At 34.8% G+C, this 144,179-nt stretch overlaps 7 protein-coding genes and 1 long non-coding RNA gene across 23 annotated transcripts in view; 7 read left to right on the top strand and 1 right to left on the bottom strand.

The window, feature by feature from the left end:
- Positions 1-29,624, top strand: part of LOC132627662 (uncharacterized) — a 44,068-nt gene extending 14,444 nt beyond the window's left edge. For 2 of the 5 annotated variants that reach the window (XR_009577934.1, XR_009577935.1), the window contains 5 exons: positions 7,999-8,093; positions 18,528-18,633; positions 19,177-19,300; positions 28,705-28,811; positions 29,338-29,624. This is a non-coding gene — a long non-coding RNA (uncharacterized LOC132627662). Of the gene's footprint in view, positions 1-7,998; positions 8,094-18,527; positions 18,634-19,176; positions 19,301-21,853; positions 22,358-28,704; positions 28,812-29,337 lie in introns of all 5 variants that reach the window. The other 3 variants (XR_009577936.1, XR_009577938.1, XR_009577937.1) reach the window with 3 other exon arrangements.
- Positions 8,120-44,041, bottom strand: LOC132627660 (MADS-box transcription factor 23-like). 2 transcript variants are annotated; one of them, XM_060343133.1, is made up of 9 exons: positions 43,819-44,041; positions 43,482-43,669; positions 18,822-18,900; positions 11,192-11,253; positions 9,265-9,364; positions 9,143-9,184; positions 8,970-9,053; positions 8,677-8,828; positions 8,120-8,587 (listed from the first exon to the last, which is right to left on the bottom strand). In XM_060343133.1, exons 2-9 carry the CDS (start codon positions 43,661-43,663, stop codon positions 8,572-8,574), a joined length of 717 nt encoding a protein of 238 aa, XP_060199116.1. In that variant the 5' UTR covers positions 43,664-43,669; positions 43,819-44,041; the 3' UTR covers positions 8,120-8,571. The 2 variants fall into 2 exon arrangements, with proteins under 2 accessions (XP_060199116.1, XP_060199117.1); XM_060343134.1 differs by having other exon boundaries at positions 9,012-9,053.
- A 31,885-nt stretch (positions 44,042-75,926) lies between these two features.
- Positions 75,927-76,352, top strand: LOC132629038 (uncharacterized). The gene has a single exon (XM_060344784.1). It carries the CDS (start codon positions 75,927-75,929, stop codon positions 76,350-76,352), a length of 426 nt encoding a protein of 141 aa, XP_060200767.1.
- Positions 76,353-93,738: 17,386 nt separating this feature from the next.
- On the top strand, positions 93,739-99,565 carry LOC132627659 (uncharacterized). 2 transcript variants are annotated; one of them, XM_060343132.1, is made up of 6 exons: positions 93,739-93,786; positions 94,133-94,200; positions 95,754-95,889; positions 96,952-97,089; positions 97,204-97,325; positions 99,115-99,565. In XM_060343132.1, exons 2-6 carry the CDS (start codon positions 94,157-94,159, stop codon positions 99,254-99,256), a joined length of 582 nt encoding a protein of 193 aa, XP_060199115.1. In that variant the 5' UTR covers positions 93,739-93,786; positions 94,133-94,156; the 3' UTR covers positions 99,257-99,565. The 2 variants fall into 2 exon arrangements, with proteins under 2 accessions (XP_060199115.1, XP_060199114.1); XM_060343131.1 differs by having other exon boundaries at positions 93,784-93,923.
- A 690-nt stretch (positions 99,566-100,255) lies between these two features.
- Positions 100,256-109,044, top strand: LOC132627658 (uncharacterized). Of its 2 annotated transcripts, XM_060343129.1 has the most exons (16): positions 100,256-100,699; positions 103,611-103,684; positions 104,118-104,239; positions 104,459-104,515; positions 104,598-104,717; positions 104,822-104,947; positions 105,598-105,739; positions 106,009-106,179; positions 106,294-106,449; positions 106,537-106,643; positions 106,728-106,818; positions 107,167-107,308; positions 107,397-107,553; positions 107,730-107,846; positions 108,027-108,153; positions 108,656-109,044. In XM_060343129.1, exons 1-16 carry the CDS (start codon positions 100,636-100,638, stop codon positions 108,890-108,892), a joined length of 2,010 nt encoding a protein of 669 aa, XP_060199112.1. In that variant the 5' UTR covers positions 100,256-100,635; the 3' UTR covers positions 108,893-109,044. The 2 variants fall into 2 exon arrangements, with proteins under 2 accessions (XP_060199112.1, XP_060199113.1); XM_060343130.1 differs by lacking the exon at positions 104,459-104,515.
- A 990-nt stretch (positions 109,045-110,034) lies between these two features.
- On the top strand, positions 110,035-122,589 carry LOC132627656 (probable rhamnogalacturonate lyase B). Of its 2 annotated transcripts, XM_060343125.1 has the most exons (17): positions 110,035-110,838; positions 114,418-115,375; positions 116,614-116,689; positions 116,954-117,075; positions 117,261-117,320; positions 117,431-117,550; positions 117,663-117,782; positions 117,938-118,079; positions 118,392-118,562; positions 118,720-118,875; positions 118,990-119,096; positions 119,367-119,457; positions 119,546-119,687; positions 119,777-119,933; positions 120,165-120,281; positions 121,526-121,652; positions 121,741-122,587. In XM_060343125.1, exons 3-17 carry the CDS (start codon positions 116,645-116,647, stop codon positions 121,981-121,983), a joined length of 1,920 nt encoding a protein of 639 aa, XP_060199108.1. In that variant the 5' UTR covers positions 110,035-110,838; positions 114,418-115,375; positions 116,614-116,644; the 3' UTR covers positions 121,984-122,587. The 2 variants fall into 2 exon arrangements, with proteins under 2 accessions (XP_060199108.1, XP_060199110.1); XM_060343127.1 differs by lacking the exon at positions 120,165-120,281 and having other exon boundaries at positions 121,741-122,589.
- A 1,891-nt stretch (positions 122,590-124,480) lies between these two features.
- On the top strand, positions 124,481-129,922 carry LOC132627657 (probable rhamnogalacturonate lyase B). The gene is made up of 15 exons (XM_060343128.1): positions 124,481-125,066; positions 125,514-125,635; positions 125,834-125,893; positions 125,986-126,105; positions 126,231-126,350; positions 126,725-126,866; positions 127,231-127,401; positions 127,588-127,743; positions 128,044-128,150; positions 128,230-128,320; positions 128,410-128,551; positions 128,639-128,795; positions 129,039-129,155; positions 129,290-129,416; positions 129,510-129,922. Exons 1-15 carry the CDS (start codon positions 125,025-125,027, stop codon positions 129,750-129,752), a joined length of 1,917 nt encoding a protein of 638 aa, XP_060199111.1. The 5' UTR covers positions 124,481-125,024; the 3' UTR covers positions 129,753-129,922.
- A 6,869-nt stretch (positions 129,923-136,791) lies between these two features.
- Positions 136,792-142,866, top strand: LOC132627654 (probable rhamnogalacturonate lyase B). 8 transcript variants are annotated; one of them, XM_060343120.1, is made up of 16 exons: positions 136,867-136,999; positions 137,190-138,059; positions 138,173-138,294; positions 138,658-138,717; positions 138,815-138,934; positions 139,049-139,168; positions 139,335-139,476; positions 139,588-139,758; positions 139,842-139,997; positions 140,086-140,192; positions 140,455-140,545; positions 140,869-141,010; positions 141,091-141,250; positions 141,604-141,720; positions 141,893-142,022; positions 142,481-142,866. In XM_060343120.1, the coding sequence occupies exons 5-16, from the start codon at positions 138,843-138,845 to the stop codon at positions 142,730-142,732; spliced, it is 1,680 nt and encodes a 559-aa protein (XP_060199103.1). In that variant the 5' UTR covers positions 136,867-136,999; positions 137,190-138,059; positions 138,173-138,294; positions 138,658-138,717; positions 138,815-138,842; the 3' UTR covers positions 142,733-142,866. The 8 variants fall into 8 exon arrangements, with proteins under 8 accessions (XP_060199100.1, XP_060199101.1, XP_060199106.1 ...); XM_060343117.1 differs by lacking the exon at positions 137,190-138,059 and having other exon boundaries at positions 136,792-136,999; XM_060343118.1 differs by lacking the exon at positions 137,190-138,059 and having other exon boundaries at positions 136,793-136,999; positions 141,896-142,022.
- Positions 142,867-144,179: the final 1,313 nt, after the last annotated feature.

The raw sequence follows: 144,179 nt of genomic DNA, 5'->3' as shown, positions 1-144,179 counted from the left end.
TATTTTAGCTCACAAAGCTTTTCCTTGTGAGTTACTAGAGTTTTCGTTTCTTTACGAGGTCCTGAAGCATCTTGTCTTGGTTTTGATGTTGCACTTTGAAGTACTGTTGACAATTAATTTCGCTTCTGTATTTCAGTAAAAAAGAATTACTTCAACGATTCTCGGTCAAATCTGTGCTGCCTCCATATTTGTTATTGCATGTACACTTTTCTTCTGTTTGTTTGTTTTGCATTTTTCACTTTTGGCACTAATTCGTCACAGTTGTTAAAAGAATAGCATGAAGTTATAAATATAGCTTTTGCTTTATGTCATGCGTGTGTTAGAAATATGCTTCCTATCTGTGTTGTATAATCTTAGTGCTGCTGTCTTATGGCTCCTCCTGGGAGCTGTGTTATGGTCTGCCTGCATTATCTTGTTAATGTTGTCATAACATTTGGTGTTTTTGATCTAAAGTGTATCCATGCAACATCATGTAAAATACAGATAGCTAGACACATGAGCAACATGAAATTGACTGTTTTACCACTTTAATAGCCTACAGTGGAAATTGAACACCTTGTTAACTGTTACCTATTGCTCTAAGAGTATATTATTTAATGTTAACTAGCTTTTGAGCTGAGGGTCTATCGGAAACAGCCTCTCTATCCCATAAAGGTAGAGGTAAGGTCTGCGTACATCTTACCCTTTCCAGACCCCACTTGTGGGATTACACTGGGTATGTTGTTGTTGTTGTTGATGTTGTTGTTGTTGTTGTAATGGTAACTAGCTTTGTTCCTCTAAAAGTGTTTAGAGATCATATTCCAAGAAATTTACCGCGTCAAATGGATTGGCTACCTAACCTACTCTCTTGAATTTAAGCACTGTACTGACATAAATTAAGGATTTTTCCCTAGAGAATTGAAAATTCATCTTGCGTAAATGATTCCTGTTGTTTAATCATATGTTGTTATGGTTGAAGTTTAGGGCATTGTCCATATTGAGGGGTAGAATAAAGAGTTGTAGGCTTGAAGGATGATCGTTTTTTGTCGTATTGGATCTTACAAGTTGCTTAGGATAAGAAAAAAATATTTTATCTACTAGTATTGCAACTTTATCAATGCTCTTCCTTTTCGTTTAGTTTTTAACATGTAAGTCCTACGTCACAATATTAATGGTTTTCTAGCCTATGATCACGCATAATAATTAATGTAAGTCCTTTTCCCCTCCTCACTGTGAACTTGTTTCTATACAAAATTATTGATATCACTATTTTCTTTAACTGCTTAATGGGTTTATTTGATTAATTCTTGGATAGAGAGATCTAAAAAGTCATATAAACAAAGTTGAGTGGCGATAGGATTTATAAATGTTCATATTAGAATTTAGATAGGTGTTGTACAGATTGAATTACATTAGATGAATTCATATTAGGATTTATAGAAAGAATTGCTAATGAACTCACTTTATTCACTTGATAAGGAGACCGATTCAATGCCTGAGCGGCACATCTGATTTTTGAAAAAAGAAGCAAGGATTAGCATTCGAGTAATGCCCTTTCACTTTACCTCTTCTAGCTTGTAATTTGCTTGTTGCTAGTGCTGCTCTATCATTCTTTTTCGTTTGTAGTTGAAAGAATTCTATTTTATCTTTAAATTTGAATATGAAAATCATTGAAATAAGAAATATGAGAAATATTCGACTTGAATTTTTTGTTTCTAATGTAAATATATAAAACTGGAACACAAGTAGGTGAGGGAGTGGATGCAGCCAAGTGGTTAGAGGCAGTTATTTGTGAATCCATCATGCACAGGTTAAGCTGTTTTTCACCTGTAACTTCAAAATAGTTGTTAGTGTATGGACTATGATCACGTCACACACATGTGATAACTCCTCAAAGCTTTATTTTGGAATAAGAAGGATTAATCATGAATGCTTTTATCTCTCAGATTGTTGAATTTAAAGTTTGAGTGATCATACAATATTTAACTGTTTCTCTGTCTAGCTCTCTAGCAACCTCCCGCTTGAAATTTATGACATTAAATAACTGCTTCTACCAAAATGCTTTCTTATGCTGTCGCCTATTTTGGTTACTGACCTAGGTCTACTTTTGTGAAGGTTAGGGCAGAATGTTCTTATAATTTGTTGCTTTAGATATTAAGGATGCATTAAACTAATAGTTTGAAACAGTAAGAAAAGCAAAATATGTCACATTAAAGTCGAAATAATATAAAGTATTACTTTAAATTTAATTTGGCTGTTAATCAAACGAAATGGTTGTGGATTACATGTTATATAATAGTAACGTATAGCATAAATTAAAGAAACCTGTAAGATATTAAGTACCGAAACATATCAATATTCCTTATCTTTATAAACCACAAGTTATTGTGACTCTTGTTTTTTCGAATATTAGATTAGATATTGGTCGGCACATAGAAATTTCAATAGTTTTGCAACTGTTGAGTTTTAAGGATTCAATAATACTTTGTTTTTATCTGTGTATTTCGAATTTTTGGAAACATGTGTATACTATTAACAAATATAACTTTAATGAACTTAGTGTACTTAAAATTTTGTTAGGAAATTCACATTTAAATCATAATTTTGTACTTCCACATTTAACAAAAATCTTCAGAAAAAATTAATGGTATTATTGGTAAAAAAATTCTACTTCTCAAATTAACTCGCAAATACTGTTCCAATTAAGAATATTGAGAATATCTTGTTCTGCTATTACTAACATGATGTATATTTTGAACCAAATTTGAAATCAAGTATTACCATGAAAGTAGTTCTTTTTCCTAATCTTTTTAAAAATAGGGACATTAATTATTTTCCTATCAAGCACACTAGTATAAGAGAAAGTGATTCTGATATAGACTATGTCAGTTGTCTTTGATGTTGTAGAAATTATATTTTAATGGTTGTATGTAGTATATATTAACAAATTAACGAGATACAGGGGGTGATACATTATTTAAATTTCTTATAATGAAAGTGTCACTTTCGATATGCAAGTGAAGGGTTCAGGATGTAACTCAGAAAACTATTAGGAATGTAAGTTGATAACTAACGTCAACTTATGTACACTGTGGTGAAACTACTATGCCCAAGGTTTCTTGATAAGCAAGTAAATTTTACAAGGAGGTATGAAGTTTTTTATTTTTTGTTTTGTTTTTTTGATAAGTGAAGGCATAGTATATGTAGTAATATGTAATTTTCATAAACATGTATTAGAAGGCCTTATGCAAATTCAAAACAAACATCAAATGTTTATCTACTCAATTCAACATCAGTACTCTTTAATATCGTGTGTTTTGATGATCTTAGACAATGGAGAGACTAGTAAAGACTGGGAAGAAGTTGACATAAAGGATGGGAGATTTTAGAAAGTTAATAACTTGACTGGTGGTGATGGCTTGTGGCTTAGCCACTATTCTCCAGGAAAGGCTCTTTAGAAAGTTTGATAACTTTTTGATTTACACTTGGGAAAGGCGAATTGTCGGTGGTAGGATAGGCTCATGTGTTGACAATCATAGTGACAGAAACGAATATAGGACCAAGTCTCTTATATGTGGTGGAATTGTTGAGGAGACAAACAGATTGGATATTGTTACTGGGAACTTGTGGTCCAATCAGTAGCATTATGGAGGTGCGATTAATTGAAAAGAGGGAGTTAGGGGATTTTGGAAAGGGCCAAACCAATCTCACTAATTTTGAAGGTGATTTCTTTTACGGAAAAAGACCAAAAATACCCCTAACATATAGAAAATGGTTCACAAATACCCTTCTTCCACCTTTTGTCTAAAAATACCCTCAGCCTTTGTTTTTGGCTCAAGGATATCCCTCCTTTCACGTTTTGGTCTAAAAGTACCCTCAACCGTTTAACACAACTTCAACTAAATTATTTTCCTATACTGCAGCGTCGGACACCACCGGAAAAGAACTATAACTATCACCACTTAACCTTCATACAGATTTGATTTTACGATAATTTCTCCACTAATCCAACTAATTGAGAAGACCCACTTAACAAACTTAAATCTCAAGAAGCTAATCCATAAATAAAAACAAGTTGCCTAAGAGAAATTTGCAGAATATACTTACAAATACAACAAAAAAAAAAATGCTATTTGTTTTATCTTTAGCGGATGCTCCGATAATTCTCTGATGGAGTATGTTACAGCTGATGATTTTTGCTAATTCTTGAGACCAAAAGGTTGATGGTATTTTTAGACCAAAAGGTGGAAGGAGGGGTATGCTTGAGCCAAAAGCAAAGGTTGAGGGTATTTTGAGATCAAAAACGTGAAAGGAGGTTTTTTTTTTTTTTTTTAATTTTTAAATTGAAAAATTGATAATAAAAAATAGGAATGTAATTCTCATGGCCATGACCCAAATAGTAATGGACTAATGGCAGAGATTCTGCTCTACAAGGCCATTTGAACCATTTTCTATACCTTAGGGGTATTGTTGGCCCTTTCCTGTTCTTTTATACTTAAGGTCTTATGTTCAACAGTTTCACCATCTCAAAGTGCTTTCATGGAAAGAAGACATCATATTCTACAATGTCGACATTTGAAGATGCTTTTGTTGAAAGAAGACATATTAGATGCAACTTTGATCCCAATGGAGTTGGTGGACTCCAGATTAAAACAGTAGGGATTACTACCCAAGGTAGATCGGATAAAAACATGCAACCCTGGACTTTCTAGAGCTAGAGATAGTGGATTTACTTTGTTATACCCACTGCCAAGTTCTTAGTCCAGGTTAATGGGCCTCATGCCTTTTCCAGAAGCTCAAGCGGTCTTTGACAAGGTGGCCCTTTGTTTCCATGCTGTTATTAGCAAAAAAAAGAGTAGTGATCAGGGGTTATCTGAGATCCTTGCAGCTTGACCGTTGCACGGAAGGCTGGATTGATGTAGAGGTGTCTCATCTTCTATTTGCGGACAATAATCTTGTATATTTTTACCCCGAGGTGCATCTACTTCGCTACTTGGAAAACACATTATTATTAGGTACCTTTAAGTTTGAAGATAAACATGAAGAAGTGTGAGATTAGTCTAGTGGGTTAAGGAAATTAACATAGAAAAATTAAGGGAGATCGTACTTGTATGGTTGGTCTGCCTTCTTTCAAACTACCTGGGACTTGCTTTTTGGTTCTTATAGCCTTTCCATGGTGTAAACTGTAAAGCTACATAAGTATTGGATGATATTCTTTCTGCATATCCGTCAGGATTCGAGCTTTATGTTGATTTGCTGTTTTCTCTTTTTCATTGGACATTTCTTTGTGTTCTTAATTTTATTGAAGTGTCATATTTTCCTATCTTTAAACCTAGTTTCATTTTTGACACGGTCTTGTACCTCATTGATTTGGTGGCTAGTGGGCTGTGTTCACACCAGTTGGTCCTTTTGAGCTAGTACGGATTCCACCCACCGATAGTCCTGGATGTGGTGAAAAGCTTTAATGCACTCATTTAATCACATCCTTGTGTAAAGTGCATCATAGAAGTTCAAAGTGATCTTATATGCGGAAGAATACTTTCCTCTGTTATAGAGTTCGAGGGTCAAAGTACCTAATTTTCCGTATGGATTTAGACATAGATTCTTCAAGTTTTTGAAATAAAATTCACATATTTGGAAACTGCATAGCAAGTACTGTGGGTCACAAAAGTTGTTAGTTCAAAATACATAAGAGATTTTTAAAAAGGGCTGTGGTCAAAGAAAAACCTCTTTGACTCCCCAATAAGTAATAGCATCCCCTTTTGTAAATGTGACAGAAGAAGTACTAGGTTTAGAGGGATAGAAGAAACAAATTAGATACTTACGTAACTGATGTAATTCAGTTAGAGTTGCTTAGTTAATGCAACAAAAAATGACTTTTTACCACATTTTTTATACAATAGATTTGCATGACTTAACTGTGAATATATGACTTATGAGTAAATAAAATGGTTATGATAGACATCAAAATGACAAGTTCATAATACTATTGATATACATTGTTTGTTTCTATGCTTTTGAACAGATGTGTGTGCATCAATGTATTACTAGCCTCTAAGATATCGCCATAACACATTTTCTTCTCTTTCTTTCCATTTTGTAGTGTATATATACCTGCCTCTCGTATTTGTTTGAGTCTGTGCCTCTTATATCAAGATGGTTCAAGCCCCAACTCCTCCCCAATCGTACAAACTACTCTCTTTTTGCTGCCAATTTCCTTCTCTGTGAAAAAGAGAAGCCATTCTCAATAAGTGCGAAGTTTAAGTTTTGGAAAATAATATTCTGGGCTAGCTTACGGTCTGTGGTTCACCTACCTTAAGTGATGCCACATTTTTGGAATGATTGAAATGGGTTAGAACATTTATAAAAAGCATAAAAAAAATTATGATGTTCTAAAAAAGTTGGGAAAGAAATCTTGGAGATTTGGCCTCATACTATATTGTAATGGCACCTCAAACTGAAACTTTAGGCTGTATAAATGATGTTAGAGATACGTTAACTACACTATCTCCTTGCTTGTCCCGTCAATAGACCGTTAACTACACTATCTCCTTGCTTGTCCCGTCAATAGACCAACTTATTAATGCTATGGTTATTACAGTGCCTACTAGTATATTTGCCTTTCTGTAATTTCTTTTACTTAATCCCTTTAAATAAGATTGCACATATGTTGCTAAAATTCGCTTGATGACCTTCAACTAAACCATGATAACTATAAAAAGACAATTGGGAAGAACCTCAATATTGGCGTCTCTGAGAGAGAACCTTGTCATCTTACTCAAATATGGTGTTATAGTTCTATCCTTGTCCGGTTTGTCGGGGAAATTCTTGATCATGTTGCTACACTGATGAAACTGTTATTTAGCTGACATACTGCAGTAACACTGGATGATCCATTTGTTTTCTTGAGTGAGGCCAGTTTTCCTGGAAATTGTTCTTTTTTTTTTTTTTTTTTTTTTTTGTTGATAATGGTTACAGGTTTTTATATATATAAAGTCGACTGCACAAGTTGTGTGGTCAAGCCCAAGGAACCTTACAACACTACTTAGAGATGAGAGAATCATTTTCATTTTTATCGAAGTGCTAGTCAATGTGAAACCTTATCTCCTCCTGTTTTGTGTCTATCTGTCTTGAACTTAGAATCTTTGAAGGGAGATTGTTAAATTATGTCTTGTATTGTCACCGTTTGAAATTGCTGCTGCTGCCATTATTGAGCTTTGGTTGTATAAATTTTCCAACCATTTAGGTATTGGCATTGAAAAAGATGCTCCATCGTGCTGATTATTCCACTAAAATCTAAAAGGACGCTTCGCCTTTTTCTTATTTTTATAAACATTTCCGGAATCTCCCAAATTAATGGGATCATATGCTTTTGTGGTAACATTGCATGCTTGCAGTTTTACTGTTCGAATAGAAATTCAAAATTCTAGCTTTAATTTCATTTACCTCATCAATACGTAGTACCTGAAGCACTAAAGGTTGATAAGCTCCATGGAGTTTTTGCCTCTTTAATTTCCTAGTCTTATTCATTACCTAATATTCCTTCATTCACGTTTTTTGACAATCGTAACAGTTATTCCTTCATTCACGTTCTTGTAAACTACAATCTCTCGCGTTAAAGACTCTACTCATTGTAGATGACTTTGTTCTGCTTTTGCGTATTCCCTAAAGTAATACAAAAGACTTCTCCCTAAGATGGACTTTATGCTCAGACACTTCACGACCTAAACATGAATTCGTCCATGTTAATTTTAGTACGCAATGTATTGCTATACAAATGTGTAATTTGATGAGACTGTCTTCTATAGTATAGAAAATCTGGTTGTTGATTGTGCATTCCATTCAGTTGGGTTTAGCATTAGTGTCCTTGTGATGCAGAAATAGCTGTTGAAGCTTCTTACTGTCTTCGGAAGCAAACAATGTTTGTTGAGCATGCTTCATATATTATCTGATCATCCATTCTGAAATTCTGGGAAGAGAATTACTAATATAAATTCCTATTGTATCTTTTTTCTTTAGCACTTGAATGCTGAAGTTCGACATTGGTGTGAAATGGACTTTGTTTATCCCTGCTAAAGACTATTGCACATAAAGCATATTGATGCAACTTTGAGGTATGTCTTAATATATTAAGTTGCTTAACTCTGCTCTGTACTGTTTGCTTGTGCCATGTTTCTCAAGGAATTTCCATGAGGAGCTACTGTTATATATAATCTTTTCTGTTTACATTTCTTTGCTCCCACCGCTGTTTAAACAAGTCAACTATTTACAACTATTTGAAAATGTCAAATCAAGTACGATCCTAGTATATAGGCATACACATCATAAGCATGAAGTGTCAAGAAAGATAAAGAACTTTAGAGATACTGTGCGAATGTATTCTTTTATTTGTTGTTATCTTGATTTAAGTAGCTGTGCTAAGGATTGCATCACACTTGTCAAACTTGATGTCATTAACCATATGAACTGAAGACTTGACATTCCTGGGTTCTCTACCATTAACTACCACTACTAATTAAAACATAGCTCTGTAAGCTTGGGCTTCTTCTTCAACATGAGAACTCAAAACTCTTACGAGTCTGGTTTTCACCGCTAATGCAGTTGTAGCCTGCAGCATTTTCCAGTAACACGATAGTCAATGTCAAGGTTGTGAGTTACCATTGTGTTTCCAGATGAAGTATATGAATAAGAAATTACCCCAATTCGGTAGTTCCTGATGTCTCACAGTTCTGTTGCTGTGGCTGGCTTAGCTGGAGATGAACAGGAGCATGAGGGTCTTCATGGATGGTTAAACTGTTTGGAACTAGGGCATTTCTGCTCACTCCATTTGCATCTCTATTTCCATAAACCTGGAGTTCAACACGAAATGTAGAAACAATTTGCTAGAGTTCTAAACAGAATGGTGAAACTCATTTAGTTGGTATAAGAATACAAACGGAAATAATTATTCTTGAAGCATAGTGAAAGCTTTTAGTGATGTACTTTGGTACCTTCTTATACAATTCCATATTTTCTTGATGAATTAGGTTTACCTTCTTATATAGTTCCATGTTTTCCTGATGGATGAGGTTTCCCTGCAAGGTAAAAAATTAATTTAGCTTCGTGAAAAGTTATCCTTTTTAGGATAAATCGATAGAAGTCGTTGCATTTTATGCTGATTGACCTTTCGGTTTAGTTCTTGTATCTCATCAATCAGAATTTCGTCCTGTAGAAATGAGAGGTAGAGTTAGTTCGTTTTAATTCAATCAATATAGTGCACATTTGATGGATCTGAAAGTTTAATACCTTTCTCACACGAACACCACGGAGACTCATTTCCAGTTGGTTCTCCAAGTTCTGCAAATCTTTGATGCTCAGACCAGAAAGCTCTTCACCCATCATTTGTCTATAATGCAGAAATAAACTGTTAGGAAACATGCAACTCCAACAGAGAAATTGATATTTGACTGTCTGTGACTTAGATATAGATTCTGTTTCTAACAACCGTGACTTCTCGTTTCTTGGGGGTTTTGATGTTAAACAGCGTGAGGGGACCTTAGCAGAAATCTCTAACACCATTTGAGGTGGGCTTATTATTGGATTTTCACTCCCCAACATTGAGTGGTTTTTTGAGTTTATATAGTGAAGATAGCTCTACAGAATCCTCCATGCTACTACATTTAATCAGAAGAGAGACTGAATGTTGCGTGATACTTTAAAAACTTGATCTGAGGGAGATATTAAACATATTGTGGGGGTTACGATCATGGTCCTGAGTGCCTCATCCTTTTGATTTGGAATACCAGTAGCCTGAAATAATCTGAGTGTCCTTTCTGTTAGTACTTACAGATATAACCTTTTTATGGAAAACCTAGAGCAGATATCTGTCATCTGCTATTTTGTGAACTGATGCTACAAGCTATATAGTGGCACTGACTTTTCTCCGCCATGGTGACTTATACTTTAATTCTTAATTTCTTGCAAAAGAAATACTTATTAAGGGGAAATTGGCGGTTAGCCTAGAATGCCAATACTGTTGTTCTTTTTGGTGTACTTTCGAGGTCCCTATTTGTATAGAGGATTGGATCTCTTTTGTTGAGAATAGTATTTGATGTAGGTTCTCTTCTTTTGATATACGGCTTGTATACGGGGTTTCCCCAATTAATAAAACTATTTACCTTATCTAAAAAAAAAAGATGCTATGACATGTGCTTCTTCACCTATGAGCTGTGTCTTTAAGAAGGATAGCACTGGACAATAATTATTGTTGACAAAGTGATATAGTAATTGTTAAAAAAAGGTTATGACTGAACTTTTAGTTATTGGCAATAAGAAATTTGAAGTTTAATGTAAGAAATCTAGCTATTAAAAACTTAAAACTGCATCTTTTCATCTAAATCAAAATTTTAAAATGTGTTTTGAACTGACTTGACCTGACTTTTACTTCGCATATATAGCTTAATTCCATTCTTGTGTACTAAGAATTATTCTTTTTCTTTTCTGTTAATCGTTGCATTTTCTTGCGTTACAGTTTTTTTACTAGTGCTTTTCTTCGTTAAAGCCCATACTTCTACTGCACTTTGATCTTAAAGTCCCAACAAACTTTAGCACATTTGCTTTTGACTACTTTGGTAAGATGATCTCTTTGTCATATACCTCTTGAGCTTCCAAGAAACCCGTGAGATTCCATTTACTAGACAGAGAACTTGATTGTGGTTATCGAAAAGTGGATCATTGTTTTAATTAAAAAGAAAAGTTGATCATTGTTTTCATCTCTGCCAACCCCATCTTCTAAATAAAGACGACCAGAAAGCACCTGTTTGAGTTGCCATCTGCGTTTTCCAGTCCAATATGCACAGTGCTCGTGTTTCTCTACTCTTCCGTTCTAGCTCAGTCACTATAAATGCTCATTATATAACTTAAATAGTAGATAAAGAATATTTTAAGTTTCTGATTAATCAAACACTTCTAAGAACGAAAACTTCAATGGGTGAAACGATTTGACTCTTTTGATGTAGGAATTCAATGCAAATTTACTTTTTTTTTAACATATTTTTCACTTAAACGTCTCCAAAACTACACTGGAGACTACCTAGTTACCACATGTGCTCAATTTAAGAAATTTTACGAACTGCTTAACATGCAAAAGGGTCCTTACGTCTGTGCTATAGGTTATTGAATAAATTTTTTGTGGAAATCAGAAATATATCTAATAAAGGACAAGAAAGTTTACCGGTGATTCTCTTGCAAGTTTTGTAGTTGTTGCCTCAGCATTGCCGCTTCCCTTTGCCAGAACTGCTAACAAGAAAACATACTTTAATACATGGCTTTGGATTATCATAGGAGAAATTGAAGGATATATCTGCATGGTTTGGCAAAACTAGTTGTGAAATCAATACAAACCAAGCCTAGATGTAATGGATTCTATTTAGATTAATGTAGAGTCGTTCCCCTCCTTGTGGTCCGAGTAATAGATCCATATGTACCCTCAAGATTATGTATCTTTAAGTTATGAGACCTTTTAAAATACGGGGAAAAACAAAATCAGCTAGTTACTTCCTTGAGGTTGCACCATGCCAATGACGAAAAAAAGTAGGAAAATGAAAGACACCATCTTAAGGTTGCATTCCCATCTATTTCACTAGCTAATATAAATACAAATATTAATTCCTTTATATTGTCCAAGGATTGAAGATCTGGTTAAGAATCCTTAAATGTCCTACTTGGATCAGTCTTAGTGCATTGTTTGTTGTTTCCTTTTCCATAGTATTATGGTTTTGCAGTTTTTGGAAATGATGTGCTTGGTACTCCTTGTGGATGTTCACTTCTGTTTTCTCAGATGAAAAGGGAAAAGGAAGAACTTGAATTCTTTTACTTCCAGGGTTAAATATTGGGACATTTCTTGTTGGTTAATTTGTTTCAAGAAGTAAATTCTTCCAAAAGAAGAACATGGGATTAATTAGACAAATGAAAAAAAAAAAAAAAAAAAAAAAGATGCATCAAATGTTTTTAGAGGACATAGCATATGAAACCTTAATAATCTACTTTGGCTTAGAGATAGTTATATCCTGAAAGAACTTTGTAGGCATGCCGTCAATGCTTGTTTCTTGATTGCCTCGGTGATAGGTTTCTCCGATCTCCTCACATTGATGAGAAATGGTAGTATTGTTTTTGACAAATAGAATTTGAACTCTTTTTTGCCGCTAGTTCATACTAGGATTTTGGAACGTCTCTGATTCAAGCAGAAAGTTCCTCATTAATGGAAGGAATTCAAGTTTCAAATACTCCGACGAAGAGAACATTGTTGGTTTCATGAATCATCTTTTTTTTTTGACAACCGTGGTGTCCGAGTCAGTTTGCGCCCACCTCGACTAATTCTACGGGGTACCTGCTACCTCTCACCAGCATAGATACCAGGTAACTCTGTTCACTAAAGCTTGTACAGATAGGAAGATATCTCCAACTGTTTGTCTCCGTTGGGAATTGAACCTGAGACCTCATGGTTCTCAACCCACTTCATTGACCACTAAGTCACATCCCTGGGTGCTCGTGAATCATCTGCTTTCTTGAGTGTCTCTTTGACCATTTTCTTCCCTATCTCCTCACATCGATGAAAAAGAGGTGTTATCATACGTGTTTTCCATTAGGTCTGAGGGGGGAATGTGATTTATACTTTTGGTACAAAGGTCGACTTTTAGTAATAGAATAGGATTTGAGTTTAGCATGATTAGGATAGATTAAGGTGTTGACTATGAATACAAGCCAGGTTGAATTGATTTTTAGTCATTTTTGTGGAAGACAATATTATAAGCATCGTGACGTTTTGTTGTATATTACTTCTGCTAACTTGTAAGGAATGCTTCAAACCAATGTGTTGGATTGTTTCTCAGTGGGGATCAAGGTTTTGACGTAAAAGAGATTGCCACAAGGTATCGTCTTTATATTTGTTGCTTCCTACCATGAAGAATTTTGCTCGACAATATGCCATCAGGGATAAAACTATAAGTTGTTGTTTTTTTGGAGGCCTTGAAGCTGATGGTCATAAACTTTTTTGTGTGGTACAGTATGGAGGAACCAAATGCGAAGTTTTGTAAATGAGTAGTTACAGTTGCGTCTTAGTTACTCTATAATATACTTTCATATGCTATTCGGGGGGGGAGAGGGGTCTGATTGTAGTATTATTTATTATTAACTTCCCTTCTACTCGGCAAACCATATGTGGATTTTTACTACTGGATCTAGCATTGACTGCCCCACTTGTGGGATTATACTGGGTATGTTGTTGTTGATCTAGCATTGACTGATAAATATTCCTACATCTGCAAAGATGAAATAGATAGGACTACGCCATTTAATAAGTACACAAGACTGATTTTTTCCTCTTTGTATGGTCTCTAGTTCATAGGAAGACTTTGTTCCCTCATTTACCATCTCCTCTTGTATCTCCTACTATCAAATTGAGATATGTGAAAGGGAATAAGATATTGATGCCTAATGTTATTGACAATATTCAACGCGTATGTTAGTGCTTGTAATGGTTGGAATGGGTCCTACCTAGAGCAGCATAAAGTAATAGTACTCCATTTTTCGGCTATTCATATCTGTGTTGAAGATCTAATCTAATCCTAAATATCAAAGACTTGTTTTTTATTTTTCTAAATACATTTTAATTAGAAAACTTTAAAAAGTAAGAGTCTTGATTTTGTGTTCCAGTATCATTTCGTTTCAACGCTCTGGAGATACTTCATGGAGGTTATTCTCCTTCTTGCTTGTGAAAATGAATTTCAAGCCGTATAACATGCTCTAGATTGCATGGTTTTTGACCTAGGGGTACTAAGAGAGGAGTTCAGAGTTATTTAAAATGCTGAAGGGGCAGTATTAACGTGTCATTTAACATGAAGCTTATTCTCCTTCTTGCTTGTGAAAGTGAGTTGCAAGCCCTATAAATGCTCTAGATATCATGGTTTTTGACTGATGGGTAATAAGAGAAGAGTTCGGAGTTATTTAAAATGGTAAGAGGGCGGTGTTAACGTGTCATTTGACTTATTAGGGGGGAGGAAATTGGCAAACTATTCTGCATGTCTTCAGTATTCTGGCATTAACAAAGACGTAATACTGTTGGCTTTTTTTTGTTTTTTGTTTTAATCAAGCGCCAACTGAGCAACACAATGTACAACAGCGCCCCTCGCCCCGCCATTTACACTCACATACAGCCCCGATCACATCTCCATATAGAAAGGAAATACCTGAAATACCTACACCCCAACTTAGTTGCCTAAACTCCTGGAAAACCACGTACTACTGATACTGTTGATTTATTATCTCCCGTGCATTTATGCATAAGAGTTAAGAATGTAATTTTTCTGCAACAGGGTCTAAGCACAAGCATAGACAAGGGTGTGATTAACAAGTTGTGGATGTTTATGTTAGGAGAATTTACATGATTCACTTTGTAACAAAAAGAGATCTTTTACATGCTTCAAATAATGAATGTGTGTTCACAACTTTATTGATGAAATTTTATATTAATTGGAAATGACCTTTGTTTTGTTTCCGACTTGCAAAGGAAGCTAATCGTAAAACGACCGCTCCTCTAATTTGATGACGGACTTATGTGGAAAGAGGCTACTTCTCATCCCTCCCATGTTATCATAGTTGGTAATGTTAGGAACTTGAAATATTGTTTTATCACTTTTGACCAAAGGTAAGCAGAAGGTATATGTATGTGATAAATGAAGAACTTCTCCACGTAATATAGAAAGAAATCATCTAGAATAGGGTTGGACACATATATTGGGTCCCCTTCAGGTGGCAAACTGAATCATGGATAACATTGTCCCTCTCTATTGTAGCTAATGCTTCTCTTATGAGGTTTCATGACATTTAGGAAACTAGTTGCCCCTCCATTTTGTTATATGTATCTTAGCTTGACTGGACACGAAGTTTACGAAAAATAAGGAAGACTTTTGAATCTTGTAGTCTTAAAATAAAGATGTGTGTAATGTACCAAAATGCCTTTAAATCTTGTGATCTTAAACATGCCATGTAGGATGTTGGAGTTAAAGCGTTACTAAATATAGAAAATGACATTGCATCGTGGCCTAGTAGTCAATTAAGTGGGTTGAGAACCATGAGGTCTCACGTTCAAATACCAATAGAGACAAAAATATTAGGTGATTTCTTCCATCTTTCATAGCTTTGGTTGACAGGGTTACCTGGTACCTGAAGCTGGTGGGAGGTGGCAGGTATCCCGTCGAATTAGTCGAGGTGAGCACAAGTTGGCCCGAACACCACGGTTATCAAAAAATAAATACAGAAAATGGCATTCTTTTTGAGACCGACTAAATAGAGACACATTGCTTTTGTGGTTTGGATGCATGTTGGAGAGCAAGGGTACCCTTCAGATAATTATTTAGGCTCTCTTAATGTTGGTCATGTTCAGTTAGCTTCATAGTCGAATGATAGTATGGCATGTGATGAAAATTGGTTTGTAGAATGGATTTCGTCTATGCTCTAAGGTCTCTTCATAGGAGTCCAATCACCTGAAGGCTTAAGGATTTATCTGATTATAGTTCTTGAATGTTAAAGGGGAGTGAAATATACGTTTAGGGAGGATACATTTTCCTGCTTTTCAAACCATCAAAGCCACATCCTTGTTCATATATTCTTGTGTTTGCATAATTGTAATTCTCAGTGTTTCTTATATCCCTATTGGGGTGTGACATACACGTTTTAAAAAACTAGTCAAGCACAAAAGTGGTGTCTTTGACATACTTTGGAAAGGTTAGGTGCGTAAAGGGTTTCCCATGTTTGAGAGGGGTGTCAACAGGATTTGGCCTTAAGGTCAGGGGGTAAACTATGTATTCTGCCTATAAATTTCTTCCGTTCCTGACATATATGAATTCTTTCTTGTGCGGTAAGAATTAAATGCGCCCGACTTGAAGATTATAAAGCAGCTCTAGGCGAGATCTTTTGTTCCTGGATTTTGTGTTCCATAGGAAGTGTGTGCTAAGAACAAGAGTGCAATATGTCATGATGGCAGTATTAACCCTGAGGAGAATGCTTAGTTATGTCTTGAATTATGGTGACCTATGCAGTCTTATTATTCAAAGGAGTCAAGTGCTGCTCCCATGATCAATCTTACCAGGATTTACCTTCCAATACCATATCCAAAAGCTCCTTGCTGCACCTGAACTACTATGGCTGTCAGATGAAGATTCCCTGAACATAGGAATGATCTGGGTCTATGCAGGGTGCTTTTGTCCCATTATATCGTAGACTAATCTACACTACTTCAGTTTCACCGTAATATCAGGGTGTGTAATTTTTGAACACAGGAAGGCCCAATGTTTCTCCTGTTTCACTTCCCATCACATTTTGTTTCCTATGTGCCTGAACTGCATAATTCCTGTAATACTGATCTGTAAAGAACGAACTTTTTTTTAATGGGAATTTTTATTCCTTTGCGGTGTCTTGAAAACATGAAACATGCGTCGGACTTCTGTTTTCCCTTCTGCAATTGCAAAGAAGGATTAGAGATTGATCTCCAAATACTGAACAGATGACATGACAAAGACAGGTTTGAAAGTTGGATACCTTGTGTGAAGCAGGACTACCAAGAACCTTGCCCTATCCACGTATGTCATTATCTGCTTAATAATGACAAGCGGGACTGTGTAGAAGTGAGAAGATAAGGGGCAGGTTAACACCAACTGTCATCTTGGTAGTACTTTGACAAGTTAAGAGATGAGTGTGCCCTAGCTGACTATTTTCAAGAAATGGGCTTCACCTCATTACTACCTCTACCACAAATTGAATCTCCTTGTTGAGTCGACATGACTCAAATGATTAAGATTCAGAAGATATTGTGTAAGATGTTGACACTGATTAGAAGGGGTGTTGGGGGGATACACAGTCTCTGGAGTCCGTCATACTAGAACTTTGCCCACAATAATAGAACCTTTACACTGTAAAGGTAATTTAAAAGATGGCCAAACTTTCCTGTACAACAGGATTAGACAGACTGCTAAATCCTTGAAGTTGATAATAGTGATCGTCAGTGAAAAGGTAGCATGTGGTCTTTTTTCCAATCATGTGGCATTTTAGTACCCCTCTCAAGAGCATGAAAACCTTTTGTTGTTTTACTTTGCAGGATATCAGGCTGTCCATGTAGAATCTTTTTTTCGCTTTAATAATGCAGACTGTATTGGTTATATGAAAATTGTTTGGCTGAAGATGTTCTTTTGCTGATATGATGCAAAACTCTTCGAAATAATTGTGAACTATTAGACAGATGTATCCCTAGCTATGCCTTGATTGCTAGACAAATGAGAGTCATAGTCCCTGATCTATTCATTTATGTGACCTCGTATTCTAATAAATTCTCCACCCTGTTTTCCATTCCCTCGTATTATAAGATTCTCCATCCTGTGGTCGACATTCTGTTCCCCTTAGTCATAGTTGCTAATATCTTTTGGATCCGTTTCCACAAAAGAGGTGTAAACGACAGTACACCATAATCCATGCATGTTGTAGAAAGAGGAGAGAGTAGAGGAACTCTTACTGAACTATTCTTGTTAGAAAAGCAATCGAACCTTACTGAATTTTTCGGGTTAATATATAAAAGGGCTCTTTATTAGGAGCTTTTATGGAGTAAAGAACCCCACACACTTGCATTACCACCTGAGCTTCACTAGAGCTCCGCCCAGCTCCTACGCCTACCACGAACTTGACTCATCACATGGCTGCTAAAGCAAGTTAAGCTTCACACAGCCTTGAGGAAGCCAAAACTCATCATTGTGTGTTTCAATTTTGACATAATAATTAATAGTTCTCCTGACAATAGTATGATGCCTAAGAATTATTATCACTAAAATCATCTTGACACACTTTTGGACTTTATATAGACTCGTCGTATCTTGGATAGGAGTTGAGTCAAAAACAATGTTTGGAGTTTCAAGCCACCTTGTGCTGTTTGAAACCAGGAGATATTAAGAGTCACCAGAATAATTGCCAGTCACCTGAGAAGAGTTGCTGGAATAGTGATCGTTCGCCGTAAAAGGTCGTATTATTTCTCACAGTCTGTTGTCAATGCAGCCAACGAAGTGCGGCTTACAGCCCATGGGGAAAGATCTTTTTCAGAGAGAAAAGAGATATGGTGACAAATCTCTAGGACATCATGGAAGCTTGAATTAACAGTTGAGGAGTAAAAGAAAAATCATTGGGGAAATTGCTGATAAAGCCTGAGATAAGTGAATGGAAGAGTAATAAAATCACCAAAGATACTTAGGGTTCTACAAAATATCGTAGAAGCCTAATACGCCCAATACATGGAAGGAGAGAGACGGAGAGAAATTCTTGTTGGAACTGGTTCATAATATCAAGAGGGCTGCTTGTGTAAAGAAAGTTTCTAAGGTCTCCAATTATTTTAGATATAACCACTAGGAATATTTTCCATATTATTATTCTTAATGATCACCTTAACTTTCATCTATACTATAATCACTAATAATATTCTCTACTATTTGACTATTCTGTTAACTTCAAACATATTTTTTTTTTCTTAATAGTGGTGTCCAAATCAAGTTGCTCCCGCCTTGAATATTCCACCGAAAAGCTTGCTGCAGCCCACCTTACAGGTGTCCAGAGATCAGCTCACCATGGTAGCATATATAGGTACTGTGCGTTATAGCTTAGCTTTGAACCTGAGATCTTAGGTTGTTACTCCTATGCCTCAAACTCCTCTAGAATTCCCTTGGTGTTTCATAAATTATGTCCAACGGCATGAACTGGTTATGATAGAAACCTTAGTTATGCATATTTTTCTTTTACTAGTTAACTGTAAATTAACCAGTGAAACTTACCTTAACCTCAGAAGTTGGAGTTGCCAATTGATGATTCTCCTCCTTTGTTTTGTTGTATCTTTCAATCACCGACTTCATGCTGTAAAAGTAAATATATTCAGAATTGTCTTTATTGTACTGATTGAGCAAGTATCGTGGAGTATCAGAAAGGTTGTTCTGTTTTGTTTCTAGTCTAGTCTATACATACATAAGCTTTAGATTGTGTTCACTATATACTAGGTCACTGTAATAAATACTGTTTGATCTACTTATAAGAAAGGACTCATAAAAAAAAAAAAACAAGGCAGGTAATATCTTTTGCAGCCTGATGGCTGCAATTCTGGTATTTAATTTTCTTTTTCTCCTGGTTTTTCAGTTGAATGGACTTGGGAGACTGATAGCTCGCAAAACCTTTACAAAGTGAATGGTATTGTCTTTGAGGCAGGTCTCTGAAGTTTGTTTTGCTCCTTTCACTGTAGTTTCGTGTATCAATCATCGAGGTATGAATTGACTCATTAGTTGTGGCTGTTGCCTTCATGCTTTAATAACAGAAGCAAAACAAGGGAAAAAATTACTGAACATGCTCTAATGAGTGTACGGAAGCTTATTATCTTAAAAACACATTTTTTCTGTAGGCATTGTCTATGCTGCTTCTAAATTCTATACCAGTTATTGAATGTTGATCCAGTGATACAGATTTGTCTTAACATACAACCTGACTTCTGACAAAGAATAACACGGGGATATTTCAGAATGAAAACCCAAATGCATGATAGCTATATGTATTATGGTCCAATGTTGAAGTTTTCCCTTATTAAAGATTGTATAGTTATCCAAATTCCATTCTGTTAACCCGTCTCAGTTTTAAATATAAGATTCCTTGGAGAAGAGATGCATAATGATAACTGAGATCATAGTTAAGGAACAGCAGAGAGGTGGTTGGGGAACTAGAGTACTTCTGAAGCCTCCCATAAAATTGAAAACAATCAGTATAACATAAATACATGCAGGAGAAGAGATGTAATAATGATAACTGAGATTGTAGTTAAGGAACAGCAGTAGGTGGTTGGGGGACTAGAGTACTTCTGAAGCCTCCCATAAAATTGGAAACAATTGTGTAGAATGTCAGTAGATAAAATAATACTAACAACGAAACATCAACAATAGTAATTTGTCAGTCAGTAGGTAATGACAAATGAGAAATGCTTCATGAAATGATGATACAGCAGATATGTTTAGGTTAGAATAGACATGCTGGAAATCAAAAGATAGAACAAACGATTGGAGCAACAAATTTCATGGGCCATTTGCTATTTCAGACTTGTTTCTGTACAACAGAGGACTGTATAGGATCACTCCTGTTTTGGGTTATTGAGTACATGCAACTATTTTCTTTTGTGAAAGTTATGCAAGTAGCCGTCTTTAATTTCCTGTATTTGGGTTTGAAACCCATGATTGTTGACATCGGAATTGGAAATGGAACTGACATTCCAGTTTAAGTATCTACAAGTCAAGCCAAATTATAGCACCCAAAGGTGTGGTCTAGTGGTCAATGAAGTCGGTTGAGAACCATGAGGTTTGAGGTTATGTCGAACTTTGGTGGATAGAGTTACCCTACCCCGTGGAATTAGTCGAGGTGCACCTAAGCTTTTTAGGACACCAGGGTTATAATAAAATCAAGCCAAATTGTACTTCTAGTGCCAAAATGATAATTTGCAAAGAAAACGTGACCCGGCTTCTGACTTTGTCTAACAATATAACATGCCATACATTCCCTTCTTCTATATATGACACACGGTCTTTTTTCTGGTTTTGTCAATAACATGTTGATTGTTATCAAACCCAGAAGCACAGCGAAACAGGAACACATTCATGCCTTGCCTGATGTTCAAGAATAATAAAAAAAAGGGCAGCCCGGTGCACTAAGCTCCCGCTATGCGTGGGGTCCGGGGAAGGGCCGAACCATAAGGGTCTATTGTATGCAGCCTTACCTTGCATTTCTGCAAGAGGCTGTTTCCACCGCTCGAGCCAAGTATAATAGTACGAGCAATATTCTAAACTAGTCATTTCAGAAAGGATTGATTAGAAAAACTCACGATATCCTCATTCTGGAGTCCTAACTGAAAAAAGATCCTCATCTAGAGTCCTTTATTCATGTATGACTGCTGGTGCAACTAGATCTATTGTCGGAAACAGCACCAGAAAATAGTATCATCTGCATACAGACTTCGTAATACAGGTCTTTGTCACCCTTAACAGTGTTCTAATATCATCTGCATTTTTGCTGGTTTCCGCTTTTCGATGGTCCTCCTATATTTTGCGTATGCAATATATTCAGCCTCATCTCCTACCTTTACATTATATGATTAAATGAGGAATCAACCATGATTTCAAGTTGAGCTATATGGTGTGGCTGCTATTCAGATAGTGTTCCAGTCAAGTTCTCATAATAATTTCATTTGTGAGATGCAACGAGATAGAAAGCAGTGAAAAAAGAAGTTGGGGGTCATTCTCACTTCTTCATTTAAGCTCATTTCATATAATCCTTATACTAAATAAATAAAATTAAAAAATAGGTTAAATATATATAAATAATAGTATGAATTATAATAGTAAAAATAATAATAATAGTAATAATTATAATAATGATAATAATAATCTTTGGAAGTTCTCTAACAAGTCTAAACCCTATCCCCTCAACTAGTAGCTATCACTTATATAGATCTTTTCTTTTCATTATGTCCTGTCTTTAGGTAAGTCTGCATTGATACCAAGCATTTGTTGGTCTTTCAAGACTTTCTTCCTTGTGATTTTAGGTCTACCCCATCCCTTTTCACACCACTTTCTATAGTTTCACAACTACAAACCTGTGCATCTGTAGGTCGGCGAAGAACATGTCCAAACCATCTCAAGTGACCTCACATTTTATTTTCAATACTTGCTACTTGCACTTTTTGGTAAATGTGTTTATTTTTAATCTTATCTAATCATGTATGACCGCATATCCATCTCGGCATCCGCATCTCTACAATGCTCATCTTTTGGACATGAAGGACTTTAGCAACCCAACATTCACTGCCATATTACATTGCCAGTTTTATGGGTATTCTTTATTACTTACCTTTTATGGAGGCAAAAGGAACTTCAACAGATATGTGATGATCCAACAAATTGGCTGGAACATCATTAGTACTATCACAAGAGCTTTTCCTAAAGTTGTTTTGACATTACCCTGGATCAACTTTTTGTGACAAACTTGTGAAGCTACAACCAACCCCAATCTACTCTACTGTATGTTGGAGTTTTCCAGAAAATGGTGTTCTTTAGTTGAACACTGATGGAAGTTCTGGCCAGCTAGTGGCAAGTCTGGATTGGGGGGAGTTATGAGGGACGACAGGGGTAACTTCATCTTTGCATTTTCTGCTCCTTCGAGCTGTAGCAGTAGCACTGAAGCAGAAGCAAGGGCTGATATCTATGGATTGGCCTCTGTCTCCAACAAAATCTGAGGGACTTCACATTGGAAACAGATTCTGAGACTCCTTTTCAGATGATAGACAGTGAGTATTTTTTTATTTTTTATTTTTTTGATCAAGTAAAGGTATTGTCATTCATAAACATGGCCAAACTGGCCGTATACATGGGGTATACCAAAAGATAAAGAATCTACAAAATATGATTCTCTACAAACTCCGCCCAATCATCTATACAACAAAGAACTTTCTGTTTACACCAAAAGAAAATAAGGGAGTGGAGGCTACTCCTCAACTGAGAGAAACTCGATTCTACTCCTTCAAAAGCTCTCTATTCCTCTCTCTCCAGACTACCCACATTAGAGCAAGTGGAACCATGTTCCAAGCCCTTCGTCTTCTCTTTCTCCCGCTCATCCAACTAACCATCTAATCTTTCACAGTTCTTGGCATTGTCCATGGAATGTGAAATCACTTAAACATATCCCACCATGATCTCATGGTAATCCCGCAATGTAGGAGAAGATGGTCCACGTCCTCGCCCGTCTCCTAGCACATGTAACACCAACTGACGCAGACAACCTTCCGCTTTGTAAGATTTTTTGCTGTTAGGATCACCTCCCTAGTGGCTAGCCAAGTGAAAAAACACACCTTCCTCTGCACACTTGGAACCCATATTGGATTATAAGGGAAATCAATCTCCTCCCTAACCAAAAGTTTCTCATAAAAAGACTTCACAAAGAACACCCCATTGTTTCCCAAGCCCCACCACCAAACATCGGGATCATCCACCGGATTGACTTGCCTATGAAGTAAGTCTAGCAACCTTTGAAACTCACTCACTTCCCAATCTTGGAAACCCCTGCTAAATCTCAAATCCCAAAAGGTCTCTCCATCTTGTGCCCCCCTAATGTGTTGAATAGTTTTTTTTTGGTAAAGTAATAAAATTCATTAGTAAAACATCAAGGAGATGCAAGGTTACAGATGGGAAAAGCTGACAGACTTGGCAAAAACCTGTAGAAACATTCTAAAGATATCCTATCTCTACTGAACTAGAGAAAAGGAGCTGACAAAGTCTAGAAAGTTACCCACATTGTTTACAGGGGCAAAACAATGCCAACTAAAAAGACTAACTAAACACCTAGACTTTAGAGAGCAAATAGGAGTTGAGATTCCTTCAAAGCATCTGCTGTTTCTCTCCTTCCATAGGGTCCAAAAAATTACTGCTGGGATCATTCTCCAGATTCTTTTAATGGATTTGTCAACTCTCCAGAGTATCCAGCTAGCATATGCATCTTTGATGTTGAAGGGCATTACTCATTGTAGACCAAGCATAGAGTAGAAGAAAAACCAGAGGCTAGCTGCTGCAGGGCAGTGCAAAAATAGATGGTTGACACTCTCATTGGTCTGCTTGCACATGATACACATGTTAACGACGATTACACCTCTCCTTCTAAGATTGTCTTATGTTAGGCATGCTTCCTTCAGTGCAGTCCAAGTGAAGCAAGTAACTCTGAGAGGCTGTTTGGTTCTCCATACAAGCTTCCAAGGCCAGACCTCTAAAAGGCTATTTTGAGAGCTCCAGTTGTTGTAACATTCCTTCACAGTGAAAAACTTTTCCTTAGAATTGCCCCAGAGGATTCTGTCCTGAAAATCTGCCCCCAAAGTACTTTGTCCCAAACTTTCTAATAGAGAAAGAAAATCATCAACTTTCCAATCCTGTAAATTTCTCCTTAAAATTGGTGTCCAACAGTTGTTAACTCTATATTGAGCTAATGTTGCTTCTTTGTTAGAAGCTATCAGAAATAGTGAGGGAAATAAGTCTTTTACTAAAGTGTCCCCAAGCCATTTGTCCTGCCAAAATCTGATCTTGAGCCCATTTCCAGCCTTGAATGAGACAGCCTGAAAGAATTCCTCTTGGAGACTACTGATGTGTTTCCATACTCCAAAAACATGTGGTTCATTGCTTTTCTTTGCAGTCCAGTGGTCTTGAATACCATATTTAGCTTTGATGATTTCCTTCCAGTACCCTACCTCATTTTGACCATATCTCCAAAGCCACTTCATGAGTAGGCTATTGTTATGAAACTTAAGATTTCTAATCCCCAGCCCCCCTTGGCCTTTGGGTTGAATAACCGATGTGTTGAATAGTTAAGTCTCTTTGGCAAGATATTATATACAAACTCTGAAAATCATCTTTCAATAATACTTTCCCACACCAGGTATCTCCCCAAAAGTATATTCTCCTCCCATCTCCGACCTTGAATGAGATATTTTCCACGAAATGATCCCATCCCTTCTAGATATTCCTCCAAAACCCACAACCAAACGTCAAAACGATATCTCTAGTCTTCCACCCCCATCCCGTAACTCCATATTATCAACTATCACCCCCTTCCACAAAGCTTGTACCTCCACAACCATTTGCCTAACAAAGCTTTATTAAAGACTTTTAAATCTTTGACTCCAAGTCCTCCCCATTTTTTGGGAGATGTGACAGTCTCCTACCGTACCACGTGAAACTTCTTTGTCTCATCTGCCGTATCCCAAAGGAAATTTCTTTGAATCTTCTCCAACTTTTCCATGACTGAAGTTGGAGCAAGAAATAAAGACAAGTAGTAAGTGGGAATGCTCGATACTGTGCTATTAATAAGCACTTCCTTCCCGCCCTTGGACAAATATCTCTTCTGCCACCCTGCTAATCTCTTTTCAACCCTGTGAACAACCGGATTCCACACTATAAGATCCTTCTTCGAAGCACCTAAAGGTGCTCCAAGATATGTAGTTGGAAGAGCCCCAACTCTACACTTCAAGACCTCGGCAAGAGATTCAATATCATTCACCTCCCCAACAGGAATGATCTCACATTTCCTCAAATTAATTTTAAGTATTGACACCACCTGAAACCAAGTGAGAACTTGGCCCAAATAATCCAGCTGGTTCTCAACTGCAGCACAAAAAATCATGGTATCATCTGCGAACAAAAAATGAGTCATTGAAACTGTCCCACCACCCACCACCGCTGCATCGAAGCCCTTCAAATAGTCCCCCAAAATAGCTCTATCCATCATCCTGCTCAAAGCTTCCATGACTAGAATAAACAACATCGGTGATAGTGGATCCCTTTGTCTCAAACCCTTCGAGCTCCCAAAAAATCAGCATGGGTTAGCATTCACCAACACAGGAAATCTTACCGAAGAAATGCAAAAATAGATCCATCTCCTCCATTTCTCCCCAAATCCCATTTGAGACATAATGGAATCTAGGAATTTCCGGTTCACATGATCGTATGCCTTTTCAAGATCAAATTTGCACAAAACACCTGGTACTTCTTGCTTTCTCCTTGAATCCACTACTTCGTTTGCCACCAATGCTGCATCCAAAATCTGCCTGCCCTTTACAAAAGCATTCAGTGAAGTAGAAACAGTCTCATGCAGCACTTCTCAAGTCTAATAGAAAGCACCTTAGCAATAATCTTATAGATGCTTCCCACCAGACTAATAGGTCTATAATCCTTCATGCTCGTCGCTCCCTAGGCATTCAAACTTTTTTCGAATTCACCACTATCTTGGAACTTAGCAATAGTATCCATCACATCAATTTTGACCGTATTCCAACAATGCTGAAAAGAAGCCAAAGAAAAACCATCTAGACTCGGAGCTTTGTCGCCCGCACAATACTCCACCGTTTTTTTCACCTCCTCCTCGATTGCCCTCTCCAACCACTCGCCCTCTTCCCCTCCGATTTGACTGAATCGTAGACCCCTTACGGTAGGCCTCCACTCCGTCTCCTTTTTAAACAGCTTTTCATAGTAATCCACCGATTCTATAAAATTCCTCCTATTTGCAACTGCTACCCGGTGAAAGAACTTTGTATTAGAATCCCCCTCTTTCAACCATAACGCCCTCGATTTTTGCCTCCAACTAACCTCTTGTGCCAACCCTCATTTCTAACTCTCTCCCTTCTCTACCCTCTCCAGCTCCCAACTTCGTTTATGATCTCCCTTATCTTCACCTCTTAAGAGATTCTACAAGGGACGAAACAGGCTAATGTCAAAGCATTACACCGCCTCAGAGAGGCCAATAGAGTCGCAGATCATCTGCAAAAGCTGGCTATGAACAGTCAAAATAACTCTTTTTTTTTTTTACTCTTTTCAGCATCTTTCAATAAGGGCTAAAGGACCATGCTACTTGGGTAAAAGTAAATTGCCATCCATTAGACTGAAATATGATAAGGCAAACCTTTTTGTTAGCTAAATATAGATTAGTTTCTTATTGCGGGGGTTAGTTTGTAGCTATTAGGCTCCTAATCCTCCTTTTGTGGAGGATAAAGTTATATTCTGAGGTAAGGCCAAGCCCCCATCTTGTACTTTATCTCATGATATATAACACTTCTGCTAGCAAGAGATTTCTTTTAAAAACCAAAAAAAGCTTTCACTTTGATAGACATCCTTCTGTCAGATAACACCCCAATAACACTTCTCCATTTTAACCACCTGGCTTTAGTCCTATTGTTAACATCTTCATATATTATTCTATTCTCTTGAAAAAATGAGCCTAGATATCTAAATTATTTGCATTTTGGCACCGCAATTTCGTCTAGTCTCACATCGACTTGTCTCCTCATGCTGACAAAACCTGCAATGTGTATATTCAGTCTTCTAACAACAACAACATATCCAGTGTAATTCCACAAGTGGGGTACGCAGACCTTATCCCTCCCAAAGGAGGTAGAGAGGCTGTTTCTGATAAACCCTCGACTCAGAATCAGTCTTACTTCTACTTATCCTAAAATCCTTACTCTCTAAAATGCTTTTCCATAGTTCAAGTTTTTGGTTGGCACCCCTCGCCAGTTTCGTCAATTAAACACAACTCATCAAATAGTGTGTATAAGATCATGTCCAAACTACTAGCTGGGAGACTCACAAAAGTGGTAGACAAACTGGTGACACTCATCAAATGACTTCTATTAAAGGCGGACAGTTGGATGCAACATTGTTAGTTATTGAGTGTGCTCAAGAATTAAAGGAAAACAACCAGGGATTCTATTCAAACTAGATATAGAGACGGCATATGAACATGTAAATTTGGGGTTCCTCCTAAAAGTCTTGAAAGATATGAGATTTGGCAGGAAATGGGTATGATTTTGTATCAACACTGTCAGGTTTTTAATTCTGATCAATAGGTCCTCGAAAGGTTTTGTTCCATCATTTAGGGGTTTGAGGTATAATGATCCTTTGTATCACTTTTTCTAGTTCATTATAGCAATGGAAGGTTTAAACGTAGGTTGAAAACTACAAATCAGATTAGAGATCACTCATATTTTATATGATTATGACTCATCTTTAATGTGTTTGAAGTAGTGTCCAGATTACTTGTCAGTTGGAGAAAAAGCCAATTTAAGTGTCAGAAATTGATATGCTACCTTGGATATTGGTCTGTGAATCAGGTTATTTTGTAACAAACTTCTTTGCGGTGTCTTTGATTTCTAAGGAACAAGTCTCTGAAAATATGTAATGGGGTGTTGGAGAGATGTGAAAGGAGGCTGGCTAGATGGAAAAGCTAGTATTTATCCTTGGGGGGCAGATTGATCTTAGTATACATGTTCTTGACTCACTACCAAACATATATGTTGTTTCTATTCCATATACCAGTAAGCACTGAAAAGAAGATTGATGCTTTGGGAAGGAACTCTATATGGCAAGGAAACAGAGAGATAAGAGGTGCTTTAATCTAGTGAAATGGAACACACTATCAGTAAAAACGAAGGGCGCTTGAGCATAAGGAACTTAAAAACAACTCAATTCGAGTTTACTTATGAAATGGTTATAGAGGCGTGGTCTAGAAGAACAAGCTCTATGGAGGGTCATCAGTGAGAATTATCAGAATGGAATTCAAAAGAGAGTGGTGTAAATTTTTCTTTTCAATAATTCAAAACTATTTTTAGAAGTTTTAGAATCCATGTAGGAAGAACCAATGATACACACTATGTTTTTTTTTTGGAATTATACATATGGCAACCAGTACTGTGTTTGTAACATTTGGACCTTTCTCCAAAAAAAACTAGTGCAATGCACAACCAAACGAACAGAAGGTTTTTGTTGCCCTATCATTTGTAAACGAGTCGATGCTCCAAGCATCTCTCTTCATGCCCTAGGAAATTGTCATAGACACTCTTATCTGTGACAGTAACTTGCATTTTCTAACATCATTCATGATTGCGGGTCATAGCTGAACCAGCTAGGAGATCCTTTGATTGAACACCACTACAAGATCAAAATGAGGTGACGGATGAACTAGCAAAATATGGATACAGGATGCATGATAATTCTAATATAATACATTTTACCATTTCTAACATGTTTGTCTTAGATGGTCTCAAGGCAGACAATCTCGGAATTACTTATTATAGTAGCACTACGACTTGAACTGATGCAGATATAACTATATACTCGACGACGACAACAACAACATACCCAATGTAATCTGACAAGTGGGGTCCGAGGAGGGTGGTGTGCACGCAGCCTTACCCTTGCCTTGTGAAGGTAGAGAAATAAATATATACTCCTTTTGTTAAATTTAAGCGTTGTGTTTGACATACACAAAGTTAAAAGAAAAGACTCACGATACTTGTGATCGTAAACACGTCATGAGATTTCTGTGATTACAAAATGAGTTATTAAAGGTACAAAATGATAGATTTAAATATAAATGTTTTTGGAAAGATTGTTACATAAAATGAAACAAATGCAATAATTATCATTTTCTGGAACAAGTAATGACTTCGAAATAATACAATTCTATCGCAGGAAAATTTTCTAGATAAATTAGTTTGGTCTTTTTGCACCTCAACTAATGAAAAATCCCAATGCCATTAATTAGAATTTATATTGTTATATGACGGTGAAACCCACAAGTACAAAAGGGTTGATGAATTGATCAGGCAGTATGACCAAACTTTATTTTGTTATGTTATGAATTCGTCCCTTACATTCAAATAGTATGTTATCTGTTTTATCATGTTATATCTTAGAGTTGATGCGTATTTTGGTTTCATTTAACTTCGTGAAGGAAAATGTAGTTCTATAGCTGAGGAAGACCAGGAACGCTGGAGCACTTTACGCTATGTCACAAGTCCAATTCTAGAGGAGAATAATCTAGTTTGACTCAAGTTTGTAAATTTTGTTTTAAAATTTTCTTAGGGAGGTGAGAAATTTTGAATAAAATTTGTGGGAGATTGCTAATTCCTATAGCCCTAAAACTTGTTCGTGTTGATTGTAGTTGGTAAACTCGTGGACCCTACGCTGGAACTTCAATATATCCAAACTAGTATAAAAGTGATAGACCTTTAACCCAAATATTGATAGATCAAAATGGTTCATTGAAAGTTGATGCGTCTTTTTACCCTTGCAACAATCATTGGGTGTTTACATCAAATCAAGAATGCATGATATGTATTTGAATATAGAAAATCACTTAATCATAATTAATTAATATAAATTTCTACTTTATTAAATTACTTAAGCGTAGTAACTTAAATTGGCAGGTGGGAATAAGTATTTACCTTAACAGAGCTACACTTTTATATTCAAGGATTGCAAATTGGACTTTGCTTGGCAAATATTATCGCATGCGAGAAGCTTGTCATAAGAAAATAGAAACAAGAGGAGAGGATATTCTGTGAACTCCTCAATCTAATTTATTTGTGCTATATATTTGTAGAGCCAAATTAATATAAATTTAGAACCCTAAGATTATTCATTCCGAATTGAATGTCTAATTTCCTCTAGCTTGATGTCTCCATATTTCCGTATCTCTTCTACAGCAACAATAGCAACATACCAGTGTAATCCTATAAGTGTAATCCATATTTCCGTATCTCTTCACAAAGTAGGTGTGTGCAGCCTTACACCTACCTTGTGAAGGTAGAGAAATTATTTCTGATGGACCCTCAGCTTAAGTAAAGCCTATCAAAATCAGTATGAAAATGAAAAACAGCAGTGAAGAAGTCATGCTAAAAATAAAAAGGAGCAACAACCAATAATACGATAACCAAAGCAAAGGAGACAACATGTATAAAATTAAAGAGTATGATAGTAGAAGAGTAATAATACTAATACTGATAAGGAAATTAGACAACACTCGATTATCTAATAACTTTCTACCCTAACCCTCGACCTCCATATTCTCCTATCTAGGGTCATGTTCTCGGTAAGTTGCAGGTGTGTCACGGCCAACTTCTTTTCAGACTCACATATTCAACCTCTCACACCTCCTCACTAGGGCATCTGTGCATCTCCTCTCGACCATCTCAGCCTCGTCTCCATCATCTTGTCCACCAAGAAAGTCACTTCCACCTTGTCCAGAATATATTCGTTCTTAACTCTATCTCTCCTGGTATGCCCACACATCTATCTCAACATCCTCATTTCCGCTACTTTCATCTTCTGAACGTGCGAGTTCTTGATCATCCAATATTCCACCCTATACAAAATAGTTATACTAACAACCACTTTATAATTCTTATCTTTAAATCTTTGTGGCAGATTCTTATCACACAATACACTGAATGAACTTCTGATTAGTGAGTAAATTGTTTAGGGGTCTTCAGAGAACTTCTGCAGCAATAATAAAGAGGAAGGTGATATCAGATCACCTTGTTTCATGCCCTGAGAGGAAGTGAAAAAACAGTGCATTGAACCATTCATTATCATTGAATGCCATAGATTTGATATGCTTCTCCAGACAAGATTAATCCCATCATCAAACCCAAACCTCTCCATAACTCTAATGAGAAAAGACCGTGACAGCTATCATAGGCCTCAGCCATATCCAGCTTTAACATAACATTCCCACCCTTGTTCTTTTTGGAAATATCATGTACACTATTTCTCGAGTAAGTATCACATCTTTTGTAATGAGCCTACCTGAGACAAAACCACTTTGATTTTCTTAAATAAGTTTGGGAAAGAGAGGGTTAGGTCTATTGGCCATGATATTTGAAATGATCTTGTTGGTATAATTGCTCAAACTTATGAATCTGAGGTCAGAAAAGGTGGTAAGAGTCTACTTTAGGAATTAAAGCAACACAAGTATGGGTGAAAAATTAGGTAAGGTTTCTGCCTAAGGAAAATCTTGAACAAATGCTATAATATCAATTTTAATAATTCCCACCAAGTTTGGAAAAACTTGCGATCATGGCATTTTCCTCATCAGTGATAATCCTAGGAATGTACCAGGATGTTGCTATTCTTTTCTTGGTGGTGTAAGTTGAACTGTTTCCTGTAATGTTTCACAACAACCTTGACAATGTTATTTTCCTTCTGAATCCATTTGCCTTTGTGGCTCTTGATTATGTATTTGCAGCCTCCTCTTGTTTTCTCGGAACACTATGGAAGTAGTTTATGTTCTAGTCTCCATTTTAGAACCATTCAAGCTGTGTCTAGAATTGATTCTTGCATATTCAACCATTTCGCATATTCAACATAACCTTTATTGAGATTTTCGTTACCTTGTTCATTATTATGCTCTTTTCTAATGTTTCTATCTTGGCTTCCCATTGAAGTACCTGCTTATGCACATAACCAATCTTGTTTCTAGACCACCGACTCAAATTTCTGCTGGGCCTTTTTAATTTGCTTTGAAGTTTCCACATCGCATTGCCTCTTACCTGTCAATCCATAAATTTTGAACAATGTCAAGGAAATCTTGTTCTATCCAAAAACTAAGAAATTTGAAGTATTTGATCTGACCACCTTGATCATTGTGACATTTGAAAAGAAGTGGCCTATGATATGATCCTATTCTAGATTAGATGCATGACAGAGTTGTGTTGCAACTTTTATGCCCAATCATCATTGATAAAAATTCTATCAAGCCTCATCCATACCCTCTTGCTTGGCCTCCAATTATTACATGTGTACTTTAGTCTATTGAAACCAACATCACTTAGTCCACTGGATTCCATACAATAAATAAAGTCCATGCTCTTTCTAATTCCATAAGGTAAACCTCCTAGCTTTTCTCATGGATCAATAATCACATTGAAATCACCCCCATGCCCCAAGGGCCATCAATGGAGATATCTGTTGTCCCAAAGCTCTTCCCTTTCTTCTGGAGTACATTTGGCATACACATCAGTTACAAAAGTACTTTTATCAGCAATAAAATTTCTAAGTTTGAGCATGATTTGTTGGTTATTGCTAACTACAGTTTCTATATGGCCAAAGCCTTTCTAGAAACACCATATTTGTCCATTTGCGTTTGCTAAACAGTGATCAAAACCAAGATATCTTTTGTACCCATTGATCTTGTTCATATCAATGAATGGTTCTGAAATTGCTACAAAAACACTTTACTGATATTGACAAGTCCTGTGAGTCTTTGTATTATTTTTGGACCTTACCCATTTATGTTCCAAAAGATTGTACTAATCATGGATTTTGGGGGGAATGTTGTCTCAGAGTTTGTTTCTTTCTTATTTGTGATATTGTATGATTGACATTGGTTTTTCTAACCTATTTCCTGTTTCTACTTCTTCCTCTTGAATCAACAAAACTTTTTCCTTTTCTTTGACTTTGTATTGTGTCTTGACATTCTCCTTTGTTAGCTCTGGAACCATTGGAGTCAACTTAGAGAGCATAGTTTTTGCCAAAACTTTTGCTTTCTTTCCTGCCTCTTCTGCTGGTTTCAATGTGTTTGTTCTTCCTTTGTGTTTGGATCTTGTTCTAGCTGCTGCCATTTCTATGTTCCTTTGAGGTGTCTTCCTCTAATTGACTATTACATTCATCGTGTTAGTCCACCATCTCCTGATTCAACTGTGCATCACAATTGATTTCCACAAATAGATCTATTCCTTTTGCGTTTTTTTTTATAAAGAAATGTAGACTAGGAGATTGAATCTCTCCTTCTTCTACCTCCTCATTAATATATCTGGTCTATCATATTGGATATCCTGATCCTTTTTGCTAAAACCATCCTCTTTAGTGTCACTAACAGGGGTAATTTCCTCATGACTTTCAACATTTCCTTCCCTGTTGTACTCTCTTACAACATTGTCTACTCCACTTTTCTGAACTTTCTTCTCCTATTTCTCTTGTTGTGCTTCCTCTTTCTACCTCTCTTGATCCTCTTCTATATTCTGAAGAGGTACTGTCTTGTCTCTTCTTTTCCTCTTAATAGTCTCTTTAGGTGGCACGGTCTTAAAAAGCACTTTGTTTTTCTTTTTTGGCATCTTTTTGTTATTCTTATTTTAACTCGTTTCCTAAGTAACATGCTCATTTTCAACAGTTGGCGTAGCTACATCCTCTTCATTTTGTTACTTTTCATCAGTTTGCGCCTTCATTTGCTACTGTTAATATGTGCAGTAATAGTATCTTTTCCCTCATCTTTGCTATGATGTTTTTTCATCCTCCTTATCATTTTGTTTTTCTGTGTTAGGGACTCCAGATGGTTCCCCTACTTTTTGAACATGAGTTACTGATAAGCTCAAATGCATTCGTGTTTTGATGATTGTCAAACTGATTCAGAACTAGATAGAGACCTAGTCTGTAATCTGCTCTTTGTGCACCTTGCATGGTAAGCAGAGACAACTGTAAAGCCGAGCTACTTACTGCACAAGTACAACAGTTGAAGTAGTCCATGCTTTAGGTCAAATATTAAATGAGTGGTCTCTATCTATCCCATATGCTTCCCACTATATATATAACATGTTGTAACATATTATGTATCACTTGGAAAACCTAAAAATCACTCAAAAGGTGCAGCCGTCACAAGACACTCCAAGTGTTCAACCAAGCTAATCACAAACCGAATGATCTGTTCCAACACCGAAGATGCTTTATTCTCTTAGTTTTCTTTAAGCTTTGTTTATGTGCTTTAACTTGTAAACCAACTCTTCTTTTATAAGAAACTGTTGTAGGTATGTCAAATTCTTAGTAGTTGTTAGGCAGTTTACCTTTCAATCTATTAAGTGGTACCCTTGGCTAGTGTATAGTCTAAGGTGTATTAGTTGGGTTGGCTAAAGGTAGTTAGCCTTAGTTTCCTTGGCTAGAGTTAGCCAAATGGAGGTGTTTGCAATAGGTGTATTGCAAAGGTTGAGGGACTACGGGAGCTAGTTCGTAGGTTGCTACTATTGTAAGGGTTGAGGGATTATGGGAGTTAATTCCTAGCTTACAATAGGTTGTAATATGAAGTTGCTCATGTAGTGGAGTTGAAAACCTACTGGGGTAGGTCGTGATTTTTAATTCCTTGAGCAAAGAGTTTTCCACAATAAGAACAGTGCCTTCTTTACTTACTGCGTTGCACAAGGGAACTGGTACACAACCAGATCCCTCATACATTATTTGGTGGACGCATAACTTGCAATAATTGGTATTTGAGCAGGTGCTTTCTAAAAGGTTAACACCTAGAAAGAATCTGTAAAATGGATGCTCCACCCAATACGGAAGAAGGTCAATCTTTCACCATGCCACCCAGATTTAACGGAAAATACTATAGGTGGTGGAAGACTGGAATGCACAACTTCATCATGGCTGAAGACTCAGACCTATGGGATATCATTTATGATGGTCCATATATTCTAGTACACATAGGTGAAGATAGTATAAAAACCACTGACAAAAGAAGGAAAGAATACAACGATGCTGACAGAAAGGCAGTGGAGAAAAGTTATAAAGCCAAGAATATCCTTGTGTGTGAAATAGGACCTGATAAATACAATCGAGTCTCAGCGTGCTCAACTGCTAAAGAGATCTGGGAAGCTCTTCAAACTGCCCATGAAGGAACAACACGGGTGAAGAACTTCAAGATCGACATGCTCACCACAGAGTATAAAATGTTCAAAATGAAAGAGGGGGAATATATTCATGATATGCAAACTAGATTCACCTCTATTATAAATGAGCTTCATTCTCTGGGAGAAGTCATCACAACCACCAAACTGGTAAGAAAGTTGTTGGGTGTGTTACCTGACTCCTGGGACAGCAAGGTAAATTCCATCTCTGAATCCAAAGATCTCAGCACATTGACTGTCGATGAGCTCGTCAGAAACCTTAAGACATATGAGATGAAGATGTCTATGAAGAAGGAAGAAAATAATGAAATCAAAAGGGAAAGGAGCCTAACTCTCAAAGCGAAGAGGGAAGACTCAAGTGACGGCGAATCAGAGTTGGCATATCTCACACAGAGATTCCATAAATTGATTGGAAAAATTGGTGGAATCCAGAGGATGGGAAGCTTCAGCAAGAATCTCAAAGGAAATGAATATTCTTGCCATAGGTGTGGAAGACCCGGTCACTTTGCTAAAGAGTGCCCTCTAAACAAGCAGGACAGCTATGACAGAACTGCAAGAAGGAACCAGTTTTCTGATAGAAAGTTCAGAAGAAAGAAAGCTGTCAATGCTATGATAAAACAAGCACTTGCTGCGTTGAGGGACTCTTCAAGTGAGTTTGAAGGAGAAGAAGATGAAAAAAGGAACACATCAATGGTGGTCATAGAAAACGAATCTTCCAAGTATGAGTCAATTTTGTACTCATGGCAAAATCAAACTCAGATGGTAGTGATGAGAGTAATGAAGACGCAGAGGTAAGAAGAACCTGAAAGCCTACTCTCAGAATAAACTCAGGTCGTTGTCAGGCATGCTAATTGATGCATATCATGCCCTTATCACTCAGAAAGGTGCACTCGCTCATAAAATTAGTGATTCTGAACTCGAAAGAGACAAGATGTTGGTGTCAATTGGAGAGATGAGGGAACAATTTAATGAGACTAATCAGCTGAATATTATGCTGGAAAGGGAATTGAAAAAGGATACAGAGATATCTGGACGAAAAAGAAGTAGAGAAAAGGGGAATTCAAGAGTATGAACCAGAAGAAATCAAAGAAAAGTACCCACTGATAGACTGGATTGCCTGTAACCTCATTTATCAAAGACCCTTAAAAACAAAGCAGCTACTCTTATACGAGGGATACAAAAGCGCATCTTAAAGGAAAGGACGAAGCCAGTAGAGCTCACTTAGAACTCGAAGATAAACTCAAAAAGGCAAAACTGAGTCTCATTACTGAGATTGAGAGAAGCAAGCAGTTAAAGGAACACTTGAATAGAATCAAGTTTGATCTTGACAAAGCTCTCAAGTGGACATGGTTTTCTGATGTGATCACTGTCATGTACAAAAGTAAGGAAAGCGATAAAGAAGGAAATGGTTTTGTGAAAGAGAAGACCCCTTACAATCCCCACAGCAAGAATGTCTCCACCACTGAAAATTACTTGTACACCCATTGTGGACAAGCAGGACACTACAAGGAGTCTTGCAAAGAAAGAATCAAATCGGTTAAGAGGAACAGAGAGTTTATCACAAGGAGAGTAAGGTTGGGTATAAAATAAACTAGTTCTCAAAAGAAAGGATGTGTTGCCTGTTTGAGCAAAAAGGAACCTGATCCATCCCTTCTATAATTATAAGGGACCCAAGCTAGTTTGGGTTCCCAAATCCAAACACTGACATCTTGTGTAGGCTGAGGGGAGAGAGAAGAAAGGCAATAGTTAATTAATCTTCTGAGTTAACTTGAGAAGTCTCTCCTTAAAGCCTTCACGATAGGATATGTGTCTTTGTCATCTAATGGAAAGGATATATCTCAATATCAGAAGCTGCAGTTCAAAATTCAATCACTTAAAGGAGAGCAAGAAGGAAGATAAGCAAGAGGAAAAAGCCGAGTGTGAAAATGTTGGGTCAAAAGGTGGATGTGTCAGAAAAAGGGGTACGCACACATGAGAAGTACAGTACACGCATGGACAAGTTCAAGTTTTCAGAATTGCTACTCAGCACTATCAAGATTGTCCAGAGACCCGGTCTCCTCGTGACTTAGGTTAGTAGTTCTCTCAGCACTCCCATATGTCTCTTAACTACTTATAGTACCACATCGATCAAGCGTCTCCCACCTTAAAAGTAGAAAAAAAAAACACAAATCCCTTGGATCGACGCTTCAATTCTAAACCAATACCCCTTCTCTTATATCCACTCTGAACAGTCATCTCAGACACCTTAACAACAACTACAAGCTCTCTTGTTTGTTCACTGTCAATCTCTTTCTCTTACATAACGCCTTCTCTGGTTCACATCGTTTCACATCTCTTTCCTACTGCTAAATACTGCCTAGTATGACATACTGACATCTAACCAAAGCAAAATGGTTCCTGTGTCATCATCCTCATATAATCCAACCTCCTTAGACCAAAATACCATCGACTCGGTTTCTCTTGGAGGCGGTAAACGCAAAAACTAAGGGAAATCCACATCTCTATCCGAGTTGTTCTACTCAAGTCAGCAACACTACTCCATTGATAGTGCTGAAAATTCACACCTATCAACATCAAACTCATCCCTTTGGAAACAGAAAGTTCTTTTTGGAATGATGATCGATACAAGCCTAGAGGAGGAGACTGACATAAAAGAATTGATGGAAATGTTAAAATTTCAAAATTGGACTCATTTTTTTATTCCACCGGCTCCTTGCGTATATGAAACTGAAATGGATGAACTGTATGCAAACCTATGTCACCTTGATAATAGCAATTAGTTCTAACAGTAAATGTGACAGATTTTTTTTAAATGAATCAACCCTGGCAAAAATTCTGGGAGTACCAGATGTAGAGGTAAGAGATGTGACTGGAAGAGCTTCTCCTCCTTCAAAAATATGATTGTTAAAAATCGATCGTCAACTTGCACCGAAAAACTCTTCAAAAGAGAGATCCAGCCTGTCTATCAACTAGTCCTTGAATTTGAGGACAAAGTACTCATAACAAGAATTGGAGGAAGTGCTAATGTCACTCCGACACATTTGGTTCTCATGGAAGCTCTATCAGCTTTTGAACCGATCAATCTACCAGCCATCATGATCGGACAAATGATCAAAGTAGCGCGCATTAGGGAAGATGAACCCGGTCTTCCCTATGGCTTCTTCCTGACAAAAATACTGGGGCACTTCAACGTAAGAACTGGAAAGGAAACCTTAGGAACATCAAAGAACACACTCTCTATGGCTAATCTAGAAGATTGTGAATGTGTCGCTGAAGGAACGGGTTCCACCATCTCTGTCCTGACTAAAGCCCTAACGGCAGTAAATTACGAAATTGAACAGCTAAAGGCTGAGAATGCTCTCCTGAAGGATCAGCTAAAAGCAAGAGCGGAAGAACTCGGGCACCAAATGCTTCAGGATCAAGGTGAAATTATTGATAGAATTGATGGGATTCTTCACGATCTAAATCATTCCCAGTAACCCGCTCCTAAGCAAACTCTTCCCAGTCTCCGTTCTTCCTTTCCTTTGTTGTCTAGTTCTGTACTGCTATGTGATGGTATGTTTCCCTATCTCCTCCTGTTGTACAATAGTAGTTGATTTAACATATGTATGTACTGTTTGCACTACTATCTGTCACGTGATCACTCTCTGTTCTTGCTAGCTTACTCTAGTTATTTTTTATGATGCCAAAAAGGGGAAGATTGGTTGATGTGTTGGTGATGAAGTGAAATGATGAGAGTATGCTGAAATGAGAAAATAATGTATGTGTGCTGTGATTAAGGGGGAAGACATGTCGAATAATTGTGCTGAAAATTCACAACTGTGGGAAGATATGCTGAGCAAAGGGGAAGAACTGGAAGACTGATATGTGATGATATTGTGGATTTTTTTTTTTTTTGTCTTCCAGTTGAAATTGGTATTATGTTGCTAACATATTGCAGGTACCTTGACAATGATGGTCTGCTTCGCAGGGGGAACATTGGGAAGCTGGTTCTCAGGGAGAACATCGTCTATAAGTTTGTCATCATTAAAAATGGAGAAATTGATAAGCTCAAGTGCATTCGTGTTTTGATGATTGTCAAACTGATTCAGAACCACATAGAGACCTGGTCTGTGATCTGTTGTTTGTGCACCTTGCACGGTAAGCAAAGACAGCTGTAAAGCTGAGCTACTCACTGCACAAGTACAATAGTTGAGCTGGCCCATGCTTTAGGTCAAATATTGAATGAGTGGTCTCTATCTATCCCACATGTTTCCCACTATATATACAACATGTTGCAACATATTGTGTATCACTTGGAAAACCTAAAAATCACTCAAAAGGTGCAGCCGTCACAAGACACTCCAAGTGTTCAACATAGCTAATCACAAACTGAAGGATCTTCTACAACACCGAAGATGATTTATTCTCTTAGTTTGCTTTAAGTTTTGTTTATGTGCTTTAACTAATGTATGTGTGCAGTGATTAAGGGGGAAGACATGTCGAATAATTGTGCTGAAAATTCACAACTGTGGGAAGATATGCTGAGCAAAGGGGAAGAACTGGAAGACTGATATGTGATGATATTGTGGATTTTTTTTTTTGTCTTCCAGTTGAAATTGGTATTATGTTGCTAACATATTGCAGGTACCTTGACAATGATGGTCTGCTTCGCAGGGGGAACATTGGGAAGCTGGTTCTCAGGGAGAACATCGTCTATAAGTTTGTCATCATTAAAAATGGAGAAATTGATAAGCTCAAGTGCATTCGTGTTTTGATGATTGTCAAACTGATTCAGAACCACATAGAGACCTGGTCTGTGATCTGTTGTTTGTGCACCTTGCACGGTAAGCAAAGACAGCTGTAAAGCTGAGCTACTCACTGCACAAGTACAACAGTTGAGCTGGCCCATGCTTTAGGTCAAATATTGAATGAGTGGTCTCTATCTATCCCACATGTTTCCCACTATATATACAACATGTTGCAACATATTGTGTATCACTTGGAAAACCTAAAAATCACTCAAAAGGTGCAGCCGTCACAAGACACTCCAAGTGTTCAACATAGCTAATCACAAACTGAAGGATCTTCTACAACACCGAAGATGATTTATTCTCTTAGTTTGCTTTAAGTTTTGTTTATGTGCTTTAACTTGTAAACCTACTCTTCTCTTATAAGAAGCAGTTGTAGGTAGTTGTTAGGCAGTTTACCTTTCAATCTATTAAGTGGTACCCTTGGCTAGTGTGTAGTCTAAGATGTATTAGTTGGGTTGGCTGGAGGTAGTCAACCTTAGTTTCCTTGGCTAGAGTTAGCCAAGTGGAGGTGTTTGCAATAGGTGTATTGCAAAGGTTGAAGGACTACGAGAGTTAGTTTCTAGGTTGCTATTGTAAGGGTTGAGGGATTATGGGAGTTAGTTCCTAGCTTACAATAGGTTGTAATTTGAAGTTGCTCGTGTAGTGTAGTTGAAAACCTACTGGGGTAGGTCGTGGTTTTTAATCCCTTGAGCAAAGAATTTTCCACGGTAAAAATAGTGTCTTCTTTACTTACTGCATTGCACAAGGGAACTGGTACACAACCAGGTCCCTCATACATTATTTGGTGGATGCATAGCCTGCAATAGTTACAATTTCCAGAACATTATTTTTTCTTTTAATGGCTCTGCATTCCATCATATAGTGGCCTATTTTTCTACAGTGCCTACAATATTTAGGAACACCCCCATATTCAAGTTTTTTATGGTAACCTCTGAGGGGTGAATCTTCGTCCTCTAATCCAACCCAAACTTGTTCAGGCAAAGGTTCCAATAGGTTGACCTTAATTCTAATTTTAGCCATGTTGGGTCTAGTACGACTACTTGTAGCATTATCAAGAGCAAGAGGAGTACCTATTGACCTGAGCAATTGTTTGACGTAGTGCCAAGTGTGGAGATAAAATGGTAGCTCTGAAAGTAACACCCATGCGAGAGCAACAGGGAGGTCCTTTTCCGATTGAAATTCGACAACCATTTCTGCGAACACATTTGATTCCCCTCAATTTCAATAACTCATCCGAACCACACATTCCTGAAATCGCCTTCATTGTTGAGATCAATGAAGACATTGTAATTTTCAAATACACCGATTTTAGAAGAACCATTGATACACCATTTAACTCCGCCTGTGTGAGCTCGCTCACATTGCCGGTCCCAAGCCCGGATAAAGGAGGAGGGTTGCCGAGGGTCAATCGGAAACAGCCTCCCTACCCAGGTAGGGGTAAGGCTGCGTACATCTTACCCTCCCCAGACCCCACTATTGTGGGATTACACTGGGTAGTGACCAAGCCAAACCAAGCCATTGATACACCATTTCTTTGAACTGAGCGAATTCTTTCAATTTGAGGTCAAGCGAGAATCTACCAACAATAGTATATCGACATTCCTCCGCCATGATTCCATAATAGTCCTTCGCCTTGAATATCACCACTGGTATTCCATTGTGGGTGCTTTCCTTACAATGACAGATTCTTTTGCAGTGCAATTTGAATTTAGGGTTGAAGTGCTTGGGGTAGTGATTGAGTTAGCATAATTCATTTTGTTTGTAATTCCTTCCGGTGGGGCTGTCGCAACATCCACCGGAGGAGAATCCTCCACCGGACGCGTCGGAACCACGCCTACCGACAGCTCCAGCATGCTGGAGCGTGTAGTTCACTCTCTCATAAAGTAGCCGTTAGGAAAGCCGTTAGAGGAGAGAGAAGAGAAAAAAATTCAAGTTATTTCTGAGTGGGGGGGGGGGGATGAATAACATTAGATCATCAACATAACAAAGATGGTTAATTTGTGATCCCTTACAGCTAGTAGTAAATCCATTATAACTGCTCTGGTTATTAAGTTGATTGAGGGCTCTAGTAAGGGCTTCTGCAGCTATGATAAAGAAAGTAGCAAACAAAGGGTCCCCTTATTTCACCCCCTAGAGGAGTTAAAGAAGCCTACCTTTACCATTTATGATGACTAAATACTAATTGTTTGACAAGAATTTGTAGGTAAAATCAACCACTATTTATGAAAAACCCAAGTTGACTCATGACTGTTATAAGGAAGGTCTAGGAGAGCCTATCATAAGCCGTAGACATATCTAACTTAATGAAGATGTTACCTCCTTTGTTTGGTTCCTTCACATGTATGATTTCTTGGGTTAATAAGACACTTCCAGTTATTACTCTTCCCCCGACAAACCCAGCTTGATTCTCAAAGATGGGCTTGCGTAAAATGGGGGCCATTAGATAGATAAAATCTTTGAAAAGATCTTATTGGTCACACTGCACAGACTAATTGGTTTCAATTATGAGAATTAGATCTATGGAAGAGCTTACTTTAGTTTAGGAAGAGTTACAAATCTACCCCGACATGCACTATTGAAGTAGGCTATAACAAAGTTGCAGACCTCCCTTAATTATCCCATGTGGACTGGAAATAATGTCCATTGAAGCCATCAGGAGGCCAAGCTGCACTGTTAGGATCCCTTCTAGTATGTTATTGTGGTTAAGTTCAGAGTAAGTGTGTGAAGCCATTAGGTATTGAGCCTAGAAGTGTCTATGACCACCTATATAAACCTTTTTATTCTGTAATGTAAGAGTGGAATTTCAATATTACTGAAATAAGCTCAATGTCTATCTCCTGCTTCTATCCAGGTCCATGACATATACCATCGGATAATGAGTATGCATCTCAACTGCACGAGTTACTGTGATTACCCATATACAAAGTTACTTCATCTCACATTCATGTGGTGCTGGTCTTTCAGTACACTTATGAAAGTAGACCAATATGCTTCTATGCATAGATACTTGTCTACTAGATTAACAATGAAAAGCTATCTTTGTTCTGTTGGTTATTTCATGAAAAAATTTGTAGCTATGAATTATTTTAGGGGGAGTGGATACAGTTATTCTCAATGTATTAACACTAAATGCAAGTTTCACAAACTGCAGCTAATCAGAAATCATACAACAGAACCAAGTCCCTAGTAATAAGCCAAGCAATTAGCCCATAAACATCATCCATAATCCACATTAAACGGCCACAATCTCTTAATTAGACCAGCTAGCCTCATTCTATAATCCACACATTTTCCCCGCCCAGTGAGCTCACACAAAACAGTCATTAAACAAACTGAGTAACATAATAACAAACAAAAATGAAGCATGAACTCTCGGACTATGAGCTCATCCTACTATTTAGATTTGAACTTCACTGACTAAGTAGAACTTATTTACACTACATTTTTAGTATCTATACTACCACATTATAAAGGTCAAACTAACAAGTAAGATGCAAAATTGGTAGGTGAAAAAACTATTTACCCCACAGATCTCATTAATTAATCCACATAAACAAAACACGAAACTAATTAAAGTTCCGAAAAATTTCATTAATTAGAGAATTATACTCAAATTTACAGATACAGACCTGGTGTTTGAGTATTCATAGAGCTTTCCAGTACTGGAGAAGATGATGACTCCAACTTCTGCATCGCACAGGATCGCTAACTCCTTTGCCTTCTTCAACAATCCGTTTCTCCTCTTCGAAAACGTCACTTGTCTACTCGTGGAATTGTCGATCCTCCTTATCACTATCTTTCCTCTCCCCATCTCTCTCTACAAATACACACAGTTAGGTACAAAATACAATAATTACACACCGATACATACACAAATATGCGTTCTACTTATTCGATTTCTCATATAGGTGAACACATAAAATCGAAAATATATATATATATATATATATGGAATTGCAGACTTACCAGAGAATTAAAATTGAATTCGCGATAAAATCAGTGTTTGGATGTGAGGGAATTTTCCGAGAAAAAAGGAAGAGAAAATTTTTTGCGGTTGATGGAGACAAAAGGAGACTTCACAAATCGTCGTTTTGGGTCATTGTTCTGATTGAATTTGGCTATATAAGGAAAGTGTTTCTATATATGAAAAATGGTGAAGCTCGTTGGGGTGGGTGGGTGAAAACGTGGGTGCGGGGGCATTAGGGCGTCTGCAAAAAACACTACTATCGTTGGTTTTATAAAAACCGACAGTGGTTTTGTGTGCCTTTATGACACGTGGTGGATTTTTATTGGGCAGGTGGTTTATTAATAGGTCAGACTCGTACGAAAAGTTTCATCATTCGTATAGATTGCTGACGCGTGGCTGCCTTGGAATTTAATATTAACTTCCCACTTTAGGAAATTACCTTTTCGAACTAGAAGTTACTTACTGACGGATTTGCCCTTTCTGGATTTGGGTGCCGAATTTACCCCTTTGGAGCTAATAGTGGAATGACTCAGTGACCACTCTATAAATTGCCTATATATTTCTTATCTTAGCTAATTTCTATTTTGAGTGTGTGTATATATAGTGCAGATCTAGATTGCTTATTATGGGTCCTGTAGGAACTCACAATATTTTATTTGAACTCAATGTATATATATTGTTAAAATCATGTGACGCATCTGAAGAATTATGGGCTAAAAAACTGACATACTTTTAAGTGCGTAAATTTATGAAGAAGAAGTGTATATGACACCTTAGGAAAACCCCAATTAGAAAGAGGGAAAAGTCAAAGTGTTATTAAGAGCACAAGTTCACATAGTACGTGAAAAAAACTCATGCAAAGTATTGTTCATTTTGGCTTTACAGATCTCACGAATTATCACTTGGGCTATGTCATCATTAAGCTTGAAATCGTGCATAGCATGTAACTTGTGCCCTATCTCATACAGCACTTGACTTTTCCCTCTCTTTTTTATTTGAGATTTGTGTAAGATGTCATATGCACTTTTTTAGGTTGTTGAGTTGGACTCCCATAGTATGATGGTGGGGCAAACCTCAGTGAGAATGTTGAGTCCCTAATAGGTGTATGTAATGTCTGTAACAGAGGGCGGGCTGATGAGGGCGTCCAAAGTGAAAGACTGACAGACTTCTAGGTTGACAAGTTTCTAAAGAATATATTCAAATCTCACATCGGAAACAGAGGGAAAATCCAAATGCCAAATGATATATAAGACAAAGCATAGGTTCACATAGCACGCACATTTTTTATTTGATGCTGGCTTAAACCAATAGAAAATCCTTGTAATTTGTTGAGTCAAAGAAAACAAAATATGTCATGGCTGAGTTTTTGTTGAATCTTAGGCCCATCTAACTGATCGAGGGATAGACGAGTATAGTGAAAAGACAAAAGGAAAGTTCCGGCAAGAGCTATCTTATTTTGGTCATTAAGATAGGTAAAATCCTATTTAAAAGGTAAAGGATGTACTGTATGCCAAATTTAAAAGGTTAAAGCTTTTACTTTGAACTTCTTTGATAATGTACTTAATAGACACGTCCTTTTCGATGAGATATATTTTCCTCTTTTGAGAATAAGTATCTTACTTTGGTCATTTATCATATTAGCAAAGTTTTAATCAAGAAAGGTACTACATGAGGAAGGGGATATATTAAGAAACAATTCGGGGATTTGGACTTTTTTGTTCCTTTAACCAAAATGTCATAAATGGGGCCGTTGGATGAGCAAGTGGTGGAAGCTCACGTGTCAACTGTCCAACTTGTAAATATTCTGCATAGTACTGTCCTTAAAATGGCTTCTGTTTTTAGATTTCAACATTACAACTTACCAAACAAGGAAGTCTTACTCCATGCCTGCAACTTCTGACTTCAATGGTAAATGTCCTTTCTTTGTCTCCCTTTTCCTATCCTTTCTTTATCTCATACTCAAAGTGGAATCGAAGAAAAAGAGAAAATAAGAGGACAAAAATGGAAAGAACAAAAGCATCACTCTAGAAAACATATAGTGGATACAAATAGTATAGATTATTTCGTACAACCAACAGAGAATACCTATTAATTTAATTTTACACAGCTCGATGGAACATGTTATGTGAAAGTAAAGAATATTCGGTTAGAAATAATATATCCTTTTATATGTTGACGATTGATAAAAATAATATTGAGTCAGCAATAATGTCATTGCGGATAGTTAAGTTATGAAAGCATAAAATTGTTACTAACATCATTATTGTTATTTATTGTGTCAATTCTTGGTGTAAAATAGTATGATGAGTAGTAAATTTAACGTAATTGACGAGGTGTAGAGATCAGATTTCACGTGAAAGTCATCCTTTCCATAGTCAAACTATTGTAAATAACCTTTTTGCCATCAATTCGTCAAAATAAAACATATTTACGCAGTGTAATTGAAATTCTGAAAACTCTTGCACAAGGTGAGGAACAAGTATATGCCTCTAACACAATTTTAAACTAATTAGAAATATGAAGTATTATTTCTGGAAGCAAGTTTTAATATAATGGTTGTATATCATCACATTTTCAATAAGCATAATTCTTGATGTTGGTTGATTCAAACAATATAATGAGAAAAAATTATAGAAACAAAATAAAATGAACACTAGCCAAGAAAGTTAAATTGATTGCAAAATATTTTTTACCCATCTACCAAGCACTAAAAATGCAAGAAAATAACTTCTTCTTTTTGTTGTATGGAAAAAATGCTCTGATAATAATTACTTCAATTTATTAATTTGTCATGAAAGAAGAAAAATCTACCTCTGAGTTCTATTCTGATATATTAATTACCAAACATCGTGAAACTTAAGTTACTCTTTGGGACCAGACGCCCGACCAGGTAGCAAACTAAAAGAGAGCCAAAATTAAAAGGGGCTCTGTTAGATAGTTTGTAATATAAGAGGTCTTAAATTGAATAGACACATTTGTTCATGAAAGAGCATAACTATTCTGAAAAGTCATCTCACAAATGCTATAAACATAAGGACACTCTTGAAGTAGCATATAGGTTAATCTGCAAGTATAAACATAGATTTTGTTGTATTCTGAAGAGAATTGCTTGTATTTTTCCCAATACGTATACGAGCAATATCTTCCTAAGGAAAGTCAATTTATCCACGCCTCAAAGCCATTGATTTCCTATTTTTCTAACAGCCTCTTCATGCATGAAAGCTCCACCAAATGCCCTAAGAGGGACTCATCTACAAACGTTAATTTAATTACGGAGAAGGGCCTAAAATACCCTTGAACTATTGGAATTGGTGCAAAAATACCCTCCTTCCACCTTTGAGCCCCCAAATACCCCTGTCATCCACTTTTGAGCCCCCAAATACCCCTGTCATCCACCTATGGGGTCTACTATACCCTTATTTCTAACAGCCCCATGTTGACACCCAATTTTATCCATCCTTTCGTCCAATTTACATCGTTAAGCTTCTATTTTATTAGATTATTAATTATATTTTTTTTATCACAACTTGTAATCAAATTTCTTGATGATCTCTATTACTATTATTACTTTTATTATTACTATTACTACTACAACAACAACAACAACAACAACTACTACTACTACTACTACTACTACTACTATTATTATTATTATTATTATTATTAATCTTGAACTTGGACATATTTTTCAAATATTCTGGTCCAAACTTCTGTCATTTTGTTCTTGGCATATTAGATGAAAATAGGAAAGTTTCGATTTTGCAATTAAGGCGGATATTAAGCTATGATTTTATGATTACTAGTTAGAAATTAAGGTGAATGAATTAAGGAAAGAAAGTGGAATTGAAAAGAGAAGAGAAGAGAAAATCAAACTAGAATAAATGAAGGAACATAAACGGCACAAAGAAAGGGATTTTGTAGCCGTGGAATTTCAACGAGAATCGGGGAATGTTTGATTTTAAGGAAATTTAGAGATGACGGGGTCTTAGGAATTTTGAGTAAATAACAATGAGTTATGGATATTTTGTTTTGGGGGTAACCTGATGCCTTTGGGGATTTTTAGTTGGAAAGGGATTATGGGCTGGGTAGAAACTTTAGAAAATGGGTGAAAATTTTTATTTGGTTTATTTGGGGAATATAGTAATTTCAAATAGATTTTCTCGATTTTCATAATGATAATAAAAGTAGAGGGACAAAATATTTTGGTAAATAGTTTTATCACTTGTAATAGTAAAGTAATCATAGAAACATAACAACAAATATAAGTGTGACGCTAATACAAAAAAATATGTTTAAATAAATATTTATAGAGAATACGAATAGGATTAACACTGCAATTAAGCCAGAAGGAGAATAAATGCATGAGTGATTTTTTTTCTAGTAAAACGAAAAGGTAGTAGTAATAATAATAACAATAATAATAATAATAATAATAATAATAATAGTAATAGAGATTATCAAGAAATTTAACTATAGGTTGTGATAAAAAAAAATATAATTCATATTCTAATAAAATAGAAGCTTAACGATGTAAATTGGACGAAAGGATGGACAAAATTGGGCGTCAACATGGGACTGTTAGAAATAAGGGTATATTAGACCCCATAGGTGGATGTCAGGGGTATTTGGGGGCTCAAAGGTGAATGATAAGGGTATTTGGGGGCTCAAAGGTGGATGAAGGGTATTTTTGCACCAATTCCAATAGTTCGAGGGTATTTTAGGCCCTTCTCCGATTTAATTATAACCAATATAACAGGCTTTGTTACATATAACAAATCAAAGTGCTAATTCATGTGATTATGGAATAACCCTTTATGTAAATATATCTGATTTTAGCATTAATGTAAACCCATCTTATTAGTATTTCAGCATGAATAGAATGCGAAGTCGGATATTTCAGCATGTAGAGTTCTAATCGTAGTACTAATTAAATCCTATCTGTTCTAACTTCTCTTACTATATTCCCGCGGGCCATCACTAAATAATGAAAGAAAACAATAAACTACAGGGTGTTGCCACAATTATATATATATATATATATATATATATATATATATACTCTAACTAACAAATTTAATCTAGAAAAAGTACCTACAAAGACGGAAATAGAAAAGTTAGTTAAAGTTATTACGGAAAAACCAAAAGAAATAGAACTAAAGACAACCCAAATAGTCTCTAAAATAATGTGACAGGTAGAAGTTTTAACTAGTGACATTAAAGAATTAAAAAAGACAATAGAGAACTAAAAGAAATCACTCTTTCATGAGTAGACCAACCTTAGCTCAAGAAGAAGCCTCAAAATTAATAGAAAAGTCTATACCCTTACCAGCAGACTATAAAGATTATATACCTAACGCTAAATCGGATCAAATAGCACTACAACAAAATATTACGATAATTTCATTAATATTAGAAATAATAAAGAAAATAGAAATAATAGGGCCAAGGTTAGAATTAATAAGTGAACGCTTACGGTTGTTAAGTGAACAAAAAGAGAAAAATAAAGAGACCTCTAAAAATAAAGAAGTTGAAGAATTAATAGACCAATTAAAAAAGGTAGAAATAACACCTCAAAAAGAAAAAGTCAAAATAACTAGAAAAACGCAAAAATGGACCTTCTTTCAACTAGATCAAGAAACGAAGGAGAAAGACAAGAAAGAGCAAGAGTAAGTTTTTCAGACAATAGAATAGGTAATAATTTCTTATCAAGAATTTTAAGTAGAAGAACGTCAGAAGAAAATAACCAACAACTAAGTGAGGTAATAGATGTAAACCGAGACATACAGATTTTCCAACAAAATCAATTAAAACTACCAAATCCAAAGATTTTATACAACATAGGACAGTTCTCAAGAACAACACAATTATATAGACATTATAGAGAAGAGCAGTTGTCAACCATAGAAACTAAAGTTACTACTATAAATCTAATAAATCCAGAAGCCTTAAGACAAATAAAAAATACGGGAAGGACGTTAATGCATATAGGATTAATAGTAATAGGATTAAAAGGATTAACTAGAAAAAATTTAGGAACTAATGTCCTAATAGTAATTTACGACGATAGATGGTCAGACATGAAGAAGTCAATAATCGGAATAACAGAAGTAGATATGACAAATAATGGAGGAATTTTTTATATTAGCCCAGAATTTATAATGAATCTAATAGAATTTGGAAGACATATAAAATTAGGAATACAGACTAAAGGATACGAAGAAATGTGTAATGGCAATAATTTATTAATGTGCGTGGGATTTTTAGGAAAAATGATTAATAATAGTAATACCAAGTTTAAAATTAAAGTAGAAGATGTCGTAGAATTAATGGGAAATAGAGAAATAAATTTAATTAAACCCATAAAAATAAATCCTGAAGAATATGGAGGGTTAAAATGGAAATTAGAAGACTTTAGTAGAAAGAAGATTCTACAGCCAGAGTCACACCTAATGTACACTAATTCTAAAGGAGAGACATCTATAAGATTTACCAATTACAATTATACACCACAAAGAGACATAGAAGAAGAAAGTACTCTAGATGAAAATGAAACTACTGAGTCAACCCTTATGAACATAGAATTAATACAAGTAGAATTTGAAGTAGACATAGCTATAAAAGAAGCAAAAAGACTTTATAAAGAAAGTAAAAATATAAGTTTTAGATGTAAAGGATGTAAGTTAGGAGATCTAATAATACAAGAAACTATAAGTCACTTTAAATTGTGTGAAGCTAGAACTGATAATTGGGGATATATAGTAGAACATATATACCAAAAGAAATCAGACGCTTTCGATAAAATATTAGAAGATATAAAAGATAGTGATCAAGAAATAGAATTAGACTCAATAATAAGCCAAAAAGAATTAATGGAATCTAGTGCATCTAGTTCTAGTCCATTTCAAAAAGAACAACAGGAGAACAATACATAGTAGACACGAGCACAGAAAATGTACCTGAAGAAGAGTTTTTAGAACAGCAGGAGAACCTATAGACAATATAAAATTATCAGGAAAAAGAATGCCTATAGAAGAACCTAGGTAATAAAGGAAAGATATTAAATATAGCAGTTCATGATCCACAAAGATAGAATTCAGTAATAGACCTTTGGAAAGGAATAGTAGTAGCAAACTATATAAAAACTTATAAAGATACAGATGCTGAAACTATGTATAAATACTTAGAGACATTTTTAGGAGAATCAACTAAAGCTCTATGGGAAGCATATAAAGAAGATTTTCCGATGGAATTTCAATACTTAGTATCCATGGGAGCAAATCCATACAATTTTACTAATAAAATACATACTTTAATTACAGGAGAAGATCCAAATAGTGGATTAGTAATACTCCAAAGAAATGCTTTAATTAAATTAGAACAGTTAAGTATATATAAGTAGTTGGTTTCATATTAAAAAAAATTAAATGATTATTTTTATTATTGCACAATTAGTGGAAACGCTTTTGATCAAGAACTAGGAAAGAAATTATTTAATAAACTACCAGGAGCTCTAGGAAGAGAAATAGAAGACAGATGGAATAAAAGAGACGGAGTAGTACAAAATCTTAATTTAAAATGGTCAATAGGACATAGAATACAACATATAATGGATATACTACAAGAAAAATGCACGCATATACAAATACAAAAACAATTAAAACAAAATGAAATGAATTTTTGTAAAAGTGTGGTATACACTACTCAGAGTTACGATAAAGACAATTATAAAAATAAAAATTATAAAAAATATAGAACCCAATATAATAGAAACTACCCTCAATACAATAGAAAGAAATATTATCTTAAAATATTATCTTAGAAAATCATCACCTAGAAAACCCTATTTAGACAGAAATAGACATATAAGAAAATACAGAACAGATAGAAATTATAAAAATAAACTAGAATGCTTTACTTGTGGAAGTGTAGAACACTTAGCAAATACATGTCAAAAAAGAATAAATAATAAGACACGAAATTCACAGCTAATTGAAGACTTTCAAGAAACCTTAATAAATGTAGATGAATATATGTCAGACACAGAAAGTATATATTTCATAATAAGTGTAGATACGGAAGAAAAAATTAAAACAGACTCATCAGACTCAGAAGCAGAAGAATTAATTAATGAAATAGGATTAGAAAAACTAGATCTAGAACCAATTCAAATGGATAATTTGACAAATATATCAGAAGACTGTAGCCACGACTTTGAAAGAAATAAAGGTTTAGATAGTAATGCATGTTTCTCTTGTAAATGGTTTCCTAGTAGAGATAAAAGGGCAAAATGTAAAAATTGCTTTATCGAAGGATGTATCATGTGTATAGAAAAAGAATTTAGGACAAATATACACAAAGAAGAAAGACATAAAAAAATAGAAGACCCTACTATTAGTACAAGAATAATGATATTAGAAACTAGAATGAATGAATTAGAAACCAGGTTATATAAATTAGAAAAAGGAAAACAAAAAGAAGCAGATAGCGAAGATGAAGAAATAGGTTTATCCAATATACAACCGCTAAGAACAATACCAGAAAATTCAACATCGGAATTAATGAGTATAGAAGACCATGGAGCCCTAGTATGTTATGAAGATAAAAAATTAGGAACAATAAAAAATACTTGCAAGAATTAAAATGGATGACTATGAAATAGAGACATTAGCATTAGTAGATTCGGGATGTACTAAATGTATAAATAAACGAATAGTTCCACCAAATTTAAAAAAAGTTCTAGACAAACCAGTTGCAGCCATGCAAATGGATGGAACTCATAATACATATAAACATTATGTTCATAAGGCATACATTAGCTTTATCAACACTTGTTCAGAATTTTATAAACCTAGTTATAAAATGGATAAAATATGGGTAAGAGACTTGAATATAAATATAGACTTTGTCATTGGATTAGACTTTATGTTACATAACAATGGAAGTTGCATGATTAGAAGAGATGGAGTAATTTTTCTAAAAAATATTACTCATACACCAGTACAACCTCATAAAACTGAAACTAGAATCAGACATAAGAAGATCTCTACTCCAGACCAAATAAACCTGCAAAAGAAAGAAGAGAGTTGTTGTAAGGATTGTCAAAACAGCAATACATGCTGTAAAAGCAAAAGAGACATAAAGAATTTAATTCTAGAAGAAGAAGAAATACTAGACGACGATAATCTAATAGAAAAAAATTATACTTTAGTAGACATAGAAACAGAATTATATAATTTTAAAACAGGGATAGAAAGGATACGAGTAATAAAAAATCAAAAAGATTTAGATAATATAATAAGAATACTGGATGAGACAGAAATTATAGGAGTAAACCTTTAAAACATTGGAAAAATAACAAAATTGTATGTAAATTAAACATAATAAATCCAGAATATATAATTAAAACAGCCTCAATAGAAGCAACTAACCAAGATGTGGAAGACTTTAAAGTACAAATAAAAGAATTATTAAATTTAGGAATAATAAGAAGATCTACTTCTAAGCATAGATCTGCCGCATTTATGGTATGAAATCATAGTGAGATAGTAAGAGGAAAAGCTAGAATGGTAATAAATTACAAAAGACTTAATGATAATACCAGAACAGATGGATATAAGTTACCAGACAAAACAGAACTAATAAATAGAATACAAAGTAAAAATATCTTTAGTAAATTTGATTGTAAATCAGGATATTGGCAAGTACTAATGCATGAAGAAAGTATAGAATGGACTGCATTTACCTGTCCTGAAGGACATTTCGAATGGTTAGTAATGTCATTTGGATTAAAGACAGCTCCACCAATTTTTCAAAGAAAAATGGATAGTATATTTGGAGACTACAAAAGATTTGTCCTAGTATATGTAGACGATATATTAGTATTTAGTAAAGACATGAAAGAACATTTAGGACACCTACAGACAGTATTTAGATTATTTGTCAAAAATGAAATAATAATTAGCAAGAAAAAAATGGAATTATGTAAAAGTCATATAAACTTTTTAGGAGTAGTGCTAAGAGATGGCAAAATAAAATTGCAACCTCATATAGCTAAAAAGGCCTTAGAAATGCCAGATAAATTAGATAATGTTAAAGAATTACAAAAATTCTTAGGAATAGTAAATTATGCTAGAAGTTTTATAAAAGACTTAGGAAAAATAGCGGGACCATTATATTCGAAAACGGGATCAAATGGTCAAAAACACTTTACTACATAAGATATTAGATTAGTACAAAAAATTAAAGAAAAAATAAAAAATATTCCAGACTTAAATATGCCCCTAGAAACAGATTATTTAATTATAGAAACAGATGAAAGCTTCGAAGGATGGGGAGCAGTATTAAAGGCAAAACCAAATAAATATAGCAATAAAAGTGAAGAAAAGATATGTGTTTATCAAAGTGGTAAGTACCGAGAAAAAGGAAATATGAGTAGTATAGACGTTGAAATTTTAGCTGTAATATATGGCTTAAATAGTTTCAGATTATATATATTAAATAAACCAGAAATATTAGTAAGAACAGACTGTGAAGCTATAGTCAAATTCTATCAAAAGATTAATGATAAAAGTAGCAGTAGACGAAGATGGTTAAACTTTATGGATACTATTTCAATTTATAATTTAACATTCGAACATATAAAAGGAAAATATAATAACCTAGCAGACCAATTAAGTAGATTAAAAATCACATCTAACTGATTTTCTATTTGAACAACATGAGACCATCAAGTTCTCAGACAGCAGACAAGGGAAAAGGCATAGCCTCAACCCAAGACATTTACAAATAAAAGGTACTAGGTAACCTTCATTTTAGACCTACATCTGCATTAGACAAAAACGCCTCAGAAAGAATACATTTTGGAAACAATAATTTAGTATTTTTTCCGCCATCTAATTTAACTTTTAAGGTATTACCAGAATATGTAATAGACAAACAACAGACACGTTTAATAGACAATTTGTGGATATCACATAACAAAAAAGACTCTAGTCATTTTGTAGCCACTCTAAATGCACTTTGTCAGTATTATACAGACAAAAATCTAGATAAGAAATTTAAATTTTATGTTGTAATCCATGGTAGAACTAATGGTATTTTCCAGACCTGGATAGAAGTTTTAGACTCTATTAAAGATATAAGAAAACCTCTTTTTAAAGGCTTTAATGATTTCACTGAGGCATTAGACTATGTTAGAGAAATGTTGGGTCCAAACTACTATATTTCTCCAGCTCTCAGACAAAATCCAGATAGAACCCCTCAGTACAATACACAAAAAGACACAGACAAGGTGATTTTTTGCGATCACTGCTCTACTATGACTGAGACCGTCAGAAGACTTAACCAGCAGAAAGAGACACTCATCCAAGAAAAAATGAAACTCTTGGAACAAGCAAGACTGTTAGAACAAATACTATAAGCAGTTAAGTTTGAATTAGTACAGTCCCAGAGTTCTCCATCTCAGACAAAAATGGATGAGACGGGTGTGCATTCCCCAATGAATGCAAATAGATCCACTGTATCGGATAAAGATATAGCTAGTCCGGTTCAAACGGTAGCCGGTAAAGACTCATCAAATCCGTTGATAGCTGTCACTTTGCCAAAAAGTGAAGATGAGGGATGTTCATCTCTCCAGACAAGGCGAAGACTACCAAAGACACTAACGCAAGGAACCACTTCTTCAAAGAAAAACATACTTGCAAAAAATAAAAAAAAAATGACAACATAGAAAGTATAGTCAAAGAGACTTTGGAAAAAATTTTCCAAACAAAAGCAGAACAAGACAAGCATATAATTAAGAATCCTAGTCCAGAATTATCTCCAAGTCCAAGGATGTCGCCAGTCCATAGTTCAGATGAAGGAGATATGGTAAAATTTCGAGAACAGTGCATTTCAAGATTCACAGGACCCAAACGACGACGATTCGAGAATGAGTTTTGATTCTATTGCACTACATAATTTAGACACATAAAACAAAAACAAAAAGTTATATATATGTGTGTGTGTGTGTGTAGAAAAAATAATCAGACAAAAGTAGTGGAGGAAATAGTTATGATAAGACAAAAGATGAGAGATTCGTTGAACAAAAGCAACGGCTAGAAGACATTTGCAGAAAAAGAGATCTTTATTAAAAGTAGCTTTAATAAAGCAGCCACAGTAAATGAACAGATCAGCAAACGGACAAGCAAATAAAGTTTTCTTTTGAAAAAGTTCACGTGACAATAGGGCCCAAAGAGCACCCGGCTGAACTTAAAAGATTCTTCAACATTTTGAAATCCGGAGTTGAAGTCCGCTAGACGCCTATAAATAGCAACATTTGTGAAGAAGCAAAGACATCACCAACAAGAGCACCAACCACCTCTCTCTAGAAAACTTCTATATTCCCCTTCTCTTTCATCAAATGCTCCAATCCCTTGCCCGGTCAAAAACCTTTGTAATATAAACTCCTATTGTAAAATAGTATTAAGTTTTTAATACCTACCCCCTAGTGTGAAATAGTTTTTGGGGTTCCCCGAAAGGGAAACCTCTCTCCTTCTTCAAACCATGTAAGTTTATTTACTATGTTTTCTGTACTAATATCCCTATTATGTAAATTATTTTGTGATTGTATGAATATTATGTTTAAGTAATTACTTCCTTGTCATCGTGAACTTGTTATTCTCAGTATATGGTTATTCTCTTAACTTCTTAATAATCTCGATGGATTAACCTGTAAATTCCTAGGTTTTAAAGAAGTCGTTTTATTGTCCAAATGATAAAGGACGATGTTGGTCGTGGTTACCGGGGTGTGGTTAAAGAAGACTGTTATTAAGAACAAAGGTTAAGAGAAAGAGATGAACAGTATAACAAGATTCATGATTGGGCAGAGTCCAGATTAAAAAAAAAAACTAAAATTTTTGGGAGATAGACAGAAAATTAGAAATATAACTACATGATAAGTAGAGATCTTCTTATGTCTGATTCTAGTTTTAGTTTTATGAGCTTGTACTGGTGTATGAGTAATATTTTTTAGAAAAATTACTCCATCTCTTGTAATCATGCAACTTCCATTGTTATGTAACATAAAGTCTAATCCGATGACAAATTCTATATTTATATTCAAGTCTCTTACCCATATTTTATCCATTTTATAACTAGGTTTATAAAATTATGAACAAGTGTTGATAAAGCTAATATATGCCTTATGAACATAATGTTTATATATATTATGAGTTCCATTCATTTGCATAGCTGCAACTGGTTTGTCTAGAATTTTTATTAAATTTGGTGGAACTATTCGTTTATTTATTATACATTTAGTACATCCCGAATCTACTAATGCTAATGTCTCTATTTCATAGTCATCTATTTTAATTCTTGCAAGTATTTTTATTGTTCCTAATTTTTTATCTTCATTGCATACTAGGGCTCCATGGTCTTCTATACTCATTAATTCCGCTGTTGAATCTTCTGGTATTGTTCTTAGCGGTTGTATATTGGATAAACCTATTTCTTCATCTTCGCTATCTGCTTCTTTTTGTTTTCCTTTTTCTAATTTATATAACCTGGTTTCTAATTCATTCATTCTAGTTTCTAATGTCATTATTCTTATACTAATAGTAGGGTCTTCTATTTTTTTATGTCTTTCTTCTTTGTGTATATTTGTCCTAAATTCTTTTTCTATACACATGATACATCCTTCGATAAAGCAATTTTTACATTTTGCCTGGTGCGGTGAGCGTGAATGGGGAGCAGTATTAAAGGCAAAACCAAATAAATATAGCAAACTAACTGGTTATACTGTTCATCTCTTTCTCTTAACCTTTAGTCTGTATTCCTATTTTTATATGTCTTCCAAATTCTACTAGATTCATTATAAAGTCTGGACTAATATAAAAAATTCCTCCATTATTTGTCATATCTACTTCTGTTATTCCGATAATTGACTTCTTCATGTCTGACCATATATATATATATATATAAAGCTAGGCAAAAGATGAGTGATGTGGTGCCTCTTTTTGGCCAAAGATCCTATTTATCTTTTTTCTCGTTTTTTGTCTTTTTCTTCATTATTTTATTTCAAAAAGTCTTCACCATAACTCACACATTTATTTTAATAACTTCTATTTCAATAATATGCATTAAACTTATCCTTTAATTCACACATTTTCATCTCCGTAACTCCTACTCTTAATAATCTCCATTACTCCCATGTCTTTTCAAGTTCATAACCCCCAAACAATAGGTTGCTTATAAATTATGACACCTTATCATAATTTTCTCATAAATTTTCTTTTGGTCACAGGTGAAAAATGGCAAATCCATATTAGAACAAGGAAAACAGGTTCTTTACCTAACGCTTGGTCACTTTTGTTAGATATCATCCAATACTTGGTTATTTTCATTTTACATCCAATGTGTATGTTTAAGTGATTTTTTCTTATTTTCCATTTCATTTTTTCCAAATTTCCTTTTATTTCCATTCCTTTTTATGATCTATTTATTTTATGTTTATTTGATAGAAATGAGAATATTCGGTTGCAAAGGAGGTAAGAGTTGAAAGAAGAAAGAAGAAAGAAAATGGCACCAAATTTGGGGCAGCATATGCTTATACATCGTTATATGTCAAAGACGTTGCTAAAGCATTTGGTTACAACGTTCAGTCGCGTAGATGATAATCACAAGTACGTTCTTTGTTCGATTTTGTTCGGTTAATTTTAGATTTGAGTCTAAGAGAATTGTTTTTATACAGAGGTTCATGAAAATTGTATTTAGAATTTGATAGTTTATTTTTATTTTCGAAAGTGATAGACAAAAAATAATGTTCCACTTTTATAATATGATTTGAAGTATGAAAGTCAAACCTCTTAATTTTCGATGTCAATTCGGACAAAAATATTTCAAAGTCCTTTGAAATAAAATTTACATGTTCATAAACTATATAAAAAAGTACTATAAATCACAATAGAAAGTAAAAATAATATTTATTTTTATTTTATTCTTTTTGTGGAAATGAAAGGGTGGAAAGTAAGTAAAGAAAAAAGCAAACATAAAAAATAAAAAGTAAAGAGGACGTAAAATAATGGAAAAGGGAAAGGGAAAGGGAAAGGGTAAGACAAAAATTAATGCAAAGGTTGGAGAAGAATGATGGGCAGGGGAAGATGAAAAGGAAGGAACAGAAAAAAGAAAAAAAACAAGAAGAATAAAGAAGGGAAAAAAGTAAAGAAAAGTATGAAAACAAGTTGTTAATGAACAAAATGTTGTAATTTTGTATGTGATTTTTCCCCTCTTAAAGAAAATAATCACTACTCTCTATGCAATGTGGCGTCATATGGTGGCAAGAGATCACTTTTTACACAATATATAGTAATATGTATGCAGTAAAATTAGGTGTGTAATTCAAACTTCGATAATGTTGCGGGCATATGTTATTTTTGTATTATCCTTCCTTTTAGATTTTAAATAAGGAAGAATTATGAAACAAAATTATGAAACTGTTAAATTTAAACTCACTATGAAAAGATAAATTCTTAGGTATATATATAAAGTACTAATTATACAACAAAATGTTTTAAAATTTATTACTAATCCGTACATAAAGAAATCAATTTTCTTTAAATTATACAAGACTAACAATGTTTAAGTGATAAAAAAATTAGAGAAAATATAAAATTAAATGTTAATAATAAAATAGACTAAAACTTGAAACTAAACTGTTTAAATTCGAAGGCTAACCTTTTTATATTCATATATAAGAAAAATAATATTTACATCCTTCCTCACTGCGCAAAGCGCGGCCAACTTCACAAGTGAAGTAATAAACACGACACTTTCTAATTGTCCGTACGATTCACTTAAACAACAAATAATTAATACTAGTAAATATGAAAAAGCACTTGAGAGTAGCTGACCATGCCTTCCTGTCCTGAGTTTTTTGCTCCAGAAATCTGTAAGTTTTGAAATAGCCAGCTAGATTAATTCGGCATTACCTGATCAGATATGATTCGTACCTCCCACAAACCAATAACTAAACTTTTTTTTAATTATAAGTTGTCAATCTTTTTTGCTTGTTTCACGTGCCCTTATCTTTGTAGAGAAATACAACAGAAGAAAAGTAAATGGGGGAAACCTTCTGCTAGCCCAAGATCGTTAACTAAGATCGGAAGATTCAACGTAACTAAAGAAGAGAAAGCTTAAAAAGAGGACTTGGTTATGGAAGAAAGGCTTCTTGAATTGAGGGAAGCCAAGGCATCTATTGCTCGATTCTCAGCTACGAAGCACCTTCCCCCGTCTTCTTCTTCTTCAGGAGCTTTCTCGGTTTGAGTCATGTTGCTTTCCTTGGCTCGGCAAAATCTTTTTATATGTCCTACTTCACCACACCGATAATATTTAATAGTCTTCTTACCGTTATTAGAAGACTCCTCCTTCTGTCTTGGCGAGCTTGAACCCTCTTGGAATTGAGAATACGTCATCTCTCTTGAGCCACATTGCTTTTGCCTTACTTTAAGATTCCTTTTGTTAGCTGCAAGAGCATTTCCTTCCCACTCTCTGATCGATACACCAACCATTTGTTTGGCTAGTAACTCCTGTGATGACAATAATTCTCAAACTCCTCAAAGGATGGTTGTTGAGCCCACCACTGGCCCGATCTTGAAATAAAACTCAGAAGCCAATTACGGCTATGACTCTGATACCATGTAGAGAAATTAGCAGAAGAAAACTTAAATTGGGGAGACCTTCTGCTAGCCCAAGATCGTTAACTAAGATCGGAAGATTCAACTAAAGAAGAGGAAGCTTAAAAAGAGGACTTGGTTATGGAAGAAAGGCTTCTTGAATTGGCTTTGACTGACTTGTATTGGGTTAACTTGACTTGATTACAAATGTTCAAGGTCACCCCTATTTATACTTGTCTAGAGATGGTTCTAGATAGAATTACCTAGATATATCTACAAAATATCTAGTTAGTCTTATCTTCTAACACTACTCTAGAGCATCTAGATATTATTCTAGGATCTAGATAATTCTATCCTCTACAAATATCTAAGTGTCTAGAATTTCTAGACATTTCCTAAGTATAAATATCAAAGATATTACGATATAACTTTCTAGAAACTCTTCTAAATATCTATGATATTTATTTTTCTAAAAAAATTAACTTTAATTTTTCACAATCTTTTTGAGAGTGAAAATTGATTCTTTCATTTTGCTTTTCTATGTTTTCACTTCTTAGCTTACAAGAGTACTAACTTCAAAATGATTGAATATATTTATGCTCCCATGTTCTTTGAAAGCAATTGAATGATAGAAGAAAATAGACCAAAGAACGCATAGAAGTCCGATCTAACCATTTCTTTCTCCTTATTCTCGTTTTGTATTGTTCACATAGTTTTTTTTTTTCTTTGGAAATAATTGTTCACATAGTTGAACGTTATAAATTTAATTTATCGTTCACTGTCAATATACACGTGAGCTGGTTCACCTACCGTATGCCTGCAATTTAGATAGTGGTGACATTTTCAATTATTTTGATGCGATTCTCTTATCGCGATTCCACAAAAAGAGAAATTAGATATCCCTATAGTAAACTTGATCTTGACGTTTAGTACTTTAAAATCCTTTTTGCAATCACTTTCACTATTAAACGAAATACATTTGACGAAGCGTAGTTTTATTGTTCTTTTAATAATACATGCTTGTGGTAGTGATGCCTTTGCTCAATTCTTGTTAATAGTCTCCAAAAGTTGATTATAAAACAGATTGTGCGGCCCTCATTTATTTAAAAAGTTTTATATTTGTAAGAATTGGCCTTCAAAGCATCATTGATAATTAAAGAAGTTACATACAGAATGACGATATTTGCAAAAAGCACTTTTGTGCTTCTTAAGCCCAAGGAACTACTTCCTCTGTTCACTTTTGTTTGTCTCTTAAAAATTAATAAATAAAGTATATAATTTATCATAATATTCATATTAATTGATGTATTTAAAAAATAGATTTATAAAATAATTTAAAAATGAGTAATTAATGTTCAAGAAAAAAATTATCTTTCTCTTAATATGTTAAAAAGTAAACAAGTAAAAATAAAAATTTATTTTTAGTATAATCGCCAAATAAAAATGAATATATGGAGTAATTTTTAGTTGGCTGATCCCACGTGAGCAAGATTTGTTGGACCAATATATTCCTTCTTACCACTTAAACCATACAAGGCCTTAAGCGAACATGCATCAAGGGGAGCTAATTATAGTACTAATTAATTAAGGTTCTTTCACCTGAAACTAAATATAATGAACACGTGTCGAACATCAACTAGTTCGTATATAGGCACGCAAGCCAAGACCAAGAAAAGTGTTCCTTTCCCATAACGTACCTTCAACACATTTCCCATAATGTACGTTCCAACACCTTACTTAAAAGTTAAAAGTGTCTTCTTATTTTTTGTTTATCAAGTCACTGTCTCATTGAAAATTATTCTTTAATTATTGGTTAAAGAGACTTCTACTTATTATTTTATTTCTTCGTCTTAAAATAAGTGTGACATTAGCAAAAAAAAAAAATATATATATATATATATATATCTCAAAATAAGTATCATTTTAGGAGGTTAATATAAAAATTGACAAGTATTTTCGATTATGCCCTTAACATTAAAGAGGTAGTCTTTTTTAATATTCCTCAATTCTCAAAAGCATCTAATTAATAGGGATATTTTATTAAATTTCAAATTGTATCTATTGATTTTTTAATGAACGTGATTTTTGTTAAAATGACACTTATTTTGGAACGAATGGAGCATTAAAAGGAGATATATTTTCATGTAGGATGAGGTCCTACTTTCATAGTTAGGAGTGCTATGTCGCCCATGAATTGTTTACTTGCTTCCCAGTATCCTTTATGTGGAAACGAAAATTTTAACCAAATTAAAGGGCACGTATTTTGTAGTTTGTAATTTTTACAAGAGGAAGAGTTCACATTAAATTTGCACACATACACTATTTGTAGGCGGCAAAAATTAGCCCATAAAAAGATAGTTCACTCAAATCATTTAATTTTAGGCGGATTAATGACCCATCAAGTTATGGACTCAACTTAATTTGACTCATCTAGTTTAATCCTTGTAAAAGTCCGACTAATATATATAGTTCAATTTGACCCATGAGAGATCTTGTCCAAATGTTTTTTAAAATAAAAATTGTGTTTGATATGTTATATACAATCAAAACAAAGAAAAAATGAGTTTTATTAGGTACTTAATTAAATTATGAAAAAATCAACAAAGAAATTAAAATTCTTTTTTTTTTTGCGCGGATTGCCCTTCATTTGGGGTGGTCTTTAATTTTTGCCCTTCAAATTGGTAATCTTTAATTTTTACCCCTCGCCTAACACCCCAAGGTTGTGGGTTCGAACCCCAGCTCAGGTAAAAAAAAAATCGCTAGGTAGAATTTCGCAAATCTAGAATTTTATTAGGTACTTAATTAAATTATGAAAAAATCAACAAAGAAATTAAAATTCTTTTTTTTTTTTGCGCGGATTGCCCTTCATTTGGGGTGGTCTTTAATTTTTGCCCTTCAAATTGGTAATCTTTAATTTTTACCCCTCGCCTAACACCCCGAGGTTGTGGGTTCGAACCCCAACTCAAGTAAAAAAAAAATCGCTAGGCAGAATTTCGCAAATCTAGCATTTTAGGTACTTAATTAAATTATGAAAAAATCAACAAAGAAATTAAAATTCTTTTTTTTTTTTTTTGTGCGGATTGCCCTTCATTTGGGGTGGTCTTTAATTTTTGCCCTTCAAATTGGTAATCTTTAATTTTTACCCCTCGCCTAACACCCCGAGGTTGTGGGTTCGAACCCCAACTCAAGTTAAAAAAAAATAAAAAATCGTTAGGCAGAATTTCGCAAATCTACCCAGCAAAATTCTGCCTGAAGGGCAAAATTTAAAGATCACCATTTTGAGGGGTAAAAACTAAAGACCACCCCAGCGAAGGGTAATCCTGCAAATAGCTCATTAAAATTTACTAAGATTGAGTGGGTTCGGTTATGACACGTTTACCCATATCAGCCCAAAAAAATTTCAGCCAAGTAACTTTTGGGCGAGGCAATGTCTCACCCATTTATCAACGCAATTCATTTTCACCCGCACAAATTCAACTCAATCCCCCAGTTGACACCCCAAACTATTTGTTACTGTACGTAAGAGTATACAACAAATTCGTGGTTAAAGACGAGCACTAAAACATCAGTAATTGCACATTAACACAATAACACTCCCTACCTTCACATAGATAACGATATAGGATATATGTTAGTGGCAATGGTACAAATCAGAGATTTCACGTGCAAATAGCAGAACCACTAATTCATATTTTCACTAATTTTATATACGAAGTGTTCACATTATGTAGACACCACAATACTCCCTAATATATTATAGTATGTACAAAATCGAATTGGAGAAGCTCTGATGGCCCCAGTGGTGTATTTTACTACTACTTAGAAGAGGGAGTTTGGTCGTCCCTCTTCGTCCGTCCGTTGATGGGCCCCATTAAAAAAAAAATTGGGCCCTATATTAAACAGGCCCTAAAAAAAAATTGTGTATCCCATATATATTAAAGGGCATTTTACATAAATAGCAAACATTTGGGGTTTAATCAAGCTGCATAGCTAATGTTTCAACATTTACGTTCTGTAGCAAATCAGCCTAGTTCCCACATGTGTATTCAATTTTCTTTTTTTAGCTGTATTTATAAATACAATAATTTTTTTTCCACTGCATTCATAAAATAACTATATGTATTCATAAATTATTTTGTTGTATTCATGAATACAACGAGGAAAAACTGAATACATATACACCAATAATTACACAAATACATCATATTTTTCGGTATGTATACAACAGATACAGACGAAAAATACAGTATAAAACATTCATACACCAAAAAATTAACAAATATGCCATATTTTCCAGTATGTATACAACAAATGCAGGCGAAAAATATTATATACAACATAGATACACTAAAAAATTAATAAAAACGCAAGGGGACAAGTTGGGGTTTTTATTTCAAGCTGAGATTTTTGAGGCCTATTTGGGGTCTTCTAAAAATCTGAACTTTGATAGTTACATGTTTGAAGTATGAGATGGCAGGAGCTCTAGCGGCGGCAGTGGCCGGCGATGGAGCAGTGGGGAGAAGAGGGAGGGAGAGAGATGGGAGGGATGGGTTGGGAGTGAATAGTGTGATAAATATTCTATTTTGTGTGTGTATATATATAGTTACTAAATGTTATTAATACACAAATGTTTGCTATGAGAAATAATTAAGTTAAACTATAGCGATTAAATGTTAATTGATAACGTCCAAATACACTCCTCAAAGAGAAAGTGTACACGGTCGTATGCAATATATTTACCCAACTATGAGTCGGGGTCGATCCCACAGGGAACAATGTGCTAGGCGATTAAGAAAGTAAGGAATTTTTACTAACTAAGCTCTGCCAAACGATAAATGATATTTTGGGTTTTTGAGAAATTTATGACTAATGCGAAAATATATAAACTAACCTAGAAAGCAAGTACATTGATCAATGGCCACAAGCATGGATACAAAGGAAATTACACTCAAGTAACGATCCAATATATTTTATGATATTACAACTAAGAGCGGGTCTATGTTAATAGATAATGATTTCTAAAATCTCATTGAAAGTTTCTCAACCAAATCAATGAATTTCACTCTAAGCTTTCTCAAGCCTTAGAGTGTGATGTTAAACACAATCAATTCAACCTCAAGTTAACTATCCTATCTCTAGCTCAAGTTATTAGATGGGTTTAATGACCCAAATCCTTGCTATCAAACTCTTTTCCTAACTTTCACTTTCTTTCTCAAGCAAAGTAAAAGTGCTTAGGCACAAATAATGTTTGCAACCATTAGGAGATATTTAAGCATGAAGAGTTAATAGAAAAACAATAAACCCACTTCATTAGAAATAAAAATCATTCAATACATAAGCATAACAAGAGATTCAATCCAAACTTTAATCAAGAATATTTTCATAAACAAGATTCAAGTATTGAAATGAAATACTACACACTTAGATATACAATACAAAACAAGAGATTGAAGAAATGAATTAAAGGTTTAAGAAATGCTCAACCAAATCTTCAAATCTTCAACCCCAAAGTGTGGTGTAGATGAACCCTAGCCTCCAAGCTTGCAAAATGGCAAAAGATGAATAAAATTGCTCCCTTCTCTTTCTTTTGTAATTACCTCATTTTTTCAAGTTCCAAAAATGACAAAATATGCCCCAAATTTCAGTTTTTGCAGTTCTGCCCGTTTTTTGCAGTTCTGTCCCGTTTTTGCAAAACTGTCCACTTTTGACAGTTTTGCAAAACTGTGCAGTTTTTGTCCAATTTGGCCTCTTTTTGACTTGGTTTCTTCCGATCACTTCTAAATCACATAAACCTATAAAATGGAAGTAAACGACATTAAATGCACTATTTTTTTAATCAAAACATAGCAACAATCTAAGATTAAAGAAGAAATAAGTTGGTAAAATACCAACTTATCATTAATACCCACTATATGTTTGTTATGTCATGTAGTTTTTCCTATATTAAATAACAACTAATATTTAAAAAAAATTGTGGGCCCCATATTAAATACCAACTAGTATTATAAAAAAAAAAAGTGAACAAAAATTGTGGGCCTCATATTAAATACCAACTAGTATTATAAAAAAAAGTGAATCCCATATTTAAAAAACAAACAATGTTAAAAAAAAAAAACTGGGTCCCATATTAAACGCCATGCGTATTCGTAGCAGACGCTAATATAATAAAGTTTTAGATACGGAGCACAAATTACAATGTTATATCAATCGTGTTTTGAACATAGTACATATAAAAAATAAAATTGGGCCCCATATTAAACAGGCCCATAAAAAAACAAAATTGTAAAAAAAAAACTGTGAGCCCCATATATATTAAACAACAACTAATAATAAAAAAAAATGTGGGTTCCATATTAAACACCATCCAGTATTAAAAAAAAAAAAGGTGGAACCCACAACCCCATATTAACAAAATCAAGTAATATTAAAAAAAAAGTGAATCCCATATTAAAAAAACAAACAATGTTAAAAAAAAAATTGTGGGCCCTATATTAAATACCATGCGTATTCGTAGCAAACACTAATATAATAAAGTTTTAAATACGGAGCACAAACTACAATCCTATATTAATCGTGTTTTGAACATAGTATCCCATATTGACAAAATCAAGCAATATATATATAAAACAAATCCCATATTAAAAAAATAAACAATGTCAAAAAAAAAAAAAAGTGCAGACTTTGTATTCTTAGCAAACACTAATATAATAAAGTTTTAGATACGGAGCACAAATTACAATGTTATATCAATCGTGTTTTGAACATAATATATATAAAATAAAATAAAATAAAAATTGGGCCTCATATTAAACAGGCCCATTAAAAAAAATCGTGGGCCCTATATATATTAAACAACAACTAATATTAAAAAAAATATGGGCCCCATATTAAACACCATCGAGTATTAAAAAAATGTGAAACCCACCACAACTAATGGGAAAAAAAAGTGAACCCCATATTAACAAAATCAAACAATATTAAAAAAAAAAATATGTGGGCCCCATATTAAACACCGTGAGTATTCGTAGCAAACACTAATATAATAAAGTTTTAAATACAGAGCACAAATTACAATGTTATATTAATCGTGTTTTGAACATAGTATCCCACATTGACAAAATCAAGCAATATAGGTATAAAAAAAAATAATGAATCTCACATTGTGGGCCCCATATTAAACACCATCGAGTATTAAAAAAAAAAAGTAGAACCCACCACATCCAAACTCAGGGGAAAAAAAAGTGGGCCTCATATTAACAAAATCAAGCAATATTGAAAAAAAAAAGTGAATCCCATATTTAAAAAACAAAAAATGTTAAAAAAAATGTGGGCCCCATATTAAATACCATGCGTATTCGTAGCAAACACTAATATAATAAAGTTTTAAATACGGAGCACAAACTACAATGTTATATTAATCGTGTTTTGAACATATTATCTCATATTGACAAAATCAAGTTATTATGTTCACTAAATATACTTAAAATATTTATATTTTAAAATAAGATAGAATTTAATGCAAAAGACAGCATGACAAGTAAAATGAGCTAAACCGAGAATATTTACCAATAATTAAAAAATAGTATTTCTTCGTTTAGATAGAAAATCAATTTCTACAACAAGTCTTCTCTTTTAAAAAATATTAATAAATTTGCCGATTTTGTGTTCGTAGCAAACATTAATATAATAAAATTTAGATACGGAGCACAAACTACAATATTATATTAATCATGTTTTAAACATAACATATACTCTCTCGCTCTCTCTTTCTATATATATATATATATATATATATATATATATATATATAATCACTATTCAAAGACAATTACATACACATAAATGCACTATAATCTAAAGTGTTGGTCCCGTGCGCAGCACGGGCAGCCGTCTAGTAATTACGAGAAAATCATTATGCGTCCTTTAAACAGGATAAGACTAGGTCGTCAAAAATACTTATTTAAATGTAGGATCATCAGGTCCACCAAATTGCTAAAGCTAGCCTAATCGGTCTTTTGGATAGTTTATTTATATACGCTATAAAGCTGTAATAAGGATTCCCGTATTCATCCTGTTTCTTTTTACTTATATAGTACACTAAAAATAGATTTTCCCTTAGTCTTTTGTTTTAACAAATCAAGATAGAATTAATTATTTTTTAAAATTTTTTACTCTTATCATGTAACCATTCCAAATTTATTGGAGTACTATTAGTCAAATTTGAATTTGTAAAGAATAGTAATTAGGCAACTATAACAATCCCCGTCTACTTTCAATCGTTGCTTCCAGCGATATAAATAAGATTTAAAAGTGATAGTATTAATTGAGATTAATTATTGTTGATAAGATTAATTTAATAACATAAATATTTAATCAATAATTTCTTAAGAAACATGCAAAATACATATACTAGACAAATAAAAAGGAATGAAGGGAATACCTTTTACTGCTAAGTACGTAAAGAAATAAAACAATTAATTTTTGGATGCATCAAATGTAAGTGTGGACCTCTTGATCATTTAATTTTTAAAATTCTTGAAGTAGGCGAAGACTAGATGAAGAAAACCAATGAAAACACTTGAAATTGGTTAATTAGGCACCGAACAACATATATAAAGCATAAACTAAGACATTTCCTCAATTAGTGTCACTATACATAATACACGTACATACTTTTTCTTCTTGATCTTCTTCTTCTTCTTCTTCTTCTTCTTTTTTTTTTTTTTTTTTTTTTTTTTTTTTTTTTTTTTTTTTTTTGAAATTGAATCAGCTGAGGAAAAGCATAGAGTATCCAGGAGAACGCAAGGAGTTCGTTGTCAGGATAATACTAATATTATGAGGAGCAATTTTATAGTTAGTTGGGATATCCAAGAGACTAAAGACCATGCATATTATATTTAAATTATCTACTTGTATTTCTTACGGACTAAAATCAATTGTGGCGTTGTTTTACTCAAACCATTCTAATAATTTACAAACGCAATTAAAGTCCACTTATTAATTTGGACTATACATACATTGTGAATTGATTAGTGTAATTAGCAATAGTGTTCTAGGCCTGTGATGGGCGCGCGTTACTAGAGTTATGATAAGAATTTACTCATACCGAATATTTACACTAAAGTTAAATTTGCTTAGTCTGATCCATGTTAGGTTAGATATCTGATAGTATGATATATAGAGAAACATGCATCTACAACTTGTCCTATTGGGGCAATTGTAAATTGGGGGTATATCCATAACCATAAATAAGGTTACTAGTAGTCATCATCATCACGAATCATGTTACTTCTCTAAATTAAGAAAGTTAATCATGGGGTACCCTATAAAGTACTATTCTTTTGATTGTTAATTATTAATAATAATACTCATTTTCGTATAAAAAATGTCTACTGTATGGCTGACTACCTGCAAGTGGACGTATGCCGATGATGCAAATAATGCAACTTGATTGATCAAAATTGAGCTAGAAGCCAAGAAGGAGATATGCATATAGGAGTACAAATTTTATGTATTGATAGTACAATACACAAATGCACAATCTGCATGTTTTTATGATAAATATTAATAGACAATTTGATAAAATGATATTCTAATTAACTTCCTAATTGTCACCACATGTAAAACTATACTAATATTATAAAATAAAAACATTAAGCTGTCAGTATATAAAACTTAAATGAAGCTTGGCTATCGTCATTTTGGATTTTAAGTCAGTGTACTGATTGTATCAGCCTATATGAGAAAAGTGTGTCCATAAATTTAAATTAACGGTGAAAGCAGAGGAGTAAACAAAAGGGGAGCTTGGGGGCTGTCAGGGAAATCCTCGAGGATTTAAGTTATGTGCATTGTAAGTCACCAAATAAATATCTTTTGTAATATTAACACAATTTGATTGAATAGAGAAGGTTCTATTCTATTAGGCTTGATATAAGAAACTAGTGATGTAGTCTGCGCTTCACACGGTAAGTAGAACATTTAGTGACATCGTCATATTAATAATTTGGCAAAACAGAGAATAACTCCTTTTTTTTTGCCTATGCCAATATTTCTCTCTCTAAAAATAAAAACTTTCAACGTAACGGTCACTGACGGTCGAATTCTCCAAGCTTAATGGGGACGCCGGCCGGTAATTTTCCGGCGCGTCCAATTGAAAATCACGATCTACCTTCCGATACGACTACTCAGGCTGCTGGAATTGGAACAAAGCTCAATTTTTCTAGTGCAATTACATCTGCCCCAAAACCCAACCCTAATTTGAAAAAATTGAGGGATCCAAATGTCAAAACCAGAACGACTATGCACAATGGTGTTCATGCGGTGATTTTCAAAGCAAAGGATTGCAATGGAGTAATGGCGGAAGAATGCAAATATACCTTAATAGGAAAGTTTTTGAAGATTCGTCCCAACATTGAGCGTATCAGTTCGTGCTTTGCGGAGAAGATTTCTATAAAAAACATTCCTAAGATTGGTACGTATGACTTCCGAACTGTTTTTATTGAGGTATCAAATGAAGAAGATTGTCCAACTATTTCATTTAGGAGATCTATAAAGATAGATGGCATGATTATGCGGTTACAGAAGTGGAATCCGAATTTCAAACCGGAAGAGGACTCACCAATAGTACCAGTTGGGTATTATTACCAGGTGTCCCATTTCATTGCCACCCCTGGAACTATGTTAAACAGATATTGAGTCCTGTGGCATTCCCCTATCCCCCGACCTTGCTACTGAGAATAGAACCAGACCCAGCATGGCTAAAGTGAGGGTCGAGCCTGATCTCACTAAACCCAGGTTGAATCAGATATGGGTGGGACAGGAAGATGAATCCGGTCCATTAAAGAGGGTTTTTCAGAAGCTTGAATATGAGGGTGTCCCTAAGTATTGTAGACGTTGCAAAATTTTATGACACTCAATACCTCAATGCAGAGTGGTGGAAAGGGAAAAACTGGAAAAACTAAGAGGAAAATTTAAGAAAAAAGAGTCAGGAACTGATCAGACCAACAACAATGATAAGAACATTTTCAAGGAGGTCGAGAGTACTACTAAAGAGCAGGGCAAAGAAAGGAAATAGACAAAGAATGATACTCCTATTACTCAGGAGAATACTAATAAAGCCAGAGAGAATAAACATGATCAACAACTGGGGCAAGATAGTAACAAGAATCAGACTAGGAAACAACAAAAACATGCTGAACAGGTTAGTATCATTGTTGAACAACAACAGATTTAGTATCAAGGAAATCAAGAAGAAAAGGAAAAAGCCTAAGAAAAAAAAAGAATCTTGATGCCAAAATTAAAGCCTCAAGAAAATGTTATTTCCAAGTCCAAAAAGAAGAAGCATATAACAGAGGAATATGAACAAAGGCAAGATCAAAGCTCTAAGGCACAATATGGAAATGAGGAAAATAAAGGGATATAATTTTCTCTAAGCAACTCTGTCAACATCCCTGAACAAGAAGAGAAGCCAGATCCATATGAAAAAAATTCAATCCTACAATGGAGAAGAAAGGAAAGAAATGAGTGGTCAATTGTTCATAGACATGGGGCCTCTGAAACTGGTAAAGGAGAAGCATAGACATGACACAGTTACTGAGGTGGATAGCAAGGTTGAAGAATCAGTGGGAGCACATGACAAAAACAGAAAAGAAGAAGTAGTTTCAACTATTATTAAACAGAAAGGGGGAATTGCTACCTTAAGGGATCCTGGAGATGCACTGACCAAGGAGGTTGACAAGATTACCAAGGGACAAGGATTATTTCCCAGAGGAGATAAGCAGAAAAAACAAAAGAAAAACAGTGGTCAAACTGAGATGAGTCAATCAGGGCTGCTGGAAAACAAAATCATTGACAAAAGCTCAATCCCCAAAAAACTCCAATGATTAGAGCAATCATATGGAATATTAGGGGTATGAGATCCAAAGGAGCTTTTGACAGGTTGCTTAGACTTGTTAAACTTCATTACTCTGCAGGAGCCTTTTTTACTTTCTACTAAAATGGAGGAATTCAGGGCTCTGATAGGCTTTGATAATGCTATTTCAAATATCAACAACAGGATATGGTGCTTCTGGGACAATACTCTCACCTGTGACCTCATCCACCATCACAAACAACAAATGACTTTCAAAGTAGATATTGTTGGAGACACAGAACCTTGTTGGTTAACTGTAGTTTATGCTAGTACTAATTCCAACAGAATGAGGAAACTATGGAGAAGCCTAAGAAAAGTTCATAGTCTATTCAATGGACTATGGCCTAGCTTTGGAGACTTCAATGTTATTCTAGATGCTGATGAAAAGAAAGGGGGAAGACCTCATACTCTTGCAAAAAGCTTGGATTTTATGGAGTGTATGGAGGAATGTAACTTGATGGATACTAATTTCACTGGCAACAAATTTACTTGGTGCAATGGAAGAAGTAGAAGATGGAGAATCAGTAAAAGGCTAGAAAGAGTAATAACTAATGATGATTGGTTTGACAAGTTTCCTCAAAAGAGGATAGATCATTTTCCTAAAACTGGTTCAGATCACAATTTCATGTTGCTTCAAAGCAGTTCTGAAACCCCTAACATCATTAGATATTTCAGATACTTAAATTTTTGGGTTGATCAGAAAGGTTATTATGAAATTATCAAAGAGGAATGGGAACAAGAAATTCATGGTAATCCTATGTGGAGGCTGCAGAACAAACTCAAAAACCTCTCTAAAGCTCTCACCAAATGGTCTAGGGAGAGCATTGGGGATGTGTTTGCTATAGTCTAAGAAATTGAGGAGAAGGGAAAGTGAAAGGAAGATGTGAATGAGGAGGATGAATCTGAGACGAACAGAATTGAAATGCATAAAGCCCAAGCTAAGTATATCAAGTGGCTGAAAACTCAAAACTTTATATTAAGACAGAAGGCCAGGATTAAATGGGTAGAAGAAGGGGACACTAATTCTAAATACTTTTACAGTGTTATCAAGGGCAAGAGAAGAAGAGCTCAAATATTAAGAATCAATAATGCTCAAGGAACTGGATGGACAGAACTGAGGACATTACTCATGAAGCAGTGGAGCACTTCAATAACATTTTCACTCAGCCTGAGAAAAATAATAACTTGAGGTTTCTAGATTATCTAGAATGCACAGTCACTGATCATGATAATGAAATGCACCAACAAGTTCCTACTGAAGAAGAAATTAGGGATGCTATCTTTTCCATGGATCCCAATAGTTTAGCTGGTCCGGATGGTTTAATGGCCATTTTTATCAGAACTCATGGGATATCATTAAGGTTGACATCATTGATTCTGTTAGAGCTTTCTTTACTGGTGCCAATCTTACAAAAATACTTTACTCATGCTTGTTTGGTACTCATCCCCAAAGTGAAGGCTCTTAAACAATTCAGTGAACTTAGGCCAATCAGCCTTTGTAACTTCACAAATAAGATTCTTTCCAAGATTTTAGCTATGAGACTGGCCCTTATGCAATTGTCTCTAAGAACCAGTCTGGTTTCATTAAAGGCAGACTCATAACAGGAAACATTTTGCTGGCCCAGAAAACTGTCCATGATATTAGAAATAACACTGAAGGTGGCAATGTGATTTTCAAATTGGACATGTCTAAAGCTTATGACAATTTTTCATGGTTTTTTCTCACCAATGCTCTTAGAAAGATGGGGTTCAAGGAATATTTTAATGAAATCATCTTCAGAGTCTCAAACAACTGGTACTCTGTCATTATAAATGGGATTAGGTATGGATTCTTCAACTCCTCAAGGGGCCTCAAGCAAGGTGACCCTCTGTCTCCAGCATCATTCATCCTGGCTGCTAAAGCACTCTCAAAATCCCTGAACAATCTAAATTCCAGAGAAGACTTCAAAGGTTTTCATATGAAGAACAAAGGTCCTCAAGTGAATCACTTATGCTATGCAGATGACCTTATCATTTTCTCATCAGTTCATAAGCACTCGATCAAGATGATTATGAAAATCTTAAAGAAGTACCAGGATGAATCTGGTCCGGAGATCAACATTGACAAAAGTTGCTACATTACTCATACTTCTGTGAATCCTAGAATCAACAGAAGACTCAAGAAGTGGACAGTTTATAAGCACTCCATCTTTATTTTCAATTACTTGGGGTGTCCAATATACACTGGGAGGAAGAGGATTGACATCTTCACAGACCTGACTACTAAAGTCATCAACAAAACTGGAGGATGGAAAACTAATCTCTTGAGTGCAGGTGGCAAAGCTCTGATTATCAAACATGTTCTTTAGTCTCAAACCTTGCATTTGTTTGTTGCTTTAGAACCTCTTATTACTACCCTTAAACAAATTGAGATGTATTTTTGCAATTTTTTCTGGGGACAAAAAGAAGGTAAGAACATGTATCACTAGTCAAACTGGAAGAAATTATGTTATCCAACTGAAGAGGGAGGTTTGGGTTCCAAAAGGCTCAAAGACATTTGCAAAACTTTTACCATCAAGAGATGGTGGAGGCTGAGAACCATAGATAATATCTGATCCCAGTTCATCAAAGCAAAATACTGCCCCAATTCCAAAGTGGCTAGCCCCAACAATTTCAATATATGGAGGAGCCTCTTGAAAATCAGACCACAAGCTGAACATAACATTCAATAGGAGATTAGCAAGGGAAAAATACTTTTTTGTGAGATAACTGGCTGCCTCAAGGTCCTTTAGCTCCAAGAGTTTGGCTAGAAAGAAAATCAGAAAGTATCGTTGTGCAGAATTTTATCAGCAATAGCAATTGGGACATGGCTCCTTTTAACAGAACACTGCTAAATGACAGGATCCAGGAGGTGATTGAGACAGACATTGGTGACAATGAAAAATAAAAAAAATTGCATATGGACGCCAAGCACCAATGGAAACTTCACATGTTCTTCAGCATGGCAGATAGTCAGACAGAAACAGGAAGTAACCCTTTAGCCAAGATGATCTGGGCTAAAGGGATCCCCTTTAAAATTTCATTTTTTATGTGGAGACTTATAAGGAAAAAACTTCCTTTAGATGATAGAATTCTTCATCTGACATTAATTGTACTTATTGCAGAGAACAAATTCCCGAGAAGGTGGACCGTGTATTTGCTACAAGTCCATTTGCAAAGAGAATTTGGAGCCAAATGGCAAGACCATTAGGCATAAACCACAATGGAAACTCTGTTCAAGGAGCACTAAACTGCTGATGGAGAACACAATAAAAAAATCAAGTTCACAAACAGATTTTGCTCAGTACACCATGCTATATTTTATGGCAATTGTGGAGGGCAAGATGTGACAAGAGGTGTAGCAACAAAAAAACTTCTGTAAACAGAATGGCAAACTTAATCTTGTTTAATGTGTAGGCTTCTATATCCAAAATATTCAGCAAAATGGAATCCAATTGGAACTTGGAAACAATCTGTCAAAAAGCTGAAAATTAAATTACAAAAAAAAAAAAAAATCACCTGCATGATGATATATTGGGACAGACCTGAAGGAGAAACATGGAAGCTCAACACTTATGGGAGCACAATGGAAGGAAGTAGATCTTCTGGCATTGGGGGAATTGTTAGAAAGGGAAATGGAAGAATCGTCATGGCTTTTGCTAAGCATATCCAGTTCTCCACTAACAACTCTTGTGAGCTTCAAGCAGCACTATATGGACTCCAATGGTACAATGAACAACAGCAGCAGCTTCATTTGATACTGGAAATGGATTCACTAGTAATAGTAAATATGCTCAAGGGACAGACAAAACCACCTTGGAGACTCAGGAAGACGATAGAAGCAGCCCAACGGATCGTTCATCATAGGCAAATTGAAGTCAAACACTGCTTTAGAAAAGCAAATGCTATAGCAAATTCTAGGGCAAAAAAAGGCTGCTACGGACACTATTGAAAACAGCATATTCACTAGGGATGATGACTTTCCTGAGAATGCTAGGGGACCCTTGAGAATGGATTTACTCCACTTAGCTTCCTTTAGATTCAAAACTTGTAAATACTCTGGTTGGTACTTTGATCCACCGTGAGGAATTAGATAAGGGAAGGCATACTCTGAGTAGTTTAGAACCTTCCCACACCTCCCATATGCAATTTCATAGAATATGCAGGCAGCTTGCATCAGTCTTGTATAGTTTTGCATATGGGTTTTGCTAGACAAAATAGTTTTTGGCACCATGTCCACCCCTTTGTATAATCACTTTTGGGGGGGAAAAAAGGTAGGGGTCAATATCAAACCCCCCCCCCCCCTCCCAAACAACTCAGGATCACACCTGGTTGGTTGGAAATTAAATTAGAAAAAGAATAGAGAATAACTACAATAAATATCAATGTCAATTACTGTGTAAAGTTCTTTCAATTAAATTTAATTCGACAATAACTATGTAACTGCTTTAAGTTAGAGAGGAGGAAGAAATCGAAATTGTAGATGTTTGGACAAAATGAGAGAGAAAAGCAAAACAATGACAAAAAGATAGTTAATTTTTTCCCATAATTTGTCCTAGTTTTACAACAAAAAGAAGAAACCTAAAGAAGAAGAAATAATTAGAAAAAATAAAAAGAAATAATGACATCACCAATTTTTTACGCTTGTCGGCAAACCTCTCTTGTCAAAACCGCCACCTTCGTTCCAAAGCACTTTCTTCTTAAATCACGTAATAATTCTTCTTCTCCTCCTCCTCCTCCTCCGCCTCCTCCTTCTAATTCTTTGATACGAATTCAAAAATTTGTTTCTCTCCTCAAATAATCAGTTCTACCGTTTTGACACCTTAATTGCTCTTCTATAAATTTAGTCTATAAAAAAGAGTTGTATTTTGGCTTGCGTGATTCTTTTCCTTAGAAACATAATACATACTATAGATGCCAACCCAAAAATTTAAAAAACAAAATTAAGCTTACCTCGATCATATTATTCCACAATAAAATTCTGCTTCCTGCATGATGCACTGATAACTATCGTAAGTAAGTAACATCTAATTTGATATGTGCATGCCATTTCCTGAATTATGGATTAGTTCTACCAAGCAATGATCTTACCATTAAAGAGAAACATAAAAAGTCAGCAACAAGGATCTAAGAATTCAAAGAGAAGATAAAGAAATTAATTAGAATGTCAGATGACGAAAGGAAATGTGAGTCAAACTCATACCAAAGAAACACTTATATACAGTCAGACTTCTCTATAACAACATCCGTATATAACAGCATCTCTCTATAATAGCCTAGTTTTTTCGGAACTGATTTTTCATGTTATATTTTACTTCTGTATAACAGCATTTTACCTATAACGGCAACAACCAACTTTAGAACAGTACGCTCTTTGTAAAATTACCCTCATATAACAACAATCTTCTTTTTTTGGTAATATAATAATTAACCATCTTTATAAAATTGGAGTATCTATGATTACCAATAATAAGTGTAGAGATTTTGACCAAATATTGGATCATTTAATACACTATTTATGACAAAGAATATTATATGAATATATATATATATATATTAGATTCATCATTAAAAGATTTTCCTTCGTTATACATAGTGTGATTAAGCTTAGAATTTAACAATTAAAAATGAAACATTAGATTTTATGTATCTTTTTTGCCTATAACAACGAAATATTATTTAAATGTCAATGCTTCTCTATAACAGCCAAACAATTTCGGAACCAATGATGTTGTTATAGAGAGGTTTGACTGTACATTATTTTTCTACACTTACTAATGTTTAGTAATTATGACCAAATTCTTTGTATCTAATCATGTTCTGTACGTTTATGTTTGGGATTGTGTGTATGTGTAAGAAAGGATGCAAAGAGTCATAACGGTTTGCAGAATTTTCATTGGTGTAATCGTATAGTTATGACTTTTGAGTATTTGTAGAATTTAGTGTCATTTAAGAAAATGATTTTCAGTGTTTCTAGCATAGCACGTTTAACATAATTAAGAGCGTTAAAAATAACTTTTGAGTTTTGTAAAGTAGCACATAAATGAGTTTGTAAGCAGATTTTGACTTTTTCTTGGATGAATATCCTTTTTCTTTTACATGCCGAATGGCTTATGTCCGAAATTAAATAGTTGGACTTGCAAATCAGTAGCTAAAGTAGAGAGTTAAAAATAACTTTTGAGTTTTTTAAAATAGCACATAAATGAGTTTGTAAGCAAATTTTGACTTTTCCTTCGATGAATTTCCTTTTTCTTTTGCAAATCAGTAGCTGAAGTGAGAAAAGGGTAAATATATAATAATTAATGATTAATATAGTAATTTATACATAATGAATTAATATGGGTGTTACTAAATTTAATGAAACTCAATAAATTGGATGGATCGATGATGATTAATTCTTAAATTAGAAAATAAGGGGAAAATGGGGAAAAATATATAAAAAAAAAAGAGAAAAATAAATAAATACGAATGGTGGTCATAGAGAAGTATCACATCACCTTGTCTATACCTAATCCTATATTATATATAGATAAATTAGTTATTATTATATGCCAGTTTTGTTATGATGTAAAAACATATACTCCTATTTATCGGCCCACAAGACTTAAAAATAAATCTTGAAAACCGCTTTAGTTGGAGCTGATAAAGACTACTGGTGGTTTTTGTAGTTGTCGTGGAATATGAGAAGTTTTCTTCCCGTTGTAGGAATTTCTCTTTTCGGAAAGAGCACCCAAATTACGGGTTTGCCCTTTCTTGATTGGGGTGACTATTTCTATTTTATCCCGTTGGGGTGGCTAATAAAGGAAGAGTGATCAAAACTTAATAACGCGCTATGACACTGAATTTAATTTAAAACTGGTTTTTTATGTCGGCTAATTTGTACTCCAAAGTCGTTTATTGAGGGGTATATAGTTGACTCCAGTTTGCTTAATTAACAAGGGAAAATATTAAGAAATAAAAAACTAATATTAAGAAATAAAAAATTACGTGTTCAATTTATATTATCAATCACAATGCGGTAGTATCCTTCATCCATCTTCATGTGTGGTTTAATCAATCAATTTTATCATTAAAATTATACAGATTGACGGTGTGTTTACACAATATATAGGTTACTTAAATGTTAATTACTTATAACTCTATTTAATAAGTATATTGATTGATAGCTTAAATTAAATGACAAAAATAATTTACTATAACAAATGTTGAGCGAACTTTCAATGTTCTCCAGAAGGCAAGGTCTAGCCCTCCTCCTTCAAATGTATCTTTTGACAGTGACAATAGAATCATGACTCGGTTGAATAAAAAGAAAAGAGAAACCCACATTGTCATTGCATATATACATATCTTACAAAATCCTAATTCAAATGAGCATCAAATAGGAAAATAGGATAATATTCTTTTGTGACCTTCATTTTTTATAAAATGAAAAGGAAAAGAAAAACAAAAAACTTCAAACCTGTGCCCTTTTTTACCAAAAAATAACAAAAGGAAAGAACCAGTTTCCTTATTAAGACTCTTCGTGTGCTTTCCTTTTTGGTCATTCTATATATGTTCAATCTTCAAAGGTAACATCTGAGCAAATAAGGTATTTTAGGGAATAACCACATCAACAATCCAGCAATTTGATCATCTTTGTTCCTTTAACTGATAAAAAAAACCCCACTTGTCAATTGTCCAAATTGTGGTTTAAGAAAGGTTATCAAATAAGGAAGTCTTGCTCCGTGCATAAAACTCCTAATTTCTATGGCAAATGTCTTTTGTTTGTCTCCTCTTTCCCTACCTTCAAGATTCCAACAAATAGTGGAATTAAAGAAGAAGAAAAGCTACAAGGGAAAAAGTGGAGAACAAAAATATCACTCCAAAAAAGTATACATGAATTACAGAGCTTGGTTTATTTCGTACAAAACACCTATAAATTAAATTTAAGTTTTCACAGTTCGATGAAAAGTGTTGTGTTAAATTTGGTAAAGAATATTCCATTAGCAATAACGTCCTAGTAATATGTTAGAGTCTGAAAATAAAAAATATTTTGTTAGCAATGACCTTACAGCTAATTAAGAACTTTAAAAGTATGACAGAGCAATATCAACATTTAGCAGTATTATTTTATTTGAAAACTTGCATAGTGTACCAGAATAAGACAATAAGGGGTCGTTTGGTTTAAGGTATAAGGTGGTTTATCCCAGCACTAATTTTTATACCATGTTTGGTATAAGGTATAAATTAGTGCTGGGATAAATTTATACCTTGTACCAAACATGGTATAAAAATTAGTGCTGGGATAACCCAGCTTATACCTTCTTAACCCACTTATACTGGGATTATTTTATACCATCTAAAAGATGGTATAAAATAATCCCAATAGATGGGATAAATTAGTCCCGGGATTATAATCCCGGGACTAATGAGTCCTTAAACCAAACGACCCCTAACAGTATAGTTATAGAAATAACAATAGACGTGATTAACAAAGTTTAGAGATTAGATTTCACATGAAAAGTCATCATTTCCATAGTCAAATCATCACAATAATTTATTTGCCATCAACCTATCAAAATCAAGCATGCTTAATTATTTTATGTCCAACTTTTTTACCTAAGGTTCATTCTCGTTTGCTTTATTTTATTATTTTTATTTCTTATTAGAAGAATCATAACTATGAACTATATTCGTAGGAGAAAGTTTTAACTTGTTATATATCATTTCCTTTTTCTCCTCAAGAACAAATATAATGTTGATTCAAGGAGGAAATCAGGTTTAGAACGAAAAATATTTTAGAAACAAACACTAATTAGTCAAAGAATCTGCTTGATATTAAAACTTAGATAATTAATTTCCTCTGACGCCATCAGATATCCTATGTCTCCTCATTGACAAAATCCAATTTTACTAAAGTGTTTTATTTTGCTAGTCTGATTACTATAAATTATCTTCTACGTACAATTGCCTTCATTAAAGTTTTAACTTCATGTGGTAAAGAAATAGCTTGAGTGAAGAATTTATCCCTTCTGTCAGCAAGTCCCATATTAGCAAGATGATCAGCAACAAAATTGGCTTCTCTAAAGCAGTGTTGAGCAATAATCCTTCCTTGTGACATAATCTGCCTGATCTTCCGGATTTGATCTCTCAACACAATTGGAATATTATATGTCCCATTAATCATGTGAATGACCATTTGAGAATCTGATTCAATCACAAGGTCGTGAAAGCCATGATCATTACACCATTGCAGTCCTTTCAATATAGCCAAACATTCAGCAACATTGTTACTAGTAGTGCCAAAGTAAGAATGAAAGGCCATCACCAGCTGTCCATTGTAGTCTCTGAGGATGCCACCACCTGCTGCCTCTCCCGGGTTGCCTTTACAACAACCATCAGTGTTTAGTTTCATAGTGAGGTGATTAGGCTTGGCCCATCTAACAACCTTGATATCAATAGCTTGTTTAATAGTTTCAACCTGATCCCACAACTCTAGCCAAATTGGCTTGAGATTCAGAGATGGTATCTGGCTGTTAATAATGAGATAAGCAAGCCAAGTAACTTGATTAATGATCTTGTTATAGGAGATTGGGATATTCTCATATCTGAAAGCACATCTTGCCTTCCAAATTTCCCAACAGATCAAAATAGGAGTACATTGTAAGAAAAGTTCATGAAGTTTGTTTTTTGGTTTAGTCAACCACCACTGGAGAATCAAGGATCTAGCATTAATCTTTTTGTACGGAATGCCGCAAGTGTTACAGAAATATTCCCAAACCTTGGCAGTCTCACTATGACAAAAAAGGTGTTCAATAGTTTCCAGTTTGAAAATTTTGCAACAACAACATCTAGAAGGTCCATTGACACCAAATTTCACAATTTTCTCATCTGTAGGTAGCCTGGAATGTAACAATCTGAGCATGAAGAAGGAAACTTTAAATGGAAGCTTACAGTGCCATGTTTTCGCTGCTGAAAGTGTGTGGTTTCTGCTTGGTCTAAGTAGATCCCAAGCAGATTTACAAGTAAATCTACCACTGGGATCAGGTAGCCAAACTTGATAATCATCCTTGTCTGGTTCAATGCCAATCTTGGCAATATGTTGCCAAATATGATCAGGCAATAGACTGGAAAGAGTAAGAGTGTTCCATTTGCCATCATATATAAATTCAGAGACCCTCACTCTCTTTACTCTGTATTCAGTAGGTAAAAGGTAAGCAATTGGTCCAAGTCCTGTCCAATTGTCCCACCAAAATGATAGGTTGCCTTGGCCAACTTTCCATAATATATGTTGTTCACATCTAGCCCTGATGTCAGTGAGCCTTTTCCAAACATGGGAATCCCCACTCGCAAACTTTTTGTCAACTGGATGAGATCTTATGCAGTATTTTGCTTCCATGAATTGGTTGAGCAAAGAAGATTTAGTTCTAAAACTCCACCAATTCTTGGCTGCAAAAGCATCACAAAAGGATTGGATGCCTCTAAAGCCAACTCCTCCTTCACAAGTAGGATAACACAGCTTTTTCCAGGCCATCCAATGGTATTTTTTCTTGCCATCACTATCCCCCCAGAAGAAGTTAGCAATGCACATTTCGATCTGTTTAATACAGGTTTTAGAGGGTTGAATGACAGAAAGAGTGTGAAGAGGAATAGAAGCAAGAACTGATTTGATAAGTACTGCCTTGCCTCCAGTAGAAAGAGTCCTGTTATGCCAACGAGTAATTCTATTGGACACCTTAGCCACCAAATCATTGAAGTAGGTAATTTTCTTCCTACCAGTGTAAATAGGGCAGCCCAAATAATTAAAAGGGAGTTTTTGATGAGCAAAACCAGTGAGATTAATAATATCCTGGATAAAAGAGTCACTGGCCTTGGAGTGAACCATAAAGCCAGATTTTCTCTTGTTAACAAGTTGACCAGAGATTTTCTCATATTCACTGAGTTTATCCATCATCATAGTGATGGAATTGCGATCCCCAGAGCTGAAAAGGATAGTGTCATCAGCATAGCACAAATGGGTAATAGAAGGTCCATTACTTTTGCAAGTAAAAGGAACAAAACTGTCATTGGTCAAATGATTCAGCATTCTAGATAACAATTCAGCTCCAATAACAAACAAAGAAGGAGAAAGGGGGTCACCCTGCTTGAGACCTCTAGTGGATTTGAAAAAACCATGCCTTGTACCATTTATATTAATGGAATACCAGTTATTAGAGATAATACGTTGAATCAGATCAACCCAAGAGTCAGAGAAGCCCAACTGTTTAAGCACATGGCACATATAGGTCCAAGAGACCCTATCATATGCCTTAGCCATATCTAATTTCATAACTACATTGTCATTGGGCTCAGCTTTGTTCATGTTGTGCACCATCTCTTGAGTAAGAGTAATATTCTCACTAATAGACCTACCTTTCATAAAGCCAGATTGATTTTGGGAGATAATCTTATCCATAATACTGGTAAGTCTACCATTAATCAGTTTAGAGAGAATTTTGCAAGAAAAATTACTTAAACTAATTGGTCTAAGATCAGAAAAAGCTTGAGGAGATTTGACTTTGGGGATTAAAATCAGGCAGGAGTGAGAAATAGCCCTATTTATAATCCCACCCTTAAAAATCTCAATAATCATGTTAAGAAGATCAATAGAAATAATATCCCAGCATTTATGATAAAAAATACCCGTCATGCCATCAGGGCCTGGTGCACTTCCAGGATCCATTGAGAAAACAGTGTCTTTGAGTTCTTGCATGGTGGGAATAGAGCATAGCATCTCATTATCCTCCCTTGAGACAATCTTAGAAAGACATGAGAGTTTAGAAAAATCATTGTTGTTGTTGTCTTCTGTGAAAATGTTCTCAAAGTATGAAATAGCTTCTTGAGCAATTCTGTCCCCCTCAATCCAGTTACCTTCCCCATTTTTTATCTTCTTGAGAGACAATCTTTGCCTCCTGGAAGTAATAACAGAATGGAAAAATTTTGTATTTAGATCCCCTTCAGCATGCCACTTAATACCAGCCTTTTGCCTCCAGAAGGCTTCCTCAGTCTTGTAATGCCTGATTAGTAAAGCATTGGCCTCATTAAGGTTAACCATATTAGTAGTAGAGTTGTCTTGAAGGCAAACATCCTCAAGATCAGCCACCCTTTTTTCCATTGTTTTTGTATGCTCGAAAATGTCTCCAATGATGTTCCTAGACCACCAAGATAGTTTCTTACTTGTATTTTTCAGTTTCATGTGGAACCTCCAGACCTGAGAACCCTGTACATCTATCTGCCAAGCTTGCTTCACAATATCCTGAAAATCAGGTTTATCCACCCAAAAGTTCAAGAATTTAAAGTATTTAATATGACTAATGTTACAAGCTTTAGCATGTATAAGCAAAGGGGCATGATCAGACCCAGATCTAACCAAATGTGTGACACTAGTCTCAGGAAAAGTAGTTAACCATTTCTGATTAGACATGGCTCTGTCTAATCTCTTCCATATTCTATTCTCTGGAGCTCTGTAGTTACACCAAGTAAAGGCAGAACCAATAAAGCCCAGGTCATAAAGATCACAGTCTCCAATACATTCAAGAAGAGGTAAACTCTTCTCCATTCTATGTGGATTTCCTCCTATCTTCTCAGTTTGATCAGTAATACAGTTGAAATCTCCTAAAACCATCCATTCAAGATTCTGACTGGAAGCAATAAGGCTGAGATCTTCCCATAGAGATTCCCTGAGAGAAGCTTTACACTTGGCATAAACAGTAGTGATGGAAATAGTATCATCTCCAATCTTGATAAAGCAAGAAAGTTGTTGTTCAGTGTCAGAATAGACTTGGCATTCAACATCTTCATCAGTAAATATCCATATCATGTTGTTGCAGTTAGCATAAGCAAAATTATAACCCAATCGTCTTCTGTATCTGTCAAGTTTTGTGGTTTTGCAGAATGGTTCCTGAATAGCAAGGAACTGAATTTTGTGTTGTCTATTGAGCTGGCATAGCCTTTCAATGGAGCTTTTTATGCCCCTGATATTCCAACTTAAAATGCTAATCATAGTAAACAAACTTGGTTTTTGTGTTGTGTTGTGTTGATGATGAGGGAGCATTTCTGCCGCCCCTACCTCTGTAGTTGCCTCTTCCCCTTCTTGACGCATTAGATCCTCTTGGTGATAGGTTTACCCTATCAGAGATATCCCCAAAAGCTTGGGAAATGGTAGGGTCACTGCTATGTTGTCCATTAAAAGTTTCAACAATCCTTTTTGCAACTTCATCACCATCAAAAGGGCCCTCTTCCAGGCTTTCATAGTCGTCCTCATCCAGTGTATCTGAAGCATCCTCTGATTCCTCTTCTTCGTCTGAGTCATCCCCTATTTCATAATCACTGTCAGGAACCCCAACTTCACTATCAGATGAGCTAGCTTCATGAATGTTGTTAGTAGCATTAATGATGTTTGGTTCTTTATGAATCTGCAAATCAGATTTTTCAATATGTTGTCCATCACTTCCTTTTGATTGCTGATTGGAGTTGGAAACTCTAGAACTTTTTCTAGCGGTATGTTCTGGGACATTTTGTTCATCATGGGTGTTTTGATCCTGTTGTGTTTCACTGCCTTTGAGTTGTTGACTTGTGTTTGTATCTTTTTCACATTCTATAGGTGTATGGTTTGGCCCTTTGTGTTCATCCTGAAGTATCTGGTCAATAAGGACTTTTCCTTCTTCAATTTTTTCCTGAGTTGGCGCTATCTGTTGTGATTCCTCCTGTTCCATCTTCTTGTTTTTTTTTAAAGTGTCTTGTTCCATTTGGATAGTCTTCTTCCTCTGCCTTTTTTCCCTTCGTTTGTCAATATATTTCCTGTTTGGTAACTGCTTCTCCTTGTCCTGTAAATAATCCTTAGCTTCATGTTGTTTGTTCTTGCCTGAGTTAATTTGAGCATCATGGTATCTGTTCTTGTTCGTGCTAGTCCAAGCTTCATGTCTTTGGGTTCTCTTCTGAGTTTCCATTTTTTTTTTTTTTGTTTTGAGAATCTGTATCATCACTGATTTGTGAAAGTGTTTGCTTATCAACAACTTGTTTGCCAGTATCACCTCTGATGTTGCTTCTTTCACCATTATTTATCTTATCCCTTTCACTGTTTTGTGTGAGATTATTGTTGGGTTGTGCCATATTGGTGTCATTTATTCCACTGCTATTACCTGTTTGTCTGCCCTTTCCTTTTACTGTAATGAAACCTTCTTCATCTTCATCACGATTGTTGTCACCAAAGTTGTTATTATGATCATGTGGTTGATTTTTCTTTTCTTGTTCCTGTTGTTCCCTCTGATTCTTTGCCCTTTCATAAGCAGCCTTAGTTCTACATTCAAAAACATTATGTCCCTGGAATTTACAATAGGTACAGTAACCAGGTACATTCTCATATTCAATGTCAAGCCAAACCCCATCTTCTGCACCATCTAGCCTATTGAAACCCAACCAAAGTTGATCAATTCTAGGCTTAAGAAGATCAATTTCAACCTTGACTTTAGCCACATTTCCCCTAGATTTGGAGAAAGTGGCTTGATCAGGAGCAATAGCTAGCCCAACATCCTCTACCAATCTGGAAAGGATGTGCCATCTAAAGAGATGCCAAGGTAATTTGTGAACAAGAATCCAAACAGGGACTATGGTAGTTTCTGCTTCTGGTTTAAAATCAGGAGTCCATTTAAGGACCTTCATGGGGCAATCACCAAAATATATGAACGGTTTGAAATAGATGTGTCTAAAATCAGTGTCATTTGTGAAATCAATGTAAACATGTGTCGAGTCTACATAAGCGATGTTGACTGTCCCTTTGAGGTGGAATTGACTATAAAACTGGTTCCTAAGATCCTCCATATTTGGCCTTCCTTTGTAGAATTTCCCAACAACAGTCATTTTACAATCCTGTGCAAGATTTATGAAGTAGTCATTGGCACTGAAAAAAACTGCTCGCTTACCAAGATGTGTGCCTCTTCTAATCTCCACCGGAGCGGAGTTTTCCGGAGGTGTAAGGCTCGCTTGAACCGCTGCAGAGAAACTTGGTTTCGAAATTCCTTGATTGTTGGCCCTAGAGTTGATACTACCTTTCTGCCCACTGATTTTCGGCTTCAAAATGCCCTGATTAGTATTGATAGAGCTTGGAAAATTTTGTCTCTCCCCTACTCCATCCGCAGAGGTAAAAGGTTCTTTCCTCTTATTCTGGGCGATTTCAGCATCTTTAGTCGGTTTGGGAAGGTTTGTTTTGTCAAAATTTGAGGAAATTTTTGGGAAATTGTTATTGGGTGGAACTATGCTTGGATTAGTGTTATCATTAGGTGGAGAAGATGTCTGAGGAGGAGGGCTTTCTTTAATTTTGCTATTTTCCGATGGGTTAGGTAGAGAAAGAGGTGGAGGAGCAACCAAACATGGTTGAGCTGGCGTGGTTTCATTGGTTTGGGTGGGTTGGGATTCAGAATTTTCCTTTGTTGTTACCGTTGGAAGGTTGGGGTCAGGGGGTGGTCGGGGGAGGGGGTTGTGGTAAGTTGAGTCCACTGATAGCATTTTCCTAGGGAGAGAATTTTTTGGTTAGTGTGTCAAATGCATACGTACAATTGCCTCTTTCTCAGATAGAACCTCATTATTCATGTAATTTTCGAATAATCATTGTATGTCATGAACTACTTTTTATATTAATTCTCCGAATGTGAAAATACTGGAAATGCCTAAGCTATACCACATCTGAAAATATTAATTCTCCCCTCTTAGCTTTACAGGATTGTAGTTGATCATGAGTTCGATATGATCTAAGTGAATGCCAGATTCCCTCTCTTATATGTATTTTTGTTTAAAATTAATTTGCGCGTAGATGTTTGCCTAAACTGCCAATAATAGTTCAACAGGGCTGTAAATATAGTTCAACGTAACATGGATGAAGATTTTTCTAAGGTGTCAACTAGATAGAAATTTTGAGTACATGTATGTTCTTAAGCAGCATTTTTTGATGATATCGTGTATCAATATTTATATCGAATTGAATATAGTACATCTTAATTAGTTACTTTAAACACCACTATAATTTTGTTCAATGCTCAAGTGCTCTACCACTCTGATATTAAGGCATCAATATAGAGTCCGTTTCTAGGGTTTAGGAACTAATGTTTACTTGGTTGACTCCCACGTGAACAAGATTTCTTGAACCAATCAAGATACTTCTTACATTTGAACCATCCAATGAAGTCCTTAATTAAGCGAAAATCAAGGGAGCTAAAACAATGAGGGGATCTTTCACCTCCAACTAAAAAGGATGGACACGTGTCAATCATCAGCCGAATCATATGGGCACGCAAATCAAGACTAAGAAAGTGTTTTTCCCTTCCTATGATATGATCTCCCCCATTATCATGATGAAATTCATAACTTTCTTGTTGTGATGGAGTGATTATTGGAATGTATTTTCTTGATGAGGAGAGGATATCCAATGGATGAGCCCTAGTTTTCCTAAACAAGAAAAGTGGAGCTCAGCGAGGAGATCCACTTAGGCAGCGGTTGAACATCTTGTTAAATTCTGTTCAGGTCAGAGTAACATCCCTTTGACTCAAATCACACCCAAATCCTTCGGAATCAAATCAATGTCTCCACTAAGTCATAAATCAGATTTAGGACCTAATGGAACTGTCAGAATTCATTTGCCGGCAAAGAATAAATGTGAACAGTAAAGCTTGTAAGAATAGTGTGCAATCGGTGTTATTCGATGATCCTTCTTTTGGGCTGTTACCTTCGACACCGTAAATTTAAGATTAATTGGAGCTGCTCTTTTTTGTTTGGAGCTGCTCTTTTTTGTTTTGCTTATGAAGTCACTGTCCCATTGAAATCTACTTCTATGTGGTTATATAAAGTGCTGCCGTGTTAAATCATAAATGAGTAAAGTACTTCAACTGTTTCATTATATATGCTATGTTCTTTTTACGTCTACTTTAAAAAGAATAACAATTGTTTTTTCGTTATCAATTTATATCTTAATTACAATTATATTAATGGTATATGTGCTTACAACAACAACAACATGCCATTGTAATCACAAGTGGGCATTGGGAAGGGTGAGTGTACGCAGACCTTATCTTATTGAGAGGACGTTTCTGATAAATCTTAGGCTTAAGAAAAACGTTTTCTAAGTCAGATTTGACAAATATAAGAGAAAAAGCTATGGTGAAAAAAATATACTATAGTAGAAAAGAAAATACTGGCAACATAATTGATATGTTCTTATGATCCAAAAAACATCATGATATATTTAACACAAGCTAGCTTTAAAGCTATTTTTGATACATGCCAAAAAAGCTATTTTTGTGACATTCCAATTTTTTTTTTCTGTACTCAATCAAACATTATGGTATTAAATGAAATGAATGAAATATAATATCAAGAGAAACAAAGGGCATCTTTCTTGTAGAAGGAGATTTTGCTTTCTTAGGTAAGAGTGTACTGGTGATAGCAGAAGCCCAGTTTCATGTCACAACATATTCATCAATATCAACTTACCACAAAAATAGGCTATTAAAAATTGTGGGGTGATAAGTAATTCCTTCATCCTTGATTAGAAGTTTCGGTTCAAATTATAGATGGAATTGAATCGTCTTTGATATAGAACGTCCCTTAAAGTGTGATTTCCTAACGCGATTTTAGATTAATTGAGTCCTAAAGCAAGCCGGGGAAAAGTCATGGGCAAAAAAGAATTGTATGGAGGCTGAACTTGAGAATATTAGAGCATGGCGTGCCTTATTGATATTGAGCAATTCAATTATCAATGTATGAATTTTATATCCAACTTAAGGTTACTATTATTGTTACAATTAAGTGATTAACCCATTTCCACTAATTATCATGTGCCGTATTTTACTTGACAAGGGAAAGAGAGTCATGGCGTGCCCTATAAAGTCGTAATTGTTTATCTTTATGCAAAATAATGTGTACCCAATATCTTAATAGCTAACGCATGTTCTCCCTTTGGTCCCCTATATTAATTGACTAGAAACCCGGAACTTATTTTAAGATAAAAATTGACCAGCAATTTGGAGTAGGCCCGTAGTGCAAATTTATAATGCAAGTTGCAAGATTAACAACTTTAGTACTTGGAGAATTGAGTTAGGAGCCATAATTAAGAGTTTCTTATTGAGAGTCATGATTTATTGGTTTAAGTTTGGATTTGCCATTATTTGTTATCTTATGTTGGTCACTCTATTTCTTCTACTTTTGAATTATGTCATGTCCGTGGAACAATTGAGAATGAAAGAAAAATCTTCATGGATGTCTTGTTGACCGGAGGAAATCATACAAAAACAGGAAACGCTACAAAATAATTTACACTGGTAAAGTCAAATTAACTTTTTACATTGATCCTTTGCATATCAAACATTCTACTTCACTTCTACGTTACACGTCTCTAAAAAGGATATCCAAAATTTAAAAGACTATATACACATGCAGATTCATGTGATTATTTGAGATTGACGAATGGGAGGGAATTAAGGTTACTCCCTCGGATTGAAATCAATAATTTTGTATATATTTTAAATTTTCACTAACGTCTATAGTGAATTTTTAGAACTACGATGAGTATTTCCACGGTAACCACGGAGGAATTTACATCACGTTTATCTACTCATATAGAACAAGAAAAAATGAGTATATCAGTCATATATACTAACAATCAAAACAAATTACGTTATCAATATAGTTTAACCCGTAATAATATGCTAGAAACTAACTTATCAAGTTATTAATTAATATTTATTATAAAAAATCACCTATAATACTTAATAAATAACATAATTATATAGATATTTTTTACATCGTCAACTATAGAACTTAAAAATAAAAATTCACTTAATTAGAACTTAGAAGCTTAGAACAAGGAAAGAATTGCACAGTTTGCCAACAAGTGGGCTGATCTTTAATTTTGTCCTCGAAAAGGTTTGGTTTTTTAATTTTTTCCCTTCAAAATCGAACTTATGTCTAGCGGGACATAAGTTATTTAAGGACGCGGGATATAACTTATGGGATATTATGATGCAAAAATATAAATTTATCCCATGCGGAAAAAAAATGTCTGTTAAAGAGCAGCATAAAATAGAACAAATGTGCAAATGACCCTAGAACAAGAGCTCACTCCTCAAGTTGGGCCTCGGGACCACATCCAAATCCAAGCTGATCAAACTAGCACGAACAAGCCCATTTTTTAACAATTTTTTGCGTGGATTTCCTTCATATGGACTGGTCTTTGATTTTTGTCCCTAAAATCATTGGTTTTCATTTTTATCCCCGCTTCTCATTTGATGTAAATTTATGGGCCAGACGAAGTTAGAGATTCTGGGTTTGATTCTCAGCAGAGTAAAAAAAGTAACAATTTCACAAGACAAGATTTTATAGAAACTATACCTATTCGAAAAAAGTTACATCGAAGCTATGCCTTGTCCGGCATAGTTCTGTAGAAATTAAATTATCCTGCAAAACTATGCCAGACAAGACATAGTTTTTATGTAACTTTGCCAGAATAAGCATAGTTTCTATGAAACATTGTCTTGCTAAATTAGGTCATAGATCTAAATTTCTTTTTTATTTTTTGATGTCAGCATATTTTCGACTACTTTGTTATTATTTAAAGTGTCGAAGGGCAAAAATTAAAGACCATGAGGGGAAAAATTAAAGGGAAAAGAACATAACCAGGCAATAGTTAGAAAATAATTGCATAACTGTAGCAAGGTTATTTGATTTAGATTTCATAGCAACTAAATATTAAATTTTCAAAAGAATATCCCTATAATTCAGTTAAACGTGAGTAATCCAAACTAAATTGAATAATCCAAACTAACTCTTTCTATTTTTTTGATAGAATATTTATCTTCCATATAGTTGATACAATCATTCGAAAAGATAATTTTGTTCCTTTTATTTTTAAATGTTTTTTCCTATTTTTTTAACACATGTAAAATTTATCTCATAAATATATACATGGTATTTTCGATAATATCTATTTATACCATAACTATACTTGGTATTTTTGCAAAATATATTTATAGCATAAATACATGATATTTTTGAAAATATGTATTTATAACATAAATATACATGATATTTTTGCAAAATATATTTATAGCATAATACACATAATATTTTCAAAAATATATATTTATTTCATATACATGGTATTTTTGCAAAAAATATATTTATACTGTAAATAGACATGATATTTTTACAAAAATATGTTTATAGCATAAATATACATGATATTTTTCAATTGGAAAATATTTTCTATGTAACATATTTATCCCATAAATATGCAAATATTACCTTTATGTCTCATAAATTTATACAGTAACAAAATAATACAGGTGTTGGATAAAAAAATGTATGTATGTATGTATGTATGTATCTCTATATATATATATATATATATATATATATATATATATAAATGCATCAACGATAAAAATTAACATTAACTACTCATTTTGGTATAAGAACAGAGAGAAATAGGAATACACAATAGTAGGAGAATAAAAGTGAATCCTTGATGAGCGGGACTTATCCTTTTCAAATATTTTCTTAACTGTATGGATCTTTCTATATCAAAAATTAATAAAACCTACTATTTTTGTGGAAAACTAATAGCTGTGCTAATTATGTGCCTAAACTTAAAATGGTGACATACGGTGTCATTTTCTCAAAATTAAATACTACCCCGAGACCATTCATGCGAGTTGCCTTTTTTAAACTTTTTTTTGCGTGGAATGCCCTTCAAAGGCACTGGTCTTTAATTTTTGCCTTTTGCTAAAAATCCCTGCTTAGCCAAATATTAAAAAAAAAATCGCAAGAAAGAGTTTTGCCTCAAACTCTGCCTGATCTAGCAGAGTTTTGCTACCATAAGGTAGAGTTTGATCTGCTTTAAGGCAAAGTTTGAAACTCTGCCTTATACCTGGAGGCAAAACTCTAAGGCAGGCATGGCAAAACTCTGCCTTGCCTTATATTTGAGACAAAACTCTAAGGCAGAGGTTTGCATTAAAGCAGATTTTTTTTTTTTTATTAAGTTGAAATTTTGTAAATCTCTGCCTTAAGATTTAATTTTTGCCCAAATAGATTTAATTTTGCTATAAAATTCTGTCTTGTAAATTTTTTTAAATTGAGCCGAAATTTGAACCAGATTTCAAAATATTAGATGAGGGACAAAAATTAAAGACCGCAAATTTGAGGGACAAAAATTAAAGACCAACGGAAATCGTGCAAATGATCCCTTTTTTAACTCAAGACGCATCAGCCCAATATATCCAATCAGTCCAATCAAACCCATCATAGACTGCTTGCACGCGCCAGCAACGGAGCGTGAGAAAAAGCAACAAAAGTTTCTCAATCATATATAGGACTCCGACCCGGTAAGTAAAAATTGTACATCAAAGTGGACTCTATTTCTTAGCTAAAGGGAGACCGACAAGTCTCTCTCTCTCTCTTCAATCCAAAAAAGGGATCATTTCATCGATCGTGTCGAAAACTCCAATTCTCAGAATCTTAGGTTGTTTCTCTGATTCAACCATAAAATCCTCAATGTTCCTGTTTGAATTCATCACAATTTCTAATTGAAAATGAAATTAGTTCACCTAATTTGGATTCCCAATTAGCTTACCTAATTCCTTTTTCTTTGTTTAATAGTAATTATCTTCATCTTTGCTTATTGATTATTCAATTTTGCTCTCTTGCCCTTGTTTTTCTTTGTTATCACAGATTTTAAACGAAATTCTGAGGCTAATGGCTGTAGCTTCTGATCAAGCCACCAGCATCTGCAGTCACTGGTAATTTGTTTAATTATATTTATTTTTCGTGTTTTTTTAACCTGCTTGCTTGATGAAGATTATTGGAAATTTAATCAAATGATGTTTGTTTCTGGTTATAATTTAATGCACTCTTCTGCTGGAAAATAGCTAGGAAGAGAGAAAGGTGTATCAATTATCATGAATGTTAGCTTAATTAACGAAAATTTATATTAAGGATTACAAAGTCTAATATGGAACAATTAGCATCAGTTTGATCTTTTCTGTCAGCTTAGTGGATTAATGTGACTTATTATTAGCATAATAGATTTGATTCTGCAACGAAGGGGAATCTTACCTCCAGTTTAATGGGGAAGCTGCATAGAATATATGAATTTATTCACACTATTGGAACTGCGGATTCTTTTAACGGAAAAGGGCCAAATATACCACTCAACTATTGAAAAAGGGCTAAATATACCCCTCGTTATACTTTGGGGCCAAATATACCCCTACCGTTATACTCTGGGCACAAATATACTCTTCATTTTAACGGAGGACACGTGTCATCATATTATTGGCCTCTTTTAACTATTTTTAAATTAATTAAAAATTGAGGCAAGCTGCCGTCGCCACCTTCCGCCGCTGTCACCGGTGTTAGTCAAAAACATATTCACCTCCACCACGCCACTCTCCTCCGCCGCCACCATCACCAAGTTCTTTGGACATAATTTTGTTTCCAGAAGTCAATTGATTTATAGTAAAATTGAAATTCGATTATAAGAAAAAATTTACGAAACTATGAGATAAACAAATTAACAAGAAGAATAATAGTACCTGCCATCATTGGATACCAATTGACACCGCGAAGAAGGGCAATAGTTTTACCAGCAAACATAGGACCAACTATTAACATGTATTTCACCAAAACTATTCTTGCACCCACTTTTTGTGTTTACAGAAATTGGGTCTTTGGCAGATGATGAGAAACTCTTAGTAGAACTATAGTAGTTGTGTTTTTGTGATTGTTGTGATTTGATGAAGAAATGTGGAACGTGGTGTGGTGGAGGTGAATATGTTTTTGACTAACGACGGCGGCGGAAAGTGTCGACGACTGCCGAAAAGTGGCGACGACGGCGACGGCGGAAGGTGGCGACGGCGGCGTCATTGACGGAGCTTGCCTCAATTTTTAATCAATTTAAAAATAGTTAAAATACGCCAATAATACGATGACACGTGTCCTCCGTTAAAATGAAGGATATATTTATGCCCAAAGTATAACGGCAGGGTTATATTTAGCCCCAAAGTATAACGAGGGGTATATTTAGCCCTTTTTCAATACTTCAGGGGTATATTTAGCCCTTTTCCCTTCTTTTAAAAGGCGATACATAATTTAAGCAATAGTGGAGATCAGTGTAATATTTATTGGACAAGGATCTTTTAATATGTGTATTTTTCTGGCAATATTCCCCATTTATGCATGGCTACTAGCATCATGCTTTTTTTATGTTCCGGTTGTTTGATTGTTGATCCTTCTGTTTACTTCTGATGTTGCGGCGTTCATCACGTGCTAATTTGAATGGTGATATTTACAGTGACAGAGCAATTCCTTCCACCAATCTTGATCTTCATTTTGCTCACTGCTCCCGGAATCTTGAAAAATGTAAAATCTGTGAGGATATGGTTCCTAAAAAATTTGCGGAGGAACATTTCTTGAGCACTCATGCTCCGGTAAGTGAGCTTATTTTTTTGGCCTCTTTTACTCTTTGTGAGTGATGATGGGATTGGGTAGTAATTCTACTATAGGAAAAAAGATTATTTACTCTGTGAGTGATGATGGGATTGGGTAGTAATTCTACTATAGGAAAAAAGATTATTTTCTTGTTATTTACTTATTCTCGAATTTTTGGTGCTAGGAGTGCACAAGTAGGAATATGACTCTATTTTGTGATCCCAATAGATGTTACTTATTTGAAGATAGATGTCTACGTTCATTAGTTCACATACAATCCATTTGCTGATCATCATGTAGATATTGGTTACATGAATGCATTTGTACATTATTTCATCTATCTATATATGTTTGTAAACATGATTAATGTAGGTTTTCTTTTTATACTTATGTTTATTCCCACATCAATAATTTTCCCAGGGCTTTGCTTTAGTGGTATGAGCACAATGCACAATATATAGGTTAAGCGCATGACACAAATTATAATCGTGTCATAGACTAAAGCCTGGTCTTAAGTGGAGAAGGGTAGAGTGGCAGGTCCATTATCAGTCGAGTTTCGAACCGTGAGTCAGCTGGCCCTCGAGTTTCGAACGATTTAGGGTTTTGATTAGTCAACATGAACAAGTAGGGATAAACTGCATTTGCTTAGTTTTTCTTTAAGAACAGACTGCTAGCAACTATCGAGCAAATAAGAGATAGTAAGGCTTTAGAGAACCCAAGATGTATTGGCTCGTCCCTTTGCTTTTCAAGAATTATCGATGGATAAGTAATTTGTTTTTCAAAAATGGATAAGTAATAAGGATATTGAATAGGAGAATCATCTTTCAGAGTACTGGATTTGGGTTAAATCTTTTCTTTCTTCTCAAGGATCTAGATACGTACAAGAGATTGATAAAATGTTTTCTCACCTTTTCTCCATCACTTTTTTATTGAGAGAGCAGGATGGGGTTGCCACGGGGCAGGAAATTAATATTATGTTCCCTCTTTTTTTGTATTTTAGATGGTAACTCCGTAAGCCAGACTATACCTTTTGATGTATTACTCTGCTTGTTTATTTTTAGGTTGCCTGTTCTTTGTGTAGCGAGACAATGGAACGTGAGATTCTTGCTGTTCATAAAGGTGAAAATTGCCCAAAAAGGATTGTGACATGTGATTATTGCGAGTTTCCTTTACCTGCGGTTGATTTATTCGAGCATCAGGTAATAAGAATTATCAAAGATCTGACATCTTTTCGTGTTTTCTATCTACGGGAGTAATTGGATTTTAGCATCTTGCTCTTTGGTGTGATATTTAATTTACACTGCTTTGATCAGGAAGTATGTGGGAACCGAACAGAATTATGTCATCTTTGTAGCAGATATGTTAGACTCCGCGAAAGAGATGTTCATGAGAGTAGATGCAATGGAATCATAAGTAATGTTGCCGAATCTTCCAGGTATTAAAGACAGTATTTGTTCAATTGGCTTTTCGCAAATATTCTCTCAAGTTTCACTTCCATTGGGAACATGCTATATTCCCTCGCATTTTTATAGACCCTTTTTTTTTTTTGCGTAAATGTGCATCTTCTGTCATCTTAACTCAACGTCTTATTTTCCTCTCTTATTGGCACACCAACCTTATGTCTATATTGTGTCATAGTGATTAGTGAGGGCTTAACTCCTACAAGCGAAAAGTAATAGATTATAGTTAAGCAAATTATGAGTAAACATCCCTATAAATGCATCATGATGTGTGGTCACGATTATGAGCCTATCATTATTATAGCTAGAAATGAAGAGAAATTTTGACCTGACTTCGTCATATGTACATGTTAAGTTTGTCAGGAATAACTTCATAAGTCGCACCACCAAATCGAATCCCCCACGACCACAGTACACGGATGGAATTAAGGAGGAATGTTTGGATATGTTGATATTGAAATATGCAAATACACCAAAGGGGGTGGCCTAGTGGTCAATGAAGTGGGTTGAGAACTATGAGGTCTGAAGTTCAAATCCTAGCAGAGGTTGACTTCTTTCCATCTGTCATAGCTTTGGTGGATAGAGTTACGTGGTACCTGTTGTTGGTGGGAGGTGGCAGGCATCCCGTGGAATTAGTTGAGGTGTGTGCAAGCTGGCCCGAGCACTACGGTTATTAAAAAAAAAAAACTATGCAAATATAAATGGAAATCATTATTTCCTCAACGGACACAAGCATGCAAATAAGATTTTCTGGTAAAATCTAGAATGGACAGAACACAAGGACCTGAAAGATGTTTATCTATTCTTTAGTTCTCATCCCTGATGCTATAAGGTTACTGACAGAAGATATAAAAATGTATAGAGTTTTTTTACATACGGCCCACTTAAAGACGGACTCCAAAGTATCCAAAGCTTGCATTTGAACTTTTTTACTTTTTTTTTTCCTGATTAATAAAAAATTCATATTTTTCTGTGATATCAGTCATTCAATTTTTTTCTCTACGTTGATTAAAGAAGTATCTGTTTTTTTTCCCAGCTACACAATGTTAAAGTAGCAATTCTCTTTCCTAGATATTTCATAGCATCACCGGTAGCCATATTTGAACTCTCGATTAACTCTCTCAGCCTCTGTTAGTATGTGGATGGCCCTTAAAATGATCCATGGCATTGAATTAAGACATAATTTGGTTAGCATACTTGCAATTTAACCAGCCAAAGCCCCATAAAATGAGCAAGCGAAATGTTTTTGACCCTTAATCTTATCCTCTTTAAATACCTAATGAACTTATCAGGAGGAAGTCTTACCGTTTCTTTCGTATACAGAAGATGGCTCACATGTTTAGACTGTGCACTCTCAAGCTTAAAAGGTCTGTGTATGCAGAATTCAAGTTTGAGACATAGGGGTTATAGATTCTGTCACAAGGCTTAGTAGTGTATTAAAGAAGATACCCGGTGTTTAGTGTAAAATAGTGAATAAGAAAACAAGCAGTTGTGAAATCATGCAATGATCTATGCTAAATTTTTTAAAACAGTAGATTAAGAGGTCACTAAAATTCATAGATTCCAAAGCCTGAGCATATGGTCTGTTTCATATTTGCTCACTATAGTGCAATCTGTTTGCTGTTCATTTGTTGAAGTGAATTCCCAACATTTTCTCTCAAACCCGTAAATTGGAACTAGATCTTGAACATTCTATTGAACTTTCAGTACCATAACTTGTATGGTATTTATTTTTCATTTCTTTGCTCTTTGGTTTCTCTGAAGGAACACGCACGCAGCTGAAAGAGATCGTGGTCCTCCAAGAAGACAGCCACAAGAGTTCTCCAAAAAACGGCTTCTGTTTACAATCGCGATAACAGGCATTGCTGTTTTATTAGGCTCACTTCTTTTCCAGAGGAAAGTCTAGCGGGTTCAAGTGCACTAATACTGAAGACGCTGTCGGCAGGCTCTGCCTTTCATCTGTCAACTGATACCTCAAATCACTAGAATTTCTTACTATCAGAGTCCTATAAGTAATAACCATATGCCTAAAATTTCCATCTGTACAAGTAGTTAATATGTGAATCCATTTCTTATGAGATGAGTTGGACTGCCTACGGGTTTATGTAAAGTGGAAGTTGATCAATCTGTATCTTTAGTGGTAGTGAAAATAATGTTAACTGCCTTTTTGAAAATTTGTCCATAATAAAGTAGAAGCAATGGTGTTTGTGTCTAAGTATTATTCCATGATGACTAATATTCAATGCCTCTGTATGAGCTCTGTTTTATGGATATAATTTACATATCATAAAATTGCGGAGAAACTTGTATTCCATACACTGACTTCACTTGCCAAAAAAGCTTAGGGTCGTGATTTCTTTTTGTTTCCCCACCTACCTCTACTGAGGCCCAACCACCGACCGTCCGCAACAACTTGGGCGGCTTCAAGAAACCTATTACTACTATAATATTTCACATTCATATTATATTAGTTTATAATGATTAAATAAGTTTATAATGATTAAATAATTAAATAAGGTGAAAATATTATATAAATCGAACTGTAGTTAGATAAGAGAATTTATGCACACTCATATCATGCAAGTTTTACTCATTACCATTTTCCCTTCTAAAAGTTTTGAGTAGCAACTTCTCATGTCATACGATAAACAAAAACATTCTCATGCCATTTGTATGTTCCAAAAGATGAACTAACGTAATTAACTTTCCAATTACTTCAATGTTGGTTTTTGTCCTAGACGGTATTCTAATTTAATATGAGGAAGACAGGATTACTCCAAAAAGTTAGTACTCCTATTTTTTTCCGGTTCTTTAATTAGATATTCGACAACAATAAGTATAATAAATAATAGTATTTGTTAAATATCACTCCTAATATTATAATATAATAATTATAATACTAACAACCACAAAGGAAAAGAAAGGAAGGAGACACTATTAAAAATGAAAAATATATTCCTGTCGGCCCCTTCAGTTTGAAGTACACAGCAGTAGCCAACTCCAAACTTCTCTGTGTAATATCATTTTTTTCCCAACAAAATTGTTCCAATACATTGAAGATCATATTTTGGAAAACTCCTGCGTACAATAAAACACAGATTTCCGATTAAACAAAGACGCGTATTATCTTTGTGATATTAGAAGATCAGAAAGGAAAAGAAAGAAAGAAAAAAACATATTTTTGAAAATCCAGATTTTATTCGACGTTTCAGGCATAGACTTGGTGGACAGTTGGTGGCGCGTGATTGAAATGAACGGCTAACTTTGGACGGGGACAATTGCACAATGGGTCATCGGCGTAATTTCAAACGCATGATAAAATGTTTATGCGCGTGCGCAGGACAAATAGGTACGACGTCTAACTACGTATTCACACGTGTCCCTAAATATTAGGAGGTGTTTATTACATTTGTCTAGCCAGTGCCCACAACTTCAAAGTATTTATAGTTTATTATTTGATCAAGCTTATGGAAGTTGAAAGTACCCTTTTAAAAAATAAAAATAAAATAATTTTGAAAAAATATTTATTTCAAAAAGTTAAAGTAGAACAAATTTTTAAGTAGTAACATAAGTTGGGCATTCAGAAGTCGAGAAAAGTATTCAGAAGTTTAAACCCTTGACCAGGCAAAAGTTATTGTCTAAGAGGGTGTTTGAATTGACTTTTTAAAAGTGACTTATAAGCTAAAAGTTAAAAGTCATAAGTTGGATCTATTCAACTTTTGATTTTTAACTTATTTTTGAATCTTTTTTAGTTTAAAAATAAGTGTTTAAAATCACTTTTTATCTCATCCAACCACCTCAAAAAGTAAAAAAAAAAAGCTTAAAAGCTAAAATTACTTAAAATACGCCAATTGAATCACCCCCTACCCTCTAAATATTGATAAAAAAAGTATCCATTAGTCCGGTACAAATAATTTACTATCCGAAAGAGTTCTCGAAAAGCACTTTTGCACGTTCATTTATAAGCCGAAAATTTTCTTTGATTCCCTTCCTTTTTTATGGTCATTTTGGGGTTGACGGGAAATCCCTATTAAAATGATAAAAATGCAATGAGCCAATGATATATCTGGCCCAAGAGCACATCAGGCCAGCCCAAGTTCTTTTTTTTTTTTTTTTTTTTTTTTTTTTGTGGGCATTGTCATTTAAAGGCACTGGTCTTTAATTTCTGTCCCTCAAATTGCTAGTCTTTAATTTTTGTTCTTCGCTTAATATCATGAGATTGGGATTTGAATCACGGCTCAGTCAAAACAAATATATATATATCGCAAGGTAGAGTTTCGTAACAAAATTAGGCCTATTTGAACAAAAATAAGGCCTTAAGGCAAAGTTTTGCAAAATTCCAACTGAGGAAAAAAAAATTGTCCTAATGCAAACCTCTACCTTAAGGTAGAGTTTGCCTTATGCCTGAAGGCAAAACTCTGCCTTAAATAGAGTTTGCAGTCAAACTCTACCTGATCAGGTAAAATACTCTGCCTTAATGCAAAACTCTACGTTGGGATTTTTTTTAAATTTTTGACTGAGCAGGGGTTCGAACCCGAAACCCAAGAGTTTTATGCGAATGACAAAAATTAAAGACCAACAATTTGAGGGGAAAAAATTAAAGACCAGCCCCTAATAAGGACAATCGTGCAAATTGCCCCCGAAGTTTAGTGAAATAATTGCACGGTTTTCCCTTCAAATGGGTTGGTCTTTAATTTTTGTCCCTTCAAATCGAACGTATGCCTAGCGGGGCATAAGTTCTCTAAGAGCGCTGACATAACTTGTAGATATTATGATGCGTAACTTACTCTCTAGACATAAATTTGATTTTGAAGAGTAAAAATTCAAGAGCACCCCATTTGAAGGGCAAAAGTTAAAGACCACAAAATAGGGATAAAAGAGCAAATGCCCCACCGATGACATATCTGGCCCAAGTTAGGCCAAGAGTAATGAGTCATTTGCACTTTTATTCCTATTTTTTGCTGGTCTTTAATTTTTGTTCCTCAAGATAAATAATTTTTTTGTGGGACATATGTTTATATTTTCGCATCATAATATTCCACAAGTCATGTCAAGGTCTTTATCTACTTATTGCCAGCTAGACATAAATTTAATTTTGAAGGACAAAAATTAAAGACCAGTCCATTTAAGGACAAACCGTGCAATCTGTTCCAAGGGCCACTACATTAGGCCAGCCGAAGTTTAGTCCATTGAAAAGTTAAGCCCAATTGTATTGACCCACCCACATTTAGTCGCAAAATAACGCACATGAATGTTGGTAAAATTAATAAAAATAATAGTAATGCACAATAATGAAATCACATTATACTTTGCTTTGTCCCGGACTTGCTAAAGCAACCTTCTATATTGCGATCTTTACTCTTAGCTTAGAATGTTACTTATTTAACAAAAAAGAAGATTAAAATTGAATACTCGATTTCATCTAGCCCACGCTCTACGAAGGAGAAGGTCAATTCACATAGTCACAAACTTCAATTTAATTGCTACGTATTCAAGATAAACTTAAAAGCAGATAATTTATTAAAAATAAATTAACATAACGCATATATCCACGATTCATTCAATCGGGCGTCTTTACTTCCAAGCTATATCTAATTTCACCAAACGATAGTGGCGCAATAGCAAAAGTGGATTATTAAAGTTAAAGCCAAGAAAATAAAAAATAAAAAATTCTTTCCCTGTACTTAAAGTTAAGTCTAATTACAAAATTGGACATTGTTATGTATAAGTGCTATAACTATTGATGTAGTTGTGTATCTCTACTCCTACCATAACTACAAAGTGGTTAGTAATTCAAGGAGAACAAATTTCTTGTTAACATCATTTGTAGGTTGTGACATATCCTAGTTAACAGGGACTATTTTAGGATCTAGAATCAGCGGTCTCAATATGAGTATGATTTTATACTATAAAAAAGAAATTGGGTCCGGGGAATGGCGGCACCTAAGGGTGTGATGTAGGCAGTCTACCTGATGTAATCTTCAGTTTTGATTCCACACGTCGAACTCATGACCTATATAGGTCACATTGAGACAGCTTCACGATTGTTACAAGGCTTCCCTTCCTGATTTTACTCTATCACATGTATTTTAATTTTTTTTGGCATATATATACATAACTTGAATCGAAAATAATGAGTTCAACTGAACCCCGAAACTTGCTGTAGATCCGCCATTGCTAGTTAGCCTTGCAAATTTGTACTTGGATAAACTGCACCATAATGAGCCAATTTGACACCGTTTTCCTTGTTTATTTTGCAGGAGCTTGTTGTCATAGTGGAGGTCCTGGAACAATGTCCCCTATTGGAGTGAGATTGTACATTCAGGATCGCCATGTAAGGAACAAAGAACAGTTGGAATATCTATGTATTTTTTCCCCTTAATTATATTCTTGAATTGGTGAAGTTGTTGCATCGCTTTTGTCTTGGTAGCAAGCATTAGAACTGTCTCTTTCCTAACTATTTTCAGAAGAAAAAAAAAAAACACAAAGAAATTTGAAAATGATATCTAAGTACAATGTATAGTTAACAGGTTTGTTCTTCATGCTTCATTTCAAGGATGATCTTTTTAAATCTTTGTACTTCTATTACATCCCTTGTGTATCAGTTATTGCACTTTGCGCCATTTTATTATGCTATGTAACGGTGAATAAGGAAGTGAGTATGTTTGCACATTGTGAACACAGATGAAAGGAGGAGATAGTGCGTACCTTTATGATGAAGTTTCCTCTACAGAGATAAATTGTTTCAACATTATTTTTTTTTGCAGGTGATGATGGATAATGGCCTAGTCCAAGTTACGTTATCAAATCCAGAGGGAATTGTCACTGGAATACGTTATAATGACGTTGATAATCTACTTGAAGTCCTTAACGACGAATCCAATAGAGGGTAATTGGATTCAACTTGCATGTTTCTTGCATATTCCTTAGGCTGAGCTCATGAAAATGAAATCTGTGTTTAAATAAGTGCAAAGAAGAATTAACAATAGCTTTAGAAATTATGACATACAACAAGCTACCACATCTGAAACAAGACATTACATTTTTAGATTGTAAAGATAAGTGTTTTTGCAGAGCTGGTGACCTTAATCTCTGAATGTAATATCAGGTATTGGGACGTTGTCTGGAATTCTCCAGATGTTGGGAAAACTGGAGTATTTGAAGTGTATGTTTTCTATAGTATTTACTTATGATGAATGAAAACTGGCTAATTTTAAGCAAAAACATATTACCAATTTATCGTGTAGGATCAAGGGTACTAATTTCAAGGTTATAAAGGAGACAGACGATCAAGTAGAGATATCATTTTCACGACCATGGGATCCCTCCCTCCAAGGCAAACTTGTCCCGCTAAATATTGACAAAAGGTTCTCTTTCCTATGTATTTTGTATGTGCTTAAATGAGAATAATGTGCATACTATTAATATTACGGATATTATTGTGTTGATCAAACTAATGTTGGTGCAATAGGTTTATTTTGCTCCGTGGCTGCTCTGGTTTCTACTCTTATGCCATTTATGAGCATGTCGGTTCACCTGAGTGGCCTGCTTTCAGCCTTGGTGAAACTAGAATAGCATTCAAGCTCCGGAAAGATAAGTAAGAAGACTTTTTCCTCCTTTTTTTACCCTTATGCATATGTAGTGGTTGGTAAGAAGAACTAGTTGTATGTCACCGGAGGCAAAAACACTAGGTGATTTCTTTCCATCTGTCCTAGCCTTGGTGGTTGGTCGACGAGTTATTTGTGTTGGTGGAGGTAGCAACTAGCAGGTACCCTATGAAATTAGTCGAGGTGCAAGCAAGTTGGCATGGACACCATGATTATCAAAAAAAAAAAAAAAAAAAAAAATAGTTGACTGTTATTTGTGTCGCTTGCATTATTTCATTTCCATATCGCTTTGAATCTCTTATCCGAATCTCTTAACCTTATCTGACTTCTTTTTATGCTTTTATTGAGCCGAGGGTCTTTCGGAAACAGCCGTCCTACCTTGGTAGGAGTAAGGTCTGCGTACACTCTACCCTCCCCAGACCCCACGATGTGGGATTTCACTGGGTTGTTGTTGTTGTTGTTGTTGTAGTTGAATGTTCAAAACCAAATATCTGGTCTACCTAGGATAAATGTCATTTTAGAAAACATAATCAGTACAATCTCACTTAGTTAGAGGTCAATTGCTCTTTGTCCATGTGTCAAATATTTATCAGCTCTGTAACCACAACTTCATGATAATTTTGGTACTTTCACTGGATAGGTTTCACTACATGGCTGTGGCAGATAATAGACAAAGATTCATGCCTCTACCAGATGACCGAATGCCTGCAAGATGCCAACGCCTTGCCTATGCAGAAGCGGTCCTATTGACCAATCCTGTGGAGCCCGAGCTAAGAGGAGAGGTAACTCTGGTTTTTCTGATTGTTTGGTTTATTCAACTTCGCCAGAAAATTATATCCAACTTAAGTATCTGGACACAATTTTTAAAACCATACTTCTAAATGTTTTGTGTTTATTACCAACCCATTGATACTTGATTATATAGTGATAGAGGAACATCGATTCATCAATCTCATGATAGTAGTGTACTAGTTGAAAACTTTTTAATATTAACTCATGTTGAATTGTTATTGAGAATTGGTTAGTTCTTTGATTCATCTCATGCACACAGGTCGATGACAAATACCAGTATTCATGTGATAATAAAGACAACAAGGTCCACGGTTGGATATCTATGGATCCACCAGTGGGATTCTGGCAAATTACTCCGAGTGATGAATTTCGATCCGGTGGACCTGTCAAACAGAACCTTACATCCCATGTCGGTCCAACTACCCTAGCTGTAAGAGTTTTCTTCTAACCTGTTTCTTTTACCACGAACATATTTACAAAAAGAGAATACTTTTCTGCGGTTACACATTTAGTCATTCTAAAGGTGAATTTGTGATATTCTCAGATGTTTCTAAGCTCTCATTATGCTGGGGATGATCTAACACCAAATGTTGCTCAAGGCGAAGCCTGGAAGAAAGTTTTCGGCCCCGTGTTTATATATGTTAATTCTGTTATGCAAGGGGAGGATCCTGTTACTCTATGGGATGATGCCAAGATACAGGTTTAGCAGTGAAAGGATTTGAAATTTACTCCAATTTTTCTGTGTGCATGAATTCAAAGTACTTAATTATGTCGGCTACTGATGCAGATGCAGCATGAAGTTCAAAGCTGGCCTTACAGTTTTCCAGCATCGGAAGATTTTCTATCAGCAGATCAAAGGGGCAGTGCTAGTGGTAGACTTTTGGTTCAAGATAAGTAAGGACATACTGCTTTCCTTTAAGTTGTATTCAAACTAAAAGTTAATATGAGTTTCTAAAGCTTCTTAACAACTTCTGATAGATACATTAGTGATGATAATATACCAGCAAATGGCGCTTTTGTTGGGCTTGCTCCACCAGGAGGGGCTGGTTCCTGGCAAAGAGAATGCAAGGTCATTTCTGCTAACCTAATTATTTTTCAGAAAATTAAACATATTTCCAAAATGCTTGCGTAAAACAAGCAAGAGGACTTCCAATATAGCGCTCCCGGATGATGATGATGATTGTACACCTTGAAAATTCTGTTTGTGTATATAGATTTTCTTTTTTTTTCCCCTCCTTTTCTTGAAGATTCAAAACAAGTAAATGTGAGCTTGATCTTTATGATTTTTAAGATTAAAGAACAAGCTGACAAATTCTGCCCTTAAGTTGGAAGCTCTAATTGATCTTGCATTTCGGTGTAAACGATTTAGCTAACTTGAAAATTGAAGAAAGTAAAAACTTAGTGTTTTCTGTTTCAGGACTACCAATTTTGGGCTAATGTAGACAATAATGGATACTTCTCCATAAACAATATACGTCCCGGTGATTACAATCTTTATGCATGGGTACCTGGATTCATTGGGGACTATCTATATGAGACTCCCATCTCCATAACTCCAGGTCTTGACTCCGTGTTTACATTTCAATTCAACTCCTATTCTCAAACAAAAGCTCTGAATCTCATGGATTGCGTGATACATGGAAACAGGTTGTGGTATTGATGTGGACGAAATCGTATATCAACCTCCAAGGGACGGCCCCACATTATGGGAAATAGGCATTCCTGATCGTACTGCTGCAGAATTTTTTGTTCCTGAACCCAACCCGAAATTTTTCAACAAGCTTTTTGTCAATCATCCTGACAAGTTAGTAACCTACCTTTATGTATAGGCCTTATTTTTTGTTTCCACTAGAGTAGAACACATAATGATAAATTAACTCCATCTAGTTAAAATAATTCCTTTCTCTTTCACAAAATTTATCAAGTGTCCTGTAAATATATTCACTGAGATAACCTTTTGTTATTGTCTTTGAATGGCAGGTTTAGGCAATATGGATTGTGGGATAGGTACACCGAATTATATCCAAAGGATGATCTTGTGTATGTAGCTGGAGAAAGTGACTATAGAAAAGACTGGTTTTTCGCTCAGGTTCCAAGGTAAGCTATTCAGCAATCTGATGAGTTGAAAACAGAAATACTATGCTAAATCTCCTTGTCTTTCAGATCTTCACCAACATTTATGGACACATTAGTACTTCACTATCAAATATATCACGACGTTTCAAAAGAGTGTCATATAATAAATATATTACAGCTAATAAAGGTTCTTCTTTGTAGGAGAAAAGAGGATGGCACATATCAAGGAACAACGTGGCAAATCAGATTTAAACTTGATTCAGTCAATCAAGGAGGAACATATAAATTGCGCATTGCAATTGCATCTGCAACTTTAGCTGAAGTGCAGGTACACTGATCCCTATTGATGTGAAGTTCTCTCCTATTTGGTTTGAATTATATTACTCAAATTAATCAAAAAATCACTTCTACATCCAGAAATCTTTGATTATTGTATAAAGACCACTTTTGGCAAATAACGAATTTTTGACCAAGTAAAATTGCATAATTTGTACTCAATTACTCTTTCCGCTTCATTTTATGTGTCTAAGTTTGACTGGACATGGAGTTTAACAAAAGTAAGGAAGGCTTTTGAATCTTGTTATATTAAAGTAAATATGTAAATAAAGTACCAAAGTATCCTTGAATCTTGTGGTCTTAAACATGCCATGTGAGATGTTGGAGTAAAAAAGTTACTAATTATAGAAAGTCACATTCTTTTTGCGACGGACAAAAAAGGAAGTGAGACACATAAATTGAAATAAAGGCATTATCTAACTACTTTCTAAATGATCGAAAACAGAATCAGAATTCAATTCAAAAAGCCTCTTACTATATTCTTGTACTTGCAGGTTCGGGTGAATAATCCGAGCACAAACCGGCCTCTATTTACAACGGGATTGATTGGAAGAGATAACTCAATTGCTAGGCATGGAATTCATGGACTATATTGGCTGTACAGTATAGACATACAGGGAAATATGCTAGTGCAAGGGGACAACACCATTTACTTAGGCCAACCAAGAAACCAGAGTCCTTTCCAGGGGATTATGTATGACTATATTCGTCTTGAAGCGCCATCAAACTAAGCAATGTGCACAGTACCCTTTTTGTACAGTGCTCAAATAATTCAAAATTTGAAGTAAATAATGCAGTAATTGTTTACTGTTTGATTTGTATTACAGGGTTAGCATTAACTTCTGGTTTGAGAAGCAATAAAATTCCACGTTTTGCTCGGAAACCAATTGGGATTTAGCTTATTTAATTTATTAAAACCAATTAAAATAACAAGTCAAATGGTAGGTGATATTATACAAGTTGTACCATCTGTATACAATGACTTCACGTTAACTTTACAATAATCATTGGATTTACAGATATAAATTTATCGATTTCTAGTGATTTTTTAATATATATGCATTGCAGGAAATATTGAGACTGATTGTGGAAAATTTCTGTGTAATTTTGTTCATCCTCTAAGCTTGTATATATACATGTCTTTGTACAAAGAAATAAAAGAAAATTGCTGGAAAAGAAATCATCATGGTTGTACACTTGTCCTTTATCTATACTACTAATCATTATCAATGTAACAACTTTGATTTTATTTTGTACTCAATCACGTGCTGGTCACAGCTGTGCTAGTTGTCCATCTGATGGCTGAGAATTAATCCATCTTGTTGTGAACTTGAAGTTCCCACATCGCTCGCACACGGGATTGTGTGCGTGCTTATAAGCTGGGCCTGAAGCCTTTACTTGTATACGCGTTTGAAAATCGTGAGGGGCCAGAAGTTCCCAAAGCGGACAGTTTATACAAGTGAGCTATGGTGCCTGGTGGCCCTCCTCCTTCGAATACGCGTTTTAAAGCCGTGAGGTGCGCCAAAGCGGACAATATGTACAAGCAGTTTATAAAACGTTATCAGCACGATGCTCGCGATGAGGGGGTGTGTTGTGAACTTGAAGTTCCCACATCGCTCGCACACGGGATTGTGTGCGTGCTTATAAGCTGGGCCTGAAGCCTTTACTTGTATACGCGTTTGAAAACCGTGAGGGGCCAGAAGTTCCCAAAGCGGACAGTTTATACAAGTGAGCTATGGTGCCTGGTGGCCCTCCTCCTTCGAATACGCGTTTTAAAGCCGTGAGATGCGCCAAAGCGGACAATATGTACAAGCAGTTTATAACACATCTAAAATTAAATTGGATGTTGTGATATTTTCCATGTGTCTTTACTTTGAATAAAAGATGGGAAATTGGAATCTATGGTCAAACAGACCAAACAGACCAAAACTCATTCAAGTCAAATCTCTCTCTCTTCTTCTTCTTCTTTTATCCTTCTTTCTCGTCTTGATGGAAACTGCCATGGATGAAGTTACAGGTGGCTTGAGCTTCTCATCTTCAACACCCCCCCCTCAAGGTGGAGGGTATTGAAGAAACCCCCAACTTGGAAAGTATATCACGGTGAGAAGCTCCAGTTAGGGGTTTGGTAAACAAATCAGCAAGTTGTTGGTCAGATGGGACAAATCGAAGTGAGATGAGACCGGAGAGGTATTGCCGTCGAACAAAATGACAGTCAAGCTCGACATGCTTCGTTCTCTCATGAAAAACGGGGTTACGAGCGATGTGTATCGCAGCTTGACTGTCCGAGTGAATAGGCACTGGTAAAGATGGAGATAGAGATAGATCTTCAAGCAAACGGACGAGCCAAATGAGTTCAGAGGTGACTTTACGCATGGATCTATACTCGACTTCGGCAGAAGAGAGGCTTCTTCGATTTCCAAGAAATGGGAGCACCCTCAAGTGTTATGAAGAACCCACTTACTGATCTGCGGGAGTCGGAGCATGAAGCCCAATCGGCATCGCAGAATGCTTGCAAGGAAAAAGAAGGGGTTGAAGAAAGAAGGATCCCCTGACCTGGATCTAAATGAAGGTATTTGATTACTCGAAGAGCAGCAGAGTAATGGGAAAGGCAGGGTCTTGACATGAATTGACTGAGCTTTAACACTGGAAATGCCAAATCTGGACGAGTATGTGTAAGGTAATTCAATTTTCCCACTAAGTGTCTGAAAATTGTAGTATCTAGTAAAGGACTATCTGTGGTATTGTCAGAACTTAGTTTGGTAGAAGGATCTAAAGGGGATGAGACTTTAGAAAGATGTGTGCAGTCAAAATCCTTGAGTAAATCTAAAGTGAATTTACGTTGACTGGTGATAAAACCATGAGGTTCTCGTATGACCTCCATCCCCAAAAAATAATGGATTTCCCCCAAATTTTTGACCTTGAATTCTGAGTCCAGAATTTTTTTGATTTGATCAATCTCATGAGTGTCACTTCTTGGGAGTAGAATATCATCAACGTAGACTGCTAGAATTGAGATAAGGTCCCCATTTTGTTTAAAAAATAAGGAATAATCATTGAGAGAAACAGTATACCCTTTGTAAGTCAGTGCACCAGTAAGTCTAGAGTACCATTGTCTTGAAGCCTGTTTAAGTCCATAGAGTGCTTTGTTTAGAACACAGACATGCTTAGGAGTAGGAGGAACAACACCTGGAAGGAACTTCATGAAAACTTCTTCATCCAAATTGCCATGTAAAAAGGAATTGTTCACATCAAGTTGTGAAACTGACCAATTCTTCTTGACAGCAACTGCTAGTAAACACCTGATAGTTGTCATTTTCACAACGGGTGAAAATGTGTCATTATAATCTATACCCTATTTTTGGATGTCCCCCCTCACAACCAGCCTTGCCTTAAGTCTTTCCACTGTCCCATCAGAGTTATGTTTAACCTTATAGACCCATTTTCAAGGTAGAGCCTTTTTCCCTTGAGGCAACTCAACAATGTCCCACGTTTTATTTAGTTGCAATGCTTGTATCTCAGCTTCCATTGTTGCCTGCCAACCTGGATGTGTTGCAGCTTCATGGAAACTCTTAGGCTCAGACAAGTTGTAGAGGGACTGCAGCATATGCTGATTAGAAAGTGATAAAGATTGAAAAGAATGAATGGTAGGTTGAGAAGGCTGTTCAAAGAAAGACTTGGTTAGGGTGGTCAATGAAATAGTATTACAGATAAAATCCTGTAGGTATTTAGGTGTTTGAGAGATTCTTCCTGATCTTCTAGGTGTGGTGAATGTTTGTTGAGGAAGTGAAGGATTAACAGTAGGATGAATGATTTGAGATGGAGAAGAACTAGATGTAGGCGAGCTAGGTTAGATGGTGGATGAATTAGGAAGGTCAGAGGGAGAGTTTTGAGTGTTAGGATAAGGTGACAGAGGAGCATTGTCAACAGATGGGATATGAGAACTAGAAATGGAAGAATCTGTAGTTCATGAGCTTGAGGAAAAAATGAAAAAATTTCCTCTACAGGTGTCATAGGCTGTTGAGTAGACGGAGGACATGGAAATGAAGGTTAGAGTTGTTTACATCTGTGGCAAAAGGAAATTGATTTTCATAGAACATTACATCCCTAGAAACAAAAACCTTTCTAGTAGTTAAATCAAGCACTTTGTAACCCTTTTGATGTTGTGGATATCCCAGAAAAATGCACTTGGTTGCTCTAGCATCAAACTTTCCTCTTCCATGGCTCACAGTTGAAACATAACACAAACACCCAAATGCTCTTAGGGATTGAGAAGATGACTCTCTTAAAAATAACTTCAAAAGGTGTTTTCCCATTCAAAACCCCTGAAGGCAACAAGTTGATTGAATGGGTTGCTGTAAGTATACATTCTCCCCAGTAGGAGTTAGGAACTTTTGATTGAAAAAACAGTCCCCTTGCCAACTCCAAGAGATGTCTATGTTTCCTCTCTACCACCCCATTCTGTTGTGGGGTGTCCACACAACTCCTTTGGTGAATGATTCCTTGTTCACTCAAGTAAATTCCCTCTAGTGAACCTCTGCCCAATTCTAATGCATTATCTGACCTAATGCATTTCACCTTTAAATTGAACTGTCTTTCTACCATGGATAGGAAAGACTTTAAAACAGGAAAGGCATTGCTCTTAGTTGTTAGAAGGAATGTCCATGTCCCTCTACTGAAGTCATCGACTATAGTTAGGAAATACCTGTAACCATTGTATGTAGGATGTTTGTATGGACCCCATGTATCAATATGAATTAAATCAAACATTCTTTTACTCTTTATCTCACTGGTAGGAAAGGGTGACCTGGTTTGTTTAGCTTCATGTGATAGGTAAACTTAGAATCTAAATTTTGCTTAATAAAACTGAACTTTTTCATTACTGAATAAGGCAAATGCCCAAGTCTGATGTGCCACAGACTTACATTAGGAACTACATTAGCTAAAACTGGAAAAGAGACCGAACTAGGAGCAACATTGGAATTTCTTCCTTTTGAAACTGAAAATACATTTTGACTTGAAGTAAAACTAGACTTAGGCACATTTGGTTGTAGTAGGTATAGACCATCTTTAGCTTCACCAAAAACTTCTACCTTCTTCATAGAAAGGTCCTGCAAAAGACATCCACTAAGAGTGAATAACAGATGGCAATTAATCTGATGACACAGTCTATTTACTGAGAGTAAATTGTACTTAAAAACTGGCACATGAAGGACATTTGTAAGAATGAGATTGGGAAGAATGACCACACTTCCCCTGTGTGTAACAGTGACCTTAAAAGAATTAGGTAAAGTTATATGTAAGGGTACAGGCTGAGGACTTAAAGAACTAAAGGAAATGGGATCAAAACACATGTGCTCTGATGCACCTGAATCATGATCCAGGTACCAGAGTTAAAAGCTGAAAGACATGTTCCTGAGTATTTAAAAATGGTACCAGCAACCACATTAGCATTTATGTCTGTTGGATTTCCTGATTGAAAATTGTTCATCTGCTTAAAAACCTATCCTAGTTCTGATATCTGTTCTTTGCTGAAGTGTTGAAAAGTATGTCCGGATCCCTCTCCAATTTGATCCACCTTTTCTGATGGTTGTTCTATCATTGCTACTGCATTTCCCTTTACTGTACCATTATAATTCTTTCCCTTGGTGAATTCAAAATCATCTGGATATCCATGAAGTTTGTGACAGTCATCCATTGTATGCCCCACTCTCAAATAATGTGTGCAACTTACATTTGGATTGAACTTGTTCTTTTTCCCTTTGAATTTCCACTGTTGTTGTCCAAACTTTTGTGGATAGTTTGCTCCATTTACCCTTTGTGGGAAATTTTCAGATATGTGTGATGTGTTCATGTTCCTAGAGAATTGAGTTGTAGATTTTTGAAGATTGCTTCTTCCTTGGTTTGAGACCATGAAAGAAGCTGAATCTGAAAAACTTTGTCCATTTGCATATATCTCTCTTTGTCCTTCATCTTGTAACAACAAAGAGTATGCATAGTCCATTGCAGGTAGAGGATTCAACATCAAGATATTCCCACTGGCCTATCCATAAGTATCATTTAGTCCCATTAAGAATTGCATTAATCTTTGATCCTCTAGAGACTTAGATAATTTGAGTTTTCCTTCACAAACACAAGTACAAGTGCAAACAATATCTGAATTTAAAAAGTCCAGTTCATCCCAAAGTCTCTTAAGTTTTGTGAAATATCCAGATATATCAGAGTTACCTTGCACTAAAACATTAATTTCCTTTTGCAGGTGAAACAATTTAGCACCATTTGATTTCCCAAATCTGTGCTCTAAGCTATCCCACAGCTCCTTAGCAGTCTTTGAGTAAATGACACTGTCCTTTATCTCTTTGGACAGAGAATTTAGTAACCAGGCTGTAACCATGTCATTACAGCAACTCCATTGTTCATATTCTGTGGAGCTCAGATCTGGTGGTTTGCAAGATCCATTTATGAAGCCAAGTTTCTTTTGGCTGAAAGAGCTATCAAAATGGATCTCTTCCACCCTGGAAATCCTCTACCTTCAAACACAGTGTTGAAAAGGTTCATACCAGGGGAGTCTGATGCATGAAGATAGTAGGGGTGAGAAGGGTTAATAGTGGCCGCATTGCTGTTTTCAGCAACTGCAACATTTGTGGTTTCAGATGTGGTAGAGTCTCCTGTCATGGTTGATAGATTATGATGACACAGAAATTGTATTTGATTTTAGCAGTAGATCGAGCTCACTACTCTGATACCATGTAGGAAATATTGAGACTGATTGTGGAAAAATTTCTGTGTAATTTTATTCATCCTCTAAGCTTGTATATATACATGTCTTTGTACAAATAAATAAAAGAAAATTGCTGGAAAAGAAATCATCATGGCTGTACACTTGTCCTTTATCTATACTACTAATCATTATCAATGTAACAACTTTGATTCTATTTTATACTCAATCACGTGCTGGTCACAGCTGTGCTAGTTGTCCATCTGATGGCGGAGAATTAATCCATCTAAAATTAAATTGGATGTTGTGATATCTTCCACGTGTCTTTACTTTGAATAAAAGATGGGAAATTGGAATCTATGGTCAAACAGACCAAAACTCATTCAAGTCAAATCTCTCTCTCTTCTTCTTCTTTGATCCTTCTTTCTCGTCTTGATGGAAACTGCCATGGATGAAGTTACAGGTGGCTTGAGCTTCTCATCTTCAACATGCATATAAGGTAAAAGCTACTGGGTTCGTATGAACATGTAACTGACCCTCTAGATCCGCCCATGTGGCTTAGACAGTAGTTCTCATCCAAATATAAATTGGATAAAACGTGGGCAGAAATTTAAAATAGAGTCGCTTGGAGATTGAGATTGATTAATTTGCAATTCAATGCAAGAATCATTGCATTTGCTCTACTTGCCCTTGTAAATTGTAATAACCGCATATATTCTTGAAATTTTCGAGAATAGAATTTAAGGTTTAACGAGCACACTAAACATCACAATAACGACCTTAATTATTCTCAACTTTACAACCTTGTTCCAGTTTAATCAATTTACTTAGGCCAATGTTTTAATAATCTCTCTAGAAGATTATCTTTTTAAGAAAATGGGAAACTAGAGATATTTGTAAGAAACATTTTCCAGTTAATTTAGTGATCGAAATGGTTGTTAGTACGCTTCTCTAGAGTCAAACAAAAATAACATTTAATTCTTTAAATATTAAATATATTTTTCACCATTTTGAGATGGACCTTTTTCCCAAAATGCGCAATCTTTCAGACCGTCCTTTACCTTTAGTTAACTTAGAACACATGTGAATTATATTTTTGCATATGTGTTTTTTATAATTTGGGGTTCTCACAAAAAATACATACTAGTGGATTTCTCGGGACAAAATAGCACATTTTGAGAAAACATTCGGTAGTATATATAATAAGTCTATCTCAGGAATCTCCTTAGGATGAATTTGGAACATTTGAGGATCCAACTGATGACACAATTCTATTTTATGAGAATCAAGCTAGCTTGAATTAAGTTCTCTCTTTATTGAGCACTAAATAAATTCTTTAAGCATGTCCGCGGGAAAGTACATTAATTAATTACTATTCTGAAATCCCCACTATTTTCCCACACAAATTCATGATTTCATGATCAGCTGGCATACTTCACCTCGGCGACTCTTACACGCTAAAGTATGTAATTGTACCAAACCAGTGTTGACGAGTAAGCTAAGTGATTTTCAATTTTCTAATGTCAACAAAAGTTTGCTTTCTTTTTCTTTCTTCTTTGTAACATTTTAAGGGAAGTATAGATTAAAAAAATGTGCATATTAATACCTTACATCCTTCCACTTTGCCAAACTGCAAGAAGAGGTTAACTATCTCTCTAGTTTCTTCTTTTTTATGGCATCCTTTTAGAACTTCCATTTCATGGGGGAATAAAGTGAATACATTTTTTATTTTTGCAGTATTTAAGAAGACGCTGAAAGAACAAGATCAATGACTGCTACTGGAGTACAGTTACACCTTCCCGATGATCACCATGTAATCAATCATTCATCACTACATCATTTAGCACGAAAGACGCTTTTTTCTATGACTGTGGTTTTGGAACTGTATATTTATAATAAAAAAGTAGTTTCACTTGAAAAAGAAGGTTAGTTTCTAGATTAGTGTGTTCAAGTATAGGATCAAGGCCATTAAGTTCTTTGCTAAATATATTAGACTAGGAGCTTAAAAATTGTAGAAACTTCTTGTGGTTTTGAAGAAGTATAGTTAAGCGCTCTAACAGGTAAATAATGTTTTCAGGTGGTGCTGGATAATGGTATTCTCCAAGTGACATTATCAGTACCAGATGGCATTGTAACGGGAATCACATACAATGGCGTCAATAATTTGCTTGAGGTTCTAAATGATGAAACAAATAGAGGGTAATTAACTCCATCTGCCATTTCTTTAGCTCAAGTTTCCTACAATGAGATAAAATAGCTACTGTATAAGTCAAATGCTGCTGATTTTTTTCCTTAAAGTTCTCTTTCTTATCATGAAAATAGATTAAATAAGTTCCCCATTCAAAAAAGAATTGAATGTAACACTGGCTAAATGTTTCCTCTAGGTACTGGGATGTTGTTTGGAGTTCACCAGGGACTACCGGAACTACAGGAATATTTGAAATGTACATACCCAAAAGAGTACTTTAAATAAAAACCGTTTGTCAAACCCCCTTTTTTTTTCTTTTTTTCTTTTTTATTTTAGCAATAAGATTGTTCCACCAATATAATGTAGGCTCATATGCACAACCTATAAGGTCATATTGGAAACAGATGATCAAATAGAGCTGTCCTTCTCAAGGACATGGGATGTGTCGCTACAGGACGAACTTATTCCCCTGAACATAGACAAAAGGTTTTTTCTTGTTTTCCCTTTTCTTTTCCTTCTTTCAATATTTGTTTGCATTCTTTATTAGTAAATGGATTTGAGATGATACTTGATGACTAACCAAAAGTATGATATTCAGGTTTATAATGCTTAAAGGTTCCTCAGGCTTCTATTCTTATGCAATTTATGAACATTTAGAGGGATGGCCTGGTTTCAACCTTGATGAGACTAGGATTGCATTCAAGCTCAGAAAAGACAAGTAAATCTAACTACAACTTCATCCTTTTATAGGTTTATAAACCAATCTGTCGACATTTTTTCAGTGGCTTATCCTTTTTATAGTTCATATGGATAGCTTAATTGACCGCATTTAGGACAGATGTTTTATTGTGTCTAATCTTGAACGTCGACCAGGTTTCATTACATGGCTATGGCAGATAACAGGCAGAGATACATGCCCTTACCTGATGACAGGTTACCGGATAGAGGACAACCACTTGCTTATCCAGAAGCAGTCCTGCTTGTCAATCCTATCGAGCCTGAATTCAAAGGCGAGGTACGTATTTTCCTTATTTCTTCTTTTCATTTTTGGCTTGTCGAAAAATCCTATTAACTATAATTAGGGGTATTAGTAAACTTATCAGCTGTTATACAATACAATGTAAAATGCAGTCAAACCAAGTAAAAGATTGTTTCTAAACGACAGCAAACAATACAATATATCCAAGCATTGCTTTAACAACAAAATATAGTACATACAATATGGTATAAACGATGAGAAACAGCAATCCAGTGCTTGTAATTCATAATTAGGATCTTAATGAGTCTTTTTGGGTAATTAAGGAGTTTTAATTAATCATGCTGTCAGGTTGATGACAAGTATCAGTACTCAAGTGAGGACAAAGATCTGAAGGTCCATGGATGGATTTGTATGGATCCATCGCTAGGATTCTGGATTATTATTCCCAGTGACGAATTTCGATCTGGAGGACCCCTTAAACAAAACCTCACTTCTCATGTCGGTCCAACTGCTCTTTCTGTGAGTATATAATCACAAGCCTTAACACATTGTTGTTCTTGTTCGTACTAAATTAGCAAACATAACCAAATATTTCCATATAAATCACAAATCAGTGCTCCTTTTTTCTTTTATTTTTTTTTTAATTTTGATTGTCTCTAGAGATGCTATTTTGCAGGTGTTTCTGAGTGCTCATTATGCAGGTGAAGATTTGGTTCCAAAATTTGGACAAGGGGAGCCATGGAAAAAAGTCTTTGGACCAGTTTTTATATACCTAAATTCTGTCACTAAAGGGGAGGATCCCCTTACTCTCTGGGAGGATGCTAAAAGACAGGTATAATTAAATAAACCAGTTTTTTTTATACAACAAAGTGAACATAAATGGTATGTTTTAGATTGTCCTTATCTAATATAACTAGATTATTTAAGCACGGAATGCAAAATACAGATGCTGATAGAAGTTCAAAGCTGGCCTTACAGTTTCCCATCCTCTGAGGATTTTTCATCATCATCTCAACGCGGTAATATTAGTGGAAGATTGTTAGTACTAGACAGGTACTATTTTCTTATTAGCTCTATCTTTACCTAGGACCGGAGCTAGAAGGTTCTTACGGGTTCGGTCGAACTCTTCAAACCCTTGTATTTGTATTAAAAAATTCATTAAATATGTATAAAAAGTTAGTTAGAACCAAGTTACTAACACCTGACGTCTGCTATCCTATTAGAACATATAAAGTTCAACTCCTGACTCCGCCTCTGTTGTAACCAGATTTTCCTTTTTCTATGGTCATTGGCTCTACTTATATTTCTCCTTTTTGTACTTAGATACTTCAAAGACGATAAGATATCTGCTTCTGGTGCATATGTTGGCTTAGCTCCACTAGGAGAAGCCGGTTCGTGGCAAAGAGAATGCAAGGTAATTCAGGGGAACATAAAAGCTCAATCACTAGAAAACTACTTCCATTTTTTTCTTTTTAACAATTTCAATAGTTGATGATGATCAGGACTACCAATTCTGGAAAAGAGCAGATGGGGACGGCAATTATGTAATAAGTAATATACGAGCAGGCGACTATAACTTGTATGCATTTGTCCCTGGATTCATTGGAGATTACAAAAGTGACACTAAAGTTACAATTACCTCAGGTACTAAATTCCCAATTTGGCAAGCAGACAATTATTTTCAATCTTTTCAAGATCATAACTATGGGCTAAACAATATTGTTATAAATCAGGCTGCAGCATTGAGATGGATAATCTTGTCTTTGAGCCGCCAAGAAATGGACCTACGCTTTGGGAAATTGGCATTCCTGATCGTTCTGCTCGAGAGTTTTATATTCCCGATCCGGATCCAAAATATGTTAACAAACTCTTTGTTAATCATCCTGATAGGTTAGCTATCTCATTCACTGTTGGTTATATTTTGAAGAATTAACCTAAATAGCTGTCCATTCAACCGCTTAAACTAAAAATAGCCGACAGTTGTATAATAAATGTATAGTATGTGTATAATCATGTATAATCAATATATAATCTATGTATACAGGCTAGGAAAAGCAAACAGTGAATGGCCAGGTATTATCTTCTTGTTTTTTTGTCGCTCATTATCATCCTCTTTCTCAGGTTTAGACAGTACGGCCTATGGGAGAGATACGCCGACTTGTATCCAAATGGGGATTTAGTCTTTACAATTGGAGAGAATGACTATAAAAAAGATTGGTTCTTTGTTCAAGTCACTAGGTAAAGAAACAACTAAATCAGCACTATATTTTGATCTGAAACTATGGGTGTGTTTGGTACGATGGAAAATGTTTTCCTGGAAATGATTTCTTGAAAAACAAATGATTTTCCTACTTATTTTCTTGTGTTTGATTGGATGTGGAAAATATTTTCTAGTGTTTGGTTTGACAAAAATCAATCCAACTCCCTAACCACACGCACCTCCAACCCCCAACTCACTACCTCTCACCTCCTACCCCCGCATTTTGAAAAAGATGCCACTTTCACTAAGACAACCAAAAAAATGACATTGCACTTTGAAAGACAACCCAAAAAAGTGACTATGTTAGTAAACTAGGGATATTTTAAAAGTGTCACAAAAAATAGCCATTTTTTAAATTGGCAATTTTTTGAAAAGTGACATGAAAATGACCATTTTTGCAAAAATATACTTCTTGCAAAATGACCGAAAATGCAAATTTGCAAAAATAATAACTTTTTTGTCATTTTTCAAAAAATGGCTACTTTTGAAAAGTAGTTAGTTTTTAAAAGCAACTACTTTCACAAAATGACTATTTATGAAAATTGGCTACTTTCAAAAAGTGACTATTTTTAAAAAGCATCTGCTTTCACAAAGTGGTTATTTTCTAAAGTGACTACTTTTACAAAGTGACTATTTTCTTAAGTGACTACTTTTGCAAAACAACTATTTTTGAAAAGGAGCTACTTTTCGCAAGTAATTTTTTAAAAAGCGGCTATTTTTGTAAATTTGCTATTTTTGAAAGCTACTACTTTCACAAAGTGTCTAGTTTTGCAAAGTTGAGAGATAGGGGGTGGTGGTAGGGAGGTGAGAAGTAGGGGTTGGGGGTAGGTGGTTATAGGGATAGGGGCGGGGTAGGTGATTATAGGGGTAGGGGGGGAGGTAGTTGGGATGGTGGGGTGGGATGGGGGTTAGTTTGGGTGGTGTAAGGGGGGTGGGTGGGGGTTCGCAGGTGGTGGAGCGTGGGAAGGTCGAGGTGTAGGGGTTGCGGGTGTTGGGTGGGTGGAGAGGAAACAGTGAACTTGCAAATTGCAATGGTACTTGTGAAACTTGTTTTCCCTCCCTACTTCCATTAAGGAAGTCATTTTCAAGGAACTTGTTTTCTTAGAGAATATATTTTCCAAAACAACCAAACAAGGGCACCGAACACACTCTATATGTAAATGTCAGGGAACACCCAGTACTTAATATCTACATAAATTTGAATGTTCTTGGGTAATGTCAGGAAAATGGATGAGAAGACATATCAAGGAACGACATGGCAAATAAAGTTTAAGCTTGACAGTGTAAATCAAAATGAAATCTATACACTAAGATTGGCACTTGCATCTACAGCTCAAGCTGAATTACAGGTATAGCACAGTTTTTTCTTCATTTCTCAATCACAATTTGATATTATCGAGTCTACGATAAAGGAAGTCACAAAAATGTAACTTGTAGGTTCGCGTCAATGATCCAAGCACGAATACTCCTCTATTCTCAAGTGGAGTGATAGGGAAGGATAACGCGATAGCAAGGCATGGAATTCATGGACTATACTGGCTGTTCAATGTGAATTTGCAGGGTACTATACTTATTGAAGGGATAAATACCATATTTTTGACGCAAGCAAATGCAACTAGTCCTTTTCAAGGGATCATGTATGACTATATTCGTCTTGAAGGACCTCCTTCCCATGACTAAGGCAAATTCTTTGAGAATTCTATACTTTTACTTCGTTATCTTGAAAATATATCTATATACCAATTCTTCTAAAAGAGTTTTAAGTTAATATTCTGAAAGAAGAAATTGTTGACCCAAATAGGGGTAAATTGTATGTAATCAGGGGCGGAGCCAGCCCATCGGATGTGGGTTCGGCCGAACCCAGTAGCTTTTATCCGAACCATGTATTTGTATTAAATTTTTTGTCAAATATGTACAAATTATTAATTAAGAACCCAGTAACTTTAAAGAATTAGAACTGCGAACCCACAAGCTTTGAATCCTGGCTCCGCCTCTGTATGTAATTACATTTAATGTAACAAACCACAATGTATACTTTTCTTTTTTTAAATTTTGTGGCATAGTTCGAAGTCAATTTTTTTAAGGAATTTTTATTTGATGAAAATTACTTCAAATAATCTGACTTCACATTCTTCATTAGTCTTTCAGTTTACATTCATTAATCATACTAAACTATCAATATTCCTCGGAGTTAACTTTCAACGGATATGTCAAATTAACAAAAACTTGTTACTGTAGTTTCTATTTTTTTTCTTTCTGCTCTACAGTATTTTTTTTTAAATAAGGAAAAGTGTTATTTTACCTTTCGTTCTTGTAGACCAAAATTGGCCATTAAAAGCTGTAATAACCAAGCAAGCGGAATGTCAGTCCGCAATCAAAAAACTCGAGGGAAAAAGAAAAAATTATCTTTAGTCCATTTTAAATATGGTTAGCTTTTGAATAATATTAATATAGAAAATTTAATATCTTAAGAAAATCATTTAATAGTATTGATCATAAGAGTTATTATAAAATTACCTTTATATCTCTTTTAAAAAATGAGTAATAACTGTCTAAAGACTTTTTAAGAATTTGTAAATTATTTGTTGGATCAAGGGTAGATTTGAAGACGGAATAATTAGTCTTCTTGGTTATCATACCAAATTTGTTTAGCTAAAATGATACTCCTCTTTAAGATGGACAGGAGTGAATCGAATATTTTTCACTAAAAAAATTAGTGTACAAAATACTCTCTCATGAGGGTGTGGGAACAAAGTACAAGAAGGAAAGGAAATTTTTTGGAACTTGTGATCCAAAATAAGTCATAAATATTTGTGGCCCTAAATCATTTTATTAAGTGTAAATAGTACTCCCTCTGTTCACTTTTACTTGTCCACTATGGACTTTACACACTTCTTAAGAAATAATAAATGAATTGCATATTTTACCATGATACCCATATAATTGATGTATAATTGCATTGGATTTGGAAAATAATTTGGAATGAGTAATTAATACTAAGGGCAAAACAAATTATTTTTCTCTTGATATGTGAAAGTGGACAAGTAAAAGTGAAAAATCTATTTATGGAATAGTGAACAAGTAAAATTGAACGGAAGGAGTAAATTTGAAGTTAAATTATTAATAAATAAAAAAGTATCATTTTTTAAAACTGATTAAAAAGGAAAGAGTGTTACGTAAATTGAGACAGATTGAATATAAAGTTACTTTTATGATGTGAAGAGAACACCAACATTCGCAAAACAACTTCTGCAATTAACAATTGGGATTTAGCTTATTCAATTTATTAAAACCAATTAAAATAACAAGTCAAACGATAGGTGTTATTATACAAATTGTACCATCTGCAAACAACGAATTCAAGTTAACTTTACGATCAGAATTGGATTTACAAACATATATTCATCGATATTTCGTGAATCTTCTAATTTGTATAAGGTCTGGGTACCTCTAGATCTGCTCCTGCCTTAGAAAATAGCTCTCATCCAAATATAAATTGGAGAAACAGTTTGATAGAAATTGGAAATATAGACGCTTGGATATTGACATTGACTAATTTGCAATTCTAGGCAAGAATCATTGTATTTGCTCAACTTGCCCTTGTGATAACCGCATATATTAAATTCCAGTTTCATCTATTTACTAAGCAAAGGTTTTAATCATCTCTCTAGAAGAATATTTCTTTTAATGGAAAAATAGAGATATATAATTGCATAAATTTCTTCAAGAAATAAATTTATTATTAGTGGTGAAATCTGGCACCGAACGATCGCAAATCCAGTTAATTTAGTCATTAAAATGGTTCTTTTATACGCATCTCTTAGAGCCCGTTTGGCTTAGCTTAAAAAAAAATAGCTTATAAGCTGGTTTGACAAAAAAATAGCTTATAAGCTGATTTGACCACTTATAAGCCAATTCAAACGGACTCTTTAGAGTCAAACAAAAATAGGATTTCATTCTTTATACATACTTTGGCCTTGGGATGCATTTGGAACAATTGAAGATGCAAGTGATGACATGTCATAGTCCAAGCCCATAACATGTACTGCCACCCTTGACCCATAGACTTCACGGATTTGTCTCTTGGTTACATCATCATAGACCTTGTGTATATCATGTCAATTTGTGATATTACTTATAAAGCTCTTTGTTTTACTCTCTCTCCCAATATGTGATTCACCCAAGACGTTAGTCACTGTCTTTGACCTGCCCTCCATCATGGGCGTCAGATGACATGATTCAATATTCTGAGGATCAAGCTAGCTTGGGATTAAGTTTACTCTTATTGAGTACTAGAAAAAACCTTTAAGCCTGTCTATAGGAAAGTAAACTACTCATTAACTACTATTCTGAAATCCACACAATTCATGATTTCATGATCAGTTGTCATACTTCACCTTGGCGATTCTTACACGCTAAAGTATGCGTAATTGTACCAGACAGTGTTGACGACTAAGCTAAGTGATCTACAATTTGTTAGTATCAACTAAAGTTTGCTTTAAAAAAAAAAAAAAATCAAGAAAAGTGTTTGTTAAAACATGCCCGTAGTCCATACTAATACCTTACATGCTTCCACTCCCAAACTGAAACAAGAGGTAAACAATCTCTCTTATTTCTTCTTTTTTATGTCATACTTTTTGGACTTTCATATCTTGGGGAATAAAGGAAAGATATTTCATTTTTGCAGTAGTTAAGAAGACATTGAATAAGCAAGATCAATTATGGCTCCCGGAGTACAGCTTCATCTTCACGACGATCACCATGTAATCAATTCTAACTATATCTTTTTGCAGGAAATATGCTATTTCCCTTATATATACGAATATATGACCGTGTGCCAGTGAAGCATATCATTTGTACTTGAAAAGGAAGATCAATTTCTAAATTAGTGTGTTCAAGTATAGGATCAAAGCCATTTAGTTAGTTTGTTCCTTATCAGTACATAGCATGCAGCTTAAATATGTTTAAGATTCTTGTATAATGAAAGTATAGTTAAGCGTATTAATAGGCATCGGCGGAGCCAGAATTTTATTAAGAGTATTCAGAAAGTAAAGAAGTAAACACAGAAGAAGCCTAATATCTCTACTATATATACATACAAATAACTTTAACCTTATATATGGAGTAAAATTTTCAAGCGAAGGGGATAAGATGAACCCCCTTGAGCCCCTCTAGCTCCACCTTGCTAATAGGTACTTAAAATTCTTCAGGTGGTGATGGACAATGGTACTCTCCAAGTGACTTTATCAGTACCAGATGGCATTGTAACTGGTATCACATACAATGGCGTCGACAATTTGCTTGAGGTTCTAAATGATGAACAAAACAGAGGGTAACTCCATCTGCCATCTTTTAACTCGAGTTTATTACAATGAGGTAAAATAGCCATTATTTAAGTCAAATTCTTGTGGAAAAAAAAAAAAGAGATCAAATGCTTATCTTCCCTTTCTTATCATGAAAAATGATTCAACTAAGTTCTCATTGCAAATTAAGGAGATGTGTGTGACAATATGTGTAATGTTTTCTCTAGATACTGGGACGTTGTCTGGAGTTCGGAAGGATCTACAGGGACTACTGGAACATTTGAAAGGTAATATATAGATAAAGAACCTCAAACAAAGCAAAACAAATTGCCAAACCAAAAATGATTCGAGCAATAAAGTTGTCTCTTTAATAATGTAGGCTCATATGCACAACCTATAAGGTCATATTGGAAACAGATGATCAAATAGAACTGTCTTTTTCAAGGACATGGGATGTGTCGCTTCAGGACAAGCTTATTCCCCTGAACATAGACAAAAGGTTGTTTTTCTTTTCCTCTTATGTTTCCTCCTTTAAGAATTTGTTTGCATTTTTTTACCTTGAAAAGAAAAAAAGAAAAAAAAAAGAGATTATACTTGATTATTAATCAGAAGGATGATGTTCAGGTTTCTAATGCTTAGAGGTTCCTCAGGCTTCTATTCTTATGCAATTTATGAACATTTAGAGGGATGGCCTGGTTTCAACCTTGATGAGACTAGGATTGCATTCAAGCTCAGAAAAGACAAGTAATACTCACTTTCTCTTCATCCATCTATTTTTATCTAGTTGTCATGACCAGTGACAGACGTAGTATTTTCACCAAGGGCATTCAACATCTACTATATATACATAAGAAAAAAAATTAATCTTATATATACAGTGTGATTTTCCTGTAAAGGATGTTCGAGTGAACCCCCTTCCACTCCTCTAGCTCCGCCGTTGGTCATGAGAAGGGAAGTGGACCTTTTGTAGTTCTCATACTTACAAAGTGATACATATAATATAAGTTATTAATTGTTTGTATACATCAAAGACACATTGTGATACTCTCTTATGTATAGCTTGATTAACACCAATTATCAAGGGTGTTCTATTGTGTCTAATCTTGAACATCGATCAGGTTTCATTACATGGCTATGGCAGATAACAGGCAGAGATATATGCCTTTACCTGATGACAGGTTAGCGGGTAGAGGACAACCACTTGCTTATCCCGAAGCAGTCCTGCTTGTCAATCCCATCGAGCCTGAGTTCAAAGGCGAGGTGCCTATTTTCTTCCGACATTTGTTGAGATATAATTTAATCAAGCATTTTAAATGTGCTCTTTCTAACAGCGTAAGCTTTAGATTAGATGGTTAGATACTTCGACATAGTATCAGAGCATGCAAAGATCATCAATTCATATTTCAATCTCTCTGCCATCCAAAATAGCAAAAAATATTGCAACATACTTGGTCCATGAAAAATGAATCAACTCTACTCGAGAGGAGGGGTATTGAGATATAATCTAATTAAGTAATTAAAAGTGTGCTCTCGGCTTAAGCTTTTTTACTTTTGCTTACTGTGAATAGGCAATACTGTCCTATTTATCAATTTCATATGGAGTCTTGATTGATAATTCTATCAGGTGGATGACAAGTATCAGTACTCATGTGAGGACAAAGATCTGAAGGTCCATGGATGGATTTGTATGGATCCGTCGCTAGGATTCTGGATTATTATTCCCAGTGACGAATTTCGATCTGGAGGACCCCTTAAACAAAACCTCACTTCTCATGTTGGTCCAACTGCTCTTTCTGTGAGTATATTATCACAATTCACAATCCTTAACCCATTCATGTTTCTGTTCTTAGTAAGGCACTGAGACACTAAACTAGCACACATAACCAAATATTTTATTTTCATATAAATCACACTATAATCACAAATCAGTGCTCTTTTTTCTTTTCCTTATTTGATTGTCACTAGAGATGCTATCTTGCAGATGTTTCACAGTGCTCATTATGGAGGAGAAGATTTGGTTTCAAAGTTTGGACAAGGGGAGCCATGGAGAAAAGTCTTTGGACCAGTTTTTATATATCTGAATTCTGTTGATGCAGGGGAGGATCCCCTTACTCTCTGGGAGGATGCTAAAATAAAGGTATAATTAAGTAGGCGTTTGGACATGAATTGAGTGATATCTGAAAAAGTAGCATTTTGAAGTTGAAGTTGACAATGGTATTTAGAGGTTGAAGTTGTGTTTGGACTTTGGATAGGCATTTCAGTTGAAAAAAATAGTTGATATAGTGTGAATTAGTTAAAAAAAAAAATCACTTTGAACAAATCATCTTCGAAAACTAACCAAAAATTCATTCTAATCTATAACCAAACATTGTTTTGAAAATTTGTTTTGTCCTTATCTAATATAACTAGATTATCTAAGCTCTTTCTGCAAAAACAGATGCTAATAGAAGTTCAAAGCTGGCCTTACAGTTTTCCAGCCTCTGAGGATTTTCCGTCATCGTCTCAACGTGGTAATATTAGTGGAAGATTGTTAGTCCTAGACAGGTATTATTTGCTATATTGCCACCAGATTTTCCTTTTCCTTGTCATTGGATCTACTTATATTTCTCCTTTTTGTACTTAGATACTTCAACGATGATAAGATTTCTGCTTCTGGGGCATATGTTGGCTTGGCTCCACCAGGAGAAGCCGGTTCATGGCAAAGAGAATGCAAGGTGATTCAGGGAAATACTAAAGCTCAATCACCCGAAAACTACTTAGATGTTCTTTCTTTTTAATAATTCCAATGGTTGACGTTGATCAGGACTACCAATTCTGGACAAGAGCAGATGAGGAAGGCAATTATGTAATAAGTGATATACGAGCAGGCAACTATAACTTGTATGCATTTGTCCCTGGATTCATCGGAGATTACAAAAGTGACATTAAAGTTACAATTAGCTCAGGTACTAAATTCCGTATTTAGCAAGCAGACCATTATATTCAAGCTTTTCAAGATCATTATGAACTAAAAATAATATGTTATGAATCAGGCTGCAACATCGAGATGGATGATCTTGTCTTTGAGCCTCCAAGAAATGGACCTACACTTTGGGAAATTGGAATTCCTGATCGTTCTGCTCGAGAGTTCTACATTCCTGATCCTGATCCAAAATATGTTAACAAACTCTTTGTTAATCATCCTGATAGGTTGGCTATCTCCTTCTTCACTGATAGTTTATCTTTTTAAGAATTAACCTAAATTGCCGTTCACCCATCTGCTTAAACTGAAAATAGTCGGTGGATGTATAATATATGAATAATATGTGTATAACGATGTATAATCAGAGTATAAATCTATGTATACCGATTAGAAAAAGCAAATAGTAAATCCGGCTGGCTATTTGTGTTATCTACTTCTTCTTTTCCGCTCATTGTCATCATCTTTCTCAGGTTTAGACAGTACGGACTATGGGAGAGATACACTGAATTGTATCCAAATGGAGATTTAGTCTATACAGTTGGAGAGAGTGACTACAAAAAAGATTGGTTCTTTGCTCAAGTCACTAGGTAAAGAAACTACTAATCAGTACTATGTTTTGATCTGAAATTATATGTAGACTCCAGGGAAGAAGAATATTCGATATCTTCATTAAATTTGAATGTGGTGTTTCGTCCTTTTTGTCGTGTTTTTGGTATGTTAGGAAAAAGGATGAGAAGACATATCAAGGAACAACATGGCAAATTAAGTTTAAACTCGACAACGTTAATCAAGAGGAAATATATACACTAAGATTGGCACTGGCATCTGCAGCCCAAGCTAAATTACAGGTATAGATAGCACAATGTTTCACATCATTTTTCTATCATAAGTAGAGTGTTATCGAGTCAACGATAAAGAAAATCACAAAATGTAACTTGCAGGTACGCGTCAATGATCCAAGCACGAATACTCCTTTATATTCAAGTGGAGTGATAGGGAAGGATAACGCGATAGCAAGGCATGGAATTCATGGACTCCATTGGCTGTTCAATGTGAATTTGGAGGGTACCATACTTGTTGAAGGGGAAAATACCATATATTTGACACAAGCAAATGCAACTAGTCCTTTTCAAGGGGTCATGTATGATTATATCCGTTTAGAAGGACCTCCGTCCCATGACTAAGGCAAATCATTTTACTTCATTATCTCGAAAATATATATACTAACTCTTAGGAAAGAGTTTAAGTTCTATATTCTGATACAGAAGAAATTGTCGACCCAAATGTTGGCACATAGTATGTAATTACATTTAATGTAACAAACCACAATCTATCCTTATCTTTTTAATATTTTATGACGGTTTGAAGTCATATTTTAAGGAATTTTTATTTGATGAAAATTAAAATAACGTCTAAATTGCTAAAAGACTTTTTAGAAAATTGTATAAATTATATGTCTTAGATCAAGGGTAGATTTGAAAACAATAATAATGTCTTCTAAGTTAGACAAAATTAGTTTAGCTAAGAAGGAAAAATGGACTGGAGTGAGTAAAATATTTTTCAGAAAGAAAAAAAAAAGTGTAGAAGTTATGAATACAAGGAGTCGTTTGGACATTATTTGAAATCACGATGATTTTAAGTTGAAGTTTTATTTGCACATGCAATTTGGATTTTTTAAGTTGTATTTTTTTTTAAAGATATAAAACCCTACAAGTTGTGCAAACCATCAAAACTTTTCCAATTCTTATACAATCTTACCAAGTAAGCAAATCGTAATTCGTAACAAAATGAATACGCTACTAGAAAGCCTATCTAAAAAATACAACATCAATGGATTGAATTTTATTTCAATAAAAAGAAAAATTGAACATGACTTGAATTGGAACAACTCTTTAATATAGTCCTCTCACATGATAGGTATAATCTCTTCACGTCGAGCATGCATTTCCCGATTAGATGGCCGAGAAGACGAACCAACATTGTTACTTTGAGCCGGTTGTTGGTCAATATCATTAGCAACCGTATCATCATGTTCATACTATGTGCATATTTGATATAAATGGTTGGTAAATATCTATACCAATTTATGGATCTTTTTTACAAAATATAAAGTTATGGGTCAAGTTTTACATTTTAAAAAAAATTGAAATCATGATTTGGAATCCCAAATCATAGCTTTTTGGAGAATTTGAGATTATGATATGAAGTAGAAATTGCAATTTTGTGCAAATTACATAAACAAACGCGGATTTAAAATCAAAATACGAAATCATGATTTCATACTGCATGGCCAACCGACTACTAAATTTTCTTTCCTACCTATCCCATTCATGTGTCTTGTTTTATTCTCTCTATTCACTTTTACTTGTCCACTATAGACTTTGCACACCCTTTAATAAATACTCCCCCCGTCTCATAATAAGTGTCACCTTAACCAAAAACACACATATTAAGAAACCAATAATGCAATATGAAGTTTACTAAATAACCCCTATATAATAAAAATAAATTACTTTCTCCTCTTGATTAGAGCATGCACAAGTAGTAATCCTTTTTACATTGGGAATCCAACAATACTAAGTTACTATGTGACTTTTCTAATTATCATTTAGATGTTACTTTAACTTGCCATTTTTTATCTAAGGGGGTAGAGTTGAAAAAAAAACTAGTCAATTTATGTCTTGATTCTTAAAGTGACACTTATTATAGAATAAATTTTTTAGCTAAGATAAGACTTATTATTGAACGGAGAGAGTAATAGATGAAGTGCTTAATTGATCATGATATCCATACTTTTGCACTTTACTTGCTGCGCCGAGGATGCTGTCAGAATGACAAAAGTTGATGTTGTGAATGTGATGTTTGCTTTAAGATAGAGACAAGGAAATATTGCAAAAGTAAGGAATGCTCTTATGGGCAGAGAGTTTGATCACGAGTTGAAGTTACTTCTTCGTCTCAAATTTTGTTACTTCTCGCTCTTGAAAAGTCAAATTAATTAATTAATATTTTAAAATTTAAATTTAAATATTAAAAAGTATTATTATACAGTTCTTCTCGTATCAATACGATAAAAATATATTAAAATGTTAGCCAAAATTTATGTTATTTGAATATCGAAAGGTGAAAATTATACATATCTTAGGACAAAGGGTAATTCATAAATAAAATAATTAGATTGATCTTGAAGTACTTATAAGCATTTAATTAATTTTTTAGTATGTATATACAAAAAGATTACAAAAATTATTGAATTCAGGTAAACCCGCACATCAGGCACTAGATCCACCACTAAGCGGCGGGGGCAGAGAGAGAGTAAAATGCATTGCATCCTTGAAGACAGTGACAAAATGAGACAGTTTTACATCTCTTTTCATGGGCAGCTTCATTTGAACAATACTTGGTTGAATTTGGAAAGTCGGGTATTTGGAAGTTGATTTCTGATTGCAATACGGAAAAAGGTTAAAAATGCCCTTTCTTCCATCACGATTTTATAAATTCAATTCGTTATCAAAAAAAATTAATGATGGGTTAATAAGGATCAATATATATGACTTATATTATCAGTTACAAAAGTATATAAGGTTATTCTATTTTAATTGATAAAATGAGATTAAGAAGTAAAAAGGTTACTTTTCACTTTTTTATCTCTAAAAGGGATTTTAAAAAGAAAAGAAACAAGAAAAGAGGTCTTTAAAAATAATTTTATTTTTTATTAAGAAAGGACTGTGCTTATGTGATGTCTTAAATTGGTGAGAAAATCTCCTACAATTTAGTCAAGTTGTTGAATAATTATAGTTAGGAATTAAATTGACTAAATATGCGCCTAATGTATGCATGTAGGTCCATCCAGTTAAGTTTCGTGTAAAATAAGGATAGTTTTTGCCCAATTAAGTAATCATAAGGACATTTGAAGTCAAATTATTAAAAGTCGTGACATTTTTAGATCAAACTATTAACCATTGACAAATTTAATGAATTTCATATACTTTAAAGACATTTTTAGTCCTTTTTCGATGAATATATATTTTAGTTAGAAATAGTACAAATTTTGTAAGTAAGAAAGATATTTTACTTGAACAAGTTTTTTCAACTTCCCCTCCGTGACAACTCCTAGCTACTTGGCCTCTCATTTTTTTGTTTCAAGTCAAATATTTTTCAAGAAGGGTATCACAAGTTGACAGTGTCAACTTTTCCTTTAAGAAGGGGATGCTAATGTCTTACGCAAACTTTTCTCAAAAATACTTCTCTAAACATATTATCAAAAAATTATCCACCCCTTCATCTAAAGGCGTGTGGTCATGAAAACGAAACATGAAATGGGATGGTCATTCAATTAAGGATAAGTAAACTTTGTTTTTTAAGGGTAGTTCATTCAACAATATCTCTTAAAGTCACTTAATTTTATTTTCTAACTCAAAAGTCACTCAACTATTAGTATTTCACTTTGAAAGTTATCGAACCTATTCAAGTGACCTTTTCATTAAATTTTGCTAACATGAAATTTTTATTTAAAGCCATATTTTTAAGAAATAAAAAGAAACGCATTTTAACCATTTTAACTTTTATGGAGCATGGGTGTCAACAGATAATATTAGATCAATCTAGAAAATTTATATATAAAATACTCCCTCCGGTCTTAAATAATTGAGGTTTTAGCCTCTAAAAGTTGGTCCAAAATAATTGATGTTTCACAAAACCAAAAAATTATTTGGTTCTCTTTCTCAAATTTGCCCTTAACACATTACGCATCCCCATGATAATTGTCAACCTAAGAAGAAAGAAAAACATAATTTAGGGTATTTTAGTCAAATTCCTATTAACTTTTAGGAGTTAATTAATTTCTTAATCCATGTGTCTAAGCTTAAAACCTGATTATTTTGAAACGAAGAAAGGACATAATTTTGCAGAGAGACCATAAGTTAACGGACACCTTAATCTAAGCCTAAATTATCCCCTATAATGGGGTACTATTAGTATTCCCAACTAATAATGATGCAATTAAGTCTCCTCAATACCTATCATTATTATGAGTTCAAAATATAAGGTCGGTTAATCAGAACTTGAGAGCAAATGAAAAGACAATGGTTGCAGTCTCAACATTTATGTTGAAGCAATTAGGAACAAAAAAGAACAAAATTCAGGTCCTTTTTTCTCTTTATGTTTATGGAATTGTACTTCAACATTTAGGAACTGCATTTCATTGTGTTTCACTTTAGTTATAGACTAAGGAGGGATAAGTTATCCCATATTGATGGGATTGAGTGCGATAAGATGGGATAAATTATCCCACTCTCTATGTGGGATAACTTATCCCACATTTTATCCCATGTAGATGGGATTGGGTGAGATATCAAAAGAATTATCCCACCAACCAAATGCGGGATAATTTCAATCCTATGGGACTAATAATTCAATCCCATCCTATCCCTCCTACTAAACGACCAACAGTTACACGGTTTTACCAAGTCACATATTTTTAAATTTATAAGTCACACTTCTTGTGGAAGGAATTTTCGGATAGAAATGGATTTTTGGTCATTTACAAATTTTTTTTAGTTTTATTACCTTTTTATAAGAAATCTTTATTTTTTTTTCACATAAGAGATCTGAAAAAGACATTTTCTTCTATTCAACTTGTAAGATGCCAAGAGATTTTATTTCCTCGAATTTCTGTGTTAATCTTCTGGACTTTGCACTTATTGCTCTTTCGTCATATAGTCGGGATTAACACGATGGAGCTCTCTTTCGCAACTTTCAATTTATCAAGGTAATATTATTTCATCGTCAAGTTTTTTCTGAGACACATGGTTTTCTATTTCAAAGAATTCCATTTGAAATAGATTTCAGATTTTCAAGAAATAGTCTTCCTCTCTAAAAGAATATGTGAATTATTATCTGGAAAATCATCATTTATCATGGGATATATCTTGAGTTTTACGTAGAGTGAGCCAATCCATGTCAAATTATTATTTTCCAATGTGGTCATATGTGAATATTAAATCTACTCCTAAAAGTTATTTGTCAAAATGTATAACTAAAATTATTACGTGGTATACGTGCAACACACGCATCCAGAAACTAGTAAAAAATTTAAGCGCTAAGAAAATAAGAGAAAGATAAGGTTCACGGACGGGCATTCAGTATTTCCCCTTCGTGACAACTCCTATTTGGCCTCTCCCTACCTTTTCTTTTAAGTCAAAACAATTTCAAGAAAGAAGGTATCACAAGTCGACAGTATCAATTTTTCCTTTAAGGGATGTTAATGTTTATACTAAGGAGCCGTTTGGACATGATTTGAAATCATGATGATTTGAAGTTGAAGCTTTGTTTGGACATAATATTTGAATTTTTGAAGTTGTATTTTTTCTCATAGACATAAAAATCCTACAAGTTGCGAAAACCATCAAAACTTTTTAAATTCTTATACAATCTTACCAAATGAGTAAATCATAATTCATAACAAAATTAAGACGTTATTAGAAGGCCTTTCTAAAAGAATATAACATCAGGTGATCGAACTTTAGTTCAATAAAAAGGAAAACTGAACATGAGTTGAATAAGTAAATGCAGTTGGTAAATGATTGGTAAGAATAAATTTGTTATAAATATACTACCAACTTGCAGATCTTTTAATATTTGATATAAATGGTTGGTAAACATAGTTGGTACATATATCTACCAACTTATGGATCTTTTTTTACAAAATATAAACTTATAGGTCGAGTAATACAAATCATGCCTTTTTGGAGAATTTGGAATTTGAAATCATGATATGAAGTTGAAATTTATGCAAATTGTATAAACAAATGTTAATTTGAAATCAAAATATAAAATCATGATTTCATATCCCATGGTCAAATGCCTACTAACTTTTCTCAAAACCATTTCTCTGAACAGCTTTTCTTGTCCAAATGGTAAAATTACCCACCCCTTCACTCTAAAGGCTTGTGGTCACAGTAAGCAAGAACTCATATAATGGTGTAAGAACTAATTAACCTATAGTACCAACTACCACCAATTCACCAAGCGATGCAGTGGAATAATTGGAATCTCTTCAATCTTAATCGGAGGTCTCGAATTTTTGGGAAGAAGCCCTTTACCTCTTTAGTTGACCGGCCAACCCGACCTGAATCCAAATTAGTCCAGCCATTGACTTTAGATACCAAATCGTTAAAAAAAAAAAAAAAACTAATAGCTTGTACTAATAAATATTTTAGCTATTACTACTACTTGCGAAAGGGACATTCCTATTTCACCATAAAACTACCTAACCACATTGACATTGTTATGTAGCTTAGCTCAACTTATTCTATCCAACTATTCATAGATGCTCAATTATATTCCCTTTGTTCCCTATTTGTCGTCATGTTTTTTTTTTTTCACGCCTCTCAAAAAATTATAAATAAAAAGTATTTACCCAAATCTCTATGCATAAACAAGGCTAACTAATGTTATTGATATTTGAATAATCATAACATCAGTCAAACATCACTTGTTTGAACTACTCAAATTTATAATTTCTAGACTATATGATCATTATTGTTTACTTTTAAGAACAGTTAGTATTAAGTGCAAAATGAGAAGAAATTAATCAATTTTACCTTGATTTTGTAAAATGACAAATATTTTAGGACAAGTATATTTGGTAACCTTAACAATTAATACGGGACATAGGAGTATCGTTTAGCCCATAGTGCTACTGTCATAGTTTTTCTCTTTTCTCTCTTTCATTTGGCTTGTTTACAATACAACTTTTGCATCATGTGACTGTCTAATTTGTCAAGACGTAGTTGGCTAGGCAATTTCAATTCGCTTCGATTAAAAAAGTGTCACTTTGGCGTAAAGACATTCAAACGTGAACAAGCTAAGAAAAAACAACTAATGGGAGTGGGTCCTATATGTATCTTTTTCTCCCTCCGTTCACTTACTTGTTCACTTTTAATTTTACATGTCCCTTAAAAATTAATAAATGAAATAAGTATTTTACTATAATACTCATATTAATTGGTGTATAATTTCATTGGACTTGGCGAATGATTTGAAAATGAGTAATTAATGTAATGGTAAAACAAGAAAAAAAAGTTTGCATTTCCTTGATATGCTACAGTGGACAAGTAAAACTGAAAATTTATTTTTAGTACAGTGGACAAGCAAAAGTGAACCGGAGTATATGATTTTTATCCACATGAAGAAATTCTAATTAAGCATCTATCTCATTGAAGAGAGAAGTACCCCAAAGGTTATAAAAATACTTCATCCTCCAAATCATAAATGGTGGTAAAACTTGTATGCTTTTGCAGTTTTACTTCAATATTAATAAATGAACATTTCTAGCTGGCAGCTGCTGCAGGTTCTGTTTTGCATTATGATTGTGTCAAACCATTCACAGATATCAACCCGAGTTCTACAGCTTCTTCAGCAAGAGGACCAAGTACAGTACATATATTTCTGATATATGTTGCATTTATTTCTTTTCATTCATAATACTAATTTAGGTTGGGAGGAGGTATATATAGTAGGATATTTACTTACGTAGCTACATACCTTTGTTTTTTACTTTTCTTTATCTCCCACTCGGCCACCCGATGTCTGATATCTTTGTTTGTGTCCGACTAATCTAGATTTGCATCATGCAAGACCGATGGGGAAGCGCTTCCCACCAAGATTTTTTCCATTCTCAGGATTCGAACTCGAAATCTCTGGTCAAGAGTGGAGGGGTCATATCAATCCTACCACAACTCTTCTACTTATTAGTAATATCTTTGTGTTGGAAATTCTGGAGGGCTGGGGGAGGAGTGCTCTCAATCAATCATTTTCTTTTGATGACTAGTGGAGAATAATATTTTCACATCTTTCGATTTGGCTTGCATGATATGGCCATAGAGCCTAGAATTTATAAGACTTTTCTAGCATGTATCTAGTCTTCCTGCCGTCTCTCCTGTAGGCTACAACTATTCGAAAACATCATTTTCACTTAGATAAAAATATAAATGATAAACTCTATGAAAATATGGCTGGGGAGGGATGTTAAGAGAGTTTACGTATGCTTATAAGTTGGTCAAATTAGGAGCTTATAAACACTTTTTGACTGCTAATGCCGGGCAAACATTAAAAGTGCTTATAAGTCAAAATTGTTTTGAAGTCACTAACTAGTTACCCCAACTTTAAATTGAACCAAGATTTTTACTAATTTATCCCAAGTACTTCTGTAATCTCCAAAAACACCCTCACCGAAACAAAACACTCGCTCTCCATTTTACAGAGAGAAAAAAAACTAATAAGCACTTTTTACGTACACATTAAATATTTATTATCAGTTTCAGGGTTTCTATTGTTTATTTACAAAATTAGCTTCAATACCTAAAAGTGTTGTAGTACTTGTGTTTTATCAGCTACTTTAATTCAATTAGCTAGGCCAAACAGGCTCTAAAAAGGGGTCTTCTTTAAACAAACACTGATGACTATGATCTTTGCCGAGGAATAAGCTTTTGGTATTTCCTACACTCATCACAACCATATTTTTGTTTCAATGCAACATGAAAAACTCATAGTCATTGTTTTGATCACCCAGTAGAGCCATTTTGATCTGTTTTATCCAGTGCAGGTGGTAATAGATAATGGCATATTCCAACTAAGATTGACAAATCCAGGAGGAAATATCATTGGTATTCAATATAATGGGATTGAAAATCTACTGGAGCTCAACAACCCAAGCTTGAATGGAGGGTACTAAATCGCAACAATTCTTCTTCTTCTTCTTTTTTTTTTTCTTTTTTCTTTTTCTAAGTGTGTTTGGTATGACGGAAGTCGTTTTCCATGGAAAACGTTTACCTTGAAAATGTTTTCAAATGTTTGGTTGGTGAGGAGAAATGTTTAATATGTGTTATATCAAAGATTAATAACTATATTAGCAGATTGGAGAGTGGTTTGATTAAGTTTTCTAGTGACAAAGATAAATAACAATGTTGTGTTAGTTGGAGAAAATAATCGTGTGAAGTTAAAAGTAGAGATAATTTAAGTTAGCACTCTGCATATGTTGAGTTCATGTAACGAGTAGTCAACTCAGTTACTTTAACAATGCATCTGCAGGTTCTGGGACTTAAATTGGAGTGTACCTGGAACTGCTGGAACAAGAGGAAAATTTGATAAGTAATATTTCCCATCAAACCACAACCGTGATCTAATGATGCATATAATTAACTTATCATAATCTCTACATTAGTGTTCATAATCAGCTATTACGCAGGATCGAAGGTAATAGTTTTAAAGTTATTATGGAAACTGCAGAACAAATAGAGCTCTCATTTACAAGGACATGGAATCCTTCACTTCAGGGCGAGCATTCCCCGTTAAACATAGACAAAAGGTTCAGGTTCTTCCTTTTGTATAACTTTCTTCAGGCACATGCATATATCTCAAGGTACAAGTAGAATTTATTGTGGTGATTTCATTAGCAGCACTGAGATTTGGTAATTTTCAGGTTCATAGTTCTTCGGGATTCGCCTGGTTTTTACTCTTACGCCATTTATGAACACAAAGAGGATATGCCAGAATTCAACCTCAATGAAGCCAGGATAGCTTTCATGCTGAGCATAGAAAAGTACTGTTTTTCGACTCCTGGACACTTGCGATAGATCATTATTTTTCCTTAATGTCAATATTTCCAACGAGGACTAAAACTTTTTCTTGTAAAGTATATGGACTTAGTTTCCTCTACAAATTTTCCGAAGTATGAATGAACTGATTTACTTCTATCCAACTTTAAGGTTTCGGTACATGGCTATGGAAGATGATAGGCAAAGGCTAATGCCTCTTCCTAAAGATCGTGTACCTCCCAGAGGGAAGGAATTAGCATATCCAGAAGCAGTCCTGCTAGTCGATCCCGTGGAGCCAGAATTTAAAGGAGAAGTATATATAACACTCTCTGTCAGCTAGAAAACGTGCTTCTTCTTTAATATGTATAATCACTTAGTACTTCAGCCTCAACACTTTATATTTTTATTTCCTTCCGATGAGTAGGTTGATGACAAGTATCAGTATTCGTGTGAGAACAAAGATAACAAAGTCCATGGCTTCATTTGCTTAGACCCTCCAGTGGGATTCTGGCAAATTACTCCAAGCAATGAGTTCAGAACTGGTGGACCTATCAAACAGGATCTTACTTCCCATGTTAATCCAACAACTCTGGCTGTAAGTAGCTCATATTCTTTTGAGTTCTGACTCATCAAACATTCGAAGTATTTTAAGTTTTATTGATTGAAATTGTTGTTTAGATGTTCGTGAGCACTCATTATGGAGGCGAGGATTTCGTGATTAAATTTGGATCAGGCGAACCATGGAAGAAAGTTTTTGGACCTGTTTTTATATATCTCAATACTGTATCGGACAAGAATGATGCACGTTCCCTTTGGGATGACGCGAAGGAACGGGTATAACATCAAAGGATCATAGCCTATTTTTGCACATATAATGATCTTCTGGTTAATTCATTGTCCTTTTGTGTATGTATTAATTTAGATGCACAGAGAAGTCGACTCTTGGCCTTACAGTTTCCCGAGTTCAGAAGATTTTCCAAAAGCCGACCAACGGGGTAACATCCATGGTAGATTAGTAGTCAGTGACAGGTAAAAATTCAAAATTTTCCCCCTCTTGGAGAAAAGTTGCTTAATTCAACCACAACAGCAACAACCTACTATACCCAATATATTCTCACAAGTGGGGCCTAGGGAGGGTGGGTGTACATAGACCTCACCCCTACCTTTGTGGGGGTAAAGAGACTGTTTCTGATAGCCCTCGGCAAGTTGCTTAATTCAATCATGAAAAATGAAATAATTGAATTTGTACATCTTAATTTCATATGAGGTTTTTGATTTTGTATTGGTAAAGGTATATAAGTAAGGAATATTTGTCTGCAAAGGGTGCTTTTGTCGGGCTAGCTCCACCTGGAGATGCTGGATCATTTCAAAGAGAATGCAAGGTAAGAACCAAGATTTTTGGTATAATGATAAGATATAATATTTGGACCTAAAAATTACTGAATGCAAGATAAGTCCCTCACATAAATTGACACGGGAGGAGTACTAGAGTATTTGGTTGATTATCTTAAAATATGAAATGCAAGGGACTTTATACAATTGCTATGTTTACCAACTTCTCTAATGATTAAGATTTGGTATATTGTTAATACAGAAGACTAACAATAAGGATCCTTATCATCGTACCAAATGGACCCCAAGTACATAAGATTAATGATAAGAACAAACGCGATAACAGAGTAAGTTACACTGCATTACTCTTCAGGGCTACCAATTCTGGACGAACTCGGATGATGAAGGTTATTTCTCAATCCAAAATGTCCGTCCTGGGAACTATAACCTCTATGCTTGGGTATCAGGCTTCATTGGAGATTACAGATACGAAAAATCCATTGCAATTACTGCAGGTTCTGATTCATTCCATAAAATTATTTATTCACTTCCAATGTTCAAATGACCCATTATACCATATTTCTTATGGCTTCAGCTTCTGATGTTGATACCGGTGAAATTGTGTACGAGCCTCCGAGGAGTGGTCCTACATTATGGGAAATCGGTATTCCTGATCGTTCTGCGGCAGAATTCTACATTCCTGAACCTAATCCACAGTATATTAACAAATTATTCATAAATCAACCAACAAACAGGTTAATATCCTAGCAGCGTTTTAAAAAGTTCTTTAATAGAAGAATCTTTTCTTTATGATAAGACGTGTTGATTTATCTTTATGTATAGTTGTATAAGCCTGCAAACAGAGACAGAGCTAGAGTTCTAGTTACAGGTTTGGCAGAACCATAAGTCTCGGTCAAAACTTTGCATTTGTGTTAAGAAATCCACTTAATATGTACGAACAATCTATCCAGGATCCAGTAAGCTGTTTTTTCTAGAATACAGACCCATTAACTCAAAACTTTGGATCCACCTCTGTGTATAAAGTGTCTCATTCCTTGTTAGGTTCTACCAATTCACTATTTAAAGCTGATAGCTTCTTCTTTTTCAGGTTTAGGCAGTATGGATTATGGGAGAGATATGCCGATTTATACCCAGATCAAGATTTGGTTTTTACAGTTGGAAGTAGTGACTATAGAAAAGATTGGTTCTATGCTCAGGTGACGAGGTACAAGTTTAGGGATCAGCCTCTATTCATAGAATTATAAGCTTTTCTTAACCTTCTTGAATGAAATTTAAACAGGAAGTTAGAATAAATAATGTTGGATGATTGGTTCCTACTACAATTATGCTGGAGCTCTTACTTTCAAGATTGATTCCTTTTTTTTTTATTTATTTAGCAGAAAAATTGGTGATAACACATATAAACCTACAACGTGGAAAATTAAATTCAATTTAGATAGCATTGATCAGACTGGAAATTACACACTGCGAATTGCGCTCTCGTCTGCAACTTTCTCTATATTGGAGGTATTCTGTCATTAAATATCCACCTCCTTCCCATTTCCAATCAAGAACTCATAAATTTTTGTGTTTTACTAACTATTTTAAGCAAATAACATGAATCAGTCGAAAATTGACTTAGGGTTTGTTTGGCATGTATTTTCTAGTTTTCTCATATTTGGTTGGTCAAAATTCTTACAAAACATTTTCCCTAGGAAATAAATATCCTTAAAGATGACTTTCCTGGCCAGTAGTAGGAAAATGACTGTCACTCCAAGACACCCCACCCCACCCTTCATAATGTTTGCTTAGATTATATATATATATATATATATATATATATATATATATATATATGTTTTTCGAATAATATTTTCTGCTTACTTACCAAACACTCACTTATTTTCACTCAAAATACTTTCGAGGAACACATTTTCCTTGGTATCAAACACACCATTTATCTTGTTATGTGACTTGTGTCTCAGGTAAGGGTGAATGAGGAAGAAGCAAATCCACCACATTTCTCCAGTGGATTAATAGGAAGTGATAATACAATTGCCAGACATGGAGTCCATGGGCTGTATTGGCTGTTCAGTGTGGAGGTAACTGCAAGACAACTCCTTCAAGGTGAGAATATCATATATCTCAAACAAGAAAGGAGCTTCAGTGCTCTCCATGGGATTATGTATGACTATATTCGTCTGGAAGCTCCTCCTCTGTCCGCCATGCATTATTAGTACTTTCAGTGGCGCGAACTTAGAGCAGGTTTTGCGGGTTCAACTAAACCTATTACTTATGTTGTAAGCTATGTATACATATGTAAAAATGAATAAAATGTATACATATAGTAAGATCACACTCATTTTGAACGCATCGATTCTAGATTCTAATTTCGTCTCTGAGTACTTCTGATCGACACCAAACTGTTAATATGACACAGTATATGCAGTGGCGGAGCCACATATAGCCGAGGGTGTTCATCCGAACCCCCTCGGCGGAAAAAAACACTGTTTTTACAAGGTTAAAATTATTTTTTATGTATATCTAATAGATGTTGAACCCGTTAGGCTTCTTCGTATGTTTACTTTTTTATATTTTGAACCCCCTCGGCGGAAATCCTGGCTCGGCACCGAGTATATATGGTGTCTTTTTCATACACATGTGATATAGGTATTAACTTTTCACCTGATGGTTAAATCTTCTAAGGTTGTTATTAGTGTTGTCCCAATAATTTTTTGGTAGACTTAATGCTGTAAAACTTTAAAAGTTAATGTTTTAAGTGGAGATTTCAAATGTAATTGTGCAGATACTTAATATTCTTCACTTGTTCCACTAAAATGTTGCCGACACTTCCAGCTAATTGGGTTTTTGGCTCAATTGTTTAATATAATAGAATTTTATATTCTTGGAATAAATTCGTTTATTATTTATGCCTTACAATATTACTTGAGACATCTCATACAAGGACATATTTGTATGTTCATTATTTTTATGTATTAATGATGAATAATATTTTAAAATTTATCATACGCACTAATTATGATGAATTGATCCTAAATAAAATTCAACTATTAATTTAAATATTTTTGTCTAAAAATTTATAGTTGTCACAGCATTAAATAGATACCGAAAATAATATTTTCGGCTAAAATGACTGGAAGCTAACTAAGCAAAATTGAGTGACTTTTGGAAGACAAATAAAAGTTGAGTGCTATTGTGAATAATTACCCAAAGTTAAGTGATCATTCAAGCTTCTAACTTCAAAGTTGAGTGACTTTTGAAAGACAGAATAAAGTTGAATGACTATGGCTATTATGAATGGTCTGGACCAGCATTGGTGGAGCAGCCCAACATCGGATTAAGTGGCTATGCTTGGGATCCGGGTTGATAAATATAGACTTATGAGAGGAAATTAAGCTTATGCGAATTATGAAGAATTGTTTGTTCCTATTGTCTCCTTTCTCAGAGTCTTACTTCTCATCCCCGTTCTTATCTCTATTCTTAACTACTTGCTATTTCAGTATTTTCCATTGTAATTCAATAGCTTGAGTATTCCAGTTATAAAATGGCTATCGGTGATTCTATATATCTGTGTTGAGATTCTAGTTTGTTACACTGACGGTCAATTATCCAAAGTTGAGTGAACATTTAGGCTTCTAACTCAATAATCACGCATGGAGGAAA

This window comes from Lycium barbarum, chromosome 2 (genome assembly GCF_019175385.1).
Source record: "Lycium barbarum isolate Lr01 chromosome 2, ASM1917538v2, whole genome shotgun sequence".
In the NCBI taxonomy this organism is placed as follows: Eukaryota; Viridiplantae; Streptophyta; class Magnoliopsida; order Solanales; family Solanaceae; genus Lycium; species Lycium barbarum.
This window is presented reverse-complemented; position numbering and strand designations above follow the sequence as displayed.

What these genes read in the sequence shown, in the direction of transcription:
- LOC132627660 (XM_060343133.1), bottom strand. Translation starts at nt 43,663, where the DNA reads ATGGGGAGAGGAAAGATAGTGATAAGGAGGATCGACAATTCCACGAGT. An exon ending in CTCCAACTTCTGAGGTTAAG is followed by an intron (nt 11,254 to 18,821) that starts GTAAGTTTCACT and finishes TCTTGTTAGCAG; the next exon opens with TTCTGGCAAAGGGAAGCGGC. An exon ending in ATATGGAATTGTATAAGAAG is followed by an intron (nt 8,829 to 8,969) that starts GTACCAAAGTAC and finishes GTTGAACTCCAG; the next exon opens with GTTTATGGAAATAGAGATGC.
- LOC132629038 (XM_060344784.1), top strand. Translation starts at nt 75,927, where the DNA reads ATGATATATTGGGACAGACCTGAAGGAGAAACATGGAAGCTCAACACT.
- LOC132627659 (XM_060343132.1), top strand. Translation starts at nt 94,157, where the DNA reads ATGGCTGTAGCTTCTGATCAAGCCACCAGCATCTGCAGTCACTG. An exon ending in ACCAGCATCTGCAGTCACTG is followed by an intron (nt 94,201 to 95,753) that starts GTAATTTGTTTA and finishes TGATATTTACAG; the next exon opens with TGACAGAGCAATTCCTTCCA. An exon ending in TCTTGAGCACTCATGCTCCG is followed by an intron (nt 95,890 to 96,951) that starts GTAAGTGAGCTT and finishes GTTTATTTTTAG; the next exon opens with GTTGCCTGTTCTTTGTGTAG.
- LOC132627658 (XM_060343129.1), top strand. Translation starts at nt 100,636, where the DNA reads ATGGGTCATCGGCGTAATTTCAAACGCATGATAAAATGTTTATGCGCG. An exon ending in AAAACTGGAGTATTTGAAGT is followed by an intron (nt 104,516 to 104,597) that starts GTATGTTTTCTA and finishes TTTATCGTGTAG; the next exon opens with GATCAAGGGTACTAATTTCA. An exon ending in CCGCTAAATATTGACAAAAG is followed by an intron (nt 104,718 to 104,821) that starts GTTCTCTTTCCT and finishes TTGGTGCAATAG; the next exon opens with GTTTATTTTGCTCCGTGGCT.
- LOC132627656 (XM_060343125.1), top strand. Translation starts at nt 116,645, where the DNA reads ATGACTGCTACTGGAGTACAGTTACACCTTCCCGATGATCACCAT. An exon ending in TAAAGTTACAATTACCTCAG is followed by an intron (nt 119,688 to 119,776) that starts GTACTAAATTCC and finishes GTTATAAATCAG; the next exon opens with GCTGCAGCATTGAGATGGAT. An exon ending in CAGCTCAAGCTGAATTACAG is followed by an intron (nt 121,653 to 121,740) that starts GTATAGCACAGT and finishes TGTAACTTGTAG; the next exon opens with GTTCGCGTCAATGATCCAAG.
- LOC132627657 (XM_060343128.1), top strand. Translation starts at nt 125,025, where the DNA reads ATGGCTCCCGGAGTACAGCTTCATCTTCACGACGATCACCAT. An exon ending in AATGATGAACAAAACAGAGG is followed by an intron (nt 125,636 to 125,833) that starts GTAACTCCATCT and finishes TGTTTTCTCTAG; the next exon opens with ATACTGGGACGTTGTCTGGA. An exon ending in CATGGCAAAGAGAATGCAAG is followed by an intron (nt 128,321 to 128,409) that starts GTGATTCAGGGA and finishes GACGTTGATCAG; the next exon opens with GACTACCAATTCTGGACAAG.
- LOC132627654 (XM_060343117.1), top strand. Translation starts at nt 136,889, where the DNA reads ATGAACATTTCTAGCTGGCAGCTGCTGCAGGTTCTGTTTTGCATTATG. An exon ending in AGCCAGAATTTAAAGGAGAA is followed by an intron (nt 139,477 to 139,587) that starts GTATATATAACA and finishes TCCGATGAGTAG; the next exon opens with GTTGATGACAAGTATCAGTA. An exon ending in TTCTATGCTCAGGTGACGAG is followed by an intron (nt 141,721 to 141,892) that starts GTACAAGTTTAG and finishes TTATTTATTTAG; the next exon opens with CAGAAAAATTGGTGATAACA.